This window comes from Astatotilapia calliptera, chromosome 13 (genome assembly GCF_964374335.1).
Source record: "Astatotilapia calliptera chromosome 13, fAstCal68.1, whole genome shotgun sequence".
NCBI lineage: Eukaryota > Metazoa > Chordata > Actinopteri > Cichliformes > Cichlidae > Astatotilapia > Astatotilapia calliptera.
Window position 1 is genome coordinate 33,036,632 of NC_137434.1, and position 142,500 is coordinate 33,179,131.

General features: G+C 41.6%; 5 protein-coding genes and 1 pseudogene across 7 annotated transcripts in view; 3 read left to right on the forward strand and 3 right to left on the reverse strand.

Moving 5' to 3' along the window:
• ncapd3 (non-SMC condensin II complex, subunit D3) overlaps positions 1-17,230 on the reverse strand; it is a 39,575-nt gene extending 22,345 nt beyond the window's left edge. The window contains exons 1-8 of the mRNA XM_026190549.2: positions 17,091-17,230; positions 16,316-16,485; positions 16,020-16,182; positions 13,654-13,817; positions 13,179-13,343; positions 13,031-13,092; positions 12,866-12,953; positions 11,334-11,467 (exon numbers count right to left, since the gene is read on the reverse strand). Of these exons, the coding sequence (XP_026046334.2) occupies positions 11,334-11,467; positions 12,866-12,953; positions 13,031-13,092; positions 13,179-13,343; positions 13,654-13,817; positions 16,020-16,182; positions 16,316-16,485; positions 17,091-17,142 (998 nt within the window). The 5' untranslated portion in view covers positions 17,143-17,230. The remainder of the gene's footprint in view (positions 1-11,333; positions 11,468-12,865; positions 12,954-13,030; positions 13,093-13,178; positions 13,344-13,653; positions 13,818-16,019; positions 16,183-16,315; positions 16,486-17,090) is intronic.
• Positions 17,231-30,472: 13,242 nt separating this feature from the next.
• LOC113035428 (NACHT, LRR and PYD domains-containing protein 12-like) lies at positions 30,473-67,239 on the forward strand (annotated as a pseudogene). Its single transcript, XR_013900960.1, has 16 exons — positions 30,473-30,740; positions 30,845-31,318; positions 31,491-32,720; positions 37,946-38,119; positions 42,627-42,800; positions 57,161-57,334; positions 58,073-58,246; positions 59,590-59,779; positions 60,353-60,363; positions 60,669-60,724; positions 60,792-61,073; positions 62,669-62,934; positions 63,400-63,516; positions 63,599-63,740; positions 63,894-64,300; positions 66,733-67,239. The product of XR_013900960.1 is annotated as an NACHT, LRR and PYD domains-containing protein 12-like (transcript).
• Positions 67,240-68,045: 806 nt separating this feature from the next.
• On the reverse strand, positions 68,046-76,451 carry yipf4 (Yip1 domain family, member 4). The gene is made up of 6 exons (XM_026190709.2): positions 76,194-76,451; positions 74,513-74,666; positions 73,756-73,927; positions 70,220-70,297; positions 70,019-70,132; positions 68,046-68,801 (listed from the first exon to the last, which is right to left on the reverse strand). The coding sequence occupies exons 1-6, from the start codon at positions 76,249-76,251 to the stop codon at positions 68,664-68,666; spliced, it is 714 nt and encodes a 237-aa protein (XP_026046494.1). The 5' UTR covers positions 76,252-76,451; the 3' UTR covers positions 68,046-68,663.
• Positions 76,452-77,545: 1,094 nt separating this feature from the next.
• exo1 (exonuclease 1) lies at positions 77,546-93,056 on the forward strand. The gene is made up of 14 exons (XM_026190867.2): positions 77,546-77,688; positions 78,617-78,807; positions 78,997-79,116; positions 82,444-82,567; positions 84,009-84,146; positions 84,307-84,519; positions 85,003-85,190; positions 85,312-85,414; positions 85,495-85,708; positions 86,337-86,523; positions 88,219-88,684; positions 88,844-88,933; positions 91,776-91,972; positions 92,857-93,056. The coding sequence occupies exons 2-14, from the start codon at positions 78,647-78,649 to the stop codon at positions 92,930-92,932; spliced, it is 2,277 nt and encodes a 758-aa protein (XP_026046652.2). The 5' UTR covers positions 77,546-77,688; positions 78,617-78,646; the 3' UTR covers positions 92,933-93,056.
• Positions 93,057-110,209: 17,153 nt separating this feature from the next.
• LOC113035276 (uncharacterized) lies at positions 110,210-118,379 on the forward strand. Its single transcript, XM_026190741.2, has 5 exons — positions 110,210-110,319; positions 111,929-112,009; positions 112,116-112,224; positions 112,321-112,496; positions 113,057-118,379. Exons 2-5 carry the CDS (start codon positions 112,007-112,009, stop codon positions 117,989-117,991), a joined length of 5,223 nt encoding a protein of 1,740 aa, XP_026046526.2. The 5' UTR covers positions 110,210-110,319; positions 111,929-112,006; the 3' UTR covers positions 117,992-118,379.
• Positions 118,380-119,402: 1,023 nt separating this feature from the next.
• On the reverse strand, positions 119,403-141,507 carry edaradd (EDAR-associated death domain). Of its 2 annotated transcripts, none has more exons than XM_026189449.2 (6): positions 140,802-141,507; positions 130,570-130,628; positions 130,153-130,195; positions 128,839-128,912; positions 121,533-121,581; positions 119,403-120,519 (listed from the first exon to the last, which is right to left on the reverse strand). In XM_026189449.2, the coding sequence occupies exons 1-6, from the start codon at positions 140,857-140,859 to the stop codon at positions 120,125-120,127; spliced, it is 678 nt and encodes a 225-aa protein (XP_026045234.2). In that variant the 5' UTR covers positions 140,860-141,507; the 3' UTR covers positions 119,403-120,124. The 2 variants fall into 2 exon arrangements, with proteins under 2 accessions (XP_026045234.2, XP_080143786.1); XM_080287660.1 differs by having other exon boundaries at positions 128,839-128,915.
• Positions 141,508-142,500: the final 993 nt, after the last annotated feature.

Below are 142,500 nucleotides of genomic sequence, written 5' to 3' on the forward strand. Positions count from 1 at the left end.
AAAATAGCTAGGAGCTAGAGTCTCCTTACCGTTTGCAACGGTATCTGCGCTTTTTTGGCCAGCAGAAGTGGATTTCGGGCGTGTAACTTTAACCTAAAACTTCAAAAAGTTTGGGTTGGTTGACGCTTTTAAATTGAGTTAGGGATTTTAGAAATGAGGCCAGAAACAGTTAAAGTCTTGATACTGGTTAATTGATCGCAAAAAACGGTTATGTTAAATTTGTCGAAATTTGATAGGTGTTAAAAGGTTTAAAATCTGTGCAGTTGTAAATATAAGACGTCTCTGTATTAAAAAAGATCTCTGTGGGTCGAGTCAGCAATGCACTGACTGCCTGCTGCTATTCTTAGATGAAGAGTGTGTGTGCATGCAAATGAGGCAGCTGATGCAGAGCGCATGAGAGGACTATGCTTTCGGTTTTGTGTGTCATTGAGCTCTATAACTATTGTTTGTAAATGTGGATAAATGTCTGTGATTAAAATGCTGGCTTAGTAAATAATAACATTGTAAATATATGAATGGTGACAGCGTTTCAAAATAGAATATAAGAATTGTTTGTGTTTAAAACCAACGTTTAGGTAAGAAGATTTAAGGTGGATTTGAAGGCATAAACAAAAAATAAAAGGGTTGTTAATGCATGAGCTGACTGGATGCAGAGTAAGTGGAGTGGTCATCCTGGGAGGATTGAATGATGCTCTAACTCTGTGGTCAAGTCAGACATAGGCTTTAAGCAACCATGAGCCACTAATAAGCGTGACAAATTAATGAGTATGTGTAAATTGAACTTGTTAAATAGTTTTGATAGGAGTAACTCAATGAGCACGCAATAAAGTGGACTTTTTAGGGGCAGTTTATCACTGACACCATAAAAAGCAACTTAATTAGTAGTTCAATAACAAATTGGAAAGATAACCTTTGTTATTTGAAGAGAGAGAGAAAATTCAGGTTACATATAGTGAATAAATAAGGAAATGTTAATCTCTGCGTCATTCCACACTGAAATTTCAATTGTAGGGGATCATTTGGAGGTGAATTGTGTAGGACACGGGGAGACAGAAGAATCTCCCCATGAGTTTTCAGTGTGCATAGAAATTGAGGAGGCTGAACTGGAAGCCTGCCTGGGTCGTTGTTTTTGTTTATTTGAGGGTCTGCTGGAAGTTTGTGAAAACGACCACCTTGATATGTGGGAGCCTTCTCGGGCAGCGATTTTTTTGTTAAACCTGTGGCAGGCTGTGCAACATGGAGAAAGCTTTGACATAATGTCATAAAGGTGATTTCTTGGTTTTAGACTTATTAGTACGGGACAAGTTGAGGGACCCTTGAGGGTGTGTTGCTGTAAAGTATATAAGGGACGCGCAGCGCCGTTAATGGGTTTAAAATAAATGAAAAAACACTAATCCGAGGAACTATTGGAGAGGTAAGTATACGGAGGTGAGCGCGTTGCGCATAAGGGTTGCTGGTGTCATATATTAACACTTTGAGGGCGAATAATTTTGATTGAGTGTCAACGCTTGAGAACGCGAGGACAGCGTCTAAAGTGCTGGGTTAAACTTTGTGTATCACCGAGCAGGGGAAGAGGAGCCAGTGGTTGCGAGAACAGCGAGACGAAGATTGAAACCGAAAGTTAAGCGTGTCTGGGTGACCTAGACCAAGAAGGTGGAGTCGACCAACGCCATTGGAAGAGGTAAGTCTGTGTTTCAGAGAATGGCTGACAGCTCGGGTGCAACACCTAGTGGGAAAAGGGGATGCAAACCTCTGAAGGATCAGCTTGAACAGCTTAAGAAAGCTATTCGTTTGGCTTCACCTGGAGCACTAAAATCAGCAGAGAAAGAGTGCCAAGCGATGGAGGTTGAGGTAAGCAAACTTATTACATCCCAACAGAAAGGGCTGGGTGATAAAATACCTCTGAGCTTGGTGTTAAAAACTGAAGGAGAAGTGTATGGACAAATGCATGAGGCCCTACGTGCGTCCATAGAGGCATTAACGGCATTGGAGGTTATAAAGCAGAGAGTAATGCAGGGAGGGCCAGAAGAGGAGAATGAAGACCGTGCGACGTCATCAGAAGAAGAAGACGATGAGGAGGACGAAGATGGAGGAGCTGAACCCCAACCAAGTACAAGCCTAATTTTGAGGAAAAGGAGTGTGAAGAGAGACCAAGCACAGAGACGGCCCATATTTAAGAGCTCAAAGAGTAGAAAAGTGAGTTTTGAACAAGGAGCTCCTGACCCTGGTTTAAGTCTGCCTCTAATAGCAGGTCCAAAGAACGAACCAGTTTATCGCGCCTATAAGGTGAGAGATTTGGAAGCATTGGTTAAACAACTTCCACCAATAACCAAAGGAGAACATTGGGAAGGAGAAGAATTAGCGCTGGGCGACTTTCGCACTTTGGCCGGACGTTGTATGCTGGGTGGTGGGTTAGCAGATGTAGAGCAGATAGCTCAAACAACCAGATATGCAAATGACCTGAAATATCATGAGGTGCAGAGTGACTTAGCAGATGCAGTTCGGGAGAAGGACCCAACTCCTAACTTTGGAGCCATTCCAAAAATTATTTGGGATCCTAAAAACACACCCAGAGAGTGTTTAGCTAAAGCAAAGGAACAATGGTTGTTAGGAACAGGAATACATCCGGGGAAGGAGGGCGAAAGTAGAGCGTGGTTTCGTTCGGCAGTGCTGGCAGGGCTGCCCAATCAGGTTGCAGTTGACTTGGAAAAGAACCCAGATTTTGCCGTTGCAGACTCGGTGCAGTGGGAGAGACATGTGACCCACAGACTTCAGCAGGAACAGGATTTGACGAACAAACAAAAGAAAGAGTTAGATGAAGCACAGGCGCAGCTGCTTAGGCTGCAGCTGGGTGAGGCTCGCGAAAAATATAATGCGAAGAAAAAGAACCGAAAGAACTAAATAAGACTATAATGGTGGCAAGGCCTCAGCCCGATCCTGTGCCTGACTGGCCAGATCAGGATCCGGGTCTCTACCCTGATGATCGTTGGCCCGCCAATGCACCAAGGCAGCGTCAACCCGTAGGGAATTGGGGGACCGGTGGACCGCAGAGAGGGCGTGGTGGATCCGTGAGGGGAGGACAAAGGGCTCGGAATCCGGGGAATCCTGGCAGAGTGTCTTGGACTGCGTGTCTGAGATGTGGAGCAGAAGGACACTGGGCCCGAGATTGCCCTGAACCGCCGCAGAACTATCAGGGGCGAGGCTATCAATCCCAGGCACGAGGAGGCCCAAGACAAAGAGCTGCTTACAGGGGAGCACATCAAGCTCCAAACCCGAATGCAGCACCAGCCCCCCAGTACCCAGTAGCCGACTGGGGCTGGGAGGGGGAGCAATACTGACGGAGCCCGGAGAAACCGAACAGTGTGGGGACGGCAGAACCTATGCTGTCAATGATGATGATCCAGCATTGACACAGCTGGGAAAACAGACTTTGAAGCACCAATATGTGGTGTCCTCACAGGTGCCTGGAAAATCTCATGGGCAGGGACCTGCTTGTGAAACTGGGATCACCTTCAAAGACTCAATATCTAGTCCAGAACTCTGAACAACCCACTGCCGAAATCTACTGGGGGAGGCTAGTGGAAGGAGGCATTCTGAGACATTATCAGCTATGGAAACCCTGGATAATGAGCCTGGCCGTCTATTCCCCTCTGCGAGATCCTTTCCACGTTACACTCTTTTATGATAGGGAAGATAATGATATCTATCGGGAACAGTTCCAGTCTGATCTTGAGGGACAGACGTGGAATGTGCAAACACATAACATTTATGTTGGACCAGAAGGTGTGGCCGCGGCTGTGAAATTTACTGATGAACAACTGCCTTGGTACAATGTGGGAGAGGATTCAGCCCCTCACATTACATTGGCGGTCCACGAGGGTCATGGGCCAAGAGATCTGGGACCAATGGTCAAGCGGGCGCTGGACAACGCATGCTGGCAAGGCACCCAAATTCCAAATGTCTGGTATGCACCAAAATGTAAAATATATCGCATAACTTGTTTGTCCAACGATGCAGTGATCTTAGAACATAAAGAAATCTCCAGAATACATGGCAGGGAAAGAATGGATCATCCTGATGCAGTAGCTGAGCTCTCAAAATTGCCTGGTACTTTGTGGTCCGCAGGGCCCACAGATGTGGGTCTAGCTAACTGTTCGCCTGTCCTGTTCCGGCTGAAGTCTGACATACCATTTAACAGACCATAATAGAAGCACAAAACTGAAGACCAAAAGTGGTTCACATGTATTGACCTAGCGAATGCATTCTTTTGTCTCCCACTGCACGAGTCACTCAGAGACATTTTCTCATTCACATACAGAGGCCGCAAATTTAGGTACACACGCCTACCACAAGGCTTTGCACTCTCACCAGGAATTTTTAATCAGGTGTTGAAAGAGACATTGTCCCCATGTCAACTGCCAGGGGGCTGTACATTAATAGAGTATGTCGATGATCTTCTTATTGCAGCCCCGTCAGCAGCGGCCTGTACGGCAGCATCGCTCGTGGTGTTGAACAGATTGGCGGAGTGTAGCTTCAAAGTGAGCAAAGACAAACTGCAGTTGGTCCGGCCAGAGGTAACATTCCTGGGCCGGGTGATCGCACACAGATCAGTGGGGTTAATGAACACACACAGAGACCAAATTCTGACACATCCAAAACCAAGAACTGTGAAGGAGTTGCTTTCCTTTCTTGGCTTGACAGGTTACAGCAGGCAGTTCATTCCGAACTATGCGGGTAAAACGGCCCCTTTAAGGGACCTGATCAAGAAAGTTGGTGTTCGAAATCTGAAGGCTGAATTGCCTTGGACGCCGGACACAGAGACAGCGTTCATTTCACTAAAACAGGATTTGTCAAGAGCCACAGATCTGGCCACACCTAACTATGATGAGGCATTTTATCTTGATGTTTCAGAAACAAAGGGAGTTGTGAATGGTGTGTTGTTTCAGAAAAAAAGGGGGAGGTAGGGATGTACTTATGTATGTCAGCATAAGATTAAATTCAACAGAAGCAAGGCATCCCACATGCACACAACACGCAGCAGGAGTAGCAAAGATAATTCAGAAAACAGCACATATAGTAAGGGAACACCCACTGAAAGTGCTTACTACACACAGTGTAGTGGCCTATGTGAACTCACAGGCATTCACAATGACTCCACTGACGCAACAAAGGTTCAGCAAAATTTTAGAGGCGCCAAATCTGATATTCACACATGAAGGAATAAATATGGCAGACCTAATGGGGTCAGGAGAACCACATGACTGTATTAAGAAAGCCCAAGTTGAAGGAAAAATCAGGGAAGACCTAAAGGCAGAGCCCATACTTGGAGCTGAGGATTGGTTCACAGATGGATGCTGCCACAGAGATGAAGAAGGATTGAAAGCGGGCTATGCAGTAGTCTGTAGAGTAGGAACTGAGTTTCAGGTGAAAGAAGCAGGAAAAATTGAGGGACAACAGTCGGCCCAGAGAGCTGAAGTGATAGCCCTAACTCGAGCCCTGAGGTTGGCTAAAAACATGAGAGTGAACATCTACACTGACTCAGCATATGCGTTTGGAGCAGCTCATGTGGAACTGGCTCAGTGGAAGGGAGCCGGGTTCAGAACGGCCACTAATGCACCCATCTGTCACAAAAAGGCCCTGGAGGACCCAGACGAGGTAAGTATTATAAAATGCAAAGGCCACTCACAAGCAGACAGTATGGTGGCAAGAGGAAATCAGAAAGCTGACGAAGCCGCAAAGGAAGCAGCGGGCTACAAAGGACAGAGACAACTGGTGCAGGTAACCCCAGAAGAGGAGGTTAGCACTAACAGCATGGAAGAAGTTAGACAGGCTCAGGAGGAGACATCCCCAGAGGAAAAGGGGGTGTGGGAAAACAAAGGAGCCTGGCAAGATGGCGGTTTGTGGAGGGGGCCAGATGGGCGTCCCGCTTTAACGGCCAAAATGGCGGAACAAAAGGTGAATGAGGCTCACGGGCTTGGTCACGTGGGAGTGAAACAGATGGAGAGAAATTTGTGCCGATGGTGGCATCCTGATTTGAGAAGGATGATACTGGAAAAGGCCAGAACGTGCCTAATTTGTGGGGCACACAACCCAAAGCCAGCAGTAAAACCTGAAGCTGGTAAGTTTCTCATGCCAGGAAGGCCAGGAGAAGAGGTCGTGATTGATTATACCGACATGATTGATACAGGCCCAGGTGGGGTGAGGTGTTTGTTGGTGTGTGTGGATGTTTTTACTGGATGGCCCGAAGCATGGGCGACTAAATGTGAAGACGCGAAAAGCGTGATTAAGTGCTTAATCAATCATTACATTCCAAGGCATGGGTTTCCCAAGAGAATTAGATCAGACAATGGTGCTCACTTCAAGAATAAAGATTTGCAAGAGGTAGAGAGGATGTTGGGAGTGCAACATAAGTTCGGGACGGTCTTTCATCCTCAATCTCAAGGAAAGGTAGAGAGGATGAACCTAAATTTGAAAAACAAGTTGGCTAAAATTTGTGCGCAGACAGGGCTAAATTGGGTCGCAGCCCTGCCCATTGCTTTGATGACCATAAGATGTTTATGATGATGTTAACTTTGTATTTCAGGTGCAGTTATAACCATTTTATACATATTGCATTTTGTGCTTTTAAAGGAGTTGTGGCTCAAATTTGTCTCTGGAGGGTCACGAGCCTTTGGCTAGCGCTATGATTAGCCAATCTACTGTGAGGATAATATGAGTTCATGAAGGATTGCACACGCTTACAGACACAGAGTTAAGAAACACACATGACAGTAGTGATTCCAGGCAAAAGGCCCTAAATTCATTTAGCTTTTAACTGAACTTAAAGAAGGACCAAAGAGGAAGGAAAGCATATATTTTGGTTAAGTCTGATACATTAGAATTAGAAGGTATTGTTACATTAAGGGAGCAAAATGAAATAAAAAGGTTATACCAAAACAGGTGATAACATAGGAAATGTGAGGTTTTAAAATGAAGTTAGTGTTAACACATAGGAGTTGTTTCAAGGCAGCATTTAGCTATGATGAAATGTATACAGGAGTAATTGCTTATATGCTTAAACTTAATTGATTAAAGTGGTTGTTTTCTTTTGGAGTAGATTAACTTGCAGCAGCGACAACTTGTGCACAGGATGTTGATGATCAGATAAGGGAAAGTAGAGCGAGCAACTGGACGTGAAACCAGCGCTTAAAAGAATTTTAAAGTGATGAGTAACGTTGAAGAGTATACATAAATACAAGTCAATAAGTTAAGAAGATAATTAGGATCAGGCTTTTGATTAAAGAGTCCCAGATAGGATAAGTTAGGGAGATGCAGGAAAAGGTGTTTTGTTTCCTTTGCAGAAGATCGATCTCGGCGACCACAGGAGGGGCGAGGATCCTGGAGATCTCGAGGTTCGAGACCACCAGAGAAGGGTCTGCGTGAGGACACAATGTATTGTGACCTCTGGTGTTCCAGAGGTCAAAAGGGGGAGTGTCGAGGAGGGAAATTATTTTACTGCTATTGTTAAATAATTGTCATTGCATTAATAATATAATCTGCAGCATGGATATTGCATTCCAAGGTTTAAACAGTGTCTCTTTCAGAAAGACTGAGTTGCAGGCTGACAGGAAGTTGTATGTAGAAAGAAGCAGGAAGTTATTTTGAGCCGCAGGCTAAGACGAGGCTTTAACAATGTAACAGATAGCTTTAAGAAGGCCTTAAGCAGTTATGACTATTTTATACACAATGCATATCTGTGCTTATTAAAGAGTTGGAGCTCGGTCAATTAATTGGGGGTCGGAAGCTTTGTTCGGCGCGATGTTCGGACAATCTATTGTGCAAGTGACTTGGAGCCATAGAAGGAATCGCAATACATGCTTACAAAACACTTATATCAGATCATTTTATATTAAGGTTTTAGTAGAGGTTCTTGATTAAAACATTCATTTAGTAGAAGACATACACATAGTCTCAGTGAGCTTCTGGTCTGGTAAAAGGTCAGAAGTGCAACAGGTGAATTGAGAAAGAGCATTTGAGGACGAGACACAGACAGTAGGTGAAGAGGTGACACAAAGAGCATGTGAGGTCAACACACACACACACACACACACTTTAAGTTAGATTTATTTAGAGGAGAGGTTAGTTATGTTTGGCTGTAACTGCAAAATTGTCTTGGTAAAAGAGGAACCGTTTCTTGGTGTCTCGGCAAGAAAGAGGAACAAGACAAGAACTGAAAGGTAGACAGGAAGGGCTAGCCATGAAAATAGAAGATGATTTTCTGGGTGAAAAGTCATGATGATGTTGATCTGATCTATGTATAAAATGTATCGGTGACGTATGAAGGGGCGTCAGTAAACAAACCCTGATGCTATAAAATATCTGTTCATGCTTTGATTAAGTCGAAGACTACTTCCTGTCTGCGTACAGAGTTGTCTTCCCACGCGTGTATTCATTAAAATCATCGTTTGACTTCACCCGGCCGGATTGGTGTGGTTATTCTTCGATCACCTCTTGTACCCTTCCTCAATATTGAATCTTAACAACACACACATACATATATATATATATATGTGTGTGTGTATATATATATATATATATATATATACACACACACACACACACATATATATATATATATATATATATATATATATATATATATATATATATATATATATATATATATATATATATATATATATATATATATATATATATATATATATATATATACACACACACACATATATATATATATATATATATATATATATATACACACACACACACACACATATATATATATATATATATATATATATATATATATATATATATATATATATATATATATATATATATATATATATATATATACACACATACCAGAGGTGTGGACTCGAGTCACATGACTTGGACTCGAGTCAGACTCGAGTCATTAATTTTATGACTTTAGACTTGACTTGAAAAAATGTTCTAAGACTTGTGACTTGACTTGGACTTTTACACCAATGACTTGGGACTTGAATTGGACTTGAACCGGTTTACTTGAAAAGACTTGATATTTTACCCCAAATATAAAATTTAACATGCATATTATATAGAGATTGAAAATGTGACGTCATTCACGGGTAGAACCGCAAAGGATTCTGGGAACTCGTGGCAATCGGTACTAGCGCACGCAGGCTTTCAATTAAAATCAGTTATACAGCGATAAAAAGAAACACAAAAATGTCAAGAAGCCGTTGTATTATTAACTGCAATAGCCGGTCGCATGACAGCCACGGGAAGCCGACGGGTAAAGAGATCGGTTGTTATCGGATTACGTCGTTGAAGAGAAATTGTTCGAGCCATGTTTCCGAAGTAACAAAGAGGCGACTGGATTGCAGCCATTCAAAGATCAAATATAACGTCCTAGAACACTCCAGCTCACAGGTTAGTCTGCTCCAAGCATTTACACGAAGGTCAGTCTGCTGTTGTAGTTAATGCGTCATTTTCATAACATAATTGGTGATATAGGTTACAAGCAAGTCTGGCGCTGAACAGAAATTGTCGCGCTATGCTCCTTTATTTATTGTGCATAAATAGTGAATTGTCCTGACACAATATTGCGTTTCGCTTCTGTTATTATGGTACACTGACAAAAACATATACTTTTATTCACAGGATAAAACAGTTGTTTTGTATCACTAATTGCCCAGTACGATTACAGCATACAGTATTATTGTCACTGCTACATTTCTGTGATGCGTACCAGAAATTATTTCCACTACTAATTAATTACCGTTGAGCTCAAAGGTCCTATTAATAAACGGTTAACGAATGTGTATTTATGACGACAATTTGTGAGACTGGTAAACTTATGATATGTACGATGGTCTTTCGTTCTACACGGTGCATTTCAAGGTCCTGCACCCATCCGTCGGTAAACTGTACCTGGGCTTGTTGCAGTGACCTGAAGTTACTAAACTTCATGAGTGTATGCACTCACTCCAAGAACCGTATGATTATAAATATGCATATAAATATGCTACGATGAGATAGCTGACTTCATCTAACTAGCAAATGTTGTCCAGGCTACGTTGGTGATACAGTTTTTTTTAATATGTATGATATTTTTGTCATGCGATTTTAAAGCTGGTCCTACAACCGCATCCAAGAATAACATGCAGCTTATCTCAGAACTGTCGGTGAAAATTATTCTTGGAGCTAGGTTTAATTGAGCTGCATTTTAAAGAGGTGCAATTTCACAATTTGTGTATATTTTCTAAGTTCACTATTTTGTCATGTGTTGAGAAAAACACAGATTTTAAAATTACATGGTCTAATATTTACATTTAGCATAACTGCAACATTATTTTTTCGTTTTGTTTTTTTTAAAGACTCGAAAGGACTTGAAATTCAAAGTTTCAGACTTGTGACTTGACTCGGACTTTTACACCAGTGACTTGAGACTCGACTCTGACTTGCCTGACATTACTTGAGACTTGACTTGAGACTTGAGGATAAAGACTTGAGACTTACTTGAGACTTGCAAAACAATGACTTGGTCCCACCTCTGATACATACATACATACATATATACATACATATATACATACATATATACACACATGCAGCAAGAGTCCTGACAGGGACTAGAAAGAGAGAGCAGATTTCTCCTGTTTTGGCTTCCTGTTAAATCCAGAATTCAAAATCCTGCTCCTCACATACAAGGTCTTAAATAATCAGGCCCCATCTTATCTTAATGACCTTGTAGTACCATATCACCCTATTAGAGCACTTGGCTCTCGCTCTGCAGGCCTACTTGTTGTTCCTAGAGTATTTAAAAGTAGAATGGGAGGCAGAGCCTTCAGTTTTCAGGCCCCTCTTCTGTGTTTGTATGAATGGGTGAATGTGGCATGTTGTATAGAGTGCTTTGAGTACTCGGGGAGAGTAGAAAAGCGCTGTATAAGAATCAGTCCATTTAAGCTCTTTACCTTACAACAAAAATAAACTAGAATTGAACTAAATTCTCTCTGGACACTTTCCAAAGACTGGTTCAGTTAACGGGCAACTCTAAACCAGCCACAGACATGAATCTGTATCTCTGAGATAGACTGGTGACCTGACCCCGTCTCTCAGGGTGGGGGACTGAAGCCTAACCTGTCTGCCATAAGATGAGAGAGGCTCCCATAGACGGAAAAAGGGCTCCTTTAAAGACAAGCCTTCATTAACAAAACTATAGTCATCATCAAAATCAATTCAAAAACTGAAACAGATCACAGGTTTAAACCTTTTCTTTCCAACATCCACCACGATGAGATGTAGACAAGTAAAAAGTATCAGATCAATATTAAAACAAAACTATTTACCAGACAAACTGGATGGCCTGGTCACGAGTAGCGAGGACGGTCTGGCTCGGTACGAGGAGGGACGGCTTCCCAGTGTTGCCCTTTTTCATCATCAAAATCACGTAGAGGAGCTGGTGGAACACCCTCCTCAAGGACTGGATGGCACAACAGATAAACTCCATTAAAGAAGACATGATACGTTTGAAGACTCTGGTGGGAACGTAGCACATGGGTCTCATCCCTCAATAAATGCTGAAGTCACGTTATTTTGCAGCAGTCTGTGAGAGCATTTTAACATTTTCTCAGTTGAATTTTTCTCCGAATCGTGTCACAGCTTGTTTGTTCTGTTGGCTTCATCGGGTGGTGTTCATTCCATTACATACTGTTTGCCCCTTTGGATCCCACTGGAACAGGAGGAAGACCGCATTATCCACCAACTGCACTGAAGACATGATCAACTTCCTCTCCACAGGTTTTAAGAAATCACATTCAAATTTAGTAATAGCTCGAGCTGATTTAATTTTGGGTCAAGGTCACACGAAAAGTGAAAACAAATAAAAACTTCATATTACCCGACATTTTAAACTTCATGTCGATATCCCAGGACTTGGGGTTGGATTGCATTTGACTATGACCTTCAATGTTAGCATCCAGGTCACAAAAATATTCTGCAAGCCATATCAAGTACAATTTATCATATGAAAGGGCATGCAGAGAGCTGTATGAAGCAACTCCTCTTTCTATGCCTGTATGTCCTATAGTTCAGCAAAAATCATCAGTATTTTTTGAAAATCTCACGTTTTCACAGCTTCTATATGTCAGAGACATTTAGGCTCTTTGAGAGACTAAAGAGTTGGTCCGGTGGAGTGAAACACTGCTTTCCACTCCTGAGTCTCCTGACGCTTTGCCAGAATTGCTTCAAGGAAGTCAGAAAGTCTTGTTCCATAGCCTGACTGCCTCTCACGCCCAAGTTTCTGCTTCAAGCACCAGCCAAGGTGCTTGCTGTTTGGCCTGCCCATACTCATCAGCTGCCTCCAAAGTCCCACAGGCTAACCATGTCCAGTAGGACTCCTTCAGCTTGATAGCTACTTTGATTCAGGGATTATCGCCACGACGAGCACCAACTACCTCGCAGCTGCCTCAGCAATGGAGGTGCAGAACATGGTTCAGTTGGAGTCCACGTCCCCAGCCTCATTCATAATGCTTCCAAAGTTGTGTCTGAGCATTCCCAGCACACCCTCACCATACGTTTAGGTGCGAACACCACTCTGCTTCAGATCAGCCAGGCCTTGCTCCCAGTTCTCATGGTCACTGCTCACGTGAGCGTTGAAGCCCCCCCCTCAAATACCCCACTCACTAAACTTAAGAAGGCTAACTGATGTTCGGCGCATAAGTGCAAACAGTCAGGATCCATTCACTGAACTGAAGAGGCAGGGAAGCAACCTAGTGGGGAAGCTAGTCCAAATCTTTGAATGCAGCCATAAAAACAATATTTCTACAGTGTTATGACGACATCTACTGAGATAGTTTATAAGTAGTGTACGGGATCTTACTTCTTTCTGGTCTCCATGTTTTGGCAAGCAAAGCAGCTGTAGGCCGTAGAAAGCCATCTCTGGAATGCTCCTTAGTTTGGTAACGTCTCTGTGCAGAAATTACACAACTATCACAGTTTGTTCTGATACATTAAAAAAAAAGACAAAATAAGCAAGAAAACTCACTGTTCAGCAGCAAAAGCTGGTTTGCCAGTGGTGGGTTCAAAGTAAAGCAGGTTACTGAAGATCTGGACAAAGAAAAGGATTCGCTGTGAAAACCTGCAGGTTCCACAGTGTGAAACGAACCAGGTGTGCAGATACAACCAGGTGGTACCTGCATACAGTGGATCATGGTCTGAGGACTGTCTTTTAGTGGAAATGTTTGCAGAAGTCTCAGTAAGCTTTGAACCAGGAGAGCTACAGCATCTCTGATCCTCATCAGGTCCTTTCCAGAAAGATGAACTTCCTCTTCCTCCTCATCCTCCTCCTCCATTTCCATCTGATAATAACACATAGGTCTGATCATAAATGTGTTCCACCAGAGAATACGTTTACTCACCTTCACACAACTTTAGCAACAAAAAGATCAGTACCGTTTATTGGTTTGTTTTTCTCTTCAGAAAGTTTTAAGAAAATGAAATGAGGAATAATTAATGAAAATTCCTTCTCGGTGTTGTATTAGCTCCCACATTAAGTCAATCGGACAGTCTGAACAAAAGAAATTCAACACTTAGATGGACCTAGTTATGAAATGAGTGTCTCAAAGTCACTATTCAGCCATCACATTGCAATGATCCTTGGGAGTGTACCTCTGGACTGTCTTTCCTCTGTGGTCTGGAGCGTTTTCCCTCCGTCTGAGAACTCTTCAGGTCTTTTTTGCGTTTCTTTTCAGAATCCTGAGGCCAGCAGTGACGGGTCAGGTCCAAACATGTGTCCAACAAAACTTCATGAAAAACCTTGTTGGAAATGCTCCCTAGAAACAACAATAGAGAGAGCCAGACACACTCACACCGCTTACCCAAGCAAACATCTTTTATTGTCCAGTTTTCCTAAGCTCGTGTGAATTGTAGCCTCAGTTTTTTATTCTTAGTCAACAAGAGCGACACCCATCGTTATCTGCTGCTGCTTTAGCACGTCAGCTTCAAGGTTCAACAGGTTGTGTTCAGAGAACTTCCACTTCCTGGATTTTATTTTCTTTTTGTCATTTTTGAACCACTTACACTTACAGTTCAGTTTTGAATATTACATAAAAAATAAACAACACAAAGTGTTTTTGAATGGCAGGTATGCAGAAACATGTGTATGGGCAGAAATCTGTGCCATCAGACACTGAATTTGAATAAGTTCAATTTGAATTTGAATTGCTCAGATTGAATCTGAATTGTAACTTGAATAAATGCTTTTGAAAACTGAATTTGAATTAGTCTAATTTGAAATTGAATTTATGGTTTGAAAATGAATTGATTTGCTTTAAAACTGCATTTTATCCTTTAAAAATTCAGTTCTCTGATAATTTCAGTTTCACTTCTCACCATTCAATTTCAGTTCCAAAATTCAGTTTTTTGGAACTTACATCCGGTTCCGGTTCAAGCGCAGATTAATAGAACTACGTTTTACTAGCGGACCGAAAGTGTTACTGACGGGAATCTACAGCGTCTTGAGCTGAATTAATACTTCAGAAGTCATTCGTCATGTCGAATGACCAGCGGATAAACTCTCAGGTTGGTAATAAATGTACTACATGTATAAGAACAAGCGTCATGTTAACAAATGATAGCCGTAAGGTAACTTTTATGCTTATTGTAGCTGCTAGCTAAAAGCGCTAATTTAGCGTAGTTTGCCCTGAATTCAGCTTTGACAACAAATATGATCGACTGTTTCTAGTAGAATTCCAGAGTTGTCATCTTGGACCCTCTCAGAGTACCCCCTCTGTATGCTTGCAGAGACCCCTACAGTAGGGAAACATGCAAAACGGTGTCCAAACCTTTGTGTTTTAGCTTTATTTATGTCTTACACAGCATCCCAACTCTTTAGCTAACTTAATAACTTTAGCTAAAGTGAATAGTTAGTCTAATTCATTAGTGCATTAGTGTGAGACCCTGCATCGTGACCTACGAACTTCTAACCCCTGCGAGTCAATCGTACAGTTTGAGCAGAAGCTGAATCGCGTGACTGAAAAAAATCGCACAGTGTCTGCCCAGCATAAGACATAAATAAAGCTAAAACACAAAGGTTTGGACACCGTTTTGCATGTTTCCCTACTGTAGGGGTCTCTGCAAGCATACAGAGGGGTACTCTGAGAGGGTCCAAGATGACAACTTTGGAATTCTACTAGAAACAGTCGATCATATTTGTTTGTCAAAGCTGAATTCAGGGCAAACTACGCTAAATTAGCGCTTTTAGCTAGCAGCTACAATAAGCATAAAAGTTACCTTACGGCTATCATTTGTTAACATGACGCTTGTTCTTATACATGTAGTACATTTATTACCAACCTGAGAGTTTATCCGCTGGTCATTCGACATGACGAATGACTTCTGAAGTCTTAATTCAGCTCAAGACGCTGTAGATTCCCGTCAGTAACACTTTCGGTCCGCTAGTAAAACGTAGTTCTATTAATCTGCGCTTGAACCGGAACCGGATGTAAGTTCCAAAAAACTGAATTTTGGAACTGAAATTGAATGGTGAGAAGTGAAACTGAAATTATTCGAGAGCTGAATTTTTAAAGGATAAAATGCAGCTTCAAAGCAAATCAATTCATTTTCAAACCATAAATTCAATTTCAAATTAGACTAATTCAAATTCAGTTTTCAAAAGCATTTATTCAAGTTACAATTCAGATTCAATCTGAGCAATTCAAATTCAAATTGAACTTATTCAAATTCAGTGTCTGATGGCACAGATTTCTGCCCATACATGTGCATGTAGCACAGAGCCATGGCTCAGTGTCTAAACGAGTCTCACAGGCCTGAGTGTGTCCAGATAGCTTCCTAGAAATAAGTCACAGGATAGACAAACAGACACACACACACACACACTCCTTGAAAATTAAGACATCTATACCAACGTTAGAATTTACAGTCAATAAGCAGTGACAATCATCTCATCAACGTTAGTTCCACCTAGCTCCAAGAACCGAGAGACTTGTAGTTACTTCCATTTCAACTTTCCTTACCTGGAGTTCTCAGAAGTAATAGGTACACTGAGGCTGCACACAGGCTGTTCACCCTCTGGTGGCCACTGGCCACTTTAGACTTTCCTGCCAGGACAAAGAAGGACAGCACAGCCACCACAGACTTGACTGATATGCCACTCTCCCCCAGAACTGCCCAGACACTCTGCAATGCAAGATAGGAGACAGTCAGCTGACTGCTACCTTCAGATGGTGAAACAGACACTACAGACTACAGGAAGACTTTAGACTGAGCAACTGCAAGCGCTTCAAAGAGCCACAAAAACTAATTTGCTTACCTGTGAAGCTCCATCACTGCCTGCAGACTGATATTGATCAGCATGTGCCAGTAAACACTGGTACAGGGCTGTGAAAGACTTCTCTCGCCTGGCTGTAAGTTCCTCTTCTATAGTTTTATCCAGTGGTTTCCTTTCAGTAAACTCCACTTCCCACACCGCGTCCACCCAGGCTAGAAAAAGAAAGAATAATATTATCTCAAACATGTAAATAGAACTGAAATAACAAGAGAAAAAAAACTTAAAAACATCAAGTTTTTGTGAAAATCTCTGTCAACACAATGTTTATGCTTGAAAAGGAGTAGATGAGTTTTTTTTATTTTAAATTACATCATTTACATGTTTAACTACATACAAGTCTACACTCAGCTCATAAACCAAAACAACAACAAACTACACTTTACATAAACTAAGCACTCTGTGTAAACACCCACTAAATCTCTGAGCTTTGTAAAAATGATCTCTTATATCACAAAATCACTGACTTTCATTTACTGCTACTTTTAATACGTTTGCCTGTCAAATGTCAGACGAGCCGATGTTTTCTGTCTGCCATGAATCCACAGATATTAAGTTCATTACAACTGCTGACTATAAGATTTGACGACAATCTGAATATTCAGCTGCTTTATTTAATGGCAGATAATCTACACTAATGTCGCTTCACGGTACATCTCTCGGCTCAATGACCCAGGAAACAGCTCCGTTAACAACCAAGTTTGACAGACCGCCGGGTGTTCAGTAAACCACATTTCGATAACAGACAAAAGAGTTTTACCTTCTGGGACATCGTTTAACCGAAGAAACTGCAACGCAGATATCAGATCCATCTTATTTTGGTTTGTCTTTTTCTTTCTCGCTTAATTCGCCCGCCCAAATATAAAAACTCCGGACATGCGCACTAAAGTCTTCGTTTTATTTCTTTTCCTGGTTATCAGCCTCAGTGTTCAATACTGCCACCTGCTGGGCTGGAATAGTTAGTTATTATTTTTTAATTTGCAAGAAAAGTTAAAACTGGTCGCAAAGTTTCAAACTAGTTTATTGGAACATGAACTAGTTCATAACAGTTTTAATATGACTAATACTAAAGTCATATAGATAGTTTCAACTGATAAATAATAATGTGCAAAGAAGGTATTTATAATACACACTATATTCCCAAAAGTATTCACTTTTCTGTCTTCACATGCACATAAACTTGAGTTATATCCCATTCTTAATCCATAGGGTTTAATATGATGTCAACTAACCCTTTAACAACTCTTCAGCAAAGGCTTTCCACAAGGTTCAGAAGTGTGTTTGTGGGAATGTTTCACCATTGTTTATGGGCTCAAATTATGCTCATGAAAATTTTGTACTTGTAAATCAAATGTGTACCGTATTTTCACGACCATAAGACGCACTGTACTAAAAGGCGCAGTCTCAGTTATGTGTGCCATTACTGTATTTAACACACACATAAGGCGCACTGGATCATAGGGCGCATACAAGTACCGTATGCGTATTGAAAAATAAAGCGGGAGCAAACCTGAGTTCGGTACCTTACTCACATTTTTATTACCAGTAATCGTCATCATCAACAACACACAAGCATACAAGTGTGCAGATGTACTCATTGTATTTTTATATCTTGTGAGGGCCAGAAAGTTTGATCAACTTTAATGTTATAAATTGTGGACAAAAAGGTGAGAAGGATTCTCCTCCCTTCATGGTTCATCCAGCTGTGGACACACCTCTCCCAGACACTGAAGGTAGAAACACTCCTGCAACAAATACACCTGTGCTTACATCATTATAGCTCCTACTACAGCTTCCTCCTTCATCCTGATGCATTTATGGAATAGAGAAATCCTTCAGCATGGACTATTGAAACTGCTTTTTAGAAAACAGGCAGGAAGAAAAGACGAGGAGTCACAAATGAGACGAGCCTACTGACTGAACTTCATTTGTTTATTTTAAGCTGTTTGCGTGTCATCAGACAGTGAAGCAGACTGATCAACTGTGTCAAGATAGAAATAACAAACTCTCTGAATCACTGTTGATCTTCAGGTAAGAGCCGTTTCTGTACCGTGTCTGGATCTGATTGGTACTTATCAAAAAGGTGAAAGGTATTCATTCAGTTACTTATAAACAACTTTTCAGATGTCTTGCGGAGCAATGAGAGATTAGAAATAGCTCTATAATTACTGATTACAAATGGATCTAAGTTACTTTTCTTAGCTAGCAGTGTGATTACACCACAATGGAGAGAAACCGTGAAAATGCCAGCAGTTGATAATAATAACATAAATTAATATAAGTCTATGTGGCAGGGGTGTGGTCTCTGGCTTGCTGCCCTCCTTCACTATTTAAACATACAGAGAGGAAGAAGATGATCACCTCGAGCAGTCACACCTGCCCTCTCTGCCACACCTCACCACTGCCTGAGAGCTCACTGTAACACAGGCCAGAGACCACGCCCCTGCCACAGTCTATAAGCAGAAACCAAAAGTAGCAAGAAATACTCGAGTAAAATAAATGTAGATTGTTTTACATTTATTAGACCATCGATTATAAAACCAAGGAAACGATTGAAAACCTCAAATGTTAAAGTACACTTCCTGATTGTACTTTTATTACCTGAGCTTATGTGGATGCTCTAAGAGCAGCCTGACTGCAAAAGAAGCACACATTTGGAGAAGCTGTGCTGTAACTTCACATATTGAAAAAGTTTTCTTGCTTTTCTATGAGAAAAGAAAAACAGATAAGTCATAAACTCCTTGCCATACTGATATTATGTAAGTAATGCACACAGACGTCATGTGAAAAAGATGAGCTTAACAGCTACTTAGTCCATACAGTCCAGGACTGTAACAGGACTGAAAAAAGGTGTTATAATAAATAAAACAAATGTTAATTGAGTCATTTTATTTTTTCTAAATTGAAAAATTACTTTCTGTCCACCATTTGTGTGACTAACAGTCTCACTACCAGGTAACTGTTGTTGTAATTTGGTGATATATAGATAAAAGTGAATTGACACTTCTGCTGTACAGCTTACTAAGGGGTGCTGTGATGGGCAGTGTGCAATCACACAAAACAACAACTTAAATGTCACCATAACCCTGACTGGAGAAAAGAAAGTTTGGAAAATTCAATGACATTACATTTGTTGTACATTACTCTAAAATCAGTGCTGTGAGAGTAACTTTATGGTCACAACCTGATTTAAAACTCAATCTAACATCAACATTCTTAATGATACCTGTAGCTCTAAGACATTAAGAGAATATGGCAAATGAGATCACAGGATGGCCAAAATGTACTTTAAAATGAGATCTTGTTTCATTGGACTGCGACAGACTGGCGACCTGTCCAGGGTGTACCCCGCCTCTCGCCCTGTGACAGCTGGGATAGGCTCCAGCGCCCCCCGCGACCCTGAAAAAGGATAAGTGGAAGCGAATGGATGGATGGATGTTTCATTGGAACAGTAAAGTACCGTAACAAAGAATACGTGCACCTATGTAAGAACAAGAATCACTGCTATGGAGGTTTCATGTTTTACATACAGACTCAGGGTTGCTAGTCTCCTCAGAGCCCTCTCTTTAAAAATGCTTTGTTTCCTTTTACCATCAAACATTTATTTTAGTCATCTGAAGCTGGTCGATTTCAAAAACTCTTCGCTCGTCAGAAGGCTGTAAATTGGTGTCACTGGTCAGATCAAAGCCATCCCTCTGTGTTTCAGTGGCCGAAGCGAGAGCCTGCCTCCCTGAAATTACTTTATTGATGGGTCTGGGAAGAGGTCAAAATCTCTGCCGGGGGTTACAGTCAGGGGACTATTTCCAGCAGGTGAAAGTCAGGCCGACAGGAGCTTCCGGTAACTTGGGGTCGACGGGGGCAGGGGTCAAAACCCCCGAACTGCTGTTTCATGGGGATCAGGTTAAACCCCGCCTCCTCCGCACGCTGATTCGTCAAAACTAGAGCCTGCCTTTCTGAAATTGCTGTATTGATCAGTGATTTTTCTTATTGGTAAAATCTAGGGCCACATCTATTTTATATTGGTTTATTACCGGGTCGGGCTGAGACGTGGGACTGACTTTGATTCTGATTTTCCTTGTTTGGATTAAACAAACACACTGGGACATGCAGCCTCCAACTCTCCCCATCCTCACCAGTTTAACTAAGAACTTTACTGTGGTTTAACACATTTACACACACAGACACACACAGACACACAAAGTCATTTAAAAAGTTGGCATTTTTGATCAAGAAACTAAAGTTTTTGGCTTAAAAAATGACAAAAAAAAAACAAAAACCCAAACTATCTCAAACATCCTATCCATCGCCCTATTTTCATGATCATATTTTTTGGATTATTGATGAACAAATTATGAAGTATCACAATTGTATGAATTTTTATGACTGCCATTAAGTTTTATTACTTCCAAAGTCATGAATCATTTGTCAGAGGAGCCATAAACCAGTAGTTTGACATAAGGGGTGTTATATCCCTCCTGTGAAGTCTTTGATTTTTTATTTGTTGCTGCAGCCAGTGGAACATTAATGATGAATAATGATGAGCTTGATGAGTTTGAACTGATTATATCTAAATGAATCTGTAAAATTAAACTGTTCACTTCAGATTGGATTAAGGACACAGCTCAGCTAAAAACAACTTCCACTAACACAGTGTGAGTGTTTCTTTGATCTGCATTCAAACCAGTTTAAAGTGTCACTACAATAGAAACTGCAATAGAAACATCATTTAATGCTGTGCTCAGTAACAGGACAGAAAGCCTCCAACAAACATTTCCTACGTTTCTAAAGTCCAGACTTCTGCTTTTGTTTGGATGCAAACATCCAAACTTCCTCATAAACAACTCTCTGTTTGGTTCCTTATTAAAGTTTCACGTTACTTTCCTGATCTCAGTGTCAGATGATCATATTCAGCACAAATCTGCTGCTCCATAGTTCACATAATGGAATAACTCTGCTGATCATCTTTGGATCCTGGATCAGGAAGTAAAGCCGGTGAATATTTAGTGTTTAAATATCGTTTCTGTCTTTGTCTCAGTCTGCTGTCACTTTGTTTTAGAGAGAAAACGAGATTTCCGATTAACTGGTGTTCCTGCTGCTCCAGCACTAAAGGACTGTATAGGTGACCGCGCTGATGCCTGTTCATAATTTGTCCAAAGTTAATAAACTGTTGGCTAAATGTTCTCAAATCAGAAGTAAACAGAGGTGAGAGGAGCAGATAATAAGGTTTAAATATAATGCTGAATAACTAAATGCTGCTAGTCTGTGATGTAACTCCCAGCAGCATCACGTCATTTCTTTACTCTGACCTTTGACATTAGCTTAACTAGCAGAGCAGCCAGCAGTTAGAGTGTGAACTATAGGCAGTCAGCTTGGACCTGGAGGATAACTGGTTTTTATGTTGACTGGTCTAGATTTGTTTACATATTCCAGTGTCCATGTTCCACATGTCACAGTTTCATTAATTTCATCGTCTCAGACAGAGAAACAAAGAACATGTTTATTTGTGAGGTGGCTGTCGTGGAGTTTATTGAGTTAAAGAGATAAACTTAGACAACACTGACAGACTTTGTTTGTTCTCCATAACACCTGGCACTGATTTTAGTCTCAGATGGAGTGTTAGTCCAACACATCAGACACGACCTCTGCAGCTCTCAGTTGATGTGCACGTGAATGATTTGTGTTTCCTCTGCAGGTAGAAAGTGTGTGAGCTGATGTGAATTGAGCAGCATGGATCAGTGTGAGGACAGAGAGGAGGGAGTCCCTCCCTCTAAAAGCACTCTGTGTGGGGAACATGAGAGCCAGACCAAAGCTCAGAGGTGAGATGACCATCTCTAACTGTCCATGACTCTTCTCCATGTCACAGCTCAGCACTCACATCTCTGCTCCATCATTACTCACAAGGGGATGAGACACAGGAGAGGAACACAAATGGGAGTAGACGAGGGTGTCATGATCCTGGGTCTTTTGGCCCAGCGTTTTGTGTTTTCTATCATTGTGATGTATTTTGGTTCTGGTTTTCTAGCTCTTTGGTTTTTGGTTCTGTTCTTCCTCAGTTTAGTGTTTAGTAATTTCTGCCTGTGTGTTCCTCTGTGTAAAGTCCGTGTTTCTTAGTCTGTGTCTTTGCATGTGTGAGTTTCTGTTTTATTTTGTAGGTCTGTGTCTCTTGTCAAGGTTTCTAGTTTCGCTTCCCCTTGTCTCATTATGTCCAATTAATCCCAGCCATATCTCCCTCCTGTTTCACATTCCCTGATTGCCCTGTGTTTTCTCGTGTGTGTTGCTGGTTTGTCTGCGTATCTCCCTCCGTCATCCTGTGAATTCTCCCTGCGCTGGGTCCATCTCTCGTGTTCAGGTTTGCTGTTTAAGTTTTAGTTTTCCCAGTATAGTTTATTTCTAAGTTCTGTTTTGCGCCACACTCACCTTTTCTTTGTTAATCACTCATGTTCAGGCTCAATAAAGCCCTCTCGCTTCACTGGATAGCCGCATCTTGGGTCCTTTGTTAAATTCTACAGGGCTTGCGCGGCGAGCCGTGACAGCACGAACCAGAACGCATGGACCCTGCGGCATTCAATCCATCCGATGAGCTCCAAGATGACATCATTTACACAGTCATGGTCCTGGGTCATGTGACCCAGTATTTTGAGTTTCTTGGTGTTTTTGTTATTCTTTTTAGTCTAGATTAATTTCAGTTTATCTAGTTACATTCTGCCATGTTTCATGTCTGTCGTGTTTTCAATAAAACATCCGTAGTAGTTAGCAAGCTTCTTTATTTTAACGTGGCTCACATCCATGTACGTAAACATAACCTGCCGCTGCTTCTACGACACAGTATATATCACAATTTGGTTAGACAGCCCCCTAGTGGTGAAGCTGAACTACCCACATAACTCCTATTAACACATCCCCTTTTCTTTAGATGTTATCTGCTGAACAACACTATGGAAACATACCTAACATTGCATAGCTTGAATAACATCACAAACACTTGTGACAGTGTAAACTACGGAACACACAATAATGCAGAAAGTTCCTTTTTGATATATGCATATATATCTAGCTATATATGTATACACCAACATATACATATATATATATGCTTAAAGGTTTAGTCTATCAGGTGGCTTGTTTGAGAGATCGTGCTGATCTTCTGACAATGGGTGACTGGTCTCTTTGCTCCACACTGTCCTTCACGGGTGTTGTTGGTTCAGGTGGTGTGTTGTTGTCATCACACTGTCCTTCCGATGGTCCCATTGTCTTTTGAGTGTACAGTAAACTCCTCCGATTTCTCCTTAATATCAGTCCATCTTCAGTTTTCACATTGTACGATCTTGGGTTTACCTCCTCCAGTACAGTTGCTCTCTTTTCCCAGATGTTTGCATCTTCCACTCTGACTGCTTCATTGGGTGCGAGTGGTTTTAGACTTTTTGAGGACTTGTCAAAGTTGACCTTTCGTCTCTTCTGCAACTGTTTCATTTTGTCTCTCACTTGTTTATGTTTCCTGGTTGTTGTGTAAGTAAGAGTGGTCCGTAGTTTTCTTCCCATTAATATTTCTGCTGGTGACTTGCCATGCTCCAGTGGTGATGCTCTGTAGCTCAGTAGTGCCAAATAAGGATCTGCCTTACCATCTTGTGCTTTCTTTAGTAACTGTTTCACAATGTGCACACCTTTCTCTGCTTTCCCATTGGACTGTGGATGCAGGGGGCTTGAGGTCACATGTTTAAAGTCATATTCCTGAGCAAATAGTTGGAATTCTCTACAACTATAGCAAGGTCCATTGTCACTATGAACAATCTGTGGTATCCCATGTCTAGCAAATATTGATTTCATGTGCGTTATGACACAAGTAGCTGACATGTTGGACAATAATGCCATCTCTGGATAGTTTGACAAGTAATAAGATAAGATAAGATAAGATAACCTTTATTAGTCCCACACGTGGGAAATTTCTTTTGTCACAGCAGGAAGTGGACAGTGCAAAAGTTATGACGCAAAAATTAGAATACAATAAGAATAAATACAGTACACAACTGTACAGAATAGAATAAAATAATATACTATATACAGTAGAATAAAATAGAATAAAAATATACAATAAGATAAAAATAGAATACGAATGCTATATACAACTGAGTAAAAATACAACGATGACAGAAAGGATTATTGCACTTAGTATTATTGCATATGTATGGATGTGTGTGTTTGTTCAGTTAAAGTCTTTATTATGGAGTCTGACAGCAGTGGGGATGAAAGACCTGCGAAATCTCTCCGTCCCACACCGTGGGTGCCGCAGTCTCCCACTGAAGGAGCTGCTCAGTGCTGTCACAGTCTGCTGCATGGGGTGGGAGACGTTGTCCAACAGGGATGACAGCTTAGCCGCCGTTCTCCTGTCACTCACCACCTCCACTGGGTCCAGAGGGCATCCTAGAACAGAGCTGGCCCTTCGGATCACCCTGTTCAGTCTCTTCCTGTCCCCAGCAGAGATGCTGCCGCCCCAGCAGACCACACCATAAAAGATAGCAGAAGCCACCACAGAGTCATAGAAGGTCTTCAGGAGTGGGCCCTCCACTCCAAACGACCTGAGTCTCCGCAGCAGGTACAGCCTGCTCTGCCCTTCATCAATAACCAGCAGGTAGTTTTTTCCTCCCAGGTGGAAAATGTCTGTTCCGACTTTCTGCCATGGTTCCTCCGGTATGTCTGTTATGGTCAGAGGCTCTTTTGGTTGTTTTGCCTGGTGTTTGATACACGTATCACAAGTGGAAACCATTTGCTCAATGTCTGCATTTATACCTGGCCGATAGACTGCTGTTCTGGCTCTCCGTTTGCATTTCTCTATGCCTAGATGTCCCTCATGCAGTCTTTTCAGGATGTCTCCTCTCAGTGAGTGTGGAATTACTACTCTGTTTTGTCTTAGCAGAAGTCCATTCACAACACTTAGTTCTGCTCTTATGTTGTAGTATGTTTTGCATTCACCTCTTGGCCATTTCCCATTCAACAGTGTTATAACTCTTTGCAGACTAGAGTCCTTTTGTGTTTCAGCCTTGATCTGATGTGATTTTCTGTCTGACACAGGAAGTGACTCTGCTACCAGGTTTACATGTATATTTACATCCATCTCTGTGGAGCTTTGCTCTTTGTTTGGGGTTGTGGCCCTAGAGAGTGCATCTGCTAACACAATGTGTTTACCTGGTGTGTAGATCAAGTTGAAATCATAGCGCTGTAGTTTCATCATCAATCTTTGAATGCGTGGAGACATTTCACTTAAGTTTTTCTTGATTATGGCTATCAATGGCTTGTGGTCAGTCTCTGCCACAAATGTTGGCAAACCATAGACATAGGTGTGGAACTTTTCAAATCCAAAAACAAGCCCCAATGTCTCTTTTTCTATTTGGGCGTAGCGAGATTCTGTCTCTGTCATTGCTCTTGAGGCATATGCCACTGGCCTCCAGTGGTCTCCATAAGCCTGCAACAACACTGCGCCGATCCCGGCCTTCGATGCATCTGTTGACACTTTTGTTTTTCTTTTTGGATCAAAATACGCCAAAACTGGCTCTGTTGTAAGTGTCTTTTTCAGTTGTTGCCACTCGTTTTCCAGTTCTTTATTCCATCTGAACTCGCAGCTATTGTGTAGAAGCTGTCTCAGGTGCACTGTTTTGGCCGCCAGGCTTGGGATGAATTTTCCAACAAAGTTAACCATTCCCAGGATTCTCAACACACCTTTTTTATCTTCAGGACGTGGCATTTCCAGTATAGCTCGTAGCTTTTCCTTGTCCGGCTCGATGCCTTCGGCTGTCAGCTTCTCACCGAGAAAGGTAATGTCACCCACGCCAAACTGACATTTTACTCTGTTCAGTTTAAGTCCATAACGTTTCACCCTTTCCAAAACCTTTACTAGTCTCTCATTGTGCTGCTGTAGTGTGGATCCCCACAAAATGATGTCGTCCATATAAACTCTGACTCCCTCGATTCCTTCGATCATATGCTCCATGGTCCTGTGGAATATCTCAGGAGCTGAAGAAATTCCAAAAGGCATTCTCAAGAAGCAGTAACGCCCAAATGGCGTGTTGAACATGCAGTATTTTGTACTGTCCTCATGAAGCTTGAGTTGCCAAAATCCTTGGGACGCATCTAGTTTGCTAAAAAATTTTGCACCAGCCATTTCACTTGTTATTTCTTCTCTTGTAGGTATCTGGTAATGCTCTCTTTTTATGTTAGCATTTAAGTCTTTCGGATCCATGCAGACTCTAAGAGCGCCGGTTGGTTTTTTAATGCACACCATGGAGTTAACCCATTCAGTAGGTTCTTCAACTTTTCTTATGACTTCCAGCGCCTCCATCCGCTCTAGTTCCTCTTTAAGCTTGTCTTTAAGAGCAGCTGGAACACGTCGAGGTGCATGAACCACAGGCTGAGCTCCTTCTTTCAGCTTTATCTTGTAGGTGAAGGGTAACACTCCAAACCCCTTGAATATGTCTGGGTACAGATCCACGATTTCTTTCACACTTTTGGGCTCAGAGCTGTTTATACTGTATACCCGTCTGACTAGGCCGAGTCTCTCACATGCTTTATCTCCCAACAGAGATTCATGTCCCTCTGGCACAATGATAAACATCAGACTGTGATATTTTCCTTTTACTTGTACCCTGAGCCTGCATTTACCTTTGGTTTTGATTGGTTCTCCATTATATGCTTGGAGTAAACTGTTATTTTGGAATATGTGTGGTTTCGTTTTCATCGCTTTCACATCCAGCTCATTCACCAGATTAGCCTTGGCTCCTGTGTCCAGTTTGAAAGTTACCAGGGCTCCGTTCACTGGTAACATCTCTGTCCATTTGTCCTGCTTCACTGTACTGACTGCAGGTTGGTCCATGGGTGTATCTTGCTGCATTACCATTCCCACAAAAAACGTGTCACTGAGAGCAGTTTCTTCTACTGTGTGTACTCTTTCTTTTTGTTTATTCTTTGAAAAACATTGCTTGGCAAAATGGTTTTGTCCATTGCATTTTCTGCATATTTTACCATAAGCTGGGCATTGTTTCCTTCCATGTTTTGTGCCACATCTTTTGCACAAGAAAGTGTCTTTTGATTCTTTCTGTTCTTTTTTGTACGTGCGCCCTGCCTGCCGTGTATTAACGGCAGCTACAGCTGTGCTTTCCGTGTCTGTTTCCCTCGGCGACCCGCTGAAGGTTTTTGCATGTTGTATGGCGAGCTCGCTGGCATGACATACTTTCACAGCACTTGCTAAAGTCAGATCCGCCTCTCTCAGAAGCCTCTCTCTTATCTTTATATCTTTTATTCCAAATACGATCTGATCTCTTATCATAGATTCTTGCAGCTGTCCAAAATTGCATGTTCTTGCCTTTAACTTGAGGTCAGTCAGAAACGTATCAAAACTCTCTGAAGGTTGTTGTATACGTGACCGAAAGACGTACCTCTCAAATGTTTCATTCTTTTTGGGCGAACAGTGTTCATCAAACTTTCTCACTACTTCGTCAAACTTTTCTTTGTCTTCTGCAGTTGCGAACACAAACGTGTTATATACTTCCACCGCTTGTGGACCTGCTACGGTAAGAAGCAGTGCAATTTTCCGTGTATCAGGCTTACTATCTAGGCCGACAGCTTGCAGGTATAGCATAAACCGCTGTTTAAAAGTTCGCCACTCACAGTCCACATTACCGTTCCAGTTGACGGCATCTGGTGGCTTAACACTGTCCATGATGACCTGCTTTACTGGTTCACTCCTGGTACCATGTCGTGTTTTCAATAAAACATCCGTAGTAGTTAGCAAGCTTCTTTATTTTAACGTGGCTCACATCCATGTACGTAAACATAACCTGCCGCTGCTTCTACGACACAGTATATATCACAATTTGGTTAGACAGCCCCCTAGTGGTGAAGCTGAACTACCCACATAACTCCTATCAACACAATGTCCAAGTTTTCTTTGTTTGTCAAGTTCAAGTCATGTCTGTGTCTCCTTATGTTTCCTGTTTTAGTTTGAAAGAGCTTTGTGTTTTGTGTTTATTGTATGTAGTTTCACTTTCCCTGTCATTAGGTTCATGTGTATCAGCTGTTCCCCCTCATGTGTTTCCACTTCCCTTGATCATTCCTTATCTGTATTTAGTCTCTGTGTTTCATTCAGTCTGTGTCGCGTCGTCTGTGTTCCCACCCTCCATGTTTTCGCGGCCAGTCTTTGCAGTCATCGTCATGGTTCTCTGAGTCTCCATAGTTTATCACAATATTAGTTTCCCAGTTTAGTTATAGTTTAGTTTAGTCACGTATTTCTGCTTTGTTTGAACTCCATGTCATCAGCCATAATAAAGGCTCGCTTTCAGTTTAAGTTCACTCCCGTCTACTCACTTGTGTTCGCACCTGGGTCCACCACACACACCACTGCACGGTCTGACTCCACAGACCGTGACAGCCCATCCAGTTGTTGCCTGCTGCGCCTCTGGCTGCCACGCTGCCGCCGTCTGGCTCCGCCTCACCTGGTCCAGCATCATCCTCGCCATGTTCCAAGCCGCTGGCTGGCTGCCTTCCGCGCCATCTCTGTCGTCGCCGCTGCTGCCTTCTGCGCAGCCGGCCTCTGGACCAGCTCTGTCACCTGCACCACTACCACTTTTCACGTGGTCGGCCCCCTGACTTAATCTATGAGCTGTTGTGCTGCCACCCACCTGGCTGGCCCTCTGAACTGCCCTGTTATGAACTTTTGTGCCGGCGATCTCCGGGTCAAATGCCTGAACTGAACTTCTTTAGACCCCTGTGTTACTGTCCTCCGGGTCAGTCTACTGAACTGTTTAAAACTGCGACCCAAGCTCCTGTGTTTTTTGTGGACTTTTCGTTTTGAACCCTTGGTGCTCCTGTTTTGTTTTGTGCCGAGTACTAAACTGTAAGGCACAGGAAATAGAATAGAGCTGCTCTCTCTGATTCTCATGTCTTTGTGATCTGTTAAACAGTCTGAGAGGTCACAAAGAGGGATGATCTGATATCCTTGTGTCGGTGTTGTTCCCACATCATCATAATAAGTGCTGTTCTAGGTTCAACATTGTAAGTGACCAATCACATTGTTGCGACGTCATACTTTTGCAAGCCAAGCAATTCATTCATTTATGACATTCCAATGTTGCAAGGACAACCTGTATAATGCTTAACGTTTATTAAAGAACAGTATCCTGAAATGCAAAGAATTCAAATTGCTGGATCGGCGGACAGAGGCGGTTTCTCGCAAGTTAAGTAGATTTTTTCTTAAGGCGTTTTTTTTCTGAAGTCGCAAAAGTATGACGTCACAGCAATGTTGTAAGCGCCAGACGTCTGCTTCATATTTTTATTTACGATTGAGCTCATGTTTGTTTTATAATTCATAGATTCATTACATAAGTCATCTTTTCAGGATTAATAAATGTGAAAATATGTGTTTACATAAAGTAATTTTAAGTCACTGTTTTGGGATTGGAACCTAAAAGGGGGTACCTCTCACTTTAAGTATGTAAGTGCAACAGTAGCATGAAACCCTGTGTGAGAGGGAAGGGGAGGAGCATGGACAGAGAGGTTAGGAGTCTCACGGTTTTCTGACCGTGTGCACAGGTAGTTCTGGATAACTGCTATTTTTTTGGAACTTTCATGCTTATTTAGGAAGGAGTTCACTGTTACATCTTCAGTTTGTAATAAATAAACAGTCTTCAAATCATAATGCAACTGGAAGCATTTCTTTTGGAAACCAGGAACACGCGTCAGCCATAGACTCCCTTTTTGAACTTGGTTTATAGGAAATTACCGTACAAATGTGATTAGTCACTTGCAATGTTGAACCTGGAACAACATTTATTATGATGATGTGGGAACAACACCGACACGGGGATATCAGATCGTGCCACAAAGAGACCCAGGGTAACGTCTAAGCAGCTAAAGGCTGGATCATACGAGGTGGTGTTAATGAGACCTCCATCAGGATAACCCTGAACAACAGTGTGCTGTCATGGCAGCATTGCAATGATAAAGTACTGCACTCTGAAAATACTGCATACAGCTAAATCTGAAATATTTCGTATCTTAATCTTAACAGAAAAGTATCTCCGCTTTTACTTTTCTCTGTGATCATCAGAACTTCTGCACAATCTTTTAAATTTGGATATTTGTATCAACATTCAGTAAATGATTTTAGTGATAAAGAAATGTGTTCACAGAGGGAGGAAGAGGAGTGGTGTTTGTGAGGAGGAGCAGCTGCCCTGTTGTACTTTATGTCAGGACGTCCTGAAGGATCCAGTCTCTACCAGCTGTGGACACTGGTTCTGCAAACAGTGCATCTCCTCATACTGGGACCAGTCTGCTTCATCAGGAGACTCGTCCTGTCCCCAGTGTGGAGAAAGATCCAGAACCAGAGCTGGACTGCAGACAGCCAGTCAGAGCAGCTGTGTACAAAGTAAGACTGAACATCTGTCTGCTGATGGACTCATTTCTGAAAACTGGACTTCTTGTTGTTGTTCAGACATTGAAGAGTTCTCTGTCTGTTTTTCTTTCTTTCAGCAGATGTTGGTCTGCAGGAGGTTTTAGATGAACATAAGATCAGCCTGAGGAGGAGATGTGAATGTGTGACTGAAGGAAGTGATGAAACAGGAAGTAGAACCCTCCTGAATAGGATCTACACTGAGCTCTACATCACAGAGGGACAGAGTGAAGAGGTTCATACCCAACATGAGGTGAGGCAGCTGGAGACAGCTTCCAAGATGGACGCCCTCCATGACGCTCCAATCAGGTGCCAGGACATCTTTAAAGCCTTACCTGACCAACAGAGACCCATCAGAGTGGTTCTGACCAACGGCGTGGCTGGTGTTGGAAAAACCTTCTCAGTGCAGAAGTTCACTCTGGACTGGGCAGAGGGCTTGGAGAACCAACATGTCAGTGTGGTGGTTCTGCTTTCATTCAGGGAGCTGAACCTGATCAGAGAGGAGCAGTACAGTCTTCTGGAGCTGCTCCATGTTTTCCATCCAACATTACAGAAGGTCTCAGCAGAGAAGCTGGCTGTCTCTCAGCTTTTGTTCATCTTTGACGGCCTGGATGAAAGCAGACTTTCATTGGATTTCACCAACAGGAAGCTGCTGTCTGATGTCACACAGAAGTCATCAGTCAGCCAGCTGCTGACAAACCTCATCCAGGGGAATCTGCTTCCCTCGGCTCTCGTCTGGATAACTTCCCGACCCGCAGCAGCCAATCAGATCCCTCCTACATGTGTTGACAGGCTAACAGAAGTACGAGGCTTCACTGACGCCCAGAAGGAGGAGTACTTCAGGAGGAGATTGAGTGATGAAGAGCTGTCCAGAATCATCTCCCACATGAAGACATCCAGGAGCCTCCACATCATGTGTAGCATCCCAGTCTTCTGCTGGATCACTGCTACAGTTCTGGAGCACATGTTGACTACAGAGCAGAGAGGAGAGCTGCCCAAGACCCTGACTGACATGTACTCACACTTCCTGCTGGTTCAGACAAAGAGAAAGAAGAACAAGTACCATGAGGGACATGAGACGAGTCCACAGGAGCTGACGGAGGCTGACAGGGAAGTTCTTCTGAAGCTGGGGAGGCTGGCGTTTGAACATCTGGAGAAAGGAAACATCATGTTCTACCAAGAAGACCTGGAGCAGTGTGGTCTGGATGTGACAGAGGCCTCGGTGTACTCAGGAGCTTGTACAGAGATCTTCAAAAGAGAGTGTGTGATCTTCCAGAAACCAGTCTACTGCTTTGTTCATCTGAGCATTCAGGAGTTTCTGGCTGCAGTCTACATGTTCCACTGTTTCACCAGCAGGAAGACAGAGGTGCTGGAGGACTTCCTGGGAGATTTTTGTATATACTCTGATTCTGACTCTGATTTTGAGTATGATAATAATTCTAGTTTACTGATAGATCAGATTCCCCACATTAAACCTTCTCTGGCTGAATCCTCTGTGGATGAGTTTCTAAAGAGAGCCATGTATAAATCCCTCCAGAGTAAAAATGGCCACCTGGACCTGTTTGTTCGCTTCCTTCATGGCCTCTCTCTGGAGTCCAACCAGAGACTCTTAGGAGGTCTGCTGGGTCAGACAGAGATCAGTCCAGAAACAATCCAGAGAGTCATCAACAACCTGAAGAAGATCAATAGTTATAAGATCTCTCCTGACAGAAGCATCAACATCTTTCACTGTCTGATGGAGATGAACGACCTCTCAGTACATCAGGAGATCCAAGAGTTCCTGAAGTTAGAGAACAGATCAGAACAGGAACTCTCTGAGATCCAGTGCTCAGCTCTGGCCTTCATGCTGCAGATGTCAGAGGAGGTTCTGGATGAGTTGGACCTGCAGCAGTACAAAACATCAGAGCGGGGACGACAGAGACTGATTCCAGCTGTGAGGAACTGCAGAAAGGCTCAGTGAGTCCAGATTTGATCATTAACTTCATTAATTAGTGTAGATTAGTAGTTCAGTTCTTCAGATATACACAGTACTAAAGGACTCTCATTCAATTCAATTCAGTTTTATTTATATGGCACCAAATCACAACATCAGTTGCCTCAAGGCGCTTTATATTGTACAGTAGATACAGAGGAAAAACCCAAATATCATATGACCCCCTATGAGCAAGCACTTTGGCAACAGTGGGAAGGAAAAACTCCCTTTGAACAGGAAGAAACCTCCGGCAGAACCAGGCTCAGGGAGGGGCGGCCATCTGCTGCGACCAGTTGGGGTGAGAGAAGGAAGACAGGATAAAGACGTGCTGTGGAAGAGAGACAGAGATTAATAACAGATATGATTCAATGCAGAGAGGTCTGTTAACACATAGTGAGTGAGAAAGGTGACTGGAAAGGAAAAACTCAATGCATCATGGAAATCCCCAGCAGCCTACGTCTATTGCAGCATAACTAAGGGAGGATTCAGGGTCACCTGGTCCAGCCCTAACTATATGCTTTAGCAAAAAGGAAAGTTTGAAGCCTAATCTTGAAAGTAGAGATAGTGTCTGTCTCCTGAATCCAAACTGGAAGCTGGTTCCACAGAAGAGGGGCCTGAAAACTGAAGGCTCTGCCTCCCATTCTACTTTTAAATACTCTAGGAACAACAAGTAGGCCTGCAGTGTGAGAGCGAAGTGCTCTAATAGGATGATATGGTACTACAAGGTCATTAAGATAAGATGGGGCCTGATTATTTAAGACCTTGTATGTGAGGAGCAGGATTTTGAATTCAATTCTGGATTTAACAGGAAGCCAATACAGGAGAAATCTGCTCTCTTTCTAGTCCCTGTCAGGACTCTTGCTGCAGCATTTTGGATTAGCTGAAGGCTTTTCAGGGAGTTTTTAGGACTTCCTGATAATAATGAATTACAGTCGTCCAGCCTGGAAGTAATAAATGCATGAACTAGTTTTTCAGCGTCACTCTGAGACAGGATATTTCTAACTTTAGAGATGTTGCACAAATGGAAGAACGCAGTCTTACATATTTGTTTAATATGTGCGTTGAAGGACATGTCCTGGTCAAAAATGACTCCAAGGTTCCTCACAGTGTTACTGGAGGCCAAGGTAATGCCATCCAGAGTAAGAATCTGCTTAGATACCATATTTCTAAGCTTTTCAGGGCCGAGTACAATAACCTCAGTTTGATCTGAATTAAGAAGCAGAAAGTTAGCGGCCATCCAGGTCTTTATGTCTTTAAGACATTCCTGCAGTTTAACTCATTGGTGTGTGTTATCTGGCTTCATGGACAGATAGAGCTGGGTGTCATCTGCATAGCAGTGAAAATGTATGCTATGTCTTCTAATGATGCTGCCTAAGGCAGGGGTCCCCAATCCCAGTCCACAAGGGCCAGTGTCCCTGCAGGTTTTAGATGATGATTAGTTCATTACCAGGCCTCTGGAGAACTTCAAGACATGTTGAGAAGTTAATTTATCCATTTAAATCAGCTGTGATGGATCAAGGACACATCTAAAACCTGCAGGGACACCGGACCTCATGGACTGGGATTGGGGACCCCTGGCCTAAGGGAAGCATGTATAATGTAAACAGAATTGGTCCTAGCACTGAACCCTGTGGAACTCCATAATTAACCTCAGTGTGTGAAGAGGACTCTCCATTTACATGCACAAACTGGAGTCTATTAGATAGATATGATACAAACCACTGCAGCACAGTACCTGTAATACCTACAGCATGTTCTAATCGCTCTAATAGGATATTATGGTCGACAGTATCGAACGCTGCACTGAGGTCTAGCAGGACAAGCACAGAGATGAGTCCACTGTCAGAGGCCATAAGAAGATCATTTGTAACCTTCACTAAAGCTGTTTCTGTGCTGTGATGAGCTCTGAAACCTGACTGAAACTCTTCAATAAGCCATTCCTCTGCAGATGATCTGTTAGCTGTTTGACAACTACTCTTTCAAGGATGTTTGATATAAAGGAAGGTTGGAGATTGGCCTATAATTAGCTAAGACTGCTGGGTCTAGAGATGCTTTTTGAGTAAAGGTTTAACTACAGCCAGCTTGAAGGCCTGTGGTACTAAGCCGATTATTAGAGATTGAAGCATTAATTAATGGCAGGACTTCTTTGAGCAGTTTTGTAGGAATGGGGTCTAAAAGATATGTTGATGGTTTGAAGTAATTATTGAAGTTAACTCAGAAAGATCAATTGGAGAAAAAGAGTCTAAATCACCAGGCCTCGAGGGCCGGTGTCCTGCAGGTTTTAGATGTGTCCTTCATCCAACACAGCTGATTTAAATGGCTAAATGACCTCCTCAACATGTCTTGAAGTTCTCCAGAAGCCTGGTAATGAACTAATCATTTCATTCAGGTGTCTTGACCCAGGGTGATATCTAAAACCTGCAGGACACCGGCCAATGGTTGTAAGTCCCTTGCTTAAGAAACCTGGTGTAGTCCCTGCTTAAAATTAGCAGGGAGTACACCAGATATTAAACTGCTGTTTATAACAGTAAGAACAGCCTGGCCTATGCTAGGAAACATCTCCTTAAACAATCGTGGTGGGACAGGATCATTTGGAGAACCAGAGGGCCTCAGGTGGCTAACCACATCCTCTAAATAAGAAAGAGTCAAACTGTTTAAAAACAGCAGAGCAAGGGATCAAGACAGAGGGGTCAGACTCAGGGGAAGAAATGAGAGCCCACTTAGTTGCAACCTTCTCAATGAAAAAACATAAAATCATTAGACAGTTCATGAGAGACCTCCAAGCAGCCACTTTGTGGAGCATTTAAGACTAAGTCAATAGATTTAAATAACACACGTGGATTGTGACTGTTGGAGCAAATGGTCTTAGAGAAATATGTTCTTTTAGCCTCTTTGACTCTATCCTGATAGAGGCGCCAGCAGTCCTTTAGGATTTGAAGAGACACCTGCAGTTTGTCCCTCTTCCATCTGCGTTCAGCTCTACGACACTCCCTCCTCACAGCCCATGTGGTGCTATTAAACCAAAGCTCGGTTTCAGCCTTGGGTTGCCTGGTTTTTAATGGTGCCAGTCCAAGATAGTTTGGCAGGAAGATCCAAACCTTTGTGTCCACAGGAAGTAGATCAGTGGGGACAAACAGCTGGCTAAAGGCAGAGGAGAACTGGGTGGCAGTGAAAGAGTTAATGATCCAACAGTGACAAACGGAAGCACTGGTTTGAAGTGCAGTGTGCAAAAACACAAGCTCAAATAATACAGCCATTTGGTTGGAAAAGGTAGTGACAGAGATTTTAATCTTATCTACCCACACAGGCAAAGACATTCCACAAATCTTACATGTCTATTTCTATTTTCTATTCTATTTTCTGCCTAGCCGTCAACTAGAGATTTATATCCCTGATAAGCAGAAGGAGTCTCTCTATCTGGTTAGCATCTCCTATGAACTTACAATGGCCACACTGTGTGTGATAGAGCATAAGGCCCATTTGTGGTGCACATGCATGCAACTGGTGAAAATGTGATTCTACAATTACTAAATTGATATGGGTAAAATACGAGATCAATACAACAAAAAAAATCTTCCACCACACCGTGTTCATGTGTGGGACCAGGTACTGACTGATTAATGGAGTCAGTGAGGCTTAAAAAATCCTTCACCAGAGGTTTGTCAGGACAGCAGACATGGATATTAAAATCTCCCACAATACAAATGTGATCATAGTTGGGCATCATCCCAGCTAGAAATTCTGAAAAGTCACTTATGAAGTTCTTATTGTAATTTAGGGGATGATAAATGATAGCAAAGAGAACAGAGCGCGATTGACTTTAGAACACGTCAGCTCAAAGCTGGAAGATGAAGGCTGTTTATATTTAAAATCCTTTTTAAAAACAACCACCATACCTCCTCCTCTCCCTGATGTCCAGTACAGTGGTCCCTCGTTTATTGCGGGAGTTATGTTCTAAAAATAACCCGTGATAGGTGAAATCCGCAAAGTAGCCAACTTTATTTTTTTCTTTAATTTTCTATTTTTTTTCTTTTACAATTATAGAAGTTTTAAGGCTGTAAAACCCCTCAATACAGACTTTATACACTTTTTCTCAGACAGGCATGAACATTTTCACACTTTTCTCTCTTGTTTAAACACTCTAAGTTCAAACCTTGGTAGAAAAATAAGTCCAGTATTATAGAATGAAACCAAAAACCTTTGACGGTGCAAAACGTTTCGTGGACACTGTTGTGTTTGTTGGGAAGAAAACTTACAAACATACAGTACAGCACACTGCTACTAAGATTTATGTAAACTTGACAAGCTGAACACATTCTGTACTGTACAGGACACAAGATTGATTGAAGACAATATGCTGTTAAAAAAAAAACATGCAAAATTGCACACCAAAAAATCAGCGAAACAGCGAGGCCACAAAAGGTGAACCACGTCATAGCGAGGGACCACTGTATTTGTTAAAATAGGAACAACTCATTGTTAAAAGTTCAGATAAAAAACTAGACTCACCAGTGTTTAGCCAAGTCTTGGGGACATACATGAAGTCCATGTTCCAGGAGGTGAATAACTCCCTCAGAATAAGAGATTTGTTTACCAGCAATCTGGCATTTACCAGGCCAACCATAACAGGAGCTGAGGCAGAGCTATGAACCTCAGCAGCATAGTGAGCCCGACACAGCGGCCTCATATTGCAGAGGTTTGATCTGGTGCACATTGAGCTGAAGAGGACAGGGGTCATGAGTGGAGCATCATCCAAGCCGACCACAGGGATTGGGCAGGAATCCAAAGGGTCCAGGAATTGCCGATGCATAAAAACTTCATGATATAATCAATGAATTCCTTGGACGGGAGTGGGACGATGCAACAAGGCGAGCTTGAGTATAACCAGCCAACCACTGCCCCTACCCTGACTCCTTCGCTGGGGAGGTAGCATGACAACATGGCATAGGTAAGTTGGTATTTGTGACAACAGCGGGCACCAGGATTTCTTTCCTCTGTTAGCAAACGGAACTGTATTTTGACAAGTACTTCGGAGATTCAGAAGCAATTTGCGGTTGTACATCAGTAATGCTGGTTCCTGAGTCACACATGACAGGAGCAATATAAAAACAAACAAAACTGACGGCAATAGATGAGCATCCACATACATTGGGCGCCATCTTCAAACCTGCTTTTATAATAACACATTTAATTTTTTCTATAATTACAGAATGACTCAGTGTGAACTCTCAGAAACTCACTGTGAAGTTGTGGCCTCTGCTCTGAAGTTCAACCCCTGCCATCTAACAGAGCTGGACATGAGTGAAAACAACCTGCATAATTCAGCAGTGAAGCTTCTATGTGCTGGATTGGAGAGTCAAAACTGTCAACTGGAGACTCTGAGGTGAGTTCACTGACTGAAGTGTGTTGTTTTTCTATGTTTAAAAAATTTGATTGATGTTTGAAACTTCTGTTCAAAAATGTTCAGGATGTGTCTGAAGACAAATGCGAAGAAATTTGAGTGGTTTCAGAAATGTTGTGTCTCTCCAAAGGACTGAACAACAGTTTTTCCTTTTGGCTCCAAATAGAAGTGACAGACTTGAGCAGGCTTCATTTAAAGGCTGACAGAAGTGGAGTGGTGACGGGGAGATGTTTGACAGGACAGTTTTTCAGCCTCAACAGGTTCAATGTTGTGCTCTATCAGTCAGTGAAGATGAAGTCAGTACAGATGAGGCTGTAGAGTGTGACTGTATGTCTGGACTTTTCTTTATTTCTATTGGCTGTCAGTGAGATTTCAGAGCAATCAGAGACTGTGGATCTGTGTATGAAGTATAATTCATATACAGTTGTTGGAGTTGTAGAATGAGAAATGGCCGTTTTTGTCACGGTCCTGGGTCTGTAACCCAGTGTGTTGAGTTGTTTATTATTTGCTGTATACAGTGGCTTGCAAAAGTATTTGGCCCCCTTGAACTATTATTATTGTGCAATCTACTGTACAATATAAAGCGCCTTGAGGCAACTTTTGTTGTGATTTGGCGCTATATAAATAAAATTGAATTAAATTGAATTGAAATTTTCCACATTTTGTCACATTACAGCCACAAACATGAATCAATTTGATTGGAATTCTATGTGAAAGACCAATACAAAGTGGTGTACACGTGAGAAGTGGAACAAAAATCATACATGATCCCAAACATTTTTTACAAATAAATAACTGCAAAGTGGGGTGTGCATAATTATTCAGCCCCCCTGAGTCAATACTTTGTAGAACCACCTTTTGCTGCAATTACAGCTGCCAGTCTTTTAGGGTCTGTCTCTACCAGCTTTGCACATCTAGAGACTGAAATCCTTGCCCATTCTTCTTTGCAAAACAGCTCCAGCTCAGTCAGATTAGATGGACAGCGTTTGTGAACAGCAGTTTTCAGATCTTGCCACAGATTCTCGATTGGATTTAGATCTGGACTTTGACTGGGCCATTCTAATGCATGGATATGTTTTGTTTTAAACCAAAATGTAAATAGTTGGTTTTTGTATTATATGATTTATTTATTACATTTTATGTGGAGTGAATAAATAAAAGTATATTTACGGTGGCCCCAAGAGACAAAGCACGTACAAACACGTACAAACTCTGAAGCACATACAAACCCTGAAGCATGTACAAACTCCAAAACACGTAAAAACTCCAAAACATGTAAAAACTCCATAGCACGTGGTCTAAGGAGCTTGGAAAGAAAAGCGTCTGGACTTCTTTAAGTTACTTGAAGACGATTCACCTCTCATCCGAGAAGCTTCTTCAGTTCTAAGGTCAAATGGTGGAGAGTCCCAGATTTAAACCCACCTTCCGTCACTTAGCTCTCACCCGTCTGTCACTTACTTCTCATCCATTCGTCACTTACCTCTCATCAGTCCGTCACTTACCTCTCCCCTTTGCCTGTGTCTGACGCCTGTTGCATTATGGGTAGCAGGGATTCCAGGCCAGCCAATCAGAGTAGAATTTGACAATAAAGCCAAAGATGGCCTCCAGTGAAGGTGGGACATGATAGCTGACATCACTGCAGACTGGAGCCTGAACCAGGATCTGCCAGTTCCATGTAATCACATCATTTTAATGTCATTATTTTACTGATCAGATTTAGAAACATCACTGCCTATTTTATTGTTCACACTAAATCCATCCATGATGGCTCCATGTGGCCACGGCTGGATGTTCAGCTTACAGAGCCCTGGTCACAAATGTGTGATGGATTTGAATGCTCGGCTTCTTTTCCTTCTTCAATAATTCCTTCTTCAATAATTAGACATACAGGGCACACAGTGTGTGTACAGAACAGGTGAAATCATTATGAAGGCCTCACTGGAATATGGAAAGGAAGCATCACAGTACAGCTTAAGTGAAGCTTTAAAGTCTCTGATATGAAATCAGAAATGAAGCAGCCAGAGCTTTTTCATGAGTGACAATCCACTGTGAATGTGACCCATATAGCAAGCCGTGTCAAGCCGGCACTGCTGGCTGACTTCTGGCATAAGACGTATGTCATCCAAATATGGGCCAGGCCTGGCATAGATGGTACTGTCTATGTGATAGCATGCCATATGTGGTTTGGTTTATGTGGCCCAGGCTCATAGAAAACAGGTCTGGCCCGGATCTGGCATCAAGCTGGCACTTCTGACTGACTGGTGTCATGGCAGGGTGTATGTCAACCAGATGTGGGCCAGGTCTGGCAATGATGGCACTATTTACGTTCCTATTTTCCTATTTTTGTCATCGTTGTATTTTACTCAGTTGTATATAGTATTTGTATTTGTATTCTATTTTTATCTTATTGTATATTTATTTTATTTTATTCTACTGTATATAGTATTTTATTTTATTCTATTCTGTACAGTTGTGTACTGTATTTATTCTTATTGTATTCTAATTTTTGCCTCATAACTTTTGCACTGTCCACTTCCTGCTGTGACAAAACAAATTTCCCACGTGTGGGACTAATAAAGGTTATCTTATCTTATCTTATCTTATTTTAGTTAGAAGACCCAAATGCCATGTTGCAATACTATACTGCTATAGTAGACAACGTTTCAAATGCAGTTTGACAGATTTGTGAGTGTACACTTTATCCAAAACCTAGTGACGGTTTACTCATCTTTCCCAGTGGGAGGCTGTAGCTCAGGAGGTAGAGCAGGTCACCTACTGATCGGAAGGTTAGTGGTTCAATCCCTGACTCCTCCAGTCTGCATGTCAAGAGTGTGACTGTGTATTGTTAGGAAGCACTCTGTTTAGAGAAAATGTGTGACTGGGTGAATGTGGCATGTTGTATAGAGCACTTTGAGTAATCCGGGAGACCACCAGAAAAGTGCTATACAAGAGTCAATCCATTCACTGTCTGAACAGAGGTTTGTCATGTTACTTTTGCACTATTATGTTCCGGCACATGTTGTTATTACATGGTTTGATTAAGGTACACATTAGGCTGACATCGGGGCCAGAGCTGAAACGGTTCTGGGCCAGCACAGGGACAGAAGTGTGTCTACAACTGGCACTTAGCTGTACACAACTTATACATGCCCACATACCACAAAAAATAACGGCCCTTTAGTGGCCCAGATCAGGTTTGCCAGAGGTAATCCATACATGAGCCAGCACAGGGGCCAGTATGTGGGCCACATCACTTCTGCTGATTTCATTCATTTGGAAGTCCTGTAGCTGAGTTTGGGAGAGACTAACAGCCTCGGCAGCAGAGCGGAGAAAGGCTGTAACATCACCAATTTACTCTACCTGTGACATCATTTTATCAGAAAACATATGCTCATGTTTTTAGTATGCTTGGCTTGAAGAGCTAAAATGTAAGAAAATCAAATGGTGCTCTTTATTATTTTGTTGGTTTTGTTTCCCGTCTCTTCAATGGACCCCAGCTGTGGTCACAGTGTGTGTTGGATAATCTGGCCCAGGATGAGGCCAAACTGAAATGGGATTAAATGCCTGTTGGATATTTGAGCTTAGTGTAGTTACATCAAATCACAACAAAAGTTGCCTTGAGGCGACTTTTGTTGTGATTTGGCGCTATATAAATAAAATTGAATTGAATTGAATTGAATTTCTGCCCAATTTAAAAACATTATCCATAAATATTGAGTAATAACTTGACTCTCACACAGCGTGAGTAAAATGCCTTTAAACATCTGGGTTATCCTGCAGATCAAAGTATTTGTAAAAACACGTTTGTGAATCATGTTTGGTTTATGAGGAAAATGATTCAACAACTTCCTTTTAATATACAACATTTTATCATATTTATTTATAACCCTCTTTTGTCTGACCATTTGAGTCACATTAGAATTTTCAATAAAGGATCCACAGAGTTTGGTAAAAAATTATGACAGTAGGTGTTTGTGTGAAAGTGCGGGAAGCAAATTTGTGTCTGATTTTCTTTCAGTGTTGCACTTTGTAGACGCTCCCTGAGCACTGGTCTCACAGCCAGCTCCACATAGAGACCTGTGTTGTTAGTCCAGGTCAGAAGATGACTTGTCGGAAGGAAAATGAGCTAGTAGTTTGTTTACTAGCTACTAGAAAAAAGGTGTTGGACTTCAAATATGTCCATTTCTTTCTCACTTCACCTTTAAAAGTGAAGCCATGTGGTTCCTTGAATGGAAAACACAGCTTTTTCAAGTCTTTTTCATGGTTTTATGATAAATGTACAACTTTAATGTGAAAAATTCAGAGTTTTTTTTCCCCTCTTGCTGTGTTTGTTTGAAGCTGCTTCCTGTTGGCTTCAGCTGTTTGGAGTTTCCATTTTCTAAACTTCTACATTCTGAACCTTCTTCAGCTCTGAACAGATTATGAATCGCTGAATGATTTCAAGCTCACACTTTGTCTAATAAACGTACATCTTTCATTCTTTCTACAGATTGAAGCTCTGTGGTTTGTCAGAGATCAGCTGTTATTATCTGGCAGTAGCGCTGAAGTCCAACCCCTCCCATCTGAGAGAGCTGGACCTGAGCCTGGACAACCTGCAGGATTCAGGAGTGAAGCAGCTGTGTGGTTTTCTGGAGAGTCCAGGATGTGGACTTGAAACTCTGAGGTCAGTCAGCATGTTTTAGTTGTGCTGAGATGAATATGATGTGAAAGTTGTGCTGACACTAAACTGCAGACATCAGGCTGATATTATACTGATCTACACTGAGGATTTTCATGGTAAAGCCTGTTTTCTTCTTCTCTGGTTTAGTTAATTGACTGTAGGATGTTAAGATTCAAAGTTGAGGAAGGAGAGTACACACAATTCTTGGTCCAGAAGGTCTTTGGTCAAACAATGATTTTAATGAACACACGTGTGGGAAGACAACTCTGTACGCAGACAGGAAGTAGTCTTCGACTTAATCAAAGCATGAACAGATATTTTATAGCATCAGGGTTTATTTACTGACGCCCCTTCATGCGTCACAGATACATTTTATACATAGATCAGATCAACATCATCATGACTTTTCACCCAGAAAACCATCTTCTATTTTCATGGCTTGGTACTTTCCGTTCTTATCTTAAAATGAATTGTTCCTCTTTCTTGCCGAGACACCAAGAAACGGTTCCTCTGAATAAATTTAACTCTATGTGTGTGTGTCACGACCTCACATGCTCTTTCTCAATTCACCTGTTGCACTTCTGACCTTTTACCAGACCAGAAGCTCACTGAGACTATGTGTATGTCTTCTACTAAATAAATGTTTTAACCAAGAACCTCTACTAAAACCTTAATATAAAATGATCTGATATATAAGTGTTTTGTAAGCATGTATTGCAATTCCTTCTATGGCTCCAAGTCACTTGCACAATAGATTGTCCGAACATCGCGCCGAACAAAGCTTCCGACCCCCAATTAATTGACCGAGCTCCAACTCTTTAATAAGCACAGATATGCATTGTGTATAAAATAGTCATAACTGCTTAAGGCCTTCTTAAAGCTATCTGTTACATTGTTAAAGCCTCGTCTTAGCCTGCGGCTCAAAATAACTATCTGCTTTCACTTCTGCATACAACTTCCTGTCCGCCTGCAACTCAGTCTTTCTGAAAGAGACACTGTTTAACCCCTGAATGCAATATAAACTCCAGATTTTATTATTAATGCAATGGTAATGATGACAATTATTTAACAATAGCAGTAAAATAATTTCCCTGCTCCACAAGGAGAACAATGTTCACATTTCCAATAGTCATATTCAAAGTATGGCCCATGGCCCATGGCCCACACGGTGCCGAGCAGCCTGCCGACCTTTCCAAATTCAGAGAGAGGGGACTCTGATTAACTATGTACCGTTCTTCCTCAAATTTCTAAGTATCAGACACAGTTGTGAATAATCCACAGCTGACTCTCTTTAGCTGGTCAAAGGTCACGGCACATAGCAATCTGTGAAACAAACAGTTTGGAGCAGGAGTTATTGCAAATTTACAAACTGACACTGCTGCACGGCATGCTGGGTAATGCTAACTGGTCAGGTATGTGTCTGCTGTTTGGAAGCTTTTGTGTGGGCGGGGCTCAGGCAGCTCCGCTTACAACGTGACAGTGAAGCAGCTGGAGAATAATAAATAAAGATTTCAACAGCAGGCAGGATTTCATAAGCTGATGTACAAACATCTAGAATGATGGTGGCAGGTACAGAAACAGGTCCACAAAGACTGAAGCGTGTCTCCATTCCTTTGCATATTCCATATTTTATACTGAGAGTTTCCAGAAGAGCAAACAATAAACATGCCTCCAAACTTGTGACGAGTCAGACTGATATCATTTCTACAGAGAACAGTGTGAGGTCACTTCAATCAGGACAAACACTGCAGCAGGAATGACTACACCCACTCAGTCTGATATCCCCCGTGAATTATCAAAGTTGAGAGAGGAGATGAATGAGAAGCTCAGTGTTATCAACACTGACTTGAAAGAAATGGCTCAAAGGATTAGAAATGGCACGATACCACTTTTTTATGTCCGATACCGATACCGATATCATAAATTTGGATATCTGCCGATACCGATATGAATCCGATATAGTGTTTTTTAATCAACAAAACTGTTTTTTAAATATCTTGCTGCATTTTGTATAAGTTCATACTCAAGTTTAAAACAACAACTACACTAAAGCTATTCTGTTATACCTGTATGCAAAAAAAAAAAATTTCATAGTTCAGCAATACTGATCAATCTAATAAACTTAAACCTACACCATCCTCCCTATTGTGGTATTTTAAAGAGTACTTAGCATAAATATTAAGCAACCTAACTAATAGGGTTCCAACTCCCAGCAACAACAAAAATAAATAAATAAAAAATAGGGAACCACCCCTCACACTCCACCTCATGATGCTTAATCAACGTAATCAACCTTAATTTGATGCAGTGTGAAAAAAAAATGCACAGAAATCAATTATTTTTCAAGAAATATTAAATAGATTCAACATCTTTCTTCAACAAAATTGCAGACTGCACAGATGGTACCTTCCCAAAGGAAAAAGTACTATAGCTTACTAGGGTATATATATTAGACTTAATAGTCACTATATACAGTAATTGACTTCTATTCATTTTACATCAAATTAAAACTTTGGGTGTCAGATAATTATTTATTAAAAGCTAGACATTTTAAATGAGAATAAGAAAGAAAAGTATGTCTTTGTGCCCCCTTTTCCCTGTTAATGCCCTGGTGCAAAGTGGGCCAAAAGCAAACTAGAGACACGGACTAGCGACAGAAAAGCCGATCAGCTGATCATTAAGCAGTTTCATGATTGAAGTAGCAGCAGGAGAGGCAGTCGCTTGTTAAGCTTAACGCAGGAATGCTTTACAAACATTCAGAGATGAACTTACACACTTGCTTTACTTCTCTCGGGGATAACTTTGTCGGAGATGAAATGCCGGGTTGCTAGCGAAGCTCCAAATGCTATCCAGACCACCGACAGGTCCCGCATGCCACAGCTGCTCTATCACGTGATGCATACTGCTCCGACGTGCTAACGTTCTGAGGTGAGTTACGGTGTGTTGCAAGTTTTGTGAGGTGCTTTCGTGATATTTAATGGATCAGATTACATTTTTTATTTTTCTCCGATATCCGATCCAGTAATTTAGGTCGGTATCGGACCGATACCGATACGTAATATCGGATCGGTCCATCTCTACAAAGGATTGAGGAGACTGGACGGAGAGTGTCTGAAATGGAAGGATTTGGTATGGATGTGAAAGACATGCTCTCCCATACACTTAAACTACAAGAGCACCTTCGGGCACAGCTAATAGACTTGGAGGCACGCTCATGAAGAAATAATGTACGTATTCATGGCATACCGGAGGGAGCGAAAGGAAATAATATAATGGAATTTATTGACAATTTTATTAAGACTGAGCTGGGACTTCCTGACACCCCGCTAGGGATACAAAGATGTCACCGCTTGTTAGGCCCTAAGCCTCCGCAGGAATTGAACCCAAGATCTGTTGTTATATGTTTCCTTGAGTTTAAGATTAAACTCATGGATAACAAAAGACAAAAATAAAAAGGCAGGAAAGGACCCAAACGCAGGACTCTCAAAGATGGGACTAAACGCAGCTTTTATTGTTGGAAAAACGCCTCATAAATATAAGTCACAAAAACAAAACAAAACAAAACATAGGAACTGAAACACAGGAACTGAGCCACTAAACCGGAGTACAAGACAAAGCACACAGAGGGTAGCAACATTAAGGATGTGACAGAGAGCAAAGGAAAACGCATATATCAACAGGGGAGTAATCAGGGAATGTGAAACAGGAGGGAGACACAGCTGGGAGAGATCAGGGCTAATGAGACGGGGGGGGGGGAGTAAAACTGAACATACTAACATCAGACATGAACCTTCAAAGTAAAACAGGAAACAAGAAACAATTTACAAAGACGCAGGCTTGACACTGAACTAAATGTAGAATAATAATAATAATCAAAACAGCATCACTAAAGAAAGACACCAAAATATAAGAAAGAGAAAATGCTGGGTCAAAATGACCCAGAAACGTGACACATTCAGTATAAAGGGAAATGCGTGTTTTCTGAGCAAGATTATACCAGTGACACCCTGGCGAAGAGAAAGGGATACGCCACTATTCGAAGAGCGTTAAAAGAAAAAGGCCTTCGTTTCCAGACACTCTATCCAGGTTCATTTTAAGTTCATTTTAACACCGGACTGGTAATCTATAATGAAGCACAGGAGGTGGCTGCCGATCTGAGGCGAAGAGGAGAAGAGGAGAAGAGGACTGATGGACGGTGGAAACCTGATCCCTGTAGTAGAACTGCTGAGGACAAGGATGAAACGACCACCATGGGAAACTGCAGAGGCGCCACGCTACAACAGAGAGATGAGAGTACAATGCATTCAGGAAAAATTACATTCCGACACAACGTGAGTACCATCTGAGGATTTCCTCTTTACAATCACCAATGTAACTTTATGGCCAATGTAAACTTTCCTCATCTTTGTAAGTAATCATGACCCTTTGGCTGAAAAACCCACGCTTGTACATTACTGCATGTGCGCCGATCTGGCTAAAGCAGGGGTGTCGAACTCCCGGCCTCGAGGGCCGGTGTCCTGCAGGTTTTAAATCTCACCCTGGGTGAACACACCTGGATCAAATGATTAGTTCATTAGCAGGCTTCTGGAGAACTTCAAGACTCATATGCTCGGACTCGAGCTCGTCACTGGCCAGTTTGCAAGACAGTCACTCAAAATGCAGGCCTGACATTCTGATTGAGATCCAGCAAACACTATTCAGATATATTATGATGTGGCTTATGGTCACATTCTTATGGGTATCAGTGCATCATGGAGTTGAAGGAAGTGAAATGGCATATAGGAGAGCAAAAGAAGCAACAAGGAGACCGATGGTAGATATGGATATTAGTGTGCGAACATGTTTTATTGCATTGTCAGAAGTATGATGTTGAAAGAAGACATCTGATCACAAAGCTGGACGATATGAAAGTGAACCTGGACTTGATTGATTTCTTTCGCATGAACTCTATAAGTGAAAGTTAAACAAGTTTTGGTTTTTAAGGCAGACCCATTTGTTTGGGAGGATTTGAATTTATTTTTTACTTTTTTGTCATTTCGGTCCACACTCCACACCAGTTGGTGGCGGTAATGCAACATCTTCCTGTTTCCTGTTTTCCTGAAGAAGACTTCAAGACTCCAGAGGCCTGTTGAGGAGGTCATTTAGCCTCTTAAATCAGCTGTTTAGACATTCATATTTCTCCTCATAACCCCCCCCCCCCCCCGACCTTACATCACATGCGGAGTCAAGTCGGAGGCTGGTAGTATTATGGAAAAACACTGAAATGTACAATACAATGGGCAAGTTGAGGAGGGGAAGAGAGAGCTCTACTCATGCTGCGCTCCTATGGGAGGACAGCATGACAACAGAAAACAAAAAACTCCTCTGCACAAAGAGCACATAAATGTCCACATCACAACATCATGAAGCACGTTACAAGCCACAGCGGTGGGTAAGGGGTGAGAAGTAAGCTGATGCAGATACAGCCATCCTGCCCTGCAACTATTCATCCAGCGCTCGGCCTCGGAGATAAGTGAACAAGAGCGTTTGGAACGAAGAGTCTAAACACAGATTGTTATGTTCAGCTCCAGCCTTGAGACCACAGCTGGCGCCGATATGGTAGCCGCATGAAATAATGGTGGTGTTCTTGCTTTAGTGCGAACCACTGATGTCCCAATGTCAATTTTAAAGTCTGCTTCTCGTCAAGAAGAGGGTGTCAATTGCATTCAGGGACTAGTTGATCAAACTGGTACCTATTAGTGAAGGGTTTTATTAACCATAAAGAGGTTACACTGTTAAATGTTTACAGACCGCTAGGAAGAGACAGGCAATTGATTAAAAGAGTTTTTGATTTAATATGTGCAGAAGTATCTGGGGTGATAATATGTGGGGGTGACTGGAACATTCACCTTAATCCACCATTAGACTCTTCAACAGGAACAAAAAAGATATTACCTGAAGCAAATCAAGTAAATAAATTGCTTAAAGAACTAGGCATGGTGGATGTATGGGGAGATCTTCATCCAAAGACGTTTTTCTTTTTTTTCTCACTCTCATTCGATGTTTTCTAGACTGGACTACTTTTTCATGCTCAACTCAGACAGACACAGGGTTATTGATTGTGATATAGGAGTAAGAGACATTTCAGATCATGCTGGAGTTTATTTGACATTACACTTGGACACTAGGCGTAAAGCGACCCTTTGGACAGTCTCGGTCGTTGTGTCCTTGGGCAAGACACTTCACCCGTTGCCTACTGGTGGTGGTCAGAGGGCCCGGTGGCGCCAGTGTCCGGCAGCCTCGCCTCTGTCAGTGCGCCCCAGGGTGGCTGTGGCTACAATGTAGCTGCCATCACCAGTGTGTGAATGTGTGTGTGAATGGGTGGATGACTGGATATGTAAAGCGCTTTGGGGTCCTTAGGGACCAGTAAAGCGCTATATAAATACAGGCCATTTACCATTTAACTCCAGCCTTCTCAATGAAACTCAGTTCTGTAAATCTGTAGAAAATGAATTTAAAAACTATATGAATGATAATAACAATGGAGACATTTCACCCAGTGTGTTATGGCAGCGGTCCCCAACCCCCGGGCCTCGGACCGGCACCGGTCCGTGATTCATTTGGTACCGGGCCGCGAGAGTTGAGGCTCAGGTGTGAAATGTATTTTTTTCAGGGTTTTTATCGGTTTTCAGCGTTATTTTGTTATCGTTTGTATCATTTACTCTGTTTTCCTGGGTCTTTTCACGTGTGTTATGAATAAATCTTCTTTTTTTCGGTACCGGTACTAGTTTTATTTTGTTGCATTTATCCGCGACACCTTAAAGGCCGGTCCGTGAAAATAATGTCGGGCATAAACCGGTCCGTGGTGCAAAAAAGGTTGGGGACCGCTGTGTTATGGGATGCTGCTAAGGCAGTTCTCAGAGGTAAATTTTTAATGTGGTCACCTATTAAGAAAAAGGGAAAAGAGAGACAAATTGAGGAGGCAGTCATGAAACTCAGATGGTTAGAAGACGAATACATGAAAAATAATAATGAAGATACTCGGACACAGCTATTACTTAGAAGGCAGGTCCTTAACGAATTCAGAATCAGAATCAGAATCAGAATACTTTATTGATCCCTGGGGGAAATTATTTTTTGTTACAGTGCTCCATTTTAAACCAACATTAAGACAAGACAGACAATACGCTAACTAAGAATAGTACAATATATACATATATATACATACATACATACATACATAAGTCACTCATAAATAAATAGTTGGAAAAGAAACATGTGTAGTTGTAGCAGCAAACAGTGTGTTAAGTGGATGCGTTGTACAGGGAGATGGCCACAGGCAGGAATGATTTCCTGTGTCGTTCAGTGGTGCTTTTCGGTAATCTCAGTCTCTCACTGAACGAGCTCCTGTGACTGACCAGCATGTCATGGAGTGGGTGGGAGGTGTTATCCAACATTGTCTTTATCTTGGACAGCATCCGCCTCTCCGACACCACCTTGAGGGAGTCCAGCTCCATCCCCACAACATTGCTGGCCTTACGGATCAGTTTATTAAGTTAATTGTATGAGAACCAAATGGAAAACAAAGATAGATTTATTAAGCAGACCTAATATGAAAATGGCCCCAAAGCTAAGAAATTTCTTGCCTGAAAGACACGTAAACAGCAAGGCGACAGGTATATACACAAAATAAAGAACCCACAGACCAATAAGATACAATATAACCTGGAAGACATACAAAAATCCTTTGTTGCGTATTACTCAAATTTATATAACCAGCCCCCAGCAACAGATTTAACAATTGTAGATAACTTCTTGGCCTCTCTAGATTTACCTTCTATTGGGACAGAACAAAATAAGGGGGGGCAAAATAACAGTATTATGGAGACAAGCTCTCATCTCTGTAATACCAAAGTCTGGAAAAGACAAAACCAAATATAGCTCCTACAGACTCAGTATTAAATATAAACTATAGAATATTTGCAACAATATTGGCCAAGTGACTTGAACCTATACTCCCTGAACTTTTGATACTGGTCAGAGAGGATTTGTAAAGAATAGACAAACACATGATAACATAAGACGGGCACTTCATCAAATAAATGATATCAAAAACATAGAGATGGTAGTTCTTAGCCTTGACGCTGAAAAAGCCTTTGACTCCGTCAGATGGGAGTTTTATGTTGGGTTCTAAAACACCTTGGTTTTAATAACCAGATGATTAGTTGTTTGAGGTCCTTGTATAATTCTCCTTATAAAAGGATAAACGTTAATGGGGACCTCTCAGACTTAGTTCTTAAAAGAGGATATAGACAGGGCTGTCCTCTTAGCCCTGCTCTATTTGCACTGTTTATTGATCCATTGGCACAGGCCATTGAGAATGCGAGGAAGTTACAGGTGTTATCATCAATGGCAAAGAGTACAAGGTTTGTTTATATGCAGATGATGTCCTTGTGACTGTTACTAAACGCACTATTAGCCTACCAATATTACTATCTTTGCTCAATATGTTTGGCTCATATTCTGGGTACAAATTAAACCTTCACAAAACTCAATTTCTTATCTCTAAATATAAACCAAACAAATATATTTGTAAACTCCTAAAGGGTAGTTGGAATACGAACTTAATTAAATATTTAGGGGTTGAACTGCTCAAAATATGATAAATTAACTACTGAGAAAGCCTCAGCAGGACTATTTAGACTGAGACAGACCTACTATGACCAGGGGGAAAAGGCAGGAAAACTTTTGGCATGGCGCATAAAAACGCTACTGAACGAACAAACAATAAATGAAATTAGAACTGCAGACGAAAACACCACAGATCCTTACAGAATAAATGAACTCTTTGAACTCTACTACTCACAATATATACCTCAACAGGAGATGCGACTCAAGAATCACTAGAATCCTTCTTTGACTCAATAAGCACCCCTTCACTGTCTGAAGAAGCTCGATGTGAACTAGACTCTCAGTTATCTATGAGTGAACTGTCGATTGCAATTGATAAATTAAAAATGGGAAAAACTCCCAGCCCAGATGGAATCCCACTAGACCTTTTCAAAATATTTAAAGACAAATTAGTACGCCCTCTATACGACATGCTAGCGGAAAGTTATGATTTAAAAGAGCTTCCCCCCTCCTTGCGTAATGCACTCATAACGGTATTCCCTAAGCCTGGGAAACCACCTACAAAATGTGAATCTTATAGACCAATCTCATTAATAAACTCTGACGCCAAGATAATAAGTAAAGTACTGGCAAACAGACTTGAACGGTACCTTCATCTTCTCGCTGATACTGACCAGAATGGTTTTATAAAAGGCCGGCAAGCGCAGCATGGTATTCGCAGAGTACTGAATGTACTTTACTCAAACTCAGAACATCCAGACATGGCTCTGCTCTCCTTGGATGCAGAAAAAGCAGATTTTGACAGATGGTTGCTACTGCCAATGAATATGCATAACAGGATTGAATTAATAAAAATGACGGTACTACCTAAACTGCTTTATTTATTCCTGGCATTGCCCGTCGAGGTGGGGGGAGAATAGAATAAAGTATGAGACATTAGAGTTACCTAGAAATAAAGGAGGCATGTCTAGAAAACTTATAAAGCTACACAGCTCAGAGTCCTGATTGCATGGTGCAACCCAACATGTGACACCAGATGGAAAAAAATAGACCAGGTGGAAATTCATGTCCCTCTTCCAGCTAGTATCCTACTGCATAAAAGTACCAAAATATCTGGTTTTGGGAACTTAAAGATAAAATCTTAGAAAGAGACGCGAGAATACTATGGTGGCCAGCATATGACACAGCATTCACCCCTGCAAATATTGACAGTAGGTTTAAAAACTGGTGCAACCTAGGTATCATTGCATACTGGAAAATATCATCTGAAAAAGGTTTAGATACCTTCCAACAAATGTCAGTCAATTACATCTTGAGGAGAGGTGATTTTTATTTATTTATTTTTTTTAGATATCTCCAATTAAAATTGCATTTTAATATGGAGATTGTTGTCTAAAGCTGGGCAGACACTGTGCGATTTTTTTCAGTCGCGTTATTCAGCTCCTGCTCAAACTGTACAATTGACTCGCAGGGGTTAGAAGTTCGTAGGTCACGATGCAGGTCTCACACTATACGGCCCGATGCTCTGATTGACCCGAGTGCTCACACTGTGCCTCCATAAAATAAAAGTTATAACAGAAATTCTGTCGCTCGCTCTCCCTCTCTGTCACACAGACACGCACACCACCGCCATCAACTTTGCTAAATAGCTAATGAAAAACATGATCAGGCAGCTGTGATTGAGCAGCATGTAAATCCAACTATTTTCACGGTTGTTGCAGTCGTGATAATTTTGTGAGGCCACATCGAAAAGGCTCGGATGAGTTCTACAAGTGCCTCCATCCCTTGTGTTCAGATCACACGTTGCACTGCTGTGCTACTCCATCTTTTTCACCGACGTTTATGTGTTTGCGCGTGCGCAGTGTGAGCGGCTGTGGTGACACCCTCACGACCAAGTGATTTATGATCGGGAGCTGGTCGTGAGGTGTTAATTGCTTCTCGTTACCCCACGTATACTACACGACGTGTAACCGGTTTCTGCTTCATCCCGCTGCAACAGTTCGGCCCAAGCAGACTCCTCGACTCTGCGTTGTGTTGAAGAAGACAAGGAGTCTCTTATCAATCGTTGCCACTTTATTGCCTGAATGGAAACAACGGTGTTTTATCAGTGGACAGGCTCACCACACACCACTCCGCACAGCACACTACGGCAGAACATCCCATTAGCATTCCACTTTAGCATACAGTTTTACACAATAATAAACAAATGAAAAGTACATAAACTGGTGTTGGACATGTGTCCACTAAGCACTTATTACACTTGGTGCCCATCAGCTAATCAAACATGTTTTATGTGCTGTACTACTTAGCTATATCGTGGGCGGAACAATACAACTCACCTCTCGTATGGCTACGGCAGACTGGCAGCGATTAATGCAGCCAGCCACACCAAGGGGGGGGGGGGGCGTTGTTTCCCCATTACACTGACATTTGTTGCAAGTGGTATTTAACACCACATAAACACTGTTACAGATGCACGACGCACGATGAAGGCCAGAATCAGGCTGATCACCAAAACAGTCGCACGACTCAAAAATTGGCTCAAAATGGGCCAAAAATCGCACAGTGTGAGCCCAGCATAAGGAGGGAAGATCTCTAGTCCACATTTTTATACATATATGCAAAGGGAAACTGCTAAAAAAAAAAAAACTAATTTCCATGATCTACTCAGCACTACAAAAAGAAAGGAAACTGTTGTCTACCACCTACATTAAGTTTAGAACTATGGACAGAATTCACTTGGAAAAAAACTATGAGGTTTGTTTTGTTTTTTAATCACACCTAAGATTAAAGAACTCCAAAGCAAAAATGTTGACCAAGGGAAATGTTGGAGGAGATGTGGATATACTTTGGCAGGCCATTTCCATGTCTTTTGGGAGTGTTCTAAAATCTCCCCCTACTGGTCAGTTGTGATTGAACACACTAAGCAGATAATTGGGTCACAGCTTGAACGGAGTTTCAGTGTCTTTTTGTTTAGGCAATATACCAACCAGATTGAAGAAACGGGATAGATAACTGCTACAGATACTACAGGCAGCCAGCAAGAAAGCTATAACACATAAATGGCTGAATGAGGAACCACCTACTGTTTCTGACTGGACAGAAATAATACACGAAATTCATACTATGGAACGACTGTCAGGGTTCCTGGGTGGCTCAACCAGTGTTTTCAGTTTGTTCATGTTCAGTTTATTTTGTCACTCGTTCTCATTTCCTGTTTTGCTGTTCCAGTTGTTTCCATGTGTCTTTACTCAGATTAAGTTCAGCCATTTACTCACCAGTTTCTAATCACTCACCATCCAGCCTGTATTTAAACCCTCAGTTTCTCTCGGTCCAGCGTTTTGTCATTGATGTTGTCTACTCAGCATGTGTGTACTCAGTTCAGCCAGCCAGTCTTTCAGTCAGTTCAGCCATCATATGTTCTGCTCGTCCCGTCATTATAATAAACTCCAACTCTCACCGTGAGTCCTGCATTTGGGTTATCTCTTCCTCTCATCCACACACATCCCTGACAGAATGACAAGACCCGTGCCACGAAGACACGTCTGTGACCCAGTGGACTCAGACATTTTCGAGTGGCAGGAGGCAGTACTTTCCCTTTCTTACTCCTCACTGCAAGCCAGAGACTTTTCACCATCTACCTAATCAAAAGACTGTGTTTTGTGATTACATTCTGGACTATCCAATTAATACTCACCATTCTGCCGCCGAAGAAACTGTTTCATCATCCCAGGCCATTATTAAAAATATTCACACCTCTAAACCTGTCAGTATCACTCATCCAGTCATTATTTCCACACCCATTGCTCAGACTTTTCCTGCTAGCACAGCGGCTCAGATTCTGCCTTCACCTTCACCTGTTTCACCTTCTCAGGTGAAGGCAGCAAAGGCTCAGCCTGTCCCTGCAACAGCTCCTCGACCAGCTAGGGCTCAGCACGTCCCCGCACCGGTACCAATTCCTCTGGACGGTGCTGCTGATGCACAGCCATCACCCATTCCTTTGCTAGCTCCCAGGGCGAGGGCAGCTGTGACCCAGCCTACTCCTGCAGCCGTTCCTGTCCCTCGGGTGGGGGTGACCGGTGTCCAGTTTGCTCCTGTGCCTGTCCCAGCACCCAGGGTGAGGGCTGCCAGGATCCAACCTGACCCCCCTAGAGGCTCAGCTGAGGCTTTCCAGCCATTGTCCTCACACTCTGGAGGCTCGGATTTGACGATTCCCACAACACCGCCTCATCCACATCTGATTCGGGGTCGGCGGCCACTTTCCAGGAAAAAAATACCCAATAAATATAAAGTTTAAAAAAACTACTTGTAGCAGCTACATTTAGTTACAACTGACTGCCTTCTTTGAACAATAAGACTGACTACTATTCTAAAAACAAGCACACAAAGAACCAATAAGAGTGAAGAACAGAATAAAGAGCTCCTGTGATGGTAGCAAAGAAAGGAGCAGCAGACTGTAGCAGTTTATATCTGAATGAAAGTAGAACTAGCTCAGTGGAGCTCAGTCCCATATCTTTGGTTAGAAAGGAACAACATCAAGGATATACTGCTGCTCAAGCAGATTTGAGAAGTGCATGCACATCACAGCAGCTGATGAGAGAATCTGTGTATATGAGAAAACAGCTGATCGCTTGCAGCTCGTGCACTGTTGGATCTCCAGATGTTCACTTGGCTAAAGTCTGTGAAGAAACTGTGGTTCACGTAGTTTACACGGTACGGCCTCAGATTGGACTGAGCTTCCAGGATCACTGCAGCATCCTCAGCTGGTACATGGACGTCTCTGTTCCTTAGTCTTGGAGCCCCTGATGGTCCGTCCACACCAACAGGGTCTTCTCACTCACCTGTTCTTTGTCCTAGTCCTTTATTGGAAGTACTGAGTCCTTGTTCATGCAGTGTTGTGCCCATGTGGCAGCGCTGATGTTCCCACCTTTTATGCACAACAAGTATGGTGCTGGTCTTTCTTCGGATGGAAAAGCATCCTTAACTGATCCAGAAAAAAGATCCAGAGTTTGATCCCTCCTAGTAGGCCAGGAAACATACTGATGAGAGTTTCAAAGTGTCTTTGTATGCAGACATAATTCAAATGAGCCAGAATGAGTTTGGTTCCTGCAGTTTGTGCATCATAAACGGTGCTGAAGCAGAGGCAGATTGTGCCTGCAGTGAATGTACACTGCTGTCATAAGAGCTGTGGAAAAAGGATGTAACAATACTGCTGAAAGTTCCAGGACAGTCACAGAGTTATTGCATCATTTGTGAACACAAAGAGAGAAAGGTCATCCAAATTTCAGGATTAAGAGTCTGTGTCCTGGTTATGTGCAGTAAAAGACGTCTCTGTGAAAGCTTCAGTTCAACAGGCTCCTGCTCATTTCCTCGCCAGGTTCTTGATTCTCTTGTACCATCTCACTGTCATCCTCCTCACTCGCTCTTTGCACTCAGTCTTTTGTGCATCATTAAAACCATTACCATGTGGAAAACCAACGTTTAATTGAATAGAAGACAATCATCAGTGACGCCGCCTTTAAAATACTCTTGTTAGAAATGTACGACTTTAATGTGAAAAATTCAGAGTTTTTTCTCTTGTTGTGTTCTTTTGAAGCTGTTTCCTGTTGGCTTCAGCTGTTTGGAGTTTCCATTTTCTAAACTTCTACATTCTGAACGTTCTTCAGCTCTGAGCAGATGAAATAATGAAACAATAAATAGTTTCAAGAACACACTTTGTCTACTAAAACTTACTTCTTTCCATCTTTATACAGATTGGTTTGGTGTGGGCTGTCAAAGATCAGCTGTGATTATCTGGCATCAGCACTGAAGTCCAACCCCTCCTATCTGAGAGAGCTGGACCTGAGTAGCAACAATCTGCAGGATTCAGGAGTGAAGCAACTATGTGGTTTTCTGGAGAGTCCAGGATGTAGACTTGAAACTCTGAGGTCAGTCACCTTGTTTTAGTTGTGCTGAGATGAATATTATTTTAAATATGATGTTGTGCCTGACCCTAAACTGCAGACATCAGGCTGATATACTGATCCACACTGAGGATCTTCATTGTAAAGTCTGTTTTCTTCTTCTCTGATTTAGTCCATTGACTGTAGCAGAACAATGTTCACATTTCAAACAGTGACACTCTAGGCTACACTAGGCTGCAGCCCTCCACAGGGCGGCAAGCAGCCTGCCGACCTTTCCTAATTCAGAGACACAACAACAAATAATCCACAGCTGACTTGCTTTAGCAGGTCAAGGGTTACAGGACACAGCAATCTGTGAAACAGAAACAGTTTGGAGCAGGAATTATTTCGCATTTACAAACTGACACTGCTGCACGGCTTGCTGGGTAATGCTAGACTTCAACAGCAGGCAGGATTTCATAAGCTGATGTACAAACATCTAGAATGGAGGTGGCAGGTACAGAAACAGGTCCATAAAGACTGAAGTGTGTCTCCATTCCATATTTTCCAGAAGAGCAAACATCAAATATGCCTCCAAACATGTGACGAGTCAGAGTAAGGACAAACAGTGCAGCAGGAATGATTAAACCCACTAACAGTGAAACAGCGAAAAATTCACAATTTTTTTTCTTGTTGTGTTTGTTTGAAGCTGCTTCCTGTTGGCTTCAGCTGTTTGGAGTTTCCATTTTCTAAATTTCTACATTCTGAACCTTCTTTATACAGATTGAGGAACTGTTGTTTTTCAGAGATGTGCTGTGATTATCTGGCAGCAGCACTGAAGAACAAATCCTCGCATCTGAAAGAGCTGGACTTGAGTAGAAACAACCTGAAGGATTCAGGAGTGAAGCAGCTGTGTGGTTTTCTGGAGAGTCCAGGATGTGGACTTGAAACTCTGAGGTCAGTCACCATGTTTTAATTGTGCTGAGATGAATATGATTTTAAATATGATGTTGTGCTGGGTGTGGGTCCCAATCAGCCAGGGTTTTGGGTGAGCTCATTGTGAAACCTGGCTCCACCTTATCATGCGAATTCCTGAGGTCAGATGGCCCAGGATGTGAGTGGGTGTTAAGGCGTCTGGGGAGGGAACTCAAAACTGGATTATAGATGGCAGACAGTTGGTGTCCTAAACCACTGCCTCTGTTCAAAGATGGTCGCTCACAGTGGCCATAGATGGCTTCTTTCACTGTCCAAAATGTGAACATTGGCATCCTCGAAAGAGTGTTTTTTATCCTTAAGATGCAGATGGACTGCTGAGTCTTGTCCTGTGGAGGTGGCTCTTCTATGTTGTGCCATGCGCTTGTGAAGTGGCTGTTTGGTCTCTCCAATGTAGAGGTCTGATCAAGCAAAATGATCACAGAACAATCCCTTGTATCAGAAGCCCTTGATAGATCATTATAGACCATTAAGAGAGCGCTGGAGTGCTGCTTTTGAAAGCCAGACTGGAAAGGGTCAAAAATCTGTAATCTGCATAGTAAGGACCTAAACTGATTTTCTACAATTGTTTCTAGTAATTTGTTTATAAATGGCAATTTTAAAATAGGCCGATAATTACTAGTAGAGCTAGGATCTAGATTCTGTTTTTTTAAAAGAGGAGTTACCTCAGCATGTTTAAAATGTGATGGAACACAACCCTGCCTCAGTGAACTGTTGATGATGGATAGCAGTGTGGGACCGATGTCCGAAGCTGTGTCCAGGTCCAGGTCTGGCAAGTCTCAGGATTATTTTACCGGCAGCAACCCAGGAATACAGGCCCCCGAAGATCCACTTCTCTCCAAAGCAGCACAAGAAAGCCAGCTCTCTTCCTCCAATGAGGCCTCTGAAGCAAAAAATGAGCTGATCAGCAAGAATGGACATAAGCCGGGTGCTGTGCTACGCTCAAACTGCGTTGGAAAAACAACCTTGTTTTGTTGAAAATTATCCATAGCAGATTTGATCGCCAATAATGCATGACGATCATAAATCTGAAGGGAGATGACGCTGGATAAAACTGTAGCATAAACCCTTTTTAAGTCTTTTCATGGTTTTATGATAACTGTACGACTTTAATGTGAAAAATTAGAAAAACAAGAGTTTTTGTATTTGTTTGAAGCTGCTTCCTGTTGGCTTCAGCTGTTTGGAGTTTCCATTTTCTAAACTTCTACATTCTGAACCTTCTTCAGCTCTGAACAGATGATGAAACACTGAATGATTCCAAGCTCACACTTTGTCTAATAAACTTACATCTTTCATTCTTTATACAGATTGAAGGAGTGTGGTTTGTCAGAGATCAGCTGTGATTATCTGGCAGCAGCGCTGAAGTCCAACCCCTCCCATCTGAGAGAGCTGGACCTGAGCTACAACTACAAGCTGCAGGATTCAGGAGTGAAGCATCTGTGTGGTTTTCTGGAGAGTCCAGGATGTGGACTTGAAACTCTGAGGTCAGTCAGCATGTTTTAGTTGTGTTGAGATGAATATGATGTGAAAGTTGTGCTGACACTAAACTTCAGACATCAGGCTGATATTATACTGATCCACACTGAGGATCTTCATGGTAAAGTCTGTTTTCTTCTGTTTCTCTGGGTTGACTTAGTGCATATTAATCAGTTGCGTTTTAACGTTACTGTCTGCAGTTTCAATAACAAGACTATTAAATCTTCCAGAGACAAAACCAGTGAGTACTTAGTCTATTTGTCATGTTCATTAATATTTCATCAATACCATATCACGTGACAGCTAGTTTGTACTTGTTTCATTCTGCAAAAATCTATAAATTATGTTTGCTCGTTTTTTGATGATTTTTTTTTTAGGTACTGGTTTTGGTCAAAATATTTTAATACTTTTTAAATCTTTTTAGTGAGTGAGAAGGTTGCAGCTGAAGATGGTGGGTCCCTAAAGAAGAAAGAGAAATCCCTCACAAACAGTTTGTATTTTGTTAGAAAACCACTAACAAATGAATATGATTGTAAACAGCACCAGTTAGAGTTCCAGGGAATCCTGAATTATTCAGTGTTTGTCTCTCATCAGGTGACTCTGAGGTCAGACTCAATCCAGACTCATTAGACACACAGCTTGATTTGTCTCAGGATGACACAGAGGTGAGAGAAATGCACGTGGATCTGATTATTGTGTTATGGAACAAAAACAGAGGCTTTCAGCACAGAAACGGTGTCATATGTGTTACAGCACAAGGCAGATCAGTCAGGCCAGACAGCCAATAAGGTTTAAGATTTAGTGTCATCGTATGTACAGATCAATAATGTGTACTCCATGTAGTTTCTTCACTGCTTACTTGTTTATTGTTGCTTTAAACAGCTGATGTTGTTTCCTCTCTGAATTCCAGCCTCCATCAAGCTTCACCCCTGAAGTACAAACTGAATCCACACAAATCTCCTACAGGTGCTTCTAGTTTCACATTAGGTTGATAACATGTATGTAATGATGTGACATGACACGTGTGATACAGCGGGAGGTGATCAGACCTTAGCTCATACAGGCTGGTTGAAGTGCTTCAGCCCTTCTGTGTCCTACAGGTTCAGGTGTCCTGGTCCAGGTGTGTTCCAGTGTACTTTGACCAGACTGGTGTTTGTTATGGCTCAGGAGGCGGAGCTGCTGTACCAGACTAACCAATGGGATGAGAGCCTCCTTCAGCCAGCTGGAAAAACAGCTGCAGGGCCGCTGTTCAATATCACATGCTCTGAGGATGCAGTCCGTCAGCTCCACCTGCCACACTGTGAAACAAAGGAGGGTGAGCACTGTAATGCTGACTGCTGTGATGATGCTCTGAAAACATCTGTGTTACTGTGTGGTGCTCAGTTAATTCAATTCAATTCAATCTTTATTGGAAGACTTCATGTCCATAAAAAACAAGACAGAAACACACACACAACACCCCCCAACACAAGGTATAAACCATTAAATATATATATATGTATATAAATAAGTATATAAAGCATTTGTAAAAATATAAAACCATAATATACATAAAACACAATTACTTAAAATAAATCAATAAATACACAAAAACTTTAACCAGTGCTTTCTCAGACTGGATGAGTAACGGGAACCACTCAGTGTTGGATCTGTGAGTGCTAAAATTATACTGTTACTCGAACCATCCAGTCGTTCTCTAAAATTGAACATTAACTTTCTTAAAAGTGCTTTAAAAGTCCAGACACCCACAGCTACAAACATCTGGCTGGCACTACCACTTCTAGGTATCCTGCAAAGGATTCTCATCGCATCATTATATGCAACATGCAGCTTCTGCATGCTACATTGTTTGTAGGATGACCACAAGGGGGCAGTATATAGCGGTGTGCAATACGCTTTAAACAAAGCCACTTTAACTGGAAGTGAACAAAAGCTGAATTTGCGTGCAATAGTATTTGCCTGCACATAGAGCTTACACCGCTGTCTGTATATGTCATCATCATCATTCATTTGCTCAGTAATAAAGTGACCGAGGTATTTCACCTTTTTATGAACTTCAAGAGTTTTTTGTGCCAGTTTAAACAAAGGGAAATTTAGCTGTTTATCCTGCTTGGTTCTACATATCAAAACAGCACTTTTAGCAGCATTGTACTCAATGTCATATTGCACACCATATTCAGTACAGACATTAAGAACATCCTGTAACCCAGCACTGCTTGGACTAAAAACAACCAGGTCATCTGCATACATGAGATGATTTATCAATGTTTTACCTAATATACACCCAGTGTTACAGGCTCTCAGCTGTATGGACAAATCATCAACATACAAATTAAATAAAATTGGAGACAAAATCCCACCCTGTCTAACACCATTGCTGACATCAAAGGGGGCAGAAATACTGCTTCCCCATTTAACCTGCATGTTCTGATGAGCGTACCAGTAAGAGAGAATCCTCACCATGTACTGAGGAACTCCCCGTGTCTTCAGTTTATCAAAAAGTTTTCTGTGGTTCACTCGATCAAAAGCCTGAGAGGCATCAATGAAACACATGAGGAGAGATGAATTTTTAGCCCTGTACAAACTGACTATTTCCTTGAGTGCATATATGCACATGTCAGTGCCGTGCTTTAGTTTGAAGCCAAACTGATTATCCAGAGAAGAGATGAACACACTAACTCTATCAAACAAGATTCTTTCTAACACCTTAGGTAAAATACTGACAAGTGCAATTGGCCTGTAAATATTATACTAAGATGAACTGTTCTGCATTATACAAATAACCATAATGCAGTTTATTTATAACAAGAAAGGATGGAAGTGAACCTGTAGTTTGGAGGAGATGTAATTCTCAGGTATGGTGAGAAGTAAATCTGAACTCTCAGAATTAAAAGCTCTTTGCTTTCACAGCACTGCATGTTGATGGCCTGCTGTCTGTTGCCCACATCTCTGATGATGGGATGAGCATCTTGGAGCCGCTGGAGATCACTGCCACCCATGTGGTTGTGAAAGTCCCTCACCTCTCTGCCTTTGGCCTCATCTGGGATGTCTTCAAGCGGTTCCTGAACATGGCAGAAGCCATAAATGGTCAAGTTCTGCTGTTCTTCCGACCTCTGGAGACAGGATCTCGAAGAATCAACATGTTTCTGCTGCAGGAAAATATCCCTTTGCCAGAGGTAAACAGTTTCAACATCATCACTCTATGGTCCTCTCAGAATCCAAATGATTTCTCAGCATTTCTGATGTTTAACTAAAATTATGTACAGGTTTACTGGTCATTCCTCCCTGATTACCTGAAACACAGGATCAGACTCCAGTTAACGTTTATGTAATCACATTCACCTTCAGACTTGTCAGATCTGCTGACCAATCACTACTCTTCATTATTCACTCCCAGTAATGACCCTGAGCTGTGAACATTTGATGTTTGTGAACCATAATGTCAGATCTGACACTTTACTGATAAAAATAAAGTCCCAGAGCTTTCCTTCTCTGTGCAAAGTTGTTTTATCTCAAGAATTATTGTTTTTCTTTGATTCATACTCACACATGATGTTCTACACCTGATGCGTTTAAATGAGCTCTACAGGTGAATAGACTTATTAACATTACCAGCATAATAAACTGTCCTGTCTCTGAAGGTGGCTGCCCAACAAGGACATGGTGCTGAATACATTGAGACCCCTGCTGACTGTCTTTTCAGCTTAGGTCAAAGGTACAGTATCCACTGTGAACCTGAGAGCAGGATACAGCCGGAGGTGAGTCAAACTAAATGCTGCTTAAATTAAAGTCCTGGATAACTCACTCGTCATGAAAATGGCATCTTTCTGTTGTTTTTAGCAAACACAATTTCGCTTAAAGTTTGGCCCAAATTACCATCCAACATTTCAAGTTTTCCTGAGTACCAGTCCAGAGATTTTGACTCTGACAGTCAAAGACCAAGAGGGGACAGAAACCTGGAAATCATCTCTTTACCTGCCAGGTAAGGTTCCTGCCAAATGCCAGAGCAGAAATTACCGTGCAAACTTCTGCTACTAGGTTATTTTATAAAAGTTAACTGAAATCATACTTAAGTCTCTTTTCATCTGCAGTTCAGAGTGTAGTTAAATTACTTTTATCTGTCTTTTTCCTTCAGCACCAAGAACAGAAACCTTAATGAGGGATGTCCCCGCAGAGGCCGGAGTCCCGGTGGATGAGAGACTGTTCACAATTCGCTCACGGTTTATTGAAAGAGTGTCTGAATCTGTTTTAAACAAACTTCTGGATAAACTCCTGCAGCAGCGTGTTATCAACGATCAGGAGATGGAATCAGTCAGATCACAGCAGAGCAGAGCAGATAAAGCACGAGACGTGATCGACACAGTGCGACGAAAAGGAAGTGAAGCCAGCTCACTTCTGATTGCTGCTCTCTGTGAGGAGGATCGATGCCTTTCCAAAGACCTGAAGTTAATGTGAAGGAAGACAGATTTCTAAAGAATCTGTGGAGCTGTGACGATGAATCTCAAAGACCACTGACAGTCACTATTGTGATCTTCATGGGAGGTGTGTCTAGCTGTTTTTTTGTAAGGACCCCAAAGCACTTTACACTACATTCACCCATTCACACACACATTCACACACTGGTGATGGCTACATTGTAGCCACAGCTGCACTGACAGAGGTGAGGCTGCCGGACACTGGCGCCACCGGGCCCTCTGACCACCACCAGTAGGCAAACATGGGATTAGTATGCAGCCAGGAGACAGCCTGGAGTCTCACTATCTGTTTAACGTCTTCTGATACTACTATTACTAAAGTGATATGGTTAAAATATGTGATTAATACATCAGAAAAGAAATCTGCCTGTACACTCATTACCTCCAGGCCAGAACCAGGTTTCCTTATTAGCCTCCAGGAGGAACAGATAGAAACTTCAGTAGTACCTTAGCCATTTAGTGTTCTGTGCAGAAGAGAAACCAACTATGACTGTTGGCAGTAACACACACACACTTTTGTCCTGACTAGGGATGGGTATCGTTTAAGTGTTATCTGATACCGGTGCCAAACCGGTGCTTTTGAAACGGTGCCGGTGCTTAAACGGTGCTCGAACCGGTGATTAAAGGATGGAGAACACAAACTTTGTCCAAAAACCTCTCATGTTCAGCTGTTTTTTGTAAAAAGATAACAATGTTAGCCTTTTCTGCAGCTATAGGGGATTTATGGCATCACTCTTGGCTGGAAGCAGTGCTTAAACAATGGAAAAAACACAAACTTTGTCCAAAAATCTCTCATGTTTAACTGTTTTCCACTTTTTCTTTGGTCATTTTTTGGCCAGGGCGAAGGGAGTATCTGCCATCATACAAGAAGACAGCCGCATGTAGCTATGATGGTGTTTGCTAGTTCACCTTACATGCATTAATTTAATAACGTGGTTAGTCTACTCAGCGTAAATTACACACGAACATTAATCAACCAAAGACCCAGACAGACTTTTAATTCATTTGAAAGCCTGATGCTTAGCCTCGTCCACCCCAGCTGTGAAACTCAGAAACCAGTCTTTACTTGTTATCATCTATCGTCCACCTGGGCCTTACACAGAGTTTCTGTCTGATTTCTCAGACTTTATATCTAATTTAGTTCTGAGCTCAGATAAAATAATTATTGTGGGTGATTTTAACATCCATGTAGATGCTAAAAATGACAGCCTCAACATGGCATTTAATCTGTTATTAGACTCAATTGGTTTCTCTCAAAATGTAAAAGAACCCACCCACCACTTTAATCACACTCTAGATCTTGTTTTAACATATGGCATAGAAACTGAACATTTAACAGTGTTTCCTGAAAACCCTCTCCTGTCTGATCATTTCCTGATAACATTTACATTTACAATAATTGATTACACAGCGGTGGAGAGTAGACTTTATCACAGTAGATGTCTTTCTGAAAGCGCTGTAACTAAGTTTAAGAATATAATCCACCCACTGTTATCATCTTCAATGCCCTGTACCAACACAGAGCAGAGCAGCTACCTGAACGCTACTCCAACAGAGGTCGATTATCTTGTTAATAATTTCACCTCCTCACTACGTACGACTCTGGATACTGTAGCTCCTGTGAAAACTAAGGTCTCTAATCAGAAGTACCTGACTCCGTGGTATAATTCTCAAACACGTAGCCTAAAGCAGATGACTCGTAATCTGGAGAGGAAATGGCGTGTCACAAATCTAGAGGATCATCATTTAGCCTGGAGAAATAGTTTGCTGCTTTATAAGAAAGCCCTCCACAAAGCCAGAACATCTTACTATTCATCACTGATTGAAGAAAATAAGAACAACCCCAGGTTTCTCTTCAGCTCTGTAGCCAGGCTGACAAACAGTCAGAGCTCTGTTGAGCCAACAATCCCTTTAACATTAACTAGTAATGACTTCATGAACTTCTTCACTAATAAAATTTTAATCATTAGAGAAAAAATGACCAGTAATCATCCCACAGATGTAATATTATCTACAGCTACTCTTAGTACCATTGATGTTAAGTTAGACTCTTTTTCTCCAATTGATCTTTCTGAGTTAACTTCAATAATTACTTCCTCCAAACCATCAACCTGTCTTTTAGACCCCATTCCTACAAAACTGCTCAAAGAAGTCCTGCCATTAATTAATGCTTCGATCTTAAATATGATCAACCTATCTCTAATAATCGGCTATGTACCACAGGCCTTCAAGCTGGCTGTAGTTAAACCTTTACTCAAAAAGCATCTCTAGACCCAGCAGTCTTAGCTAATTATAGGCCAATCTCCAACCTTCCTTTATATCAAACATCCTTGAAAGAGTAGTTGTCAAACAGCTAACAGATCATCTGCAGAGGTTTATTTGAAGAGTTTCAGTCAGGTTTCAGAGCTCATCACAGCACAGAAACAGCTTTAGTGAAGGTTACAAATGATCTTCTTATGGCCTCTGACAGTGGACTCATCTCTGTGCTTGTCCTGCTAGACCTCAGTGCAGCGTTCGATACTGTTGATAATAAAGGTGTGGAGCAGTGGGTACAGGGTGTATTGTCAGAGGAGACTGAACTTCATCTCATGTCTGTGGAACCAGATGAAGTTAGAGCAGGATCAGGTGACCATAAATCCTCCCTTAGTTACTTCTTAGGTAAGAAGTATTATTTTTCTCTCACTATGTGTTTATACACCACTCTGAATGTAATCATTAGTTATTAACCTCTGTCTCTCTTCCACACCATGTCTTTGTCCTGTCTTCCTTCTCTCACCCCAACCAATCACAGCAGATGGCCCCGCCCCTCCCTGAGCCTGGTTCTGCTGGAGGTTTCTTCCTGTTAAAAGGGAGTTTTTCCTTCCCATTGTCGCCAATAATATTATTTTAGGGTCTTGACCTTACAATATAAAGCCCTTTGAGGAAAATATTTTTGTGATTTGGCATTACATCAATTGGAAAGAAGTACATTAGTGTGTGAATGGGTGGATGACTGGTTGTAGTAAAGCGCTATACAAAATACAAATACAGGCCATTTACCATTTTTAGTACATTTCTATCTCAATCCTTAATGACCCTAAACTGCTGCACTTACATTTTAAAGAATATTAAGAGTTATAATTACCTGAATACTACTCTAGTACCACCTTGACATTTGTAATTTGAAGAGCTACGTAGTGGGCCACCAAGAGAGATTAATTCCTCAGTTCTTTGGTAACCTACTGATGATGAGCCTCAGCATTCTTCTAATGTCATGTCCCAAACCAATACAATACAGTCATTATCTGGCTGCCAGCCAGTCATATAAGCACATATTTACAGTTGTTTCTGCCACTTAAATTTGCCAAACTTACGGTACGTCATTTGTAAACCAGCACTGGCCTAGTTAAGCCTGGTTATAGTTAGGGTGAGTTAGAGCTGTTTTCTTGCGTTGGCCTTGGCTCTCCATGAACTATGCTTCCTTCTGATAACATGTTGGCAATAAACCTTTTTAAAAACTGACCTCAACAGCCTCCTTATATTCCTTTTTCCAGTTTTATGTTAGTCTCCTCACCACTTAGACCTTCATGGGGATGCAACATAATTGTTACTCTTGGCTTTCTCATTTTTTCTTCTTTTCTACAAACATTAGAAACCCAATTGTAAGTACAGTAGCACTGAATAAGAATACTGTCTTAGTGTGTTTGACCCTACATTTGCAAATGATTGTAAAATTTGTAGGCAAATCTAGTGCTGCAGTATAGATTACAGGACTGTTAAGTGTGACAAAGTTGGGTTTACTGTAAAGCAGTGATGAGTCATGAGACACCAGATGGTTTAGAGACAAATTACTCTACAAATTTACTGTATTATTGATCAAACGAGTATAGTCCTGTATAAAAAAAGACTCAGGGTTAAGAGAACAAGGCACCACATTTAGTAGACAATGGTTTATATCCTTCTGATTGACCCATTCCACCTGCTTCCACTGCTGAAATCTATAAATTAACATGTCTGTAAAAAGGGAAAAGCATAAATGAACATTTCTGGTAGAAAGCTACAGTGCACAACAATAAGGATCAGCACAAACATACATAAATATTTGGCACCATATTCCTCAGTGTGATTAAGCTTTTTAAAAATATGACATTAATATCCAGGCCTGGACTTATTTCTAGAACTACAGGTTTACGCAGGGCTCTGGAATCTGTATTGCACTGGTGATTGATAAGTCTGCATAACAAAGTTTAAGCAGCAAAAGCATACGCACTTTATTGACCAAAGACACAAGGGAAAAACTATATACATTAGTATATATTCCCAACTTCCCCAACATCTAGAATAACAGAGTTTTAAAAAAATCCTGGTTTTGTAGGTTTTTTGTTTTTTCCCCCCCACCCATGCTCCAGGGTAACTGTCCATGAAAAGGTCCACAGCTCCAGGTCATCCAATCACACTCCAGTATATAGTGACAGGAAGTAGATGTACAGTAGGAAAATGGGATATATGAGAAGGGGCTTCTTTGTTTTAAATTCATCTCCGACAAGCAGTGAAGCAGCACTGTATGCAGCCCAGAAAACTCCAAAAAGCTGAAAGATGAGAAGACATTCATTCAACATTAAGAGCAAACAGCCACAGGGTGAAAGAACTTCATTGCTTATCTAAAAGCTACAATTATTAACAATTTTCTATCATGCTGTGGGTTATGAAAGACTCATTAAAAGACAAGCTTGTCAAGAACATACTGGCTGGAGTGCACAATTACAGCAATGCTCTAATAATGCCATCCTGCTCTGACATGATAGAATTGACCCAGTTTGTGTCCCTGACTTTGCTTGCATACTGCATGAACCAAGCAGCGGATATTTTCCTTTAGAGTAAAGGAGTGAATTTGGAACCAGGGACTATGGAGGACTCAAACCATCAGAAATAACAAGGCTCTCTATTTTTTTTATTCATACATTTCTATCTGCTTCTCGTGAGGAGAAATGAGGAAACTGTCATAGGCGCATCAGTGTCTGTCACGTTTATGAAGCTCTGTCTCCATGTTCACACCAACATGTTTTTGGACTGTTTCGTCCACACTGAGACGGCGTTGTTGGTCAGGGAAAACGCTCTCCAAAGCTCAATCGGAGGCTCTCGAAAACTAACGCATTTTAGTCATGTGATGCAGTCATGTGACCAATTCAACTAAGATGGCGGACGGCATTACACAGCAGCCCTATTGAAGATTAATTCTGATTCTAATATCAGTTTGTACATGCTCCAGAAGACGCAATGTTTCCTCAGAGCAACTTTGTACTCGTGTTACTCGCAGCAACAATTCCACCTCATTGTCTATTTGAACAACTCGGTGCTTTTCCTCAGAAGGAATGGCAGAAGGAAATGACGCAGGTCGAATTGCCCTATGTTTCACGCATGCGCACTACAGGAAGGTAAGTGTTTTCAGTGTGGACGAACTCTCGGAAACGACTGAAAATGATAGTGTGGACGCAGAGTGTTTTCGAATTTATCAGTGTAGATGTAGCCTTTGACTACAGCCGTCCAGCCTCCGTTTCGGAGCGGGCCCTCTCACTTACTCTCTACAATGATCTGAACACCAGAACTTACTAGACTAGACCAGCTCAGCACGTGTTTGAGCCGTCTCTGCTTCCTACAATCTTTACAAAATACCCATACATGCATAGCACTACCGATTTGCTGTCATAATCATGTTCTTTATTTACATCTTTCATTTTGCTGTAGCCTATGAGGCAGGTTGTAACAACATGAAAACATAAGACACTTGTTTATTAAAGTGACTCACTTTGACTAGTGTAGAAACCACCTCGAAGCCTCCAATCACTAAGAGCAGAGGGGCTATGACGATGAGAGGAAGAAGGGAATACCCAATCACTCCAAGGACCTGACCGTATGAAACCTGCTCAGGAGAACAAAAGCATTTCTTATCCTCTGTATGTACAAGTTAGAGTTAACTTCAAGTGCTGCAGGTGTCAGCTGGATTTACCTCCCCACCAAGAACGCGAGCCAGCAGGAAGATGGTTAGTGATCCAAATATCCAGATGGTGATGATCCAAGACACAACCTGTGAATGCAAAGAACAGGTTGGTGTTGACACTGAATTATGCCACAGTGAGTATAAAAGAGTATCCAGCTAGTACATTATACATATGTCTGACGCAGATGCATATAATGTAGAGGATGCAAAGTACTGTCTAGTGAAGCTGCATTTGTTGGTCTACACAAAAGGACGTGGTTGGTTCAAAGGAAAGGTTGTATTTAATCCGATTAATTAGCACAATGTACTCAAGTTTCCACTGGACACATTTTCAATCTGTCGTTTCCAAATGTCACTTGGCACAAACAAAATGCCGTGTTTTTCATCAGATATCTGTCAAGAAGCCAGATGGGACTAAATAAGAACTATAACCAACAGCATATACAAACTAAAATCAACTCATCCTCAATGCAAACTTTTATCTTTGTAATAAAATAAATCAACTGCACTAAGTTACAAGATCTTCTCTCACTCAAGCAACTCTGTACTCTGCTGGTGGAAAGAGGTACAAACAATGAACCTGAGTTGGTGTGTACCTGACATATTTCACCTTACCAAACAAAACCAGGTAATAGGCCTAACCAAATTCAGCAAACAGAGAAACAAAGCAGCCGATCATCACAGTCCTCTTCCACTGGGGAAATTCCCTCAACAATGAAACGTAACACAGGTCTGCAACCAAAAAACTGCATACGAGTGTTTCTTATAGATTTGTACTCGCTGAAACCGGGAAAAATATTTTTAAAATTCCTTCTCGTCGCGTTTTCTTGCAAAACTCATGTTTTTAGTTTAACTCAGCGTAGAATTTTTAAACTGAAATCTTGAGTTAAAAACCATATCCCATAATGATTTCTTACATTAATGTAATATTTCTAAGAGCGAGACTCCAGAGAAATACAAACAGAAAATGGGAGGAAAGGGAAGCGTGTTGGGAGCATCAAAGAGAAGCTTTCACAGACAAGAGTAAACGTGTAGTGTTACATCTATCATGAACGAATCGTTTTTTGTTTCTTCGTTCAATCATAAGAAAAATGATGCATAGTTAATTGTAACAAAATATTGACTTGTTTCATCGCTGTTGTGCTTTTTTAAGACGTGTCCAAATTCATGGGCTGCATCCTCCTGAGGACCCGGCCTTCGCAGTCTACGTGGGCCGGGTCCTCAGGAGTCGGGTAGGCCGGAAGTAAACGGCCGAGAAATGGGACGGTCTCACCTTCAGATTAGCGTCACCGCTGTCTCTGTGGAGTTTAATAAACTCGCCGTCTGCTCCGTGCTATCTAAAATATAACAGGACACTGGCGTAAACTCTCGACTATCTCACACTTCTGTTTAATCAGTTTTCTGTTTGACGTTTAGTCAGCTGTGTGAAAACCAAGGAGGAACCCACCCGAGGTATTAATAAAGTTTTATTTTATCTAATCTAATAATTTTAATCTCAGCCAAACTGACTGACTCACGAACAAATAAAACAGTGAAAAAAGCCCAACAATAACATTTTTAGGTTGTCTAAGTGACTTATATATCACGTTTAACCTGAGTAGCGAAAGTCCGCGGTGATCTGAAAATGATGTGCCGGGAGTTGTGCCGTTCTCGGCTGCATCAGTGACCCTCGAGCTCCTGGCTCGCTATCGAGCTGGTGGGTAGCAGACGCCTCCGAAAACATCGAAGCACTTTTGCAAATATGCGATATCTTGATAAACCGAGCAGATATTTGATGTTTACACAGCTACTTTCTCGCCTGACAATATGTTAAAAGTTTATTTTGTGACCCAGAAAGAATAATAAAACTTAGTAGCAGCCGCCATTGCTGAAAACTGGAGTTTGGCTGGGCCACGCTATGAATTCTGGGATATGGTGGGCCACGAAGGACACACCCGTCCCATCCTTCAAATGCGGTGAAAAGGAGGACGCGTTTGTCGGCTGCATTTGGAGGAGTCTACACATTTGGACAGCCTTCGGCGCGTCGCTGTGACGTAATCGGTCTACAAATGCGGCCTCAGGAGGATCAGCCCATGAATTTGGACACGACCTTAATGTAAATTCTTTGTGTTTTGCAAAAAAACTGTTCATGATGGAGGGAGATCATGTTTGGATTCAGCACCCTACAAACATCAAATTTACCTAAAATATCCCACGCAGCTGAAAAAATATATAAATATTTTTTGCAGACCTGTGCAATCCGTCTTCATTTTCACAGACTCACTGCTTCCACTGCTCACCATAGGACTGGAGCTACTTTTGTTGTTCAGGAAGTAATCCTAGCTATTACAAGTCTGGGCGGTAGAAACGTTATATGGTAGAAACGATATGAATTTGGCCAACGGCAGAGATTTTGACTATACAGCTCTACCGCATGTTGATGATGTCATCAAGCTTCACCTGTTTTGATTGAAAGCATCGCAGTGGCTGCAAGCATGGAGCTTACACGTGGGGACTGCATTTATATAGCGCTTTACAATTCCACTATTCATTCACTGTCACATTCACACACTGGTGGAGGCAAACCACAGTTGTAGCTACAGCTGCCCTGGGGCAGCCCCTCTGGCCATCACCAGTAGGGTAAAGTGTCTTGCCCAAGGACACAATGACCAAGACAGACAGAGCTGGGGATCGAACCGGCAACCTTCCGGTTACAAGATGAGCTTCCCAACCCCCTGAACCACGGTCGACCGGTGCTCATAAAGAAGACCGGTGCAACGCATTTGGACCTGGTTTGGGTTTAAGCGGTCAGATGTTGAGCAGAAAAATAGCAAATTATGCCGGGGACATTGATAGCAAAGAGATGGAATACCAAGTCTGCATACCAAAGGTTTAAAAGGAAAGCCAAAAACTGTGCCCTCCACAAACACCAGTCAGTCAAGTGGCTCTAACACCAGCAGACCGATCTTTTCCAAGCCTCTTCCAAAGGCACATTTTCCACTTTATTTTAAACAACTTAGAATTTTGTGTATTGGTATTTGGAAAAAGATCTTAAAAGTTATTTGAAAAGTTTTGCAATTTAAACATTTAAAAAAAAAAGTTTTGCACAATAAATATGCTTAAATGGCATTCTATACTGTTCAGTTCAGACATATATACAGAAGAAAAGAATATGTTGTGATATATATCGTTACAGCAATGTGGATTTTGGGCCATATCGCCGAGCCCTAATTACAAGTAAAGGTTTTGAGTTACTGGAGGCTACTGGCTCCAGCAGAGACTGGAACCCACAGCCAATCCACACAGATCTCAAAGTGCTGTGCAGCCCAGTGCACTGGAGCTGTTTGATACGGCCAATGCTATTTTGTGCTTTAGTTCTTTTCTGGATTCAGTATGAAGCTACATGAAAGAAAAGCAGTAACATAATGAGCACTACTTCAACTCCTGTTTAACCCACAAACATTGGTTTCAAATGCCATCCAGGCAGGACAGATGATGATGGTCTTGCTGTAGTTTGAACATGTTTGAATGAAGCGACACAGCTGTGTTTCTTGTGTCCTCCTCACCCTGAACTGTCCATAGATGGAGATCATGGAGAAGAGCAGCACCACAGCCAGAGGGCCCCAGAAGTCTGGGTTGTCTCGAACCACCTGCCGGTTGTAACCCAGTGATGGCATTGGCATCAGCACACATCGAATCTTGTAATAGATGTCCTTTATATCAATGTCCAGCTCCTCCCTGTTCAAAAAGAAGCACAACAAGATGACATGATCATCACTGGTGTTAAAGTCAAGTCTAACCCAGTCAGTTTCAATGGTGAAGATCACAAAAACAGGATCTACAGATGTGCATGTGTTTTGAGCAAGCAGCACAAGGTGAACTGAACTGTTCAGAAGCAGTGGAACAATACAACTGTCCAGCCCTTCACCTTAAAGAGGATCTATTGTTTTATTCCTCTGATATACATCTTGTTCCAATAGTGCATGCTTGTATTGTGTACTCTGATGTCTGTGTTATTCCATAGAGCAGGAACATCTCTGTCACACTGCTCTGGGTTCGGGTAGAGAATAAGTTCCCCGTAAGTAATCCTACAGTTTCAACATCTCAGTACAATTATAAAAAAGCAGAAACATTTCACTACAAGTACTCCCAGTTATCTAAAAGAAGTCTACACAGTGCAGACTTGGATGACATTTTTTTGGGGGGAAAAATAACCCACTATATAAGTTTATTGTAAAGATTAGCCAAGTTGATGTGAGTCATAATACAACACACTTAAAGCACTATGGCTGTTCCTGCAAAATAAAACCACCATGCACTTACAGAAGAGGTTTGCTCTCTTCATTGTCCTCTTCCTCCACCTCCAGCAGCCAGCCGTAGCCTCGTTGTCTCAGGAAGGTGGTGGCATACGGGTCCTTCCCACTGTCACTGCCTATATTCAGTTTAACATCTGGAGTGCTGATGGTGCCGCTGAGTTCTGAGGATGACATATTTGTTTACATCGTGTAATGTGTGCTTTTAGACTGGCATGAATCCAGAAATACACACCGCAAGATGTATGACAAAACAGCTTTAAGTCCACTATAACCAGTTCTCACTCTCAATGCAGCCTTACCAAGCTGACCAATAATCGTCCCAATTAAAATTAGGATGTCAAAGTAAACATTAGTGGCAGCGCCACTCTAAACATAAAGAGTGAGACCGATGCAGGCAAAGGTTAAATCTTTTTTCTTTCTTTTTTTTATAAGGAAGATATTCCAGCGCACTCGCCTGGCATGGTTAACAAGCCCCTGTCCAATCAGTGCAGTTACACACACAGGGGATGGGACTAGGAATCGAGAACCGGTTCCCAGGAGTTCAGTTCCTTGGAAATGTTAGTCTGTTTATCTATTGATCTTGCTTACTTGATTGGAATTTGCATGTCAGAGGAGGAAAATACCAGCACAGTGTACAGCATGGATATGGACTTTTATTTTACTTTTATTGCACAAAAGGGTGAGAGCGTGATGGTAAAATGGAAGATGCATCCAGGACAGAAACAGCTGCTTTATGCTAATCAGACAGCAAGCTAACTCTAAGTCAAGAACCTGAGTGAACTCTGACCCCAAGCAGCCAGACCCTGAACTTCAACAGGCAACAAACAGCCTCCATTGTTACCTTCTGTAACGTTTCTGTACAGCAGAATCACTGTGGGGCTTTGAAGCGTCTTTGTACTGGTTTTCATTTTGGTTTGCCGTTTTCAGCTTTGTGTTCATACCTAAATACTGTAGCCTCAGGTTTATATTGTTCAACGGCAATTATGAGACAATGTGCTCCACCCATTTTATAGAGTTACATAAAATAACATTATTTTCTCCTTTGAGTAATAAAGTAACGTACTGCGTTACTTTTTATCCAAAAAGGTATTGCGGCCTAAATCACTGATCGAAAATCACGTATGTGTGTTCAACCCGGATGACATATAGTGACTATGAAAGCCATAACATGTGACCCATTCACAGTAACCACTGTGGACGGATGAATTTGGATGAGAGTGAAATGTTTCATCCCAGATAAAAGTGACCACTTACAGCAAGCCTGTATTGACAAGCAGTGACTTTTCCCTTGACGTGGAAACAAAACCCTCGGCGTTATAACAGCAGCAACCAGACCCTCACCCAGGAGAGACTCAGTCACTTACTCCATCACAGTTTAAGTAGTAACATTTAATTTCTGGTTTAGCCAGTAAACTTGGTACTCGGCAGCTACGTTCTCCACCAGCCACGTATCAGTGCTGAAGTTATTTAGCAAAGCTAAATGACAGACTGTCTACCTGTGAAATACTGTGTACCAATTACTCAGAAATGCAGAGTCAGCCCACAGCAAAGTGCTATTTCTTAGTGTGGATGGATCTACGCCTGGGTATCTAATCTAACTCGAGACAAAAAAATAAACGACGTGAGCAGGTACGAGGCTAGCTCTTTTCAGGCCTGCTAGCTGCGTAGTTCTGCTAGCGATAGCCTACCTTCAGCCTCGGTCGAAGACACGAACGTGAAATCTCCGTTGGTGGGAGAGAACTGCATGTTTCAGTTTCTATTACTGCCACACGCCTTGGCTCCACAGAAATTGCATTTAGTGACACGTTAATAAAGCTGTCATTGGTCACAAGTCTTCAGTGAAGTTCAACTACCGCATCTTGTTTTCTTTCCGACGTTGTGCGCTTGGACGTAAGCAGGAAGTGCAGATGATGCTAAAAAAGAGTACACGTCTTGTGATGCATTCATGTCTAATCATGATGGTCGGAAACTATCAGAAAATCTTTGTTAAGTTCAGTGTGCGGAATATATGCAGGGGTGGAGGGAAGGGGATCCACAAAAATAATTCAGGAACCACACGTGGTCTTTTATACTCTAAAGCCTGGTGGAGTATTTATGTCAATTTAACAAATTATAGATTAATTATAATTTCAGCTAAACGTCAGAACTTGACAACAGCCTTTAATAAAATGTTGCTTTTTTGTTTTTGAGTATTTTGTTGATGAAGTTAATGTACGCCATATTCTCAGTCTAACGTTTTCCTCTGCAGACACATGTGATGGGTACAAACTGTTAAATATCCCCCTTAATACCCCTTAAATCCTGTTCGTACTGTACTGTGTCGTTAAGTGCTTAATGATATTAGGGCTACGAAAATCCATCAGAACAAAATGTTGTTAATTTGAAAAAAATGAACAGTGCCCCAAGTACTGCAAAGCCTGAGTGTATTTTGTGCAAAGTAGAGTTCAGTGTGTTTTGAGGGTATTTAAAGCCAGGTCATAGATCATAGGCTCTCATCTACATCCAGCCGAGTGTGATCTGCTCACACTTGCCTGCAGTGCACATTTTTACGTGATTCTTTTTCAGCTTGGTATGGGAGATATTTTGCTACCAGATATATTATTATTATTATTATTATCTTTATTTAACCAGGAGATTTCATTCTTAAGATAGCAAATGAATTTACACATACATTTTGGTTTAAGAAAGAAAGCAAAATTCACAGATGCATTTGAACATGTCTTCTTCGCTTTTGCCAATGACTGTTTTCTACAGTTGGACTTTTGGATCCAGCCTCTAGTGGCCCTTTGGAGGAACTGCAGTATTACAGGAGGTTAGCACTCTGTACCGGCGTACTTCGTTTCGCAAAGAGGCGGGTAAACAGTGTAACGGGACAGAAACATGGAGCCAATGGCATGTCGTCGAATCTCTGGTGGTGTTCCCACAGCCGCGACTAATGTGGAAGATTTGAGTTGCACCCACATCAACGAGATACGGGTCGTTACAGCAGCCCTATGGACACGACGTAGCGTCACGCCGGTGATGTTTTGAAGCACACTCCCTTTTCTATTACGTTCCCTGCCTCTTAGTGACTAGCCAATAGCAACATCTCCTACTGAAATACTTCTTTTGGCGCTAAAACCAAACTCCCTCTAGTTTTCTGTCGTCGAGGGCTCTGTTGGTGTCGCTAATTTCGAGAAAAAGGTAAGTTTAACTTTTAACCTTTAGTCGAATTACGTTAAACTGCTTTTGCGTGTTCTCGTCTGAGGAGAAATGTACACTGACATCAGTTGTAGAGCCAAGAAACTGACCAGCTACCTTTTAAACGACATACGATAACAAGGCGTTTCCAGTGTGATTTTCATCTGTTGAGCGCATTCAAAGCAGAAACGTCTGCGCTGACTTATCGTTGTTATTGTTACGGAGCGGGAATCGAGCAGCTCACGTGCAAATTATCAGACAAACATGAATAATTCACACGTGCTCATGAATGAACTGATAGGTAAATATAGGAATGTGTTAACGCCGCTGAACGCTGTTTACCACTGCATACGTTTATATTTACACGATACAAGTGTGACAACTTTATAGCTAAAGCTAGTTTAAAAAAATAAAACAACGTGTGGCATTTAGATCTAAATCCGGTTTACTGTGCATGTGGCTTTAACATTAGCAAAAGGAAAGTAAATCTGAAGCCTTCAAACAATTCTTAAGTGAAATAGAAGGTAGCAAAATATTAGTCACTGTAGGTTTGGAGGATATTTTTGGTTGCATTGATATATCTGCTGAGTATGGGTAGAATCCAGTGGGCCTGTTGACTGACACTGACAGATGGCTGATTTTGTTTTATTTTTTATTTTTTAATCTGTAGTGTCCCGTCAGTCTTACACTGTCAAAATGTCATGGAAAAATGGAGCGCTGTAAAGAAAGCAAACAGAATTATCAACAAGCAAATCCGTATCGGCCCAGGATTTTGGAATTGATGCATCAGAAGAAACCTCCATTTGTGACATAGTGCTGTTAAACCTGTATTTAGTCCACAAAGTCCATTTTAGTTGAAGGTGTCCACGCTAGATGCACCCTCTCTGAAGGTGTTCTTTATCCCTTACTGATGATGATTTCTCATGTTCAGAATCGGCGTGACACCGATCACTGGCTCAAAATGGGAATCTCTGGACTGCTGCAGTTCATCAAAGATGCAGCAGAGCCCGTCAATGTGAAAAAATACAAAGGCCAGACGGTAGCTGTGGACACCTACTGTTGGCTGCATAAAGGAGCTTTCTCGTGTGCTGAGAAACTTGCTAAAGGAGAACCGACTGACCAGTAAGCAGTTGTGTTATTTTCAATCAATTAAAACGACCCTGTTGTTGTAGGGTCTTTATCTGTTGTTATGATTTGGCACAATGCAAATAAAACCAAAGTGAACTAAAGGTGTTCTGAATGAGGCTGTTTTCTGATTAGGAATGGCCTAAAGTCTAGAACTGACAGTGGTGTTGAATTTGCCCCATCCAGGTATGTGTGGTACTGCATGAAATTTGTGGACATGCTCTTGACCTTCAGTGTTAAGCCCATACTGGTGTTTGATGGACGCAATCTGCCTTCAAAACAGGAGGTGGAAAAGGCTCGCAGAGAGTGAGTATTTACTTTTGTTTGCTTCTCGCTGTAAACATATACATTTGAACAAGTTTAACCTAAAGTGAGAACAATCACAGCTCTTGGGATCCTGATAGTTTCTGAGGAATTTGCGATGCATCCAGATAGAAAGAAACCAATACAGTACACTTCTGAGTGACTTATGTATGTATATATATGTATATATTGTACTATTCTTAGTTAGTGTATTGTCTGTCTTGTCTTAATGTTGGTTTAAAATGGAGCACTGTAACAAAAAATAATTTCCCCCAGGGATCAATAAAGTATTCTGATTCTGATTCATTACAAAGGCTGGGCTTTTAAAGGAGAAAGAACACATAGGAGCAGTCTTACTGAGAGCAACACAAAATGATGTTTTCATGTTTAAGACACTCGAAAGAGCGTCAGTTTTGTGACTGCATGAGATATTTTTGCGTCTGATCTTAAGTCATATGTAGGAGTTTCTCTTACGGAAGGATGTGTTCAAAATTTATCATGCAAACCTGATTTTTGGGTTGTAGTTAGGGCTGCCACAAACGATTATTTTGATAGTCGACTAGTCACCGATTATTTATGCTATTAGTCGACTAATCAGATCATCATCCACTGGACGTAAAACTACAGCTTATTGCACCAGCAGCATCTGCTCTTATATAACTATCATTAGCTTACAGCTTTAAGCTTTTAAGGTGCTAACTAAAAATAAAGACAAGATGATAGTTTATTCAATTTTAATGAAATTTGCAGATTGTTTCGGTGAAGTTTAATAAACTCCTTGCTATCTAAAATATAACAGGACACCGGAGTAAACTCTGGAGCATCTCACACTTCTGATAATCAGCTGTCTGCTTGACGTTTATTCAGCTGTGTAAAAACTATAACTTTAATGTCAGACAAACCGATTTACTCAGGAACAAATAAAATACTAAAAAAAAAAAAGCCAAACAATAACATTTTTAAGTTATCTAAGTGACTCATATATATTTAACCTGAGTAGCGAAAGACAGCGGTGGGTTTGAAAACAATTTGCCGGGAGTCCGGTGTTCTCACCGCGCTAGTGACCTAGCCCCCGGCTAGCTATCGAGCTAGTGGGTAACAGACGTCTCCGAAAACGTCGGAGCGCTTTTGAAAATATGTGGTGTCCTGATAAACTGAGCAGATATTTGAGGTTTACACAGCTACATTCTCGGCTGAAAATATGTTAAACGTTTATTTTGTGACCCAGAAAGAATAATAAGAGTAATATTAAAACTAACTAACTGCCGCCATTGTTGGAAACTGTGCTGGGCTGCGCTATGAATTCTGGGACACAGCTGCTTCTTCTTCTTCTTCTTCTTCGGGGTTTAACGGCAGCTGGCATCCTTGTACATGCAGTGCTGCCATCTTCTGTTTCAGTCCGTTATTACACTCTTAAATCCTGCTACTTATTCCTGCGTCTTTCAGGATCTTACAAAGCTTCAAACGACGCGTCGACTATTAAATCAGTCGTGGACGATTTTGATAGTCGACAAATCGTGGCAGCCCTAGTTGTAGTGTGGTATTTATAGCAAATTGCACTAAAAAAGCATGCCTGATGCGTTTGTGATAATTGCTTCTAGGAATGATTATTTAGAAAGGAGTACTGCGTGACTGACAGTTTGAGTGAGTGGCTCAAAGCTGTGGGCACAACACCGTGGTTCTTTCCTAAAACTCGGCCTTTAGTCGTCATGTTGGCTAACTTTTTGCCACGGTTGCACTGGTGCGCCTGGTTTTTTTTATTTTTTTATTTATTTTTTTTGTGTGGTTTATTTTTTCTTTGGGTTTATACAAAATTTTCAACTGCGTTGCTTAACACCGCAGTTTTACTTGTGCTGGAAGTGCTTCACTGAGTTGAAATGTAAACTTAAACATCTCAAGATATATGAAATAAAAATTAAATCTAAATTGGAAGGACCTCAAAGTGTCCCACAGTTTTCAAACATCTCAGTACCTGAGCAGCTCGATATCTATGGACTCTCCTCCATTGCAGTCACGTGCCCCTCAGATGGCCAACTCCTGTAATTTTGCCCCCTTTTTTCTTCTTCTTCTTTCTTTTTTCCCAGTGTGTCAGCAATGACACCATAAACATGGCGCACGCGACATCATTACTGTACGTGGGTTTACGTTCAAGCCATTTTTCTTGTGAAGAATTATTTCAGACTTGAAGTTGGTGAACAGAACATCTTCTTTGGAAACATCGTAGGTAATGTTAACCGTAATCATCATGTCGGCCTCCTGACGGCCTGTTTGCTGCTGAAAGGCCGTGGGGAGCGGGGACACTGGGCAGTGCATTTATTGCAGCATATGTGTTTTCTGGATACACTGTGCTTTTTCAGCGTTTCAATTGGAAACTTATTAGCACCAGTCACAAATGCAGTATTGTCAGCCATGGTCTCTCCACACTCACCACAGGAAATGCAGTGCATCATGTTGTCAGCTTTACTGTATCTTAGCCGGGGAAAGTGGACAAGCCGCTCTCTTCCAAATGTATACACTACCCCCTTTTACTCTCAGTGGGCGCAGTCCATCATATGTGGCTCATTATCTGATGCAGTCTCTGGACCAGTGTTGGACATAAGCTGAGAGGTCGATGGCTCCGTGTCATGAATTTCAGACGGATCAGGCCTTAATGAAAAGGTTATCGAGTGTTCTTTTCATCTTTTCTCCTTCCCCACAGCTACATCCGCCTCTGGGCCTAGGCTGCTCACCTCTCTCTATCCGCCTGCACTTTCAAACGTACTCCACCCTTGACTGTTTGTGATTGGTTTCGATCAGGGGTCCCCAATCCCAGTCCACGAGGGCCGGTGTCCCTGCAGGTTTTAGATGTGTCCTTGATCCATCACAGCTGATTTAAATGGCTAAATTACCTCCTCAACATGTCCTGAAGTTCTCCAGACGCCTGGTAATGAACTAATCATGTGATTCAGGTGTGTTGACCCAGGGTGAGATCTAAAACCTGCAGGGACACCGGCCCTCGTGGACTGGGATTGGGGACCCCTGGTTTAGATCATGATATGGGAATAATGTGTTTGTTGACCACACGGAGACTTTCAGAGTTTCTGTGAAGGTTCCCGAGCAATGAGCACACATCCCCATCACAAACAAATACTTTAACTTCATGAAGCAAAAGATGTCCAAAACCACATCCTTGACGAGGGAGCTGAGCTGTGCCTGTGACTGTCCTAATTTTTTCTTTCCTGCTAACAGTGACACCACAGCATCGTATCGTATGGTTTCAAATCATGACTGTCACTTCCTTCCACCTCACGTTGTATGCCCTCAGTTTGATTTCACTTCTGTACTTTTCAGACGCAGAGAAACCAACCTACAAAAAGGGAGACAGCTGCTACGTGAGGGCAAACTGTCCGAGGCCAGAGAGTGTTTTAACCGCTGTGTTAACATCACCCCGGCTATGGCTCATAACCTGATTAAGGTGGGGTTCTTCTTCTTATTCGATCGACCTATGAGCGCTCACACGCGACGTATGAAGTGCTTCTGGTAATCACTGTCACCTATCGTGTTAACTTGTTCTGTGACAGCGGGGGTGTTTGATGCATGCTTTTAATCTTAAACCCACATTCACACAAATGCATTTTCACTTGACGCCGTCTTTGTCTGGATTAGCATTTGAGCCCATGCTCTCTGCATTTTAAGCTTCTTTCCTCTTTCTTTCTTGTGCCTCTTATCTATTTCTGGTGTTTCTACTTACTAGGGCTGTGCGATATGACCAAGATTTTAAATCTTGATATAAGATATTTATCGTCCTGACAACAATATCATTATAACAAATATATATCGCAACAAATTCACATTTTCTGTGAAATTCTGTGAATCTCGGGGAACTTGGCTTGTGTGAAGTGTTTTCAGCTGGGCGTCGTGTAGCTCTTTTTGCTTCTCATCTGTAAACTCTCGCCGTCCTCCGTCACGTGATACTTGCGTAGGTGGTAGAAGAGGTTGTTGTGCTTGAGTCTGCGGTGGGGACCAGTTTGTGCCTTAATCTGCATAGTGCAGTTTTCTGGTCCGTGTCAGACTTCTCATAACCAAACCACGTCCATGAGGTAGCCCCTCGTTTAGGAATAAGGTCCTCGATGTGTTTTGACTGGTCCTTCTATTTGTTATCACTTCAGTTTATTTTGAAAAACCTCAACAGGATCTTCAGCTTTATTGTGAAAGGTTTATGTGGGGGGGAAAAAAACAAGCAGACGGCGAAGCCCCAGGCTGGGGTTACTGTCGTTGTTGCTAACGACAAAGCTAAAATCTTGTCTGTCCGCAGTGCGGTTATTTTAACTATAAGAGAACGACAGAACTTTAAGAAATGAATATAACCATGAAAACATGAAAACACCATGAAACAAACGATAGATGTTTTCATGTCATCATCCGATATATCGTTATATCAAACAACCCTACTACTTATTTTTTACCTGATATAGTTACATTGTTACTTTGCGTTATTTTGATATCATATTTGCTCTATCCTGCTGTATCCTACAATTCTTATTGTATCTTGTTGTATGCCTTTATTCCTGTGTTTCTCTTGCTGCACTGAGCATGTGCATGACAAAAGAATTTCCCTCGGGATAAATAAAGTTCTTATCTTATGTACTGCACGTGCTTCTGTAAATGGGAAATGAATGGTTTGTTGCTTAATTAGCAATAAAATCTATACTTTCTGTGGAGAAAGTTAGGTATCACAAAGTGACCGAGTCATCCTCTCACAAAAAGTCTCCATCTTTGCTTGTTTATGCATAAACACTCCAAAAAAACCTTAGTGGTCTAAAACTGTTTGCATGTGCAGAAAATACTAAAATGCGTTTACAAAAATTGTCATGTAAAGGTGAAGAAAGGCTTGTTTTGGTGTGTTCTTGGACCAGGCTGCAAGGGCGAGAGGCGTGGACTGTGTTGTGGCTCCGTATGAAGCTGATGCTCAGCTGGCTTACCTCAGTAAATCTGGTTTGGCCCAGGCGGTCATCACAGAGGACTCTGACTTGCTGGCATTTGGGTGCAAAAAGGTATCTAAACTCAGGAGGTGCATTTCCAGCTGCATGCATGCAACACCATATGTCAGTGAAGAATGAATTTATTTTAAACCTAGTGTAATCTCTAATTAGCAGGAGCAAACAGCACTGTGTTAAAGATGAATCTGTCTCTTTTTTTTCTTTTCATTCACAGGTTATTCTAAAGATGGACAAGCAGGGCAATGGCCTGGAGATAGACCAAAGCAACCTCGGCCGCTGCCGATCCTTGGGGAATGTTTTCACTGAGGAAAAGTTCCGCTACATGTGCATCCTCTCTGGCTGTGACTATCTTGCCTCTCTGCATGGCATCGGTCTGGGCAAAGCCTGCAAGCTGCTGCAGCTTGCCAAAGACCCTGATATACTGAGGGTAGGACAGGCCAAAACCACGAAGTCATCAATTTAGATATTTTATTGATCATGGTGTCTGCTTGGTCATTTGCAGTATATACAATAATCCTACTTATAAGAAAATCACGTGTTAAATGTCGGCTGTCTTTTCTTGTCCTTCACAGCTAAGTAGCTGTGGCACATGGCTGCCGGAGAGCAGAGCTTTCTTCCTGTTAGAAGGACGTCTTTGCTTCCTGCTAAGTGCTTGCCTCTTTAAGGAGGTTGTGTGATTGCCGGGGTTTCATTTTTCGTCTTTAGCTTATACTATAAAGTGCCTCGAGGCAATTGTTCTGACTCTTGCGAGTTAGAAATAAAATATATAAACAAAATTGAATTGAAAATGAAATGAACCCTGTCCACCCCACCCCTAAGATGCCGTAGTTGTTATTCTATACACGCTCTTAATTAGTGACAATGACAGTTATTTTGATCACGTCTGATCGACTGCTCATCTTCCTGTCAGGTAATCAGAAAGATGGGCCAGTACCTGAAGATGAGTCTCGTCGTTCCCGAGCAGTACATCGAGGGATTTGTCAGAGCCAATAACACCTTTCTCTATCAGCTGGTTTTTGATCCCGTCAGGAGGAAGGTCGTGCCCCTCAACCCATACCCAGAGCACATTGACCCAGCCACGCTGAGCTATGCTGGACTGTATCCTCGTGTCCTGTAGCACATCTGCTCTTATCTCCACTCGTGTTTGATTTAGCGAGGTGACTTGAGTAAGTTGCCTGCCTTGGCCTGTCCAGTATTTTGTCCTTGATGTTAAATTCAGTCATTTAGGGGATGATAAGGGCTTGCAAATGGCCTTGGGAAACCTTGACATCAACAGCATGGAGAGGATCGATGACTTCAGCCCAGACAAACCTATTCCACAGGTACTGGATCATGGTCAGTCAAAGGTGTTAAAATAAAGTGTTATTTTTAATATAGAACAACTTTCCAAACCTCATTTCAGCAATGCAAAAGCCGCAGTCACAGCTGGAACTACTCACCGGCCTCCACAGGGCCGAGTATATGGAGCAGAGGTTTTACGCCAGCCACCGCGGCACCTGCCCGGCCCCCAACCTCTCCAGACAGGCCTCCCTCCACCAGGGGGAAGAAGAGAGTCATCAACCTGGATGGCCTGAGGATACCCTGCAGAGAGCTGCAGGTGAAGAGGCCCGGAGAGGGTGAGATCGTCCTGCTGTGCTTATGTTGTGTAGTGGAATGTAACGAAGTACAAATCTGTTCTGTATCTACGTTTCATGCCTCTGTTTATTTACCGTGTTTCAGTATGTGAAGCATAGCTGAAACAATTAGCACGAAGATATTTTCATGTAGAAATACTAAACATTACACTATTGAGCTACATTAAACCGTGCAGCTTTGCTGATATCCATGTTAATGTTGTACATTTATTTTGCAGGTAATTCATTTGTTTGACAGTTTTGTTGACACGAAGCCTGAAGTTGGTTTAGTTTGGCAGATTTCAACATCCACTAGGAAACTAGTACACAGACCTAGATAAAATATTATCCGCCCTTTCTAGATAGAGGTAGAATTAACAATGGCTTTCAGAGAGGTGGGAAGCTAGATGTACGGCTTAACAAGAAAAATGCAAATCAGGAAAATTAGCAGCCGGTGCATGTTGAACTCAGAGTAGTTGTGACTTCTTGAAATTTAGATTCAGAGAAGGACAAAAACATACAAAAGAGGAAATTAAACAATGGGTCATCATTTAATGGTTGCAGCTTCACAAGATTTTATTTGTTTTTTTTGTTTTTTTTTTATTTTATTTTGTTATCTGTACTCTCGTAGACTCAAGTATATCGGACCAGGATGTGCTGCAGGAGTACTCTTCATCCAGCCCAAAGCGCTCCAGGTCAGACCAGCCAGCAGACAAGCCCACAGTCACAAGCCTGCCCCGGTCACGCAACATATTTGCCACTGTCCTGCAGAGGAGGAACCAGGAAGCTGAGGAGGATGGTCAGGTCACACGCAGCAGGTAACACTAGCCCGATTCTGACACTAACTGAAAGGACTCGATGCACAGACTGAACAATGTTTATTTGCAGTGTTGTCCAACATTTTTAGTAGAGGTGGGAATCACCAAACATCCCACGATACGATATTATCACAATACTTAACGCACGATACGATATTATCACAATACATAACGCACGATACGATATTATTGCAATTTTTAAAAATATTTTGCGATATTCAGATTCTGTACATAAAGGTAAACTTTATCAATATTCATTTTATCTAATATCAAAGTCTCGCACTCAGTCTTTCTCTCATTTCAGTTTTATTGTTGACAAACTGAACGGTTTGTATTACAGTCTAGTCCAACTTAACTGAAACCATCTGGTACAATTACAGCTATTCTGAACTATGCAATATGAAAACTATGCAGCCCCTGCAGCAACTGAAGAATTTGAAAGTAAATTAAAACAAAATATAATTTTGCATTAAATAAAAGTTTTAAACTTAATTAAAATAAAACATGTCTTAAATTAAAATCAGTAAACTGTCTTGTTTATTGCTGCCATAAAAAACAGTTAAACACATTTGGACAGCGTCAGGATTCTTGCTCAGAAAAAGGATCAACATGCTCTGAAGTCAGAGCAAAACCTTTTTTGTAACAAATCGATTTCTGCCGTCCCTGCATCGATACATTATTAGAAAACAAAATATCACGATGCTACACAGTATCGATTTTTTCCCCCCACCCCTAATTCTTAGTACACGTAGTTTTCCAGCTGCTTCCTGCTGCCCAGCACACACCACACAGCTCTTTGGTCAGGTCATGGAGGCATTAAGACACTGATGCTTGGTCCTGGCAGGGGCCTCCTGAAGTCCAGCTAGAAATGCTATATATACACACACACGTGTGTATTGATTGCAATGTATATTCTGTTGTATTAAGAGTTGGTCTTGACTCTTTGACACAACACCAGGGCAGCACTGCTGATAACACTTGTGCCTCTGCAGATCTTCATCCTAACAGGTTATGAAGTCATAACCAAATGTGATAATGCTATGTCAGCAGTGTGTTTCTTTTCAGTTACAAAATAGGATATTATTAGACTTTTGCACAAGTGAGATGTAGGCTGTGAGTTTAATCACACAGGCCAGTAGAGGGACTCGGCTGACATGGATTTTAGTTGTAGATAAATGAAGGTAGAAGCACAACATTGGACCCTTATTGAACACAGATGTGTGGAAAATAATTCCTCTCTTTGTCAGTGACAGAATCGGTAAGGTAGAGACTTGGTTCATATCAGGGTAGGCTGAAAGTTCTGTGAGATACTAAAATTCATCAGAACATGTTATTATTCAAGACAGCAAAAAGGAAGTAGGATAATAATATGATGCTGCAGCTCTTGCTTCTGATTAATGCCTCAAATTAGTGGAAAGAAAATCTATTCTGAAGCTCAGAAATAATCTATGAACTGAATAAAATATGTGCTTGACACATTCAGTGTGATGAAGGTGATACTTAATAATGTTTGAGTCATTTTGGTCCTTTTGAAATTTGAGACAAATGAAATTGGCACCCTGTCCTAAAGCTTTTAAATATTGCTTTAAACCAAGCACTGTAACTCAACCAAAAAATGCTCCAATAATATTTGTTCACCATCCGCCTCACTTTTAATGTGCAGTTATTTAAACCTGACCGTCTTCCCACGTGTAGATTCTTCAGCAGTTCCACAGCCACTCAGAAGTCCTCACCCAGCATTCAGAACTGTGACGCTGAGAGTTCAGATGGCCCGTCTCTGGAAACCACCAAGCCATCTCCATCACCCAGTACCACCAGTTCAGCCAGTCGTGGCCTCAGCCTATTTCGCTGGTCAGACGGCCCGTCAACTGAACAATCTAGCACGCCATTGTCCACCTCAAGCTTGTCTGCGCTGCAGCAGTTCCAGTATAAAAAGGAAAGCTGTTCATCTCCACCAAAGGTCACCAGACCCTCTGGAGATTCGGTTCTACCAGAGCCCTTCTCCCAGGACAGAAAATCAGAGAAGGATGAGCTCTCAGACTCCCCTCCCTCCCAGGACAGCGCTTATTTCTCCCAGTCACAGCCCTACCTCACTTCCTACCATAAAGAGGAAGCCCCCACCTACAGCTTCTCCTCCTCCTACCAGGAGGATGCTGCTTTGGTAAGTTGGTGTAAATCTCCCCGTTTTACAAATGCTGTTTGTCCCTTGTGGTTGGGTCAGCGTCATCACAGTTTCATTTCTGTTGAGTAGTTGCATAGAAAGGTTTTTTCTGGTTTCACAACTTTGTTTTTCTGTGTCTGACTTTGTCTGCTTCCTTAGGAAAGTAATTCAAGCAAAGATTCAGAGATAGAGCACAGTCCCACACACTCAGCAGAAGCAGAGGTGAAACCTGGCATGCCGAGAACTAAGGTGAGTTTGAACCAGAATCCAGCGTTGTGCAGGCTTTGTGTTTAATCACAGCTGAATGCACTCTTAGTTTGTTCAACACCGTCCAACACAGGGTTTTTCTTATGTGTCGATTGGCACGTTTGTTATAAACTGGGCGATAAAATGTTTAAATTGTTGTTTGTTGGTGACAACAAAGTGTTGATTGAAGTCGGTGAATGTTTTCACAGATGGCACAAAAGGCCAATAACAATGAGAGTCAGCCATACACACCAGTACATTAGGAGTGTGTGAGATACAAGAGAAGATGAAACAAATGTCTTACGAAATAAGACAGCCCAAAGCTAACTGCTGAGAAGACTGTTAAACACACACGTCTGAAGGATTTGTGGAGAGGTTTTGGCTATTTAAAGTCAAACACAGAGTACTACACTAAACTGCCTCATGTTTCCACAAAGGAAGTTACCACCACAAATCTGTATAATCTGAAACTGTGCCATTCTTGCACAGTTGACGGTTCATCTGCACAATGCAATGTGCGTGCTTTGCATTGTCCCATACAGCTTGTCCCGTAGCAATAAGACACAGTTATACCAAAGATGCAACAGCCCAAAGGTCACAGACAAATCCATTTTTTCTGACAATCTTGTGAATGCAACAACTCGACAAGAACCTAATGTCGGACTTTCATACCAAAGGTGCATCTGCGAAAAATCTCGATCGAGTTTGAATCCCACTGACCGTGACCTCAGGTCAAAATCAGAGGTTTTCTGAAAACGTGACTGCATTGAGACCGGGGTGACGTAGGATTTTGAAATTCGTACCATACTTACATCTACTAGGAGGGTGAGGGGCAGCACGGTTTCATTTTTTGTTCATCTGTTTGTGGGATTCCCCGAGAATTCAAATGAATCCATGCAACTAGAGCAGGGCAATATGACCAAAAATATTTATCACCATATACATTTGAAAATTTGCGATAACGATATAACTGAGGATATAATCGACACGAGACAAAATAGTTTACAACTCCTCAACTTTATTAGTGCAAAAAACATCAATGCATTTCCACTGAAACAAGCAGCTGTTGTTTATGTGCATTAAAGTTATATAAACATGTAACAGTGCAAACTCCTCGCTGACAGTTTAACCAAAAGGCGTTTCCAGTGGAAACTGGCCGACACATCCTCAGCATAACCATGTATAATATCCACAACACTTAAAAAGAGGTCATACACACACAGTACGGTAACATTACGTTGAAGCGCAGTACGTATCACTCCGCGAGGCTCCGCCTACGATGCCATAACGCTCCGACAATCCATCAAGCGGTGCGGCTTCGTAGCTCAGCAAAGTCGTACTGAAACATTTGACAGATTTTCGAGCGCCGTGTACATAAAATCGTCTCGAGGTCAGTAAACACAACCAGAGTTCATACATAAGGCACACGGGATTATAAGGGGCTCTGTCGACTGTCAGAAAAATCAAAGGATTGATTTTAAGTGCGCCGTATTTTCCAAACAACACGGTAATAACGACGGCCCGCTAGCATGCGCTACCAAAAATAGTGCTTTGTTGTGTATCTGACGGACGAAAGCTAAACCAGTTCCACACCAGTGAAGCTGCAGCATTTTTACAAACCAGTTCAGGTTCATGGTTTCACTCAACGATCCGCTTTCACTCTTCTCATTCTCCGCCATGCTTTTTCTGCCATGTGCGTATGTAAACAAAGGCGGTATTACCATAAAAGGTGTGATATGGCCCAGCCCTACATGCAACAACAAAAAAGTGATAAGGTATCGATTTTTCTTCTAGGTTTTATTTTGTATTAATACCTACATTATTTATTTGGACCGAGGAATTGGTCTTCCATTTGGTTTGCATTCTTCTGTAACACCTGGAGCTTTTGACTGGTCAGTTACAGAAGGGGAAATAAGTTGCATATCATTGAGTGACATAAGCGCTTGATTACAACCCAGCAGGAAGTCTGGCTCACACACATTGCATGATCTCAGCTTGTGGCATGTATATACAGCACAACTGTCCACAGAAACAATCTCACCATTAGTGGCCCTCAGTGTGGAAGGTCTTTCCTCACAGGCTGAAGATGATCATGAGAACGGTGATGGGCCAATCAAAACCTAGACTACAATGTTGTTAAGGAGCTTGTTAACCTGAAGGGAGCTGGGACCACAACACAGTTGTTGGCACACAGTGAATATCTAAACGATTCAGAGAAGGCTTGAAGGAAACTGCTGCCGTCAGATGAAACCATAATAGAGATTGACAGACCACGTGACTTTCAACAGTGGTTGATACAGTGGTGTACAGTAAATGTTTCTGGACTGCCTGCCGGTCTGACAGCTGCATCCATGCCCACACGCACAGTTTATAGATTTTATTCTACTCTTTACTATTTCTAAATCGTATTGATCCAAGACATTACCACGGTCTTTGCTCTTACATAATGAAAGAATGACTGTAAAAATGCTCAAAACTCTAACTGGGATTTCAGTGTGCATGAAAACCTGAACTGTGCAGAATAATCCTCTCCGCTCTGAGCTCGACATTGACTGATTCATTATGTCAGTCACCAGGTGTTGTCACCTGAAATGGCTCTGAACTATGTTGCAGTCCAATGACTGGTTTGCTCCAACGCTATTCTTGTTGTCATCAGTCTTTCATATTGTCTGTGAAAACATGGACAGCATGAATCTCACAGATGGGGAAACAAAGGCAGTGTTGCCATGACATGTGTAACTGCAGTTTCCTTACATATTAGGACGCCATGTTTTAAACCAAAAAGAAGCCCCTACCTCTTCACCTTTGTTTTCTGTCTCTTCATGCACATGGTCTCTCTTTCCAGGTTTCAGGTCTGCCAAAACCAAAGACCAGCAGCCAGAGTCAAACGGCAAGAGTGCAAACACTGGGTCCAGCGAGGGTCAGCGGACTGAGGAAAAGGTCTTTGAATCTGGGCAAGAAATTCCCCTCAGTGAATAATGAAAACAACCCTGGTGTCCAGGCCACCATCAGCAGCCTCTGGAGGAACTTCAGCTTTAAAAAGTAATTAGGAGAAATACTTCAGTGTCGAAGTCACAACAATCATAGTCCATCACCACGGCCATCAATGGTTCTGAGTTTAAGCATGTAAAACACAAGCTGGTAGTACTGACCTTCCAGAAAATCCACGTTAGCTTTAAAGATTCAATATATACAATTGTTATTTTATCTTTTGTACTGAGCGGTGCTTATTAACTCAAAGCCTGAAATCAGCACAGGAGCCATGATGTGAGATACACTTTAATTAGACCCACACGTGGGACAGCAGAAAGTGGACAGTGACAAGTTACAGCAGCAAAAATGAGGAAACGCAATGGAATAAGAGCAACATGCCATAAATAGAATAAAACAAATAAATCAAATAAAAAAATGTAAGTCAGGTAAAAGTGTGAACTGGAGTTGAACCACTGCTGCAGTGAGCCAGAAACAGCCAACAAGTGTGGTTAGTGTTACAAATGAAATCCAAACAGACCTTTTCTGGCCTTACTGACTACTCAAAGAAAACTGTAGGCTCCTTTTAACCAAACACTGCTTTCAGTACACTTCGAGCATGTTATCTACCTCCATTGTTACCAGGTTTATCTTGTTCTGTCAAATCAAAAGTTAATTAACGAACAGTTTGTCAGAAATGATTCAGTCGCTTCAAAGCCATCCAAGGTTTTTAAGGTGTCGAGCAGCACCAGTAACTATTCCAGCTTTTCCTCCTGTTGTTACTCAGAGAATATTTCTGAGGTCACATTGTTCACATTGTTAAAAGATGCTGTCAAAAGGAAACTGGGAGCATTTGTAGCTCATAGCTTCTCAGCAACATAGACATGGTATGCCTGTGATGAGTACAGTATTATTTAATTGAAGAGCTGTAAACTCTTCTACTCTTGTGTTTTCAGAGAAGCCCAGAAGATGACTGGCTGTCAGAAAAAAGAGCCCATGTCTCCAGTTAAAGACAATGTGCTGGCCAGCTGAACGTCAGCACACGACTGCATGTTTCACTCGGTGCTGAATGCTCGGCGGAGCGAGGCTTTTAAACATACCGTGTATGTACCTGTATTTACTGTAGAGTTTTAAATAAAGAAAGCGTCTCCCTCTGTGTAGTCTGGAGTTTTCTGACATGCCTCCCCTTCTTTACTCTTACCTGCCTTCAGCACTACAAGCACGTCACATATTAAGGTGACATGCTTTTAAAAATTGTGGCAAGCGTAGTTTTGTAAGTGCTGAAATGCACAACACGCAAGCTGAGGAATGTGGCATTAAAACTGCTGGCTGCTCAGGTACACTCACACTGCACAGGTTAGCAGTGTAACATTAGCTGTGAATGGTCAAACTTTGTCTTAAGTGTGTCTTTTTGTATAGAGGAACCCTTGAACCATGTCTCTAGCTCAGGGGTGTCCAACTCCAGGCTTCGAGGGCCGCTGTCCTGCAGGTTTTAGACGTGTCCAGCTGATTTAAACGGCTAAATGACCTCCTCAACATGTCCTGAAGTTCTGCAGAGGCCTGCTAATGAACTATTCAGGTGTGCTGACCCAGGGTGAGATCTAAAACCTGCAGGGCACGGCCCTCGAGGCCTGGAGTTGTACGCCCCTGCCTAAGCCCATTGTTGGTGATTTTGCTGGTGGTTTTCATTTGTCTGTATGTGAGAGCAGTTTATGTATGATTTACTTTTTTTTTCCTTCCAGTACAATAAAAACATATATGCCACTTTGCATCAACTCTCGGGACTGAAAAATTAACTTGGCACTCCACTCAAAATGACTTCATTGTGTTTGTCCATCTTTTCACATTTGAGTTTAAATCCGTATATATGTAAGATGTAATCATGTCATCGTATCACACAGCACTTTGAAATGTTTAGTTTTATTGTAGAGATCCTTGGATTATGCTGTTGACAGCGTTTTGGCGTGTTCTTCCATTAACATAGACTGCACAGCGTGTAGCACTGACTCTTGCGGGTGCATACTGCATGATGTCTTTACTGCAGTAAAGCAACACTCCAGTACATGTGGCTTTTAAAACAGCCAGAAATGCATTTAGGTGATTTTTAATGTGCCTACTGAGGTTTTCTCTTCATTACAAATGTTATTAGTAACTAGGATTTTTTTTTTTTTTATATTATATGCAAACCCTTTAAATGGCCCCTATTTGAAGAGACATAATCATCTAAGGCGGAAAACAGTACCATTTGTTTAAAAACAAAAGTGGTGCGCTGACACTTGGAATGCTTTTAATGACGAGGACAAAGCTGCAGAGCAGGTTGACATTCTTCCTCATGAACTTTATCTCTAATCACAGCAATGATTACCACACACTACATGTTTGTCAAAGAAGATTCGATGGGCACATAGTGAATTTTATTACATTAGTCATTCCAACGGTGTTGCTGCAGGGCAGAATGCCTGAGCAGATCCAGATACCACACATGCTTCGGTGGCCTCTTAACCAGCCTGACTCATTATTGCAGAAGGCCCATTGTCCTCATTGCAGAGATTAAAGTTACAGCTTAATTCTGTTTCCTTTATTGTTTGCTTTGCACCTGCAGTTGATTGCTACAACTATAAAAGGTGAACATTTTTTCTTGGTATATTAGTTCAAGACATTATTGCACAGGTGTCCAACTCCAGGCCTCGAGGGCCGGTGTCCTGCAGGTTTTAGATGTGTCCTTGATCCAACACAGCTGATTTGAATGGCTAAATGACCTCCTCAACATGTCATGAAGTTCTCCAGAGTCCTGCTAATGAACTAATCATTTGAATCGGGTATCACTGATATCTAAAACTTGCAGGACACCGGCCCTCGAGGCCTGGAGTTGGACACCCCTGATGTATGCCAACCAGAAAACTGAGCTTTTGCTGTTGAAACAGGTTTATGTTCATTCAGTTACAAAAATTGAATTATCTGTTACAGAAAATCAAGTTAAACTATAGTTAAAAGGACTTCTTCTCTTCCAACCAAAAGAACACTGCTCTGTGAGACTTGAGTCTGACATGCCTGTGATAGCCCCAAGGCTGCAGTGCAGGGATGGGCAACTCCAGGCCTCAAGGGCCGGTGACCTGCAGGTTTTGGATCTCACCTAGAGCTGGGTGAAATGGCCTAAAATCCATATCGTGGTATAATTTGAAGCATGTGCGATAGCGATATATAGTGCAATATATTCTTTTCTTCTGTATAACATATTTTCCGCACTATAAGGCGCATTTAAAATCCTTTAATTTTCTCAAAAATCGACAGTGTGCCTTATGTATGAATTCTGGTTGTGCTTACTGACCTCGAACCGATTTTATGTGGTACACGGCGCTCAGAAATCTGTCCAAAAATGTTTTAGTACCACTTTGGTGAGCTATGAAGCCGCACCGCTTCATGGACTGTCGGAGCATTACGGCTACTGTAGTCAGGAGCCTCGCGGAGGAATCTGGGTCCAAAACTCTGTCACTTCAGGTCCCAAAGTCAAACGAACACTGAGAGTTAAAAACTGTCTAAATTCTTTCATCTTTAATAAAACGATCAGCGTTGCTGCTTTACCAGGTGTAACAATTAAGTTTAACATCCATGAAAACAGAATTTATTTAAAAAAAAAATTTCCGCCTGTCCCGTTTGGTTCTTTTGCCATCAGAATTATTGAGCCAAAAAGGGTGTAGTTTGTGGGTGTGATCACCCGTGTGTACACCTGTGAGCATGGACACGCTTGTTTTTAAAAGGTTCCTCCATGTAATGATCTGCTAGAGGGTGTGGGGGGGCCACAGCCCCGTCCTCCAGGGCATGAAGCAGGTTTGGAGGAGATCAAAACTCCAGACATCCAGAGGCCCCCAGAACACAAGAGACCAAGGAAGACCAACAGAGGGGCAGCCGCACCACTGTCCCAGAAAGAGCTGAGGAGAGCCCCAGATGAGGGCTCACTCAGCAGCCGCGGAGCAGAAGCCAGGGGGGGTTGCAGTGCCAGCTGTGCCAGAGTGACTGAGCCAAGGAGTGAGCCGGTGGGTACCTTCCCTGGACACAAAGACCCACCAACGCACCGATGTCTGAGGGCGTCTGCCACCGGCAGGGGAAGTGGTGGTAGGGGGAGATAGGCCCTCCAAGGTTTGGAGGGCCTGAGATGTCCCCAGAGAGGTGGCGCCTGACACCCAACCTGACATATAGACACAGACATACAGGCACACACAGACACAAACATCCATTCCCACCCTCATGCTCTCATATGCAAATACGTGGAGACAGACATAAAGAGACGCTGTACACACAATCCCACTCCCCAAGCGTACTCTACAAACCGGGTCTAGGTACCCTTGCCCCTGGAGGGGGAAACTGCACCCACACCCATGTGGTGTTACCCTTTTCCCTGCGGTGGGGAGAGGCAGACCGCCCCGACTCCGCAGGAGAGTCCCAGATATAAACCTAGTGGGAGTCCTTTTGTCCCTCTGTGGGTGGTCACTCCCACTAGGTTTATATCTGGGACTCTCCACCATTTGACCTTAGAACTGAAGAAGCTTCTCGGATGAGAGGTGAAACGTCTTCAAGCAACTTAAAGAAGTCCAGACGCTTTTCTTTGCAAGCTCCTTTGACTACGATGACCTGGATGACTGAGAACCTTCACAGACATATGGGCCATATTCTTTTCTGAAGTGACATTATCTAAGCTGCCCAACAAACACACTAAGGGGGAAGTTGGAATGTTACATTTCAGAGACTTTGATAAGTCTTCACATATCTCGCGCCAAAACTTCTGAACTGGTGGACAGAACCAAAGAGCGTGGATATAATTTCTTTTTTACTATGGATTTAATTTGTTGATATTCTAAAAATCTTTTCTTGTTGATCCCATATTGTGTAACTAGTCCGTCAAATGGAATAAATTCTGTTCCTTCTAGTATATGTTCTAAATATTTGATTCCTTTACCACTCCAATCTGGAAATTAATCATATTATTGTTTTGTAATATGTCAGGGTTGTTCCAGATAGGTGTACGTTTGCATGGGATTAATGAAGACGCCGTCAATTTTAGAAACTCCCACCATGCTGTCAGAGAAGAGCTGATGTTGATGCTTTTAAAGCATTCATGTTGTTGGATGTTTGAGCTGATAAATGGTAGGTCTGAGATCTCTAGATTATTGCAGAGTGCTTGTTCTACATCTAGCCAAGGTTCATCTAAGAGGGTGTGTTTTAGCCATCCTGAGATAAACTGAAGCCTGTTGGCTAAGAAGTAGTGCTGAAAGTTAGGCAGTTCTAGTCCTCCTTTATCCTTGGTCTTTTGTAGTGTTTTTAAGCTTATACGTGGGGGTTTATTTTTCCAAAGGAATTTGGACATACATGAATCTAGAGATCTGAACCAATCTTGTGGCGGTTTAGTTGGGATCATTGAGAATAAATAATTTATTTTTGGTAAGACCATCATTTTTATAGCGGCAACCCTTCCCATGAGTGATATGGGTAGACATTTCCATCTAGCCAGATCATCTTCTACCTTCTTTAAAAGTGGGATATGGTTTAATTTAGTTAGATCTGCAAGCTTGGGAGAAACATTAATACCTAAATATTTTATATTTCCCGATTGCAGTGGTGTAGAAGAGGAATTATGGAAGGAGCAATTAATCGGAAGAACTGTTGATTTCGACCAGTTAATTGAGTAATCTGAGACACTTGAGAAAGAGTTTATCAAGTGATATTGGTTTGTGAATTTTGGAGAAAGAGTAACACATCATCCGCATAAAGGCTGATTTTATGTTCCACGTTCTTGCATTTTATGCCCTTAATTACTGAATTCTGTCTAATTGCTGCTGCTAGTGGTTCAATAAAAATTGCAAATAGTGAAGGGGAGAGTGGGCATCCCTGCCTGGTGCCCCTCAAGAGACAGAAGCTGGAGGATGTCTGGTCATTTGTTCTGACACAAGCTGTTGGAGAATTATATAATATTTTTAACCAGTTTATGAAAGAGGATCCAAAACCAAATTTGTGTAAAGTTGCAAATAGAAATTTCCAGTTAACTCTGTCAAATGCTTTTTCTGCGTCTAAAGAGAATATTGTAGTTTCTAGGTTTTTACTGTATGAGTAGTCTATCAAATTAAGTAATCTACGTGTATTTGTTGATGAGTGCCGACCTTTTATGAAACCAGTTTGGTCAGGATGAATTAAGAGGGGGGTTATTTTCTCCAGTCTCTTTGAGAGAGCTTTGCAGATTATTTTAAGGTCTACGTTTATAAGGGATATTGGACGATAGCTTGAGGGATATACATGGTCTTTGCCTGGTTTTAGCAGGAGATTAATGTTTGCAGAATTCATATTTGATGGAAGTCTGCCCTTTTCTTTAATTTCCAACAACGTTCTGTAGAAAACTGGTGCTAGAATAGACCAGAATTCTTTGTAGAATTCTGCAGGAAAGCCATCTGGACCTGGAGCCTTATTATTGGGCATACTTATCAGGGCTTCCTGGAGTTCATCTGGTGTCAGTGGTGAATCCAGTGCCATTGCTTGAGTGTCCAATAATTTTGGAAGAGTTATGTTGTCCAAAAACGGATCAATTTCCTTTTTAGACGGGTTTATTTGTGGTGAATACAACGTTTTATAGAAATCCCTGAAAATGTTGTTTATTTGTTTTCTTCTTTCTTGTTATGGGATGGTAAATGGTAAATGGACTGATTCTTATATAGCACTTTTCTACTCTCACGGAGTACTCAAAGCGCTCTATACAACATGCCTCATTCACCCAATCAGCTTGTTATGGGATGAGAAAGAAACTATTTTACCTCTCATCACAGCTTTCCCTGCTTCCCATAGAACAGATGCTGATGTTCTGAGAGTGTCATTATAGTCAAAATATAGAGTCCATTCTTTTTTTAAAATATTTAATAAAGTCTTCATCTTTAAGCAGTGAACAACTGAGATAATCCATCCACAATAAGAGGTTAGTCATTCATATACTGCAACAACATGGGAATAGAGCAGCTGTGAGAGGATTCAACATTAATGAATCAATGATACGGAAGTGGAGGAAGCGTAGTTTTTGGCTTTCTCCATATTTCACCGTACACCGTTTATACCACCCACCCCTAATCTCACCCTGGGTCAACACATCTGAATCACATGATGAGTTCATTACCAGGCCTTTGGAGAACTTCACGACATGTTGAGGAGGTCATGTAACCATTTGAATCAGCTGTGTTGGATCAAGGACACGTCTAAAACCTGCTGGACACCGGCCCTCGAGTCCTGGAGTTGCCCACCCCTGCTGCAGTGTCATTGAAATGCAACATTATTTGACCTCTGATCCTAGAAAACGTTCTAACATGAATGTGCAAAGCTGTGAATCTTACTGCCAACATCAAAAGTTTTGATGGTCAAAGCTGAGGAAACATTTACAGTCCAGAGATCTTTCTGAATTAATGTCCATATTGAAACATTTGGAAACCTCTAACATGACCTTTTCTGGGTATGCTGTTGCATTCAAGACATTTAGCTAGTTGTGTTGTGACAGTAAAGCCTGCTGAGTAAAGGATATGGAATGTTTTTGTCCTTTTTAACATTCATTATAACTGATGTCACTGGCTCTTGCATTGCATAAAAGTATCCACTGTAGCTTTTTTGAAGACATTTTGTGTATCCTGTGTGTCACACGTGTAAATCTGAAACAGTAAGAACTAAAATGTGTCCGCTCTGAACAAAAGTATGTGAGAATGCAGTGCCACCACATTCCCCTTCAAACACATGACATGTGCAGAAACGATCAGCACTACAAAGTCGATTCCTGATCAATCACAGAAGAATAAATGCACCATTATATTATCTTTACTGTTTACATGCTATACACACGTGTCCTGGGCCTGTTGTGAAGTTTCAGCTGTTTGGCAAACACAGGCAAAAAGCACAGAGCAGATCAAATGTGGACTCATTACCAACAGTGACAAAAAGCTAGAACTGATTTACAAGAAAAGACAGTTACACTGACCACATTTACATCTTGTCTATCCTCTATATTATTAGTATACATCATTCATATCATACCATATGAGCCTAATGGAACATTTCACAGCTCCTCTCTGCACACCTACACTTTGATCACTATCATGCAAATCTGTGAATCCCACACTGGTAATGGCACACACTAACAATGATACAGGCTACTATATAGCCCACTTTAATGCTTCTTTTAGGTGCCTTCCAGTCACACGTTCCATTTATTGGCGATGCTGCATATTTTCCAATACACGACTTCTACTGTATATTATGGATGTGCTCGCATATCCAGTAATAACCACATAAAGCTCTTGGTGTTTAGGCCTCTATTAGACATACCTAGCATATTTTGGTCATGCCATACTGGAGTCTTGGTCCTGGAGCAGATGTAGCCTTGGTGGAGAGCTTTATTGCCATTGTTACACCTGACTGGGAAATTCTGAAAAGCGTGCTTCTAATGTAAGAGTTAAAGACGCAACACTGTTTCCAACTTGTAGTGACTCTTAGTCTGGAAGGAAGTCTTCTCACCACCGAGTCACCACATCCTCACAGCCGGGGGAGGGGGGGGTCCTATGTCAGTCACTTTAATTTCGCCTGGTGTTATATTTCCACTGTGTACATTCAAATCGGACGTATGATAAATTCGAAATGCACAGGGGTCGTGCCATTTCCAAAAACCACTCCTCACCTGTTCTTTCTGCTCCTGTGTTTGTTTGAGCGTATAACTGTGAATGATGTACTTCAGTTTTCCCCCTGCGTGGTAGTTTTGCCAAAGGCGCTCGTGTTGTGAGGCGTTCATGTAGCTACAGTTTTGTAGTGTCTATAGTGGAATTCTGATGCATCGCTTTTTGGGGGGGTTTTCACACATCTTTATTAATAACTGCCCAAGTTTTTCAGAGGTGTTTCCCTGTGGCTGTCAGTTTAGTCTGATTCCTGTAACAGTCATTTCAGCGTACCGTATTCTAATTCTAATTCTGATTTAACTTGAGGTCTTTTGGATAATATCAAACCCAGACTAGTACTTTGACTCCCAGTTAAGTAGACAACCTGAACAATCCTCTAGATTTGTTCTATATTCAAGTACAACAGCATAGTTTACACAGGCTCTGATGAGGTTGGGCTCTGCTTAACATGAAATATGTAACCCTTGACACACTTTTGTAATTTGAATGAATGAGGCTATGTTTGTGTTCCTTTCAGTACTAGCTCAGAGCAGTGTCTAATGCTCAGTTTCTTCCACATACTCCACATGCCTTCCTCACTATGGCTACAACTTAGCAGATAACATAGTTAGGCAGTAACCAGAATTACAATGTCCATGTACCTATCCACATGCACAAAGCAATCCTGTGCTGCAAAGCCTACAATACATCACCCGACGTAATACCAGTACTGCTATAACAGTGCAGGAGGTGTGTGTGTGTGTGTGTGTATACACGTGCACATGCACAAACATCCTGCTCAACAACGCTCCACAGGTATTCATTAAACGGCACAAGTTCCAACCTGAAGTAAAGGCAGTGAATGTAACATGAATCGAAGACCAGTGTGTGTTCTTCCTCCATTTCCCAGATTCTAGAAAAATCATCCCCCAGCTAACAGACATGTATAAACAACACCCCCCTCATCTGCGCACCTGCACCCTCAACACCTGCATACTTGCTATATACTGTCACCTTTTGCTCGTTTGACTGGAAATCCAAACAAATATGTTCTTGTTTTTTGGGAAATCCATTACTGACTATGTATTTCTTTCATTTCTAAAAACCACAAAACCGCTGCTCCTTCAGAAGCCTCCATCATGCATATGGACAGATATTAATGCCAGTGGCAGATATGGGACTGGTACATCAAGGCAAGGCAAGGCAAGTTTATTTGTATAGCACAATTCACCAACAAGGTGATTCAAAGTGCTTTACAGAGACATTAGAAACAAAAACAAATAAAAAGCATGATTTAAAATTGATTAAAACAAGAAAACAAACAAACAAACAAACAACAGTATATAAAATCAAAACAGATAAAATCAGAACAGTAGATAAAATCAGTAGTTAAATGTAAGTTTTGAAATTTAAGCTTAAAGTGTGGATTTGGTGCTTTATTCAAATGCAGCTGAGAACAGGTGAGTCTTCAACCTGGATTTAAATAAACTGAGTGTTTCAGCTGATCTGAGGCTTTCTGGGAGTTTGTTCCAGATATAAGGAGCATAAAAGCTGAATGCAGCTTCTCCGTGTCTGGTTCTGACTCTGGGAACTGATAAAAGACCGGATCCAGATGACCTGAGGGATCTGGAAGGTTCATACTGGGTCAGGAGGTCACTGATGTATTTTGGTCCTAAACCATTCAGAGCTTTATAGGCCAGCATCAGAACGTTAAAGTCTATCCTCTGACGGACAGGCAGCCAGTGTAAAGACCTCAGAGCTGGACTGATGTGGTCCACTTTTTTGGTCTTAGTGAGGACTCGAGCAGCAGAGTTCTGAATGAGCTGTAGTTGTCTGACTGATTTTTTAGGTAGACCTGTAAAGATGCTGTTACAGTAATCAAGCCTACTAAAGATGAATGCATGGACTAGTTTTTCCAGGTCCTGTTGAGACATCAGATCTTTTATCCTTGATATATTCTTGAGGTGATAGTAAGCTGACTTTGTTATTGTCTTAATGTGTTTTTCTAAGTTTAGGTCTGCATCCATCACTACACCCAAATTTCTCGCCTGGTTTGTGGTTTTTAGATGTATAGATTGAAGTTCTCTGGTGACCTGTAATCGTTTTTCTTTGGCGCCAAAGACTATTACCTCAGTTTTGTTTTTGTTTAGCTGGAGAAAATTGTGGCACAACCAGTCATTGATTTCCTCATTGCATTTACCAAGAGCCTGTACAGGGCCTCGGTCTCCTGGTGACATTGTGATATATATTTGTGTGTCATCTGCATAGCTGTGATAGTTTATTTTGTTGTTCTTTATAATCTGTGCCAGTGGGAGCATGGAGATGTTAAACAGAAGGGGTCCCAAGATGGAACCTTGGGGAACTCCACATGTGATACTTGTCTGCTCAGATGTGAAGTTACCTATTGATACAAAGTATTTCCTGTTTTCTACGTATGTTTTGAACCAGTTTAGTACAGTTCCTGAAAGACCTGCCCAGTTCTCCAGTCGTTTGAGTAATATGTTGTGGTCAACTGTATCAAATGCTGCACTGAGATCCAGCAAAACTAGGACTGACATTTTTCCACTGTCTGTGTTCAGACATATGTCATTAAACACTTTGGTCAGAGCGGTTTCAGTGCTGTGGTTCTGTCTAAAACCTGACTGGAAGGCATCGTAGCAATTATTCTGTTTTAAGAAGTAACTGAGCTGTTGGGAAACTGCTTTTTCAATGATCTTACTTAAAAATGGGAGATTTGAGATCGGCCTGTAGTTGTTCATTTGTGTCTTGTCAAGATTGTCCTTTTCAGTATAGGTTTGATTACAGCAGTTTTTAGTGATTCTGGAAACACACCTGATAATAAAGAAAAGTTGATGATCTGTAACAGGTCTGACTCCAAAGTCTTTGAGACCTTTTTGAAAAAACTTGTTGGCAGGACATCTAAACAGCAGGAGGAGGAGTTCAGTTGACCTAAGATGTCCTCCAGGTCTTTGCTGTTAATAGGTTGAAACTGTTTCATGGTGTTTAAACAGTTTTTTGGTGGACACAGTACATATCCTGGATCTGCTGTTGATGTACCAATTGCTTGTCTAATTTTTTGGATTTTTTCAGTGAAGAATTTGGCAAAGTCATTGCAGGCCATGGTCGAATGAAGTTCAGCTGCCACTGACACAGGAGGGTTTGTTAGCCTGTCGACTGTAGAAAATAAGACCCGAGCATTATGGCTGTTTTTAGTGATGATGTCAGAGAAGTAGGACCTCCTTGCATTCCTCAGTTGTAAATTATAATTGTGAAGTTTCTCTTTATAAATGTCATAATGAACCTGGAGGTTTGTTTTTCTCCATCTGCGCTCAGCTTTCCTACACTCTCTTTTTTTCATTTTTCACCAGTGTGGAGTTTCTCCATGGAGACTTTTTCCTTCCAGAGATAACCTTCACCTTAATGGGAGCAATAGTGTCCATTACATTTAACATGTTAGCATTGAAGCTATTGACGAGCTCATTGACTGACCCTCTGGACAGGTCAGGTGTTAATGGGAAGACCTGGTTAAAAATTGCACTACTGTTTTCAGTTATACACCGTTTTGTGATCACTGTTGTTGATATATTTGTGTGGGCTGAGATTTTACTTTCAAAGAAAACACAGTAATGATCAGACAGGCCCACATCAGACACAGTAACCTTTGAAATGCTCAGGCCTTTGGAGATCAGTAGGTCAAGAGTGTGTCCTCTATTATGTGTGGCCTCTGTTACATGCTGAGTCAGCCAAAGTTGCCCAGAGTGTTACTCAGGTCTTTAGTCCCTTTGTCCTGAGGGTTGTCCACATGAATGTTAAAATCCCCAGCAATAATTACACAGTCAAAATCAACACAGATCACAGACAGCAGTTCACTGAGGTCATTAAAAAAGTCTGTGCAGTATTTGGGAGGCCTGTAAACATTAAGAAACACAACTTTGGATGGGGCCTTCAGCTGTAAAGCCACATATTCAAAAGACTGAAAACTTCCAGGAGATAGCTGCTTACATTGAAATGATTCATTAAATAAGACAGCAACCCCTCCTCCTCTCCTGCTCGCCCTGACCTCACTGATAAAACTGTAGTTAGGAGGGGTCGTCTCGATGAGAACAGCTCCACTGTTACTTTGGTCCAACCAAGTTTCAGTTAGAAACATAAAATCAAGGCTGTGCTCAGTGATTAAATCATTAATTAAAAATGTTTTCCCAGCTAAAGATCTAACGTTTAATAAAGCCAACTTAAGTGTTTTAGAGGTATTACTTGTCCCCTCGTGTTTGGGAGCAGTCTGTGGCACACAAGGTATGTTTACTATGAATTTCTAGTAAAGTGCTTCATATGGAGCTGTCCAACTGAGAGCAATCATTGTGACACATTGTGTAAAAGAGTTTAGAGATTGAAGTAAAGATGATTTAATGCCATTTTAATTCCTTTATATTCTTCTCTGAACCTTATCTTTAAACTTTCTTTGTGATTAAATTAAACTTGAATGAAAAAGATGAAATACAAAGGACACCAGCCCTCACACACAGCAATAACATTATCTTGGCACAGGGCTGACTTGACACGGGCGCGGTTGTGATAAGGTGAATGTAGCACATTCATGAATCAGACATTATCCAGATAACATATGTAGAAATAGCTGCAGAACAAATAAAAAGGCAGAATTTTCTCACAGCTGTCTCTTGAAATGGGTGTGAATGTTACTGATTTGTTACAATTGAGTGATCCAATATTTAAAAATGGCTATTTGAAGTTTTGAATGTTGTCTTTTATACATTCCTCAGTTCCTGTTCTGGTAAATGTTTTACTCTCTTTTTTAACCCCTTTTTGTGTACTTCCTGTTTTATTTTGACATTTTGATTCCCAGTGCTGTTTCCTTTGTTTTTACTTCTCATGCCCATTAGTCTGACTGAATTCAGCTGTTCCAAATCATTGTTTGATGGTGTTGGAGTTTCCTGTTGTGCTGCATGCACGTCGCAAGTGTAAGTCAAAATAGGTTTTTCTCTGTTTATCAAACTAGTGTTGATTTAGCCGTCAGTAATTTTCTCCTTTAAGATTTTAATTATATATTCAAAGCCAAAACAAATGAAAATACAAGTTTGAACACATATGGCTTACAGCCTGGTGCCTTATTCTGAACTCCTCTTAAAAAACAAACCAAACAAACATATTTTGAGTCAGTAGTCACCTTTCTTTTGAAATACATAGGATGCTAAGATTGTTTTTTATAAGTGATACTTTGATGTAACAGACAGGTTTTGTTAGTCCAAATGACCATCCTTTCCTTAAGTAGGTCGGATGAGCTGATCTGAGTACTTTATGAACTCGGATCAACTCAAAACAGCCATCTCCAGGTTTTTCAGGGAATTGTCAAAAAACCATATATAGTCTATAGCGAGCAATCATATGTTGTTAATGTCTGGGAGAATGTGCAGACTGCTTTGAGCTACAGTAACTCAATAACCCCTCGTTGCAACAAAGGTATGCAGAAGAGCATCTCTGAATGTCCAAAACATTGAAACTTGAAGTAGATGGACTGTTGCAGCAGTTAACCACAGTAAACTGAGGCTCCAGTTGGCGCTGGCTCACCAACATTGGACAGTGGAACTATAGGAAAATGTTGCCTGGTCTGATGAGTTTTGATTTTTGGATCAGAATTTAGCGAAAACAACATGAAAAGATCCGTCCTGTCTTGTATGAGTGGTTCAGACTGGTGCTGTCACAATGTAGGGGATGTTTGCTTTGCACGTTTTGGCCTCTGAATACCAACTGAACACTGTTTAGATGTCACAGCCTACATGGTTATTGTTGCTGACCACATTTATCCCTGTGAGACCACAGTCTTCCAGAAGCATAACAAACCATGTCACAAAACTCGAATCATCTCAAATTGGCTTCCTGAACTTGACAGTGGACGTGCAACTGCAACTGTGCTGCTATGGTGGCAGTACGAACCAAAATCTGAGAAGGGCAAGCAAAGAATGTAGGATTTCTAAAGGACAAAGGGGTTCCAACCCAGTATTAACAAGGTCTACATGAGTAAATGTGTAATTAAAAGGTAGATCATTACAATGACTGATGGATATAAAAATAATATGTACATTATGAAGTGCATACCCAAACCTTTGGCCCTGTATCCTTTCTCGTGCATATGGCAAAAATTGAAAGTTATTTCATTAAAAAAGACTCGTCATGCTCTGTAACAGGATATTTTAGATATCAACAGCCACAAATGGAAAGTCGTAAAACTTATCTTAAGTCCTGGAAACTAGCTCAGAGATTTTTGATTAGTGACTGTATATCAGGGATATCCAGCTCCAGGTCTCGAGTGCCGGTGTCCTGCAGGTTTTAGATCTCGCCCTGGGTCAGCACATCTGAATCACATGATTAGTTCATTAGCAGGCCTCTGGAGAACTTCAGGTCATTTAGCCATTTAAATCAGCGGTTCAGGACACAGCACTCGAGGCCTTGAGTTGCCTGTTGTATACAGTGTGGATTTAGTTCCTCAAAACGTAAATACAGAGTAGCGATGAAGTGATTCATCTCGCCTCAGAGTCAAGAGCCTCTAGGGCTGTGATGACGAAAACTTAACCTACACATTTGTTTCCATTTAAGGTTGGTGTGGTCATACAAATGAAAATAGGACTCACACAGACATACATGCCCACATAGATGTAAGTGGAGGATGATTTTTGTAACACATTCTGCTGCTTGAGTGATGTGTTCAACGAAGGTGCCGCAGCCACATTTACCACAACTGCTGTTTTGAAGTTTGCCCCTTGTGCGAGTGCCTCAGTTTGACATACTGTCTCGCAGTATTCGAGATGCTGTTTGGGCACTGAGCCCTATAGCAATTATTATAAACCAGGAGAAAGGACAGATCTTCTGAATCAACTGTAATCTGTATTAATGGGTATCTGCATTAGAATTTGTCAGCAGGAGGCTGAAGTCAGGTACCAGATGCTTCTTGCTTCATTTGCATTTGTAGTAAAAGTTTTGCTGATCAGTAATGTCGCAATGACTCTAAACGGTCTTTGTGGACAGCAAGAGAAACATATTGATGACTGCACATGAAACAGCAAGTTTTGGTATACATAGACTCTTTATTTACCCTGAAGGAAATTTACATCCATTATCCAGATATCCACCAGCTACAGTGGCAGCCACTAGAGATTTTAATGCTCCAATAATGCTCTGTGGCATGTTGTCACACTGCTGAAGTCTGTCTAAGTTAAGGTTTAGCAGAAAATTGCAATCTATACTTTTTATACTCAGGAATTGTCCCTCACTTCTGGTTGATTTTTATTTCACTGTTAGAAACGTAAGGTTGGTTTATCACCTTCAGAAATATTCCAGGGGTGTTTCTCTCAGATGGAGCTGAAGATGGAGCTCTGCTTGGCCCTTGTGTGATCAATGATCTCTCTCACTTAAAGAAATAGACACAGTAAAATCGTAATACATGAAGTGACTCCTCCTGTTTCTTGGGAATTCAAGTTTCTGTTGATCTGTGTTTTGCTATCATTTTACATTGACAACACCCTTCTGAGTGTCTCTTCTACACAGTCATCACATTGTATTAACTGGTCACATGGGTTGGGTAGTGACTTGCTGCACAGTCGGGTACGGCTTTTCAGGTGACATTCTCTGCAGAATAGCTAAAATGCTTTGCGGGAAAATGCCACTCCAGTTCGTCATCATTATAAGTTGTTCTCCGAAAATGTCTGACAGAATTGTTTCAACACCTAAACAAAGTGGCACCTTATTAGTATGGCAGGCCCATGACACACAAGGCAGACTCACAGTCGGTCAGCCGACAAGTTATTGAGGCAGTAAAATCAGCAGTGGAAGTGTGGGGGTGTTGCACAGCACAGGCCAACTGTCAGCCAAAAAAAGGTTTCAGAGAAAGTCTGTAACTGAGCTCCAAGAGGAGCAGTGTCATACTGGGCTGTGTGCTGAAGGTTGTTGTTGCAGACTTTTGTTAAATTTGATTGCAAATAATTTATATTATGTTTGTCCATTGTGTTATGTTGTAATGCAAAAACGACATTCTCATTATAAAGTAGTGTTTCCAGTTAATACTTGTACAGCTGCTGTTATTGTGTATATATTTATTTAGATTTCTTCATACATTCTTATATAGTTCTATATTGTGTATTTTGTTGTACAGTTATTTTATTTTCAACTTTAATTTATATATTTTATCTTATTCTTTCCCAGTTAAATTTACCCTTCATTCTAATTTGTGTTGTACAGTTATTTCATTTTTAACCTTAATTTATATTTTATTCCTTCCTAGTTAAATTTACCCTTTTTAATTTTTCATATTTATTTCCTATCTTATTCATAGCCTTTTCCTTTTTTGTTCTCTTTAGGTCACGAGCAGTTGTCCAAGCATTTCACTACATATCGTACTGTGTATGACTGTGTACGTGACAAATAAAATTTGAATTTGATTTATTTTAGTGAATGGTCAAGACTAAACATTATTTCAATGTTGTATTTGTTGGAGGGCTTTGATGTCTACATGCTCTCAGAATATGTTTAAATTATGAATATGAAAAGTCCTGCGTTGAACCTAATTTCATGTTTAAGAAAGTGTCCGACATAATTCTTTGGATGCTGCAAACTGAGCGTGCAGCTTTTAGCCTTACACGCTCAAGTGCTTTACAAACTATTTAGGAAGCTAGCTATCAGTTAGCTTAGCACAAACACTGGAAATATTTGGACTCATGGTTTGCTTAGTTTTTACTGTTGAGTTCACTGACACTGAAGCGTGTGCACTCTTGCTGCTAGAGGTTGACTTGTAGCCCATTTGACAATCATTAGCTGTAAAGCAAAATGCCAATTGTGTGACTTTGAAGCCCGTGAAGCCATTAACAAGTGTTTCTTTGTGGAGCTGGCATGCTTTCCCTGTGCCTGTGGGGGTTTTCTCTGGGCCTTCTTCCTACACACCAAACACATACATGCTAGGTTTTTGATTCTAAATTGACCATGGATGTGGAGTAGACAAAGTGCTTGGAAGTATACAAAATACAGCTCTTTATGAAGGTATGGTCAAATGTGGTCGAGGACTAAAGCACTTTGAGAGGTTGGTGCAACTGGGGGGAAATGGATGTTTTTAAACACAAGAACATTTATATCTGTTTCAGTTTTTACAGGCTTTTAATCCTGCTGTCCTAGCACCTCATCAGGTCATTGTGCTGTGAAAATTGGATTACAAGCTTGAAACATAATCACGTTTACTTCTTATTCTTGTTAAATTTCAGTGTACTAAATATGTACAAGTATACCAAAATGAATAAAAATGAGTGCAGCATTAAATATGGCAGTTTATAAGGAATGTAGATAATCAGGAGTCTTTAACTACCAAACAACTGTTTAAAAAAATAGACACTGAGGCAAAATGAAGTGTAAGCAAGTGTTGCTGCTTGTTTGTACCTTTGTGGACCTGGTTAGTCCTGTTGATAAGGAGTGGTGTTTCTCACTCATACATCTTTCTCTTGTGCTTTCTAGTCAGGTTTCGGCTGCCTAAAGGCCTAGTCTGAAGTTAAGGTGTGTGGGGGTGTGTGTCTGTGTGTGCGGATTTGTTGCAAGGGGGCTCCAAAAGAGGCGGTCCTGATGCTGCCTAACCTGTTTGCCTGCATTATAGGTATTCAACTGGCAGCTTCACCTCGTCCTGCCCACAGAGCAGCAGTGATACACTGAAGAGGAGACATCTGGCCCTAGGCTTTCCTAAGGAGACGGTGTCTTTGGCACACGGTAAGTCCATCAAATCTCAGTTTGGTTGTTATGGCACAATCTATGATTGGAATAAATTGGAGGAGATTTGATAAAAAAAAATACCTTAATGTTTATTCATTTCAAAATCTAAAAATTGCATTTCAGTAAAATGTACATTGTAGTTGGTATAGGTTCATCTCTGTACTTCACATCAGTTACATTTATGTTTTCATTCGAGTACTGAGACTGACCCCCGTCCTCTCACAGACTTGGGTGGAAAGTCTGAATTAATACTGAAGCCATTTAAGGATGAGGCGTTTGCTTATGTTTTGCCTCTGGTGTCATTGATTTTTTTTTAAATTGTTGTACTTGTATGTCAGCACCAAACTGCAGAGTTTGTCTAGCGTAAAGATTTTAAAACAGGTTGACCACAACTGTGGGCATGCCAGACTCTGCCGTCACTGGGCTCACACCCTGTTTGATTGAAGTTGTTTCTCAAAACGTTGCCACCCTGGATACACCTATTAACGGCAATGCAATTAGTTTTTTAAGAAGTGTCTTGTGACTTCACTGCCTTTCCTGTTTGTTGCTCATCGCTGGTTTGGGGAACCATAAGGTAGAGCCTAAAACCACTGCCCAGTTTCCTTGCAAGTCAAGAATGCCTGAAACAGCATCGTTGAGCATATGACTACAGTTTTCTGAGCTCTCACTGAAGAATTAGATTTATCTACTGTCATCTGGTTATTACCTGGTTAGTAGTTTCTATATTTAAAGAAAGAGAACTCCTGGGATGGACTGTGTTATTACCAGTGGGTGTTGGCCAATAATAATCAATTAGCAGTTAGTTTTGTAAGTATTGTTTTTTTTTTTTTCATAAGTCCTGTTTGTTTCAATTTGAGTGACTGTTTTTACCACATCTGATTTCTTTTTTGAGTTGAATTTAAAAGCATGGTGTTGACGATCGTCTGACTCTTAGCTCTGCTGGACAGTATAAACCTGATGAAGCAGACGCTCTTGAGTTTAGGGTTTTTATCACAGCATGTCTAAAACCTGCTCCCTCATTTTCTATTCGACACTGCTGCAAGTGAATTACGTTAGTGTTTATATGCGAATGTGTTGAGGTGTGGTCGAATCCAGTGTGTGTCAGTCAGAATGCATCCAAACCAACTGGTTTAGATGCCTACATACACCTTAACAAACCTGGCAAAGGCTTTAGATTCCTGAAGTGTGAGACAATGTGGTTTGTGGGCGTCAGAGTTTCTCTGTCAGTTCAGAATCAGGAAAAAATAAATAAAAGTACCAGCTCTTCTTTAAAGAAACAAAACGCGTTTCACTTGTGTGTCTTCATGTGGATAGTATTATCAGGTATTACAAAAATGTTATTGCACGGGTAGAAACAGTGACACACTATTTTTTAGCTGCACCTACAGTATACCTAAACCAGTGTTTTTATTAATAAGCTGAAAGCTGCATGTTGCTGCATTGTTTGTGATGAGAGATCAGAAAGAGTACAGCTTTTAGAAAAAATAAAATGATCTGATTTTACTTTTACCTACAAAAACGACATTCAGCATTGCTTCCCTGCATCTTACTTAGTCGGTGTCAGCTTTAAGTAAAAGCTCCCTCTGCTTTCTTTTGTGTTTCACAGATAATATTGCTGTAGTTCCCACATTCGCTTGAATTGTCATATGAATTCTGTGATGTGGATGTGCATGTAATAGAAATAATGGTAAGTATAACAATGTTAGACATACAGTGGCTGACAATCATACACAAAAATGTAAACATTGCCTGATGTAAAAATCTCACACTGTGTATTCTAACCACTGTCAAAGGACCAGGACAGCAAGAGTGCAAGCTTCTCAGAAAGCCTCGTGCTGGATAACGCTGAGAAAGGAGTTGTTGTTGCAGGAATCAAAGACAACACAATCTCTCCAAAAAGTGGTAAGATAAACATTTCAGATTCATTTTTGTTAGTTTTGAAAATTCAATAAGCACTAATAGAAAAAAAGAATGTGACATTATTTCTGCTCCTTTCAGGAGAAAGGTTTGTTGCAGCAACAATACAACTTGGTAAACTTGAGAAAAACGATGTGGAGAAAATCTTGAAGGTGCTGGAGCCGTACGAAAGCAACATAAATCTTCTGACAGAGAAGGACTTGAACCCCGGTGTTGACCTTGGCTCTTTGGGAGTAGGTCTCAAAGATTCGGCAGCGGTAAGCATCAAGCTGTGGGGAACATTTGGTTTATGTTATTATAGGAAACACCATAAAATCTGTTTTTATTTATACATTTTTAAACCTTTTTGTGTATGAGAACTGTTGAAATATTGACTTTCAGTATTTCAATAAACTGTCAAATCACAATATATCTGAAAAGATATCCAGTTAGACATTAAACCCTTTTTCTAAAAACTGCATATGTGAAGCCTAAAATCCCCTACGTAAAAATCTTTTTCTCGAATCTGTTACCAAAATTAAGCAATAGTAAGCATATCAGTGCTTTCTAAGAAGACGGGTCAGTTTGCTTATTTCAACATACAATATATATATTTTACTGATGCAAGTGACCTAATGTATGGGGACGTTTTGTGAGGTGGTGGTGATTTACTTAATCTAGTCCATCCTATTCGTCCATGACATCTTCTATTTCCCATTTCTACCCCCACCTTGCTGCAGTGCAGATGAACTGGACATGATTTGTGCTGCTCAGAATACAATTTTGGTTAATAGTCATAAAGTTAGTGCTTTAATTTTGTTTTTTTAATTACCAACAGATATTACAGAAGGATCTATCGCTGGATGCATCAGCTCAGGGACCAACCGTTTCCCTTGATGGCCTGAATGGAAAGCTTAATGATGCACAAGGGTTGGGGGTAAAAATAAGTGAACCGACTCTTAATGGAGACCTTCCCAGTCTTAGCCTAAATAAGCCATCAACTGCTGCTGGTGCCACATTTAAAATGCCCTCCGCAGGGCTTACAATGCCAGACATAAAATCAGATTCAAGTGGAACCCTAGAAGTACCTGATATCAGTGTCTCAGCTCCCAATCTTAACACTCCCATTGCAACACTAGACATCAACAAACCAGAAGTCGAAGGCAAAATGAAACACAAGGCCCCGAAATTCACAATGCCACACTTCAATCTACCTGATCTTGATGCACCAAAAGCAGACATTGATGTCTCTGGTGATCCAGGTCTTCCTTCAGTCAGTGGAAGTATGGAGAGACCAGACCTCAACCTGTCAGCTCCAAAGTTAGATTTGAAAAGTAATGATTTGGAGCTGAATGGGCCAAAAGTGGATTTGAATAGTCCTGATGTAAATGTAAAGGCCCCAGATGCTAATATTGAGGCACCCTCAGGGAAAATCAAGTGGCCCCATCTAAAATGGAAAAGTCAAAAACTCAAAGGACCAGATGCTGACCTGTCCACACCTAATGCCAGCATTTCCACACCAAAGATTGATGGTGATCTAAGTACCCCAGATGTGAATGTTGGCTCAGCTCAAGCTGATATTAAAGGCCCTGATCTAGATGTTCAAACCCCAGATCTTAACGTTGATGCCCCTTCTGGTAAGATCAACTGGCCTCACCTGAAATGGAAGAAGCCCAAACTTGAAGGATCAAAAGCAGACTTGGACATGGATGCAGACCTAAAGAAACCTGATTTAAGTCTTTCAGCTCCAAAGATTGAGGGTGACATTAATGTACCAAATGCTGAGCTGAGTCTTCCAGAAACAGAGCTAAAGGCCCCGGGTGTAGATGTTCATGCCCCAGACGCTGACATTGATGCTCCTTCAGGAAAAATTAACTGGCCTCATCTAAAGTGGAAAAAATCCAAACTTAATGGGCCAAAAGCTGATATGGACCTCAATGCAGATTTAAGCCCACCAGATGCTTCAGTTCCAAAAATTGATGGGGAGATTAGTACACCTGACGTGAGCCTCAATTTACCCAAAGCTGACGTTGATATCAAAGCACCAGATGCTGACATAAATCCACCGTCTGGCAAAATCAAGTTCCCAACACTGAGAAAACCTAAATTCTTGGTTTCTGGGCCAAAGGTGAAAGCTCCAGATGTTGATGTTGATGTTGATGCTGATGTGAAAGCACCTGACCTCAGTCTGTCTGCTGAAGCACCTGATGCTGATCTGAATTTACCAAAAGCTGACCTTGATATCAAAGCACCAGATGCTGACATAAACCCACCTTCTGGCAAAATCAAGTTCCCAACACTGAAAAAACCTAAATTCTTGGTTTCTGGGCCAAAGGTGAAAACCCCAGATGTTGATGCTGATGTGAAAGCACCTGACCTCAGTCTGTCTGCTGAAGCACCTGATGGTGATCTGAATTTACCAAAAGCCGATGTTGAAGCACCAAATGTAGACATTGAATCTCCATCTGGAAAGATCAAATTACCAACTATGAAAAAGCCAAAATGGTCAATCTCGGGTCCTAAGGTTAATGGTCCAGATGTTAATGCTGATGTGAAGGCACCTGACCTCAGTCTGTCTGCTGAAGCACCTGATGCTGATCTGAATTTACCAAAAGCTGACCTTGATATCAAAGCACCAGATGCTGACATAAACCCACCTTCTGGCAAAATCAAGTTCCCAACACTGAAAAAACCTAAATTCTTGGTTTCTGGGCCAAAGGTGAAAACCCCAGATGTTGATGCTGATGCTGATGTGAAAGCACCTGACCTCAGTCTGTCTGCTGAAGCACCTGATGGTGATCTGAATTTACCAAAAGCCGATGTTGAAGCACCAAATGTAGACATTGAATCTCCATCTGGAAAGATAAAGTTGCCCACTATGAAAAAGCCAAAATGGTCAATCTCGGGTCCTAAGGTTAATGGTCCAGATGTTGATGCTGATGTGAAAGCACCTGACCTCAGTCTGTCTGCCGAAGCACCTGATGCTGATCTGAACTTACCAAAAGCTGACCTTGATATCAAAGCACCAGATGCTGACATAAACCCACCGTCTGGCAAAATCAAGTTCCCAACACTGAAAACACCTAAATTCTTGGTTTCTGGGCCAAAGTTGAAAACCCCAGATGTTGATGCTGATGTGAAAGCACCTGACCTCAGTCTGTCTGCTGAAGCACCTGATGGTGATCTGAATTTACCAAAAGCCGATGTTGAAGCACCAAATGTAGACATTGAATCTCCATCTGGAAAGCTCAAATTGCCCACTATGAAAAAGCCAAAATGGTCAATCTCGGGTCCTAAGGTTAATGGTCCAGATGTTGATTTAGATGCTGGTGTTTCAACCCCTGACTTGAATCTCTCAGCTCCAAATATGGATGGTGAGATAAATGCACCAGATGTGGATCTAAATTTACCAAAAGCTGAACTGGAAGCCCCCAAATTTGATGTAGAATCTCCAGATGTTGACATTGAAGCCCCATCTGGAAAATTCAAATGGTTCCAATTCAAGAAACCCAAATTTGGCACACTGAAAGGTCCAAAGGCTGATATTGACTCTAATGTGACGATACCAGAGGTGGACCTCAAAAAGGCTGATGCAGAAATAAGTGCACCAGATGTTAATCTTTCTGCATCAAATATTGACGCCAATATCAGTGGCCCAGACCTTAACCTTGGTGGTCCAGATCTTGATGCACCTGATGCAAAGGTGAAGTTTCCCAAATTTAAATTTCCCAAACTCAAAGGATCACAAGTCCAGGGTCCCAGTGTGGATGCTGATTTAAAAACACCTCATATTGATGCAAGTCTTGATACACCAAAAGCTGAAGTGAATGCACCTAGTGCAAACCTCAGAGCGGAACCTCTCTCCTTGTCTGCACCAAAAGTTAATGGTGGTCTTGATGCGCCAGATCTTGACGTAAATTTACCGAAAGCTGATCTAAAAGGCCCCAGTGTAGACATTCAAGCTCCAGAGGCTGATGCCCATGCAGGAAAAATCAAGCTTCCCCAAATAAAATGGCCAAAGTTTGGCACATCGGCGCCAAAAGTGAAAGGACCAAATCTTGATGTTGATGCTGATCTACAACGTCCAGATCTAGGTCTGTCTGTTCCTGATGTAAATGCAAAGTTACCCAGTGCAGACTTGACAGCACCCAATGTTGAACTAAAAGCATCAGACTTGAGTCTCTCAGCCCCCAAACTTGAGGGAGACATTGGTACTCCAGGCATTGATGCTGGTCTTAAAACTGGTATTGATCTTTCTGCACCAAAAGTTAATGGTGGTCTTGATGCGCCAGATCTTGACGTAAATTTACCGAAAGCTGATCTAAAAGGCCCCAGTGTAGACATTCAAGCTCCAGAGGCTGATGCCCATGCAGGAAAAATCAAGCTTCCCCAAATAAAATGGCCAAAGTTTGGCACATCGGCGCCAAAAGTGAAAGGACCAAATCTTGATGTTGATGCTGATCTACAACGTCCAGATCTAGGTCTGTCTGTTCCTGATGTAAATGCAAAGTTACCCAGTGCAGACTTGACAGCACCCAATGTTGAACTAAAAGCATCAGACTTGAGTCTCTCAGCCCCCAAACTTGAGGGAGACATTGGTACTCCAGGCATTGATGCTGGTCTCAAAACTGGCATTGATCCCAATGTGAATGTTGGTTTGCCTGAAACTGATATCAAGGCACCCAGTCTACATCTGCCAAAAGCTGACCTCCAGTCATCTGATCTCAGCTTGAAAACACCAAATGTCAACCTTTATCCACCCAAAATTGGTGGTAGTCTCTCAGCACCAAACATAGACACGAGTATGCCAAAAATTGAAGTAGAAGCACCCGATGCCAATGTGAAATCTCCAGGTTTGGATGTCAACCTGCCAGAAGCAGACCTCAAAGATTCCAATATCCACTTGAAAACTCCAGATCTGGATTTGAATACCCACCTTGGTGACTTTAAAATGCCACATTACAATCATCCAAAACTTGATCTTTCAAGTCCTGAAGTAGAAGCTCCCAGTATTAATCCCACAGTTGAGGCTGGAATTAAGGTACCTGGAGTCAGCACAGATATGCCTACAACAGATGCACACATCTCTGTTCCTGCAGTAGATTTGAATGCACCAAATGTAGGTGATATTAAAGGACCTGATGTAGATGTGAAAGCTCCAGATGTAGATGCAAGTCTTGAGAAGCCCAAGATGCCACATTTCAAGATCCCAAAGTTTAGTCTTTTTGGATCTAAAGCAAAATCTCCTGAGACTAATGCCAGTGCAGATCTTGAGGGGAGTGGCTCTGACTCTGATGTGGTGGAGGTTCCTGTATTCAAGTTCCACAGACTGCCCCAAATCAACACTGATGGCATTGGAGGAATTACTGAAGCACTGAGCTCAATAAAATCTGACTTGGAGGAGAAGGATTTTGTTTTCAGTAAAGGAATCCGCTTGCCAGTAGTGAATGCAACAGCAAAAGGAGGAGAAAAGATTGACATTTTGGAGAGATTGAAAATCGCAAGAGAAAAGGCGTCCTCAGTGAATGTGTCGCCAACAGAAGAGAAAACTGATATTGACCTACAACACACTGGCGCAGGTCTTGATGCTAATACATCTACAGGTGCAGGAGATGCGTCTTTGGTCAGAGGAGGCACTTTCAAAGTAGACAAACCAGAGTCTACGCTGGGGCTGACCGTACCTGATATTTCTACATCAGATGAAAATGACAAATATTCACTGAGCCTTTCTAATATGCTTGGCCTTAATGTCAAGGATTCTGATGCCAACTGATCGTTCAAAGGTTGGCCTGATAAATGAAGCTCCAGTCCATAAATGTATGAATACATGCAGCGTAACTGATTTTCATGTTTTAGTTTGTGACATAAGAGAGACTAGCTGTAACTAATCCATCCATCTTGTTGTAGTTTTAATAATAATTAGCATAATAGAGTTCAGTTGTTGATACAATCTATGTATATTTTCCTGTTATTTATAAGCTTTTTCTAAATGTTAATTTGAAATTACTTTACTTTCAGTATTGCTTGTGATCACCATAAACTTTGTCTAGCAAGTGCTTTACTAAATATTTTAAAGGATAAATGAATTGTGTGAATGTGTTACTCTTCGTTCAATAAATCATTACAATGTCCAAAATAAAAATGTCCAGTAATTAAAGCCAGAGATGGTCTGTAATTGTTGAAACATCCCTCCATACAAGTGATTTAACCCACGGTCCATTCCTGCCATACCACTTGATATGATGAGTATAAAACTCTAACAACCTCATTACATTACATATAGGTAAATACAATGATTACTAAAATATGTGATACTCACGGACTTGAGGCTCTTGTATCAGGTTATGGAACACACCTTTGAGATTGTTCTGATATTGCAATTCAATATTTGAAAACAACAAAAACATTGACAAGTTTTTTTTTTACATGTTTATTTCATACTGATAAAACAAAAGCTCGTAAAAATACTTTGCATGCTTTTTAGTTTACAGGTTATTTTCTTTGGGTAATTTTACAAAAGGTGTTTGACTCCAATAAACTAATGTTTATAACGTGGCTCTACTTTCAGCTTTATGCTAATGTTTAGTATTCAAAAAGTTATGAAGGGGATCCTGTTAACATGGGCTCATGTTCCCCCCCCCCAAAACCCCCAAACAGTAACCCACACCAATAGAAAATCCTATTTGGGGGGTGGGGGTATTCTTTGCACCTAGAGCCATGCTAGTGTTTCTGAAATCAGGATTTCCCTTTTTCATATTTAGCTGAACAGAAAAACTGAGACAGTGAAGGTTGACAGGAATGAGTACTTTTGTAATGGGGTGGGAAACATTTCCCTTAAGAACTCAGGAAACCATCAGATGTATGGATATACTGTCTCAGAACTAAGTGTGAAATTAATCTCTTCTACCGCAGCGGTCCCCAATCCCCGGTCCACGGCCCGGTACCGGTCTGACTCGTGGTGCCGGGCCGTGAGAGTTGAGTGGCTCGGGTGTGAAATTTGTGTTTTTCAGGGTTGTTATCGTGAACTCTGTTTCCCTGGGTCTTTCCCGTGTTGTAGTTCTGCGTCTTCTTTTGAAAGAAATATTTACGCGTGTCCATAGCAACCAGAGGGGATTAAGGAGGACGTTACTGTCAATGTTGTTGGTGTATTTCAGGAGGACGCTGCTAATAAAGTTACACAGTTACACAGTGAATTTGCGTTTATTATTATATTTACAAAACACCAGCGTTTGTGTCTCGGTCGGATCATTGAATTTTGTTGTATTTATCCGCCACACCTCAAAGTCGTAAAAACATTGTCTGACATTAAACCGTCCGTGGAGCAAAAAAGGTTGGGGACCGCTGTGTTAATGAACAAGTCAGTGGAATCACTATGTCTAAACTGTCCCATTACGGTGAAGCTATTTCAGTGTCCAACTCCAGTGTTTTGTCCTTTAACTTCTGTTCTTGTTGAGTTGCACTGCACAGTGACATCTTTCTGCCTCTGCCCAGGTATTATGAAAATCTCTAAACAGCCTTTGAAACACAGAAAGTAAGAAAATGAAATTTTGCAGCATTGACATCAACATCGTTGCTTGAATTTGAATAATCCAACTCCATCTGATTTAGTTAATGTCAATCTTTAACACTGCTCCGAAGACTCAGAATCTGCGGCAGGTGTGCCAACGTCAGGTCACAAGAAAGAAATATACTGGTGATCTGCATGCACCGATCAGATCTGTGACTTTGCATTGTATTCACTATATCCAGAACAGCGTGAGGTCAGTACTGTGCAATATTCTCTACAGACAGGTTCGACAGCATTGTTTTATCCATTTCACAATTTACTAAAGATACAAAAAACTGGTAGCATGTATCAAAGCTTATGAAAATTAGGAAATCAAGTACAACCCTGAAAGATTAAGAGTCAAATTGATTGTGTGTGTTGCCAGCGCGACGGCCAATCCTTCTCTATCCAGCTCTGCAGCAGTCGCAGCACATCAATGCGCTGATAGATGCGGCAAAGTTCAGTGAGCTCAGTGACCGTCTTCTGGTTGTAGCGTAACAGGAACTCCTGGGTGGGGCTGTGGGACAAGGAACCCTGGGTCCGATGCTCCAGCAGGGTCAGTTCGTCATAGCTCATCCCCCAACGACTCGCAAAGTTTTTCCAGTTTTTGATGGTGCAGTGGTTTGGATCCAATTTGAGCCGCAGCAAGTCCAGCAGATCTTTGTCGTTCATGAGGTCGCTGATTTTGGGAGGGGGTGCCGGGCAGAAGCACTTCTCGCAGGGGTTCGTTAAAAACTGTAGTTCTTTGGGATAGTCTGAACTCAGAGATGGACAAGGAAAGATTGAGTTAGCTCAAGCACATTACCAAATAACATTTGCTATCTGCTAACGACAATTTGCTAACAACTATTTAGCTTGTCAGTGTTTTCTGTTACGATGAAAAACAAACGCACATTTAACATGGAAAAGGTTTCAACACATCCAAGAAATCCCTTTGAGGCAAAAAGCTTATCAAACTGCTTTAGTCTGGGTGGCTGTAGCTCAGGAGGCAGAGCAGGTCACCTTCTCATTGGAAGGTTGGTCTGCTCCAGTCTGCACGCCAGATATCCAAGATACCAACCCCACTGTTAGAAAGCTTTTAAGCATGGAACAAAGTGCTTGTATGAATGGGTGAATGAAGCATGTTATGTAGAGTAAAAAAAACAAACCCGCTATGTTCAACAGTTTAGTCAACAGCTCTGCTCAAAGCACGAGAAGCCTTTGTTGTTTACAGCCCATCAGAATAAAAGTGTCACAAAAGGAGAGCGAAGTGTGTTGCAAAGGGGCTCTGGACTATTCCAGTTTTCATTGGTGAAAGGCAGGAGTGCAACCATTCACACTTAAATGTCTTTGGACTATGGGAGGAAGCTGGAATAACCAGAGAGCACCCACTGGTGTACGCGAGTCCACAATGAAAGGACTCAAATCCAGAACCTTCCTGCTGTGAGTGAACGGGGCTAAACACTGCACCGCTGTGTCATCCCAAGCTTTCTGAACTCAATGATGCAAAGCTCAAGCAGAGTGAAAGAAATGAGCATGAAGCTGAAAGCAGCAGAACAGGTCCTCTTTAATAATTTAGTCACGTATTCTTCTAGTTGTGTTGAGTACAACACAGTGCCCATCGTGAAGATTGTGGTGTGTTCAAACTCCTCTCCCAAAGTGTAACCATCATATGATTATTACTGTCAAATTTAAATCAAAGAGTAAAACTGCTGTTAGTCTGATAAGCGGTGTTTCAGTTCCTTCTGATATTTTCATTTAAAGGGTTCAGCACGAGTAACTGACCTACCTGGTGAAGAAGAAGTGGGGCAAGTGCATTCTTCCACATCTTCCACTGGCTGCACACAGAGAAGCAAAGAATGAATGGTAGGCACATGCTACTGTGGACTGGTCATTTTCCCCCCGGACTACAAACATTGCTGAGGGTATGTGAAAATGAGCGCTGCAAAGAACAACTTTACATTCACTACTCTGCTAAATCCAAATATGTCTGTGCATGATGGGATTTGCTGGGTGTCTCAGCAGGGCAGCCCGTACACCCAGTACTTCCATTCTGTGTCATTTTGCAGGTGCTGGTGTGTAATATTTGTAAAGGAATATACACCTTTTTAGCAAATACTACCATTAACTCAAGGTGGAGACATTGTTTTTGAGTGTTGTTTGGAGTGGTCGGTCGCAACCAAATATCATCAATGACCTTTTCATGAGTCGTGGAAAACATACGCAGCAAAGTAGTGAGGATATATTTTACGGAGGACAGTTATTAAAGCAACCCTTTATACTTAAAAATTATAAAGCTCATTCAAGCTGCTGTACTTTGCTTCAGAGCCGCTGCAGTAAAAGACAAAACATTTGCTACACACGGGCATGAGGCAGCGTTTTTACATTTCTCCTGCTGATGCCTCACATCCACTTTTGTGTTGGCCTCAGTGCTACTGCATCCTGAACTGCAGGAAGTCTATACATGTGCTGTCAAAGCCATGAAAATGAGAAAGCAGTATATGCCCATACTTGCAAACTCTAATTACTGCATTAGTGGAGTGAGTAAGAAAGACAGAATTACAGCTTAATAGATTTCATTTGATCTTTTTGGTGTTAAAAATACTGCAGTGCATGTACCAAACACAAGTTCTGATGGCCGTGATGTGCAGTTTGGTAAAGTGCCCCGTGTGGAGCGACGTTGTAGATTGCAGCACTATAGCTAGCAACTCTAACTCTATGTACATATTTAGCAGGTATATTCCTCAACTGGATTGTGGATACTAGCATGCTGTGGATGAAGACAATATGGACCATTAATCCTCACCATGTCCCGGTGTCATAAGAGAAAGGATTATGACCATTCCTGGGACTGAGGCAACCATGGAAACAATTTAAATCGTTAACAATGTGAAACGTTTACATTCCCTACAATCGTCATGGCTGTAACGCTTCACAATGCTTGTACGCTGAGAAAAAGCTAATCAGCCGTTTGTTTGATGCTGTGGTAAATTTACTGCCTTCAGTAGTCGCTGCAGTTCGGTTAGAGCAGGTTCAGGTTTCACTCGGCTGCAAATGTAGATCAGAGGTTTAGATGTGATGCTTTTTCCTGGCTGGTGCTAATAAAACATGTCTCAACAGAAGCTATGTTGCACAGTACATCAAGGTCGAGCAGAGAGTTGAGACGCTGTGCTGGAGGGGTGTGAATATTTCACCAGTGGAGAGACTGGAATAGACTGGAATGGGTCAAATCTTCTGTCCCCTTTAAGCTCGCTACCGACAGCAGCAGCACTGTTTCCGAGAGCGCCCTGAAATGGAGTCATGTGAGCGCTCTTCCTACTGTGCTCGGTCTCTGTTATTAGCAAAGTTCACAGCTGCACCTTCAGTGAGACCAAACCACATCCTGTATAATCACAGCTTAAAATAAAAGGTTCTCACAGACTATGCTCTGTGTCTTTAGATCTGGTGAATAAGGTTTGGTTGTTGGCGGTCGTATTTTCAGAGGATCCCCACCCATTGGTGCTAACCAGTGCATTGCCACGCTGCCACTGTGTTCTCTTCAAGCACAACAGGGAACAAAGGGAGAGATCCAGGTTTGTAGACTGGAAGGACACCACAGCTGACTGTGTGTCCTCCCTGTTATAATCTGTTTTTGTGCTGATATGTGGCCATAGGAAACGTTTTGTTATTAACTGCACGGGCCACACAGTTGTGCCAAATCAGGATAACCAATCACTTTCTGTAAGAAGCAAAGCATCAGTTTTTAATAAAGAGTGTCTAACAGTACAGTGCACGTCATGCTTTACTCTGTTCCTATGGACTTGTTACCTGTGAAAGGCATGTAGGGAATAAAACAGCTGTGGTTTTCATACAGGGAGTGCAGAATTATTAGGCAACTGAGTATTTTGTCCACATCATCCTCTCCATGCATGTTGTCTTACTCCAAGCTGTATAGGCTCGAAAGCCTACTACCAATTAAGCATATTAGGTGATGTGCATCTCTGTAATGAGAAGGGGTGTGGTCTAATGACATCAACACCCTATATCAGGTGTGCATAATTTTTAGGCAACGTCCTTTCCTTTGGCAAAATGGGTCAAAAGAAGGACTTGACCGGCTCAGAAAAGTCAAAAATAGTGAGATATCTTGCAGAGGGATGCAGCAGTCTCAAAATTGCAAAGCTTCTGAAGCGTGATCATCGAACAATCAAGCGTTTCATTCAAAATAGTCAACAGGGTCGCAAGAAGCGTGTGGAAAAACCAAGGCGCAAAATAACTGCCCATGAACTGAGAAAAGTCAAGCGTGCAGCTGCCAAGATGCCACTTGCCACCAGTTTGGCCATATTTCAGAGCTGCAACATCACTGGAGTGCCCAAAAGCACAAGGTGTGCAATACTCAGAGACATGGCCAAGGTAAGAAAGGCTGAAAGACGACCACCACTGAACAAGACACACAAGCTGAAACGTCAAGACTGGGCCAAGAAATATCTCAAGACTGGTTTTTCTAAGGTTTTATGGACTGATGAAATGAGAGTGAGTCTTGATGGGCCAGATGGATGGGCCCGTGGCTGGATTGGTAAAGGGCAGAGAGCTCCAGTCCCACTCAGACGCCAGCAAGGTGGAGGTGGAGTACTGGTTTGGGCTGGTATCATCAAAGATGAGCTTGTGGGGCCTTTTCGGGTTGAGGATGGAGTCAAGCTCAACTCCCAGTCCTACTGCCAGTTTCTGGAAGACACCTTCTTCAAGCAGTGGTACAGGAAGAAGTCTGCATCCTTCAAGAAAAACATGATTTCCATGCAGGACAATGCTCCATCACACGCGTCCAAGTACTCCACAGCGTGGCTGGCAAGAAAGGGTATAAAAGAAGAAAAACTAATGACATGGCCTCCTTGTTCACCTGATCTGAACCCCATTGAGAACCTGTGGTCCATCATCAAATGTGAGATTTACAAGGAGGGAAAACAGTACACCTCTCTGAACAGTGTCTGGGAGGCTGTGGTTGCTGCTGCACGCAATGTTGATGGTGAACAGATCAAAACACTGACAGAATCCATGGATGGCAGGCTTTTGAGTGTCCTTGCAAAGAAAGGTGGCTATATTGGTCGCTGATTTGTTTTTGTTTTGTTTTTGAATGTCAGAAATGTATATTTGTGAATGTGGAGATGTTATATTGGTGTCACTGGTAAAAATAAATAATTGAAATGGGTATATATTTGTTTTTTGTTAAGTTGCCTAATAATTATGCACAGTAATAGTCACCTGCACACACAGATATCCCCCTAAAATAGCTCAAACTAAAAACAAACTAAAAACTACTTCCAAAAACATTCAGCTTTGATATTAATGAGTTTTTTGGGTTCATTGAGAACATGGTTGTTGTTCAATAATAACATTATTCCTCAAAAATACAACTTGCCTAATAATTCTGCACTCCCTGTAGTTAGTGAGCGCTGCACTAGAAACATGAGCAATTCAATTACTGCTCACAAACTGATTTTATATTACAGGCCACATACAGCTTGATTTGATCTAGTGTGGACCAGAGAAACAACGGCTCACACACACATCTGTATATGAGACAAAGAAGCACCGTTTCAACTAGAGATGGCACGATACCACTTTTTTATGTCCGATACCGATATCATAAATTTGGATATCTGCCGATACCGATATGAATCCGATATAGTGTTTTTTAATCAACAAAACTGTTTTTTAAATATCTTGCTGCATTTTGTATAAGTTCATACTCAAGTTTAAAACAACAACTACACTAAAGCTATTCTGTTATACCTGTATGCAAAAAAAAATATTTCATAGTTCAGCAATACTGATCAATCTAATAAACTTAAACCTACACCATCCTCCCTATTCTGGTATTTTAAAGAGTACTTAGTAGAGATGGACCGATCCGATATTACGTATCGGTATCAGTCCGATACTGACCTAAATTACTGGATCGGATATCGGAGAAAAATAAAAAATGTAATCCGATCCATTAAATATCACGAAAGCACCTCACAAAACTTGCAACACGCCGTAACTCACCTCAGAACGTTAGCACGTCGGAGCAGTATGCATCACGTGATAGAGCGGCTGTGGCATGCGGGACCTGTCGGTGGTCTGGATAGCATTTGGAGCTTCGCTAGCAACCCGGCATTTCATCTCCGACAAAGTTATCCCCGAGAGAAGTAAAGCAAGTGTGTAAGTCCATCTCTGAATGTTTGTAAAGCATTCCTGCGTTAAGCTTAACAAGCGACTGCCTCTCCTGCTGCTACTTCAATCATGAAACTGCTTAACGATCAGCTGATCGGCTTTTCTGTCGCGAGTCCGTGTCTCTAGTTTGCTTTTGGCCCACTTTGCACCAGAAAGAGGAAACCAGCGGCTGAACAACAGCAGCACGTTTAAGCTTGATCAGCTGTTGTTAGAATGTATTTAATATTACTTTCTACTCGAGGATCTTTTTCTACGTAGCTGACGGCTGTAACTGTGCAGGGGCGGATCTAGCAAAGTTTAGCCAGGGGGGCCGATAGGGCATTAACAGGGAAAGGGGGCACAAAGACATACTTTTCTTTCTTATTCTCATTTAAAATGTCGAGCTTTTAATAAATAATTATCTGACACCCAAAGTTTTAATTTGATGTAAAATGAATAGAAGTCAATTACTGTATATAGTAACTATTAAGTCTAATATATATACCCTAGTAAGCTATAGTACTTTTTCCTTTGGGAAGGTACCATCTGTGCAGTCTGCAATTTTGTTGAAGAAAGATGTTGAATCTATTTAATATTTCTTGAAAAATAATTGATTTCTGTGCATTTTTTTTCACACTGCATCAAATTAAGGTCGATTACGTTGATTAAGCATCATGAGGTGGAGCGTGAGGGGTGGTTCCTTATTTTTTATTTATTTATTTTTGTTGTTGCTGGGAGTTGGAACCCTATTAGTTAGGTTGCTTAATATTTACGCTAAGTACTCTTTAAAATACCAGAATAGGGAGGATGGTGTAGGTTTAAGTTTATTAGATTGATCAGTATTGCTGAACTATGAAATATTTTTTTTGTATACAGGTAAATGGTAAATGGCCTGCATTTGTATAGCGCTTTTCTAGTCCATAGGACCCCAAAGCGCTTTACACTAGATTCAGTCATTCACCCAGTCACACACACATTCACACACTGGCGATAGCAAGCTACATTGTAGCCACAGCTGCCCTGGGGCGCACTGGCAGAGGCGAGGCTGCCGGACACAGGCGCCACCGGGCCCTCTGACCACCACCAGTAGGCAAACACGGGGTTAGTATCTTGCCCAAGGATATTTGGCATGCAGCCAGGATGCAGCCTGGGATCGAACCACCGACCTGATTAGTGGCTGACCTGCTCTGCCACCTGAGCTACAGCCACCCCCCCTAAAGCTATAACAGAATAGCTTTAGTGTAGTTGTTGTTTTAAACTTGAGTATGAACTTATACAAAATGCAGCAAGATATTTAAAAAACAGTTTTGTTGATTAAAAAACACTATATCGGATTCATATCGGTATCGGCAGATGTCCAAATTTATGATATCGGTATCGGACATAAAAAAGTGGTATCGTGCCATCTCTAGTACTTAGCATAAATATTAAGCAACCTAACTAATAGGGTTCCAACTCCCAGCAACAACAAAAATAAAAAAATAAAAAATAGGGAACCACCCCTCACGCTCCACCTCATGATGCTTAATCGACGTAATCAACCTTAATTTGATGCAGTGTGAAAAAAAATGCACAGAAATCAATTATTTTTCAAGAAATATTAAATAGATTCAACATCTTTCTTCAACAAAATTGCAGACTGCACAGATGGTACCTTCCCAAAGGAAAAAGTACTATAGCTTACTAGGGTATATATATTAGACTTAATAGTTACTATATACAGTAATGGACTTCTATTCATTTTACATCAAATTAAAACTTTGGGTGTCAGATAATTATTTATTAAAAGCTCGACATTTTAAATGAGAATAAGAAAGAAAAGTATGTCTTTGTGCCCCCTTCTCCCTGTTCATGCCCTATCGGCCCCCCTGGCTAAACTTTGCTAGATCCGCCCCTGCACAGTTACCAGCGTCAGCTACGTAGAAAAAGATCCTCGAGTAGAAAGTAATATTAAATACATTCTAACAACAGCTGATCAAGCTTAAACGTGCTGCTGTTGTTCAGCCGCTGGTTTCCTCTTTCTGGTGCAAAGTGGGCCAAAAACAAACAAGAGAGACGGACTCGCGACAGAAAAGCCGATCAGCTGATCATTAAGCAGTTTCATGATTGAAGTAGCAGCAGGAGAGGCAGTCGCTTGTTAAGCTTAACGCAGGAATGCTTTACAAACATTTAGAGATGGACTTACACACTTGCTTTACTTCTCTCGGGATAACTTTGTCGGAGATGAAATGCCGGGTTGCTAGCGAAGCTCCAAATGCTATCCAGACCACCGACAGGTCCGGCATGCCACAGCCGCTCTATCACGTGATGCATACTGCTCCGACGTGCTAACGTTCTGAGGTGAGTTACGGCGTGTTGCAAGTTTTGTGAGGTGCTTTCGTGATATTTAATGGATCGGATTACATTTTTTATTTTTCTCCGATATCCGATCCAGTAATTTAGGTCAGTATCGGACCGATACCGATACGTAATATCGGATCGGTCCATCTCTAGTTTCAACAGTACATCTGTTTTTCAACATGATAAAGAAATGCTGCTGTGGTAAACACAATAAATGTTAAACTGTAAGAAATAATCTAGAATTTAAAGACATTCGTGCACTGCGAGTGGCTGTTGGGAGGTTTTTATTATATACAGTTTAAACATCCAGTGGGCCAGTTCTGGCCCCCGAGCCTTATGTTTGACACCCCTGATGTAGTATAGTATCCTAATGTAAACAGCCCATGGTTCACCCTGCTGTTACCAGGTGAAACAGACACGTTGAATCATTTTGTGTTCAGTGTTGTCGTGCCACGTGAAACGTACATGTGTTAAATGCATGTGGACCATAATGAATTGTTACCATTGTTGTGGCTAGCCTCCGTACCACATCTGTTGAACCCTGGCACTAAAAGTGTGTCACGTGCATCAGAGCTAGTAATGCTGACCTGTCTTATTCTGTCTTCTGAGGAGGGACTCAGGTATCTCGAGGGCATCGAGCTGAGGTGCAGCGTCACAGCGTCTGCTGGAAACACATCACTACATGAGTGCGTTACAGTCAGAATGAATACATATACATGTGTACAATACAAATGCAGTTTTCAGTGAACAACACGATCAAACATCTTTCACAGTAACAGAAGAAAAGGTGCAAAAGCTCCGACTGTGGCCAGGTGCAAACCACCAGCCAGAAAGGAAGGCCACCACGTCGTCATTTACTCAGCATCACAGACACAGCTGCATCCAAAACGCCATCAGTACATCATCTCAGATCAGAGGTACTTTGAGTTGGTTGCTGTAAGAATGTGAAAATTTCAGCTCTAGCAGACTTTTGCTGCAGCTGCCTTCAGCTTTTGCTTGTTTGTCTTCTGACTCGAGTGGCGAGTGTAGCCAAACAGCAGCTTCTGCTGGGTGGACATCAGTCGACTGACTTTGACACTGAACAATATCCCGTTTCTTAAGCTGCTTTTGCAGTTCGGTCATATCCACTGGTACTGGAACACATCAGAGCTCATCCTGCAACTCCTACCAGTACTCGCATCACCACTAAACACGGGTTCCTACTGGTCTGGTTCCACTGGCACCACCACGTCGACTGATACTGTGGTGCTGCCCATCATTCTGATACCGGCCTTTTGACTGTACGTTTATCTTCGTAGCTTGTATAAACTGAACGTTTGAGACGTCCTACCAGACTGATGTCAGAATTGTTGGTAAAAATCTGTTAGGACAAAAAAATTCTAACATAGTGAATCAATGGAGCTCCCTCGTTTGAAAAGATCTTGCTTCTGTCTGCAGGTGACAAGGTCCCTTGTTTCTGCATTTAACCCAAACTTTGACTTTGTTAACAAGCAGACGGTGATGTAATGCTTAAAGCAGGCGGACAGACACACCAAGGTCGTTCAGAGCTTTACTAGAGTAGGTGAAAGTGTTTCTTACAAACCCAACAGCAACAGCATTAATTGATGTATTAGATGGCCAAAGCCATGCATTTGTACTGCCTGACTAACACCCAAGTTTCTCCGTTATCACGCATTATGTAAAACATTAGATCCAAGTTCTCGAAAAAACCAAAACATCTCAAATAAAATCTTTACTTCACATTTTTCTGAAAAATTAAAATGCAATTTAAGATAAATTGGTTAAATTTTCCATTTCTTAAAACTGACTTTTACATAAAATCCAATCCAGTTTGTAACTATTTTGATGACAGAATAAATATCCATAAATCCTTTATACAGCAGGCCAAAGCCCTCACTCACCATGGGGATCTGTTACTTGCACGGGATAATTGTCCTCCAAGGACTGTGGGACAGACAAACACAGACATGACGATATGAAAAGCAAACAGAACTGAAGACAGAAACCTGAGCAAGAAAAAGGTTGTCTACTTTGGAAGCTTCCTACTCTCTTTCTTCATGAGATAAAGACTGTAACTCAGGAAGAAAATTACTCTGGTGTGCAAAGACAGCCTGCTGCAACTTGTTCTTTGATGAGCCCTCGGGCGCTAGCAATCACAGCACACTGTGTTCAGTTATGGTACATTTCTTAGCAGATTACTGTAAGACTCTAAGGAAGAACAATGAGAAATCAGCACAAAACAAACTACATAGGAGACAAGTCAAGACAATGAGAGTGTTAAACACACGGCTGGAGAAGAGAATAATGAGGTTGCTCACAAATTCTGCCACAAAGCTGGTGGTGTCTGTGTCCTCCACAGGCTCAGAGCTGCTTCTGTCTGTTTCCGAAAAAAGGAAGAGGCTTTAATACAGTGAATGTTGATGTGGTCACCATTACTCATTTGATCTACTTCCTACTCCACAGAGACGGCCACAGTCAAGAGAAATGATTAGAAACGGTGACAGCTGTGCCGCGCTGGGCCGTGCCGGGCTGTACTGGGTAAAAGGTCATTTGAAAGAGTAAGAACAGGCTGCAACTACATTATAAGTAAAAAAGTGCAAAGTCTGAGTTTACATGTAGGTTTCCTAAACATAAGACAAAAGGTAAAGTCACCTGATAACAGTGCAAAACTCCTCTGAAACAATCTGGATATTGTTAGAGGACGACTCTGACCTCCAACAGCTCACAGAGCAGCACAAAGACGGCTTTTCAGCACCGCACTGCACTCAGGCCAAATACAGTCCTGAGCTGGTCTTTCTTGGGTTACAGCAGATAACTTACACGTGTACAAAAAACTAAACATGCAGAGCTACATAGTGTTTCAGTTTAAAGTCATAAGACATCCATGGAGCTCTCAGGACAACAAGAGTCAAGTAATGAAATATGTACGTTACACATTTCCACTCAAACGCCGGCGGATCAGGATGGAGACTTGCTTAAATATCAGGAGTCATCCTGGCAGTCGCTCAGATTTAAACCGTTTTTTAAAGAACTGTATTTAGTAATAACGATAATCATAAAATGCTCTGATGGTGGGTTTTTCTCAATGTCAGGTCATGGTCAAAAACATTTCCAAAATAAAAGCTGGGTTGACCAAAACAAATAAAACATTCTGTTTAGACAACAATGTCGAGGGGAAAAAGATGCACAGCCAAAATGACTCAACCTCACGACTTCCCACTCTGTCCTTTTCTCTTCCTACTCAGCTCCCTGATTAGACACCAACACATCGTGGCTGACATCAGGGCACACAGTTACAATGCTCTGACTAAATAAATGAAAAATGACTAACTATTTACTGACCAAATAAGTCGTCAAGTAAAACAAAGTCCAACAAATATTTATTGAATTCTTTTATTGTGATAAGATGCAGGCGTGTAAATGAAAGTTTCCCACAGTAATGAAGCTCTTTGATGAAGGTTTATAAAGAAAAACAAAGCATTCACATGAATGTGTTACAGTTCTACAAAGACCAGCATAACCCAGAACAACCTGAATCCTTCGCTTAAATGTGGAATTCACAGTATTGGACATTTAGTTAATAAGATACATCCTGATCTTTTCCAAATATTTATTTATTTATAAGTGACTTATGTATGTATGTATGTATGTATGTATGTATGTATATATTGTACTATTCTTAGTTAGCGTATTGTCTGTCTTGTCTTAATGTTGGTTTAAAATGGAGCACTGTAACAAAAAATAATTTCCCCCAGGGATCAATAAAGTATTCTGATTCTGATTCTGATGTTAAAGCACATATTTCTACACGTGCCTGTTCCACAGCCACGACCTGTGTGTGTAATCATGCACATTACATGTGCCGTATTGCCCAGCCTTGTGTTATGACATTATCTGGAAATAATAATAATCATTTTAAAAACCCTAAAAATGGCGGTTTCCCCGACTGATCCGCTTCCTCTGCTGTAATGAAACTCTTTCAGGTTGAGCTTCAGTTTTGTATCTTTGCAGGTGTGGGAAACAGAAACGATGGCACAAACCAGAGAAACGCTGCCTTTCCTTTACGCTTGCTAAAAAGTCCTCTCTTGAATTTAATTATCTGTCTTCATCAAAAAGAACTTGATGATGACACCGAGCGCTCCACCATCAGCTGGTCAGTCAGTATATCATCTGCAGTGTTTCAAACAATTGACCTAATAGTCATTATTATCTTATTAAAGTTGAGAGCTCAGCTCACCATAAAGCACAGGCTTAACTCCAAGTGGTATTTGTCAGTGTATGACGCTGCACTTCCTGGATGTCACATGATTATATATACTTATTACGTATACACCTCAGGTCTTGCAGTGACTGTGGATTTCTTGTTGGAAAAATCAAACAGGGCAATGTTTGCTTAATGTCAGAAATTCTGATGTCACCTCATTACTGTAAAAAAGTTTGTCTGTTGATGTGACTGGACTCCTAGCACCAAAGCTGGATGTGCTAATATGCATTTCCATAGCTAAATGAAAACAATTCAGTCATGGGACTTGCCGATGACTCCCTGAACTATGTATATAGCTGCAGAAAAATACTCCTGATACTACAGCTTTCTCCTGCTAACTTGAGTTCATGTCACATCCATGGCCGTTGCTTCGCTGGTTTTATTATTTTTGAGTCTTTTCATTGTTTTTCCAGATTTCTTTAAGGTTTAGAGCAGGGGTGCCCAATCCCAGTCCTCGAGAGCTACCGTCCTGCAGCTTTTAGACGCATCCTTCTTCTGACACACCTGAATCAACCGAATGGCTTGTTATCAGGCCTTTGCCAAACTTGATGGCATGCTGAAGAGGTAATCACACCATTTGATTCAGCTGTGTTGGAGTAGGGATGCATCTAAAAGCTGCAGGATAGTAGATCTCGAGGACTGGGATTGGGCAGCCCTGGTTTAGAGACTGCGGCTACTTGTTGGACCGATCGTAGTGTGGGTTCCGTTTCACCCTTTCATGATCACAGATTAGGAAGCAAACTTGAAAAGATAAAGAGTTCTTTTGTTTTGATGTAAAACAATCAATGTTGCCATTTTTGTATTAAATTCAGACATGTGACCCACCTGAGGTGTAACTGTTAAAATGCTCAGCACGTGCATACAGCAGGGTACAGTTTTCTATGTTGCAACATTCAGTTCAGAAAGAGTGAAGAAGGTCATTTAGTGTCAATCAGAACTGAACTGCAGTGGTTGTACGATCAGCGACTGTCTGACCTCCTACATACATGAGTAACAATAAAGAGAACACACAAAGGACACGCAGGCTCTCGCCTTAAACATCACATTCAGAGTTTGTAAATCATTCATCCAACTTCAAATGTTTCCTTAAACTGAACTCATGTATTTGACAGGGAGCCAATGTAGTTTGGCTAAAGTTGGAGTAAATTAGGTGACTAATGGTTAAAAAAGACAAAACTATCAGCATATAACGTCGCTTTGCACCTCCGAGTCGTATAGAGCGTTAAGTATAGAGCAGGACCAGTCACCCAGTTATCAAGTGTAAGTTGAACCCCAGATCAGTGGAGCATTGTTTCTCCCTCTCTGGGAATGCAGAGCATGTATCTGCATGCTCGGGATAAAGTTCAAGAGATGAAATATAAACCACATCATAATACATTGCTAAGGGTCATAATTCCACACAGGTGAACCTAGCTTTTTTCCCTTTTGACCACCCATGTGTGCTGTGAAAGGATAAAGCAGTTTCTCAGCAGCCTGTGTAGAAGGCCTGTGCTCTGTCATGTGCTTCTTTCTACACATGAATGGAAGTGAATGGCATGCCAATACCTGACCCAAGCCACAGCGATGTCTAGACTGAAAGCAGCTAAATACACACCTTGTAAAAACTCGGCCTAACATACCTGGCCCTGGGTGGTACGTGTGTCTCCTTCATTATTCAGTGTGCATATTCCTGAACTGTAGAGAATTCAGCTGGTGGTGTAGTGTTTATACCCCTCCTTCAAAGCATATATTAAAAAGGACATAAACATTTAGAAAAGGGCTGAACTTTCCAGTCTTTTCACTTTCTTTTCTGAAAGTGAGATGTGGTTCTAATAAAGAGTAGGCATCAGGGCGTAAACAGCAAAGACTGGCGGTGTGTAAAATTTGCACAGTTTACTTTGTGTGTACTTCTTTTTTTTTTGCTCACTGTTTGCAGCACACAGACTTTCAGGGACCTGTGCTACAGACTGACATTACTATACCTAGGGTGTCTTTCTGTTATCTGGATTCACTTACCCTAATCTTGACTACTGGGATACTTGGTCACACATAGCTGGTATAACGTGCACAGGTAACCCAGGCTTTCCCCTGTGTGTTCACATGAAAGCGTGTAGGAGGTATCTGACCAATCTAAAAAGGGATGTTTCGTGGATCATATAAATTACACAGAAAATGATCCCTGTGAGTGTCACCTAGGGCTGGGCGATATGGCCTAAAATTCATATCGCGAAGCACGTGCGGTAACGATATATATCACGATATATTCTTTTCTTCTGTATAACGTATTTTCCACACTTTAAATCCTTTAATTTTCTCAAAAATCGAGAGTGTGCCTTATGTATGAATTCTGGTTCCTGCATTACGGCTGCCGTAGTGAGGAGCTTCACGAAGTAATCTGGGTCCAAAACTCCGTCCACTTCAGGTTCCAAAGTCAAACGAACACAGAGTTAAAAACGGTCTAAATTCTTTCATCTTTAGTTAAATCATCAGTGTTGCTGCTTTATCGGGTGTAACAATTAAGTTTAACATCCATGAAAACAGAATTTATTAAATTTAACGGAGTTAGAAGTTAACAGGAAGTTAGATCGCTAGTTTACACCTAAACATTTCATAGCATGTTCTGACAGAGATTTCTGAAACTAATTCAAACGTACAGCTCTGCTATCACTTCCAACATAAATGAAGACAGGAAACTAAACAGCAGTGGCGTTTGTAGGGTTACTGAAGTTGGGCTAGCTGGTATATAATGATGTGCTACGTGATTGCTAGCGACACAGCTATGTTAGCATAACATTAGCACAGTGAAGCTGCAGGATGAAGCCATCTTTTTTTCCCCACTCATTAAAAGTTAACGTGACGGATTCTGGTGGTCAGGGACAAATGCAATCGCATAGCAGGATGCTATACACGGGGCAAACTTCAGTCAGGAGAACAACTGAGATTATTCATCCACAATACGAGGTTAGTTATTAATATACTGCAACAACATGGGAACAGAACAGCTGCGAGAGAATTCAACATTAATGAATCAATGTTACAGAAGTGGAGGAAGCGCAGTTTTTGGCTTTCCCCATATTTCAACAGTGCTTCATCTCTTTGCTATGACTGTCTCCCGCCATAATTTGCAGATGATCATGGTTTTAGCCACTGCGATGCTTTCGACCAAAACAGGCACAGCTTGATGACATCATCAACATGCGCTATGGCGATAGAGATTTTGACTATATCGCTCTATCGTTGGCCAAATTTATATCGTTTCTATCGCCCACCCCTAGTGTCACCTACATTATCCCATGATTAAAAAAGTGATTAAAATTCTATGAAAAACAAAAATGTATACAAGTAAAAGGCAACACTGCTGCAGAAAACTGTTAATATGTTGACTTGGGTAAAAGAAACATTTCATTTCAAGTTAATTTTATTAGTGAGTGCACCCTCAGGGCCACTGCTTATTTCTAATGCAATGGCTGCACATTAGAGCTACACATCTTTAAACTGGATCCATTAAAAAAGTGTTACAACATTTTTATCTTCAGTTATTCGGTGGATGTCTGTTCTCTTATAGTTGGTTAAATTTATAGGTTTATATAGCTTCTCTCATTTATAAAAAGAAATGAAAAACAGATGCAGTATTGCAGATGACCAGCGCTTTGTCAAACCCCACAAGAGTAAATTTGCTTTTTTTCCTTCCAATGAAGTACTAATTTTAAGAATCATCAAATTTGAAAAGGTTTTGAGTCTTTGCCTTATTGACGTAATATTTATTTTCCTTTCCATGAGACACGTGGACAATCCTGTGCTAGCGACGGTAGCTGAATGGGTAGTTACGTCATAAAATAACAAGCTAGCAATTAGCACCATGTTCACTCACTCCAGTTGAGTGAATCGATGTGAGTAAATGTAATTTGAATAGAAAATAGGAATACGAGATTAATTATGTAGAATTTCAAAAATACCAGATGACCAATTTTACCGAAACAAAGGCCAACGGTGGAGGTTTACACAGGAACTCAGAGCGAGAAACGGAGTAGTTTCTTCTTTTAACCAAGAGTGCTAGCAACAAGTTTAAGATCTGATGTTTGATAACTCTAAATACAGAATCTGATCACAATCTACAGACGTTATATCCCTGGTACTGCTGACACATCTGCAAACCCGCAGGTATCAACAGTGTGAGTGCGTCACTGCGTATTATCAGACATTGTTTGCAGCTGTGGTTTTTCTCTGCATTGGTGTTAAAGGGGAAGAACATAACTTGTGCACTAAAATGACTAACATGTTTAGTGTTTGCACGATCCTTTTCAGGCTGTGTCCATGGATTTTTCCCCTTTGTAAATACAAATTTATAGCGTTTTTAAAAAGCAGTTGAACCTGACTCATGTCCTATTCCAACATCATGACCACTTTTGCGTGAACTGAAGCTCCACATCCTGGCTTAGCTTACAGAGTTAGTCAAGCTCTTCTCTAAATTACAGTTTAGTAATGGTGAAGGGACCTACAGTGTATACCTGGATCATATGGGATTGTAGACAAACAGCCATTAACCCACAGTCCAATTAACCACATGTTCATCATCCCGTGTCAAACACAGGATGTGCGTGAAAGTCGTTTGGCAGGAAAAACAAAGTGGTTTTCACTTAAAGGACATCCCACAGCAGAGCCTGAACGCTGCGTCTGCAGGCATACGCCACGAGCTACTGTTGGTGTCTGAGGTGAGACAGCAGAGAGGCAAATGTCTGTGACGATGGGTGACAACAAAGAAGGATCAAAGTATCCGCAAGAAGAACGGCTTCATCAGGGGCCTGTTCTTCGTACCTCGCTAAGTAAGTTAGCTGGATTTGATTGTTGACGTTTTCGCGTGATCTTGGATCGTTCGGTTCTCCGAAGCTCATCCGGGACTTGCTGTCATAGCAACAGAGCCGTAAGCGTAAACCTGCTCGGGAGCAGGCTTACTTTATGTAAACAGGATTAGATCGCGGCCACGCAGGTATGTCCGCTTCATTTATACGAAAGCAACAGCGATATTTTTCCACTGTTTCACCATAAATAAATAACATCAATGTAACTAAAGATAATGCAGCACTTGATCCTTTTATTGATGTCACACAGATACATACAGGTCATTTCCTAAAAAAGGGAAATGAACTATTAACATTCTATTACATGTATGTGATTATTACAGATGTAATTCATATTTCAGAGTAGTAATTGTAAATTACTTCATGTAATCAAGATGAGAGACCACGGCTATAAAAGCGAAGGTGGATTTGGGAAGCCTGTCGCAGCCATGTCCTGTCCGTATACGCGAGCAGCCCATTGCGGAAGGTGCAAGATTGATAAGGAGAGTTTCCAGAATTCAGCGTATATTGCGGGACAGACAGGATCCTTTAGCTCAGCGCGACAGTGTGCTCATAGAGAGATATCGATATTCCCGTGAGGGTATTATTCACTTAACCAACTTGTTGACGAGGGGGTGCAGGACCACCACCTGTCTTTTTTTTTGCTCTGCCCTTTTCTTGGTTGCTGTTATAAACAAACAAACAGATTATTCCAGGGTCTCTTTCCAAGAGACGACAAGCAATATAAGTGATAAATATTACCATTCTGTAGAATATTCTTATATTTCACTTTTACTTGTTCCCATGTTCTAGTGGGTCCTGTTGTGGCTCTAATGTGAAAGAGGATATAATGTAATATAATAAATCTACCCTACCACCTACTGGTGTTGGCCAGAGGGGCCGATGGCGCGATATGGCAGCCTGGCTTCTGTCAGTCTGCCCCAGGGCAGCTGTGGCTACACCTGTAGCTGCCTCCACCAGTGTGTGAATGTGAGAGTGACTGAATAGTGGCATTGTAAAGCGCTATATAAATCCACTCCATTATTATTGTTATTATTAAATTACTTACGAGTTTGATTTGTCAGCAACTTTCTGCCAGCCCTCTCTCCTTGCTTTTGCAGCCTTTGCAGTGTTCCCTTGCGTTTTAATTAAACTCTGAAACTCCTGAAATCCCTCAATCAAGAGTTCTTGCTCTGCTGCCGAAGAACATCGAGCGCGCTCCTTCGACATTTTCGCCGACCAATCAGAGGGTTGCCGATCAATGTTTCTACTATCGATGCGTAGCCCCTTTTACGACACCCAGTGATCTCACATTACTTCATCCAGCTGTACTGATCGTCAACAACAGGTGTGTTCGGAGAACCGGAATAGCGAGCTCAGAGTTAGCGCGATGATTTGATCTTGGATGTAGTAAGCAAGGTACGAAGAACGGACCCCTGGTCTACGGGGTGGTTTGTTCACAGAAGAAAGCCAAAGTAATTTGGAGATAAATATTCATTTTGGTGCCACGTAACAGGATTCGTCGAAAGACCTTTTTCTGCTTCTCTTTACAGACTTCTTTGTGGTCGCCCACGAGTCAGTGAAGGAGGACATCTTTTCTGCCAGAGTCAGTGAAACCTTCTCTGAACTTAAACTCTCATATGATGTGAGAATGTAGGCAAAGGGTCACTTTAAGGTCTCCAGCCTAACACTAGCTGCCATAACCAGCTGTTCAGAAAACAATGCGTTACATTGGTTTGCCTTTTCCAGTCATTTCTATTCTGATTTCATTTTGCTCATGTTAAACTCGTTTCAGGTCACGGGTCACGTCACTGGCACACGGACACTTCCAGGACCAAAACCATTCTGAAACTCTCAGATTCATTTCAAATCATCTAAACTGTTTAGATGATTTATTTAACGTTTTCTATAACTCCAGTGATCAGCTACCTCTCCAGGACATGAACCTGCTGCAGATTCTAATAATGTATACTTTATTCTTCCCCGTAGGGAAATTAGTCCTCCGCATTGAACCCATTCACTCGGTGAAGCAGTGGGCAGCCAGCGCCCGGGGAGCAGTGTGTAGGAACGGTACCTTGCTCAGTGGATTCGAACCCCCGAGTCACGGGACGAACACTACCTACTGAGCTATCCCTGCCCTCTGCTTGGAGATGCGTCTAACAGACGTCAGTCAACAGTAATATTGAAGTGCATCAGACCCCAGGATTAGAGACTCCAGAGGCCATATGATTTCCATAACGCTGCTGGGAAGCACTGACGACTAACTGGTTAGCGCAACTGAACACCCTGCAGTCTTAGACTGTATTTGGGATATTCTCAAGGCTCAGTCTTATTTTAATATTTTATGGTAGTGTGCATAACTTGATATTCCAAACAAGCCATTCAAAAGCAAATGATGTGTGACTCATGCCCAGCGTGATGCAGCTTCCTTCAGACGTACACACACTGCTTTGTTTTTATTGAAGCAGAGCAGGGAATCCGTTCTGGGATGCTTCTGTGTATCTGATGGAACAAATGCTGTCCAGCATGACCTGGACTGGTCTCAATACTGGATGCTGTTCCTCCCTGATGAGTGCTAAATTACAGTAATAAAAAACTATAAATAAAATAAAGCAAATAGGTTAGCTGTGGCCTTCAGTCACTACCCAGCTGACAGCGCTGTCCACCCCATCATCATATCATTTGAAACAATGGTATTCCATCGTCCCTGTAGAGACCCGGAGAATCAGTGCAGGAAAGCACTGGAGAGTTTTTGGCACATGGCGGTGGCCCAACACCTCACTAAGACACATCAGTCAATATGTAAATAGATAGAACAACAAAACAGCAAAACCAGAATAAATGATTATTAAAAAGTGCGATTAAAACCAGAATGTGTTCTTTTTAAAATGCTGTGAAGCACAGCACGTATCAGTGATCAATAAAGCCATCAGTTACAGCACGCAAGAGGCACAAGCAGTCGTTAAGACACTAACACGGAAATACAAACCACAAACGGAGCCTCTTTCTAATCTGTCTTAGCCCACTAGACTTCGTTCTGTGGAACTGTGGTGGCCTACTCTTTTCCGCTCAGCATATCACTGAATGCGTGAAGGTCACACGTCACGCCACAGCTTCACTGGACAGCAAATAAGATGCCAGCGCAGAGGCCAGCGGGTTTTCCGCTTAGTCGAAAAAGGAAATTTTTCTAATTGTGGAAACTTTCTTGGTTGTGTGGTTAACCAACAAACGGATGCTGCTCTTCCTTTCCATCCTAAACGACGCTCCATTGAACTGAATTAAGTTCAAAATACTTTAGATGAAGACGAAATCTGATCAAATACATTATTTTATGTGGCAACATGTCGTTTTAACACACAATAAACAATAGTGACAAATCTTAAGAAACTTTTCACGACACTTGTTGAGAACAGTTATGAATGAAACAACGGCGCTCTGACACGGACAGTGAAATGAATGTTTTACTCACCAAATGGTTCTTTGTACGCGTTCAAACTGCTCATGTTTGAGGCTGGGATGTCTCCCATGCAGGGAAATGTAAAAGGAGCGGACAGAAACTGTCTCCACGCAGTAAAAACACGCAGTTATCCTCTGCCCCGACCTCAGAGAAAGCTCCAATGCCACCCCAGCGGCGGCGACTCAAACAAATGAAACACCTCTGTGATGAAAAGGTGCGAGGATTAATGCTGCCTTCAAGGCCCACCCGTAATTTCCAGCCGAAGGCGGTTCATCTATGACGACAGAAGAATACGTCCTTGCTAGAAATATATGATGAAATATTCATGTTTTTTAATATCTAAAATAAAATCAAAGCCCTCTGAAAAAGGAAAAGAAGCGAACACACAGACGAGCAAACTTCTCTCCAGATATGCTCAAAGCGCTTCTTCACGCCGCCTTCCGTCTCTTTATTTTGGGACGCTAGCGGACCAACTCTGTTTGACGCGGTGCTTTTCAGGTAAAAGAAAAAAGCTGAAGGGGTAATCAGCACAGTAGGTGTCCCATTCGATCCGGTCGTATTGCTTTTGCTTGTAATAGAAATATCGTCATGTGAAAAGGAGAGTTTTTACGCCAGTCTTGTAGAAGCACCTTCAGCAGCAATAAATTGAAATAACTGGTTTCACTATAATTAGTCAGGCTCTGTAATGCTGCTTCAGCTCCACGAGGTGCACAAGCAAGTAAAACTGGGAAAGTACAGCTTTGAAAAGCACCCAAACGTGCCTGGTGTTACAGGCTCTCTGGATCTTCAGTGCCTCTGTGCTGTCTTTCAGCTCTGTCCAGCCACTGGTAGGATTTCTGGATATTTGCCTCTTCTTTTTCTGTCTGTCCAAATCTACTAGTTGGGAGCTTCCGTCTGTCTGCAGGTTAAAACTCTGTTGTGCAAAGAATAAGTTATATTAGAGCATACCACATTCGACCCTCTTCTGCCCGGGAACCATAACCATAGCCTCTGGGCCCCTTTCCTCCCATTGTAAACACATGTAAAAAACCTCGGTGTCTACATTGATGGTTCTTTTAAAGTGAATAAGCAGGTGAGTGCAGCAGTTCAGTCCTGCTTCTTTCAGTTAAGACAGCTGACCAAGGTAAAGCCATCCCTCCTAAAGTCTTTGAGCGTGTTATTCACCTTTTCCTTACTTGCAGATGAGACTACTGCAATTCATTGTATTATGGTCTAGATCAGGCCTCCATCCATCGTCTTCACATGGTCCAAAATGCAGCTGCTCGCCTGCTAACTGGTACCAAACAGAGAGAGCTTATAACCCCAGTTTTGGCTTCTCTACACTGGCTTCCTGTCTCCTACAGGATCCAATTTCAACTTTGACTTTTTGTTTTTAAGTCTCTTAACGCCCGAGCCCCTCCTTACCTGTCTGAGCCCCTCTCTACCTATGCTCCAGGACAAACCACCAGGTCCAGCTCAAAACCACGGACTGATCTCAAATCTCGTGGTGATAGATCCTTCTCTGTGGCAGGTCCCAGAGTCTCAAATAGTCTCCCCTAAATGTTAGATCTGCACAACACTTGATCAATTTAAATCTTTACTAAAGACACATTTCTATGCCCTGGCTTTTAACACACTATGACCCAGGCATTCTGGTCTTATTTGAAATAGTTTTAGTTATTGTTTTAATTCTTTTATTGTCCTATTATTGTTTTTTATTCTTATTAATGTA

Excerpts from the sequence above, each read along its gene's own strand:
- yipf4 (XM_026190709.2), bottom strand. The coding sequence starts at position 76,251 with ATGCAGTTCTCTCCCACCAACGGAGATTTCACGTTCGTGTCTTCGACC. Across the intron at positions 74,667-76,193 it reads GTCTTCGACCGAGGCTGAAG|AACTCAGCGGCACCATCAGC; the intron begins GTAGGCTATCGC and ends TGTCATCCTCAG. Across the intron at positions 70,133-70,219 it reads CTCGCGTTCTTGGTGGGGAG|GTTTCATACGGTCAGGTCCT; the intron begins GTAAATCCAGCT and ends TCTCCTGAGCAG.
- exo1 (XM_026190867.2), top strand. The coding sequence starts at position 78,647 with ATGGGAATCTCTGGACTGCTGCAGTTCATCAAAGATGCAGCAGAGCCC. Across the intron at positions 85,415-85,494 it reads CAGACAAACCTATTCCACAG|CAATGCAAAAGCCGCAGTCA; the intron begins GTACTGGATCAT and ends ACCTCATTTCAG. Across the intron at positions 88,934-91,775 it reads CTGGCATGCCGAGAACTAAG|GTTTCAGGTCTGCCAAAACC; the intron begins GTGAGTTTGAAC and ends CTCTCTTTCCAG.
- LOC113035276 (XM_026190741.2), top strand. Across the intron at positions 112,225-112,320 it reads CACAATCTCTCCAAAAAGTG|GAGAAAGGTTTGTTGCAGCA; the intron begins GTAAGATAAACA and ends TGCTCCTTTCAG. Across the intron at positions 112,497-113,056 it reads GTCTCAAAGATTCGGCAGCG|ATATTACAGAAGGATCTATC; the intron begins GTAAGCATCAAG and ends AATTACCAACAG.
- edaradd (XM_080287660.1), bottom strand. The coding sequence starts at position 140,859 with ATGGGAGACATCCCAGCCTCAAACATGAGCAGTTTGAACGCGTACAAA. Across the intron at positions 130,196-130,569 it reads CCAGCTTTGTGGCAGAATTT|TCCTTGGAGGACAATTATCC; the intron begins GTGAGCAACCTC and ends TCTGTCCCACAG. Across the intron at positions 121,582-128,838 it reads CAGAAGACAGAATAAGACAG|CCAGTGGAAGATGTGGAAGA; the intron begins GTCAGCATTACT and ends CTCTGTGTGCAG.